Below are 133,583 nucleotides of genomic sequence, written 5' to 3'. Positions count from 1 at the left end.
TTGCTCAAGATTTTGCAATACAGTTGAATAGAGACAGTTTTGAAATCATATTATCCTCTTTCTCAAGATGAACAATAAATAGTTACATATGGCATTGATACAGAGTACCCTATTAATGCATTACACTCAATGTACTCTATCTAGAGAATACACAAATGCATTACACTCATTGTAATGCACAATTCTAAGGCCTATACACTAAGTGTACTTTATCGAGAGAATACACGATTACAATCAATGCAAAGAAAGTAACTAAAAACATTAAAACTCCCTCTCTACGCTTCATCGCCTCGGAGTGCCAGTGAAACTTCCGCCAATCTTCCACAAACGCCACCAAGAACTCTTTTTTATGACTCCAATGATACCCTAGATCGTGGATTAAGCCCTCCAGGTCATTGGATTGCTGGAGAAAGATTTAGGGTTCTCTCTCCTCTCTTTCCTTCGCTCAGCTGGTAAAAGATTTCCCCAAAACCCTTAGTAAAATCTTTTATATCTAACCCATTCCAGGTAACTTACGAGAGTAAGAACGAGGCCGTAAGATGCTAGAAATGAAAGATCACATGCCTTAAGGGCATCTTACGGCAATAAGTTCCCCTTGTAAGGTTTTCTGTCTTAGTGTTACGGTCCAACTTACGAGCGTAAGTGTTTGACCAAAAATTTCTCTGGATAGTGCTTGTGACCATCCTTACAAGCGTCTATGTTCCTCGTAAACTCCTTTGGATTAACCTTATGCCCTTGCTTATGGGCGTAATTCATGTCCGTAAGAAACCCTTTCTAGTAGTAGCTATGCTTCTGTTTACAGGCACAATTATGTTCGCAAGGTTCCATAAATGAGACTTATGACCCTAAGTTGTGGCTGTAAGGGGATCGTAAGATATTCTGTCTAAACTACTCCCTTATTCTTGATGTCGAGAGAGTTTTTTCTTCCTTATTTTGGTTCAACATTTTTTTCCTATTCATTATGCATTGTTCGTGACATGGAATCCATTTTTACACCATGTTAAACATCATTTTCCAAATAAATACCATAATATATGCAAATTAATTGTAAAAAAAACAAATAAAAATATGTTCAATTAGACACTTATCAATAATGTATTAATTAGCAATAAAATATCCACAATTAACATAAAGATGTTCATGAGGTACCATAAATAGTTTGACTTAATACTAATTTCTAGCAATTACTTATTATTATTATTATTATTATTATTATTATTTTAAATAATAATAATTATTATGATATTGCTTTATTAGGTGGAATTGAATGAAATTCATAAAAATCAAACAGAACATAAAATATAAAATCGAATAGACATAAATATAATTTTCAATCAAATAGCCATACAAACTCGGTTAATTTATTTTAAGCATAGTTTCTATTTTATTTTTTTAAAATTTTCAGTATTATTTTTTAAAATGTCTCTATTTATATATTTATTTGACCTTCACGATATATATATACCATCATTACGTAATTTAATTATAATAATAAATACCAATGAAACACTGTAGAATTACATTTTCTGGATTATGCCACAAATCATTTCCAGCATTTTTATTCCAAAATTAATATTTTAAAAGTTATTCTAAGGAACCACCAGTAACTCAATGGTATCTTATTATAATGGTGAATGGGTAACTCAAAGATTGAAACCCCTTAGTCTCAGTATTTTGCAATATTTTGCAAACACTATATAATATTTATAAAAATACTGTATAGTACTGTTCCTTCGTTAATGTTAATTAGTTTTTGGGGGAAGAGCTATATTTTCTATCTCTCCAAAATTGCATAAGGGAGATTTACCATAATAAAGTTATAGTCTACGATATATTATCTCTGGTGCATGTGACAGACTATCATTATCCTGCATATTAGCACAGGCTACATGGTAAATTCCTAAAATATCGTTAAATTGCTATAACTAGTGTGCATCCTTACTTGTCTGTTCTTTTGACGGTGATTATTGTATTTGTAAAAAAAATTCTTCTAAAAATATATAAAATGAAAAAAAATGTAACAATACAAAAAATGTCTTAATTAAAAAAAACACTATTTACTTAATGCCGGTCTTCTGATGATTTCTTTATACCCTCCTTTTATTGACAAGGTTGTCAGACCCGCCCGAGTATTGACCCGGCTAAGCCTAGGGGTCAGGGGTCAATGGGTTCAACCAGGTCAAACCGGGGTTGAACCGAGGTCAATAATAAAATATAAAAAATATTATAATAATTAATAATGAGTAAATATAATATTAAAACCATAATTATAATATAAAAAACTACTCAAATTTGATATTTAAATTGATAAATGACCTTATATTCACTAATGTTTTCTAATTATGCATTTATTTTTATGTTTTTTTTATATTTACAAATTTAATATATTAATAAATAATTATCGATTCTCCGGGTATTATTTATTTATTTGTTTGTTAATTAGTTAATTTTGTTATAATAGATAAGAAATTTAATTCACTAATTCTTATTCTTTTATATGGATGATACATTTTATCAATAAATTATAAAACTTACCCGATCACAATTGAGTTTTTATTTTGTTTTAAATTTTATTATATTTCTTATTTGGTTAGAATATTTTATTTTTTATATTTTATAATAAAATTACACTCATTTATTTTTTATTTTCTTAATAAATTAAATTTTTAGAAAGTATTTACATAACATATTAATGGATTTTATTTTTAAATGTTAATTTTTGTTGGTATATATATATATATATATATTGTAATTCTATTTATTGATTATAAATTAAAAATTAATATTAATAAATATACATGATTTTGTGGTTTCTAATGAAAAAATAATAACAAAGTATTAAATATTGTAAAAAAAAATTATATGACTCGGTTAACACCGGATTTTTTCATACCCGGTTCAATGGGGTATACCTGGGCCGGCCACATAGCCGGTTCTCAATTTTTCCAGTTGATCCGGCCGGCCAGTCCGGGTCTGAATATGTTGATTATTGATTGACCTTCGTAGTTTCAAATATTTTATGAACTTTTAAAATGAATCATGATTAATCAATCATTTTCATTAGAATAAAAAAGAATTATATTATAAGCAAAGTCAAACATCAAGCTACGCACGTTCCATATTGGAACAAAAGTTAAATGAGGAATATCAGGATCTGTTTTCATGCAAGGGGCGTATCAGGATCGAATATAAAAGATCTAATGTTTTCATCAGAATATTAATTTGTAATAAGCACAATTGCATTTACAGTTCTGTTCTTTGGATATGTAATGGCTTTTATTGGCTTTTTTTTAAAACGTTATGGTTTCAGGAATAATATCATGTGCTTGCTACATCAACATATTTCACGATTTGACAGAAAATTTGGCTTTATAAGAGTACCATCAACATATTTCAAGATCTCACAGAAAATTTGGCTAAATAAGAGTACCATTGTAAGGATTATATTATTTTTGTTTTTAATTGCTTTATTTGGCACCTATATTTTAATTGATGATATCATTAAGGTGGCATTTGGTTGTAGGTAATATTTTATTACCTCAAAAATATGGACTAAGAATGATAAAATTATCATATTTGGTTGCTTAGGGTAGGGATATTAGTTTTCAGGAATCTAATAAATTGGGCAACATTTTTGGTAAAATGATTACTAACACAATAGGCGGTAATATAACATTCCCGGTTTCCATTATACCCTTTAAATCCAATAAAATCATAAAAACTTCAAATTTTTAAAAATTTATAATAAGAAAATTTCTTGTTTTTCTTTCCACATATCATTTGTATGAAAATATTTTTACCAAAATATTTTGTTAGAGATAATAAAAACATTTGAGATTATATTTTTTTTCAAATATTACGTTGGAGGAAAAAAATATTTTTAGTTAAAATAATTTTTTACTTAATTAATATTAATAAAAATAAATATTTTGAAATTAAAAAACATATTTTTTTAATAATAACACATATTTATTAATAAATAATTTTGATATTTACATCAAAATCTTATAAATTGTGATATATAAGATTCCCAGCAAACCAAAAATGAAAATACTACAGTCAAACCACATTACTACGTTGTTAATCAAAGAGAAATTACAAATATTCCTGTCATTATAATTTGAGATTCAAATTCCAAGTAATCATATTACAGACAGTAATACAAGATCTTGATAAAGACTATAGTCACTTATTGTACGTGCGGGTCAAGTAATATAGAGTGCTGTGAAGCATGGTTATCGATCAACAAGGAATTAGAGAATACTAGTACTAACTCTAAATCCAACAATTGACCTAATTGAAGAAGCGAAATTTGAATGTGAAGTAAAAACTAAGAACTAGTAACATAAATAGAAAATACAGTGAAGCAAGCATAAAGAAAGGGCATCTGGCATAGACTTTCCCTAGGATTTTTTAGGTCTTTGACGATGGTTGTACAAAATCTTTCAATCTAGTTGAACCGAGAGAGAGAGAGAGAGAGAGAGAGAGAGAGAGAGAGAGGGGAGAGAGGGAGAGAGGGAGATCCTAGAACATACTACTCCTTTTCTCAAGATAAATAGTAACTGGTCCCATACGGCACTGATATAGACTAGTTTATGACCACAATACACTCTATGAACCTTTTTAGAGAAAGCAAAAATTTAAAGGTTTAGACAAATCTTCATATGAAGTAAAATCAAAATATATATCTTCCTGAAGTTACTAACATCGCTTGCATTACGCAAGGAATCCTATGCTAACCCACTTGGAAGGATCATGGGAGGAGAAATCTCAACTCCAAAATGCCCTATTTCTAGCCGGACTTGTGATAATCTTTAATTGTGGTATGCCTATACAAGGTGGATCTTTTAATTCGTCACGCAAGTACATCAATCATATATTCTTGACTTTCACTACAATATAATCCAAGATCATAGAAACACACAAATTGAATTCAACAACATTAGATTGTAATTAATCACTCAACATAAAAGAATTCAAAGTCTACACCTAATGTCTATCAAAATGTAAATTATAGGTTCCATCTATGCCCAAACACCAACAAGTTAGTTTTCCATTAAAGGAGAACACTCATGCAATCCAATAGAGGCAAGAGAAATAAATGAAAACATGGAAAACCTTTTTCTCTCTTCGCCGCCTTGGGATGCCGATGAACTCTCCTCCTATATTCCACAAATACCACCAAGGATGCTCCTCGACGGCTCTAATGGTGCTTACATGGTGGATGAGCCTCTCTCCTTTAATGGATTGCTGGAGAAACCCCTGAGAATCTCTTCCACTTTATTTCTTTACTTGGCAGTCAAAAGATTCCCCACAAACCCTCAATAAAGTCTTTTATACCTAACCACCTATAAATTACTTACAAGAGTAAGAACAAGGCCATAAGAGTTGGAGTACTCTTACAACCGTAAGCTCGCCTGTAGGGTCTTCTATCTTGGTGTTAAAGTCTAGCTTATGACCGTAAGTGTTGGACCATAAACTTCTTGTTATAGTGCTTGCGGCCTCTTTTACAACCTGTACTGCTCCTTGTAAGCTCTTCTAGATGACCCTTATGGTCAGACTTACGAGAGTAAGTCCTACCTGTAAATCCCTCTATCTAGTCATTATGCTCTTTATGGGTATATGCATGGCTACATATAAGGTTCTCTGGATGAGGCTTACGGTTGTAAGTCTACCGATAAGGTGTCCTGTTTGACCTGTTTACTTGTTGTTGATGTCAAGAGAGCTCTATCATCTTTGTTTTGGCTCCAAGTTTCTTTGTTTGGCTCCCTCCTCTCATTATGCACTACTCGTCACCTGAAATCATATTTTACACCATGTTTAACATCATCTTCCAAATAGACACCCTAATACATGCCAATTAAATGAATAAAATAGTATAGAATCATGTTCAATCATACACTTATCATATTCCAAACAGTAATGTAAGATTCATTGAACTAAACGACCCCTAATACTTAGTAATTTTCATGGTCAACTATATTTCATATTTCTTGTAACCTTAATTATTAGTTTTATGTCTAACAGAATGTGAAATAATATAATAATTTACTAATTTATACTTTGTACTTTCTACTTGTTTTCTCTTTAGATTAATATGAATTATCTAATCTTATTAAAAAAAAATTGTTTCCAATAATTTTTATATAATTATTACATGTATTATGCTAATTATATATATATATAATAGCCAGATTTAGTTTCTCTCATAATTAAAGTTTTCAAGCCCTTGAATTCCCCTTGCAACTAACAAGCACCATTATAACCTTGAACTCGAATTCTTGAGAAACTTAGTTGATACTCTAAAAGCATAGAACAAATAAGATTTTTAAGTGATTCTGTTAAAGTATCAAAAACAAGAGTAAAATCAAATATAACGTAAAAACCAAAAAAACCTTTTTACATGACAAATATAATGTAAAATCAAATTCATCTACTTTTTACATGACACATCAAGGGATTCATCAACTAAAAAAAAAAATCATCCCCAAGATCATCAATTATAGCCTTGATAATTTCTTTTGTAGTTGCATGCATAATGTTTTTTTTTAAATTGAAAGAGCAATCATTTTTTTTATATTTCATGGAGCATTATATACTACAACACTACCCACTTTGTCATTATGTTCTGCATAAAAATGTAGAAGCTCAAGAAAATTCTTGCGATTACCTGAATTTCCATGTTAATCATGATCACATAAAGGTAATCCTTGTCTTAAAAGGAATCTAATATAATCAATAAAGTTATTCAAATGGATTTTGTACTCAATTTTAGCCAAGTCTACTTGCCTATCAAATGCATAATAAATAGATTGAGATTGCTTCGCCAAATCTTGACATTTTTGAATAGCCATATTATGTAGCATCATAAACATTAAGCCTTGATTTTTTTTATTCTAAGCTTAAAATCCCTCACTTGCAAAGGTGTTGGGACAACCTTGACCTTTAATTTCAATTTCAAATAGATAACAAAATAGGCAAAATGTTGTTTCTTCTTTTATATAACAGTCCAGACACTATTTATTCATCAAACCAAGCAGAGCTAAATCGACGCAATCTACCTCCAATATTATATTACTTTATTGAAAATCATGATGACGAGGTTGACAAAGGTCTTTTTGAAGATATGCTCTTATAACTTCATCTTGATCATTTGAAGATAACTTTCAATTCCTAACCGTTCGTCAAGATCAGTAGGAAAAACATTCAAGTCGGCTTCTTTTTTGCTTTGTTAAAGAAGTTTGTGCTTTCATATTAGAATTAGTGTTCCTGTCAAAATTATTTTCTTAAATAAGAGGTTAATTTCTCATCTACCAACTCAAATGATTGTGAAACTGATGAAACATTAATCCAACTACAGTTGGAGTTTTTTTTTTTTTTTGGTAATATCTTACCATAATTCACTGATTAAAAAAGCATAAAATAAACTAAATTATGCATATATGAATAGATGCATACTTCAATAATTTATAATAAAAAAATAAATTATATTGCCTATAATCAATGTGTTTAATGACCAATAAATAAATTCAAGAATCCAAATCAAATAGCTAAAAAATTTTATAAAAAAATAAGGTAGTTATTTAATCTTTTATTGCAATTATCGATACTATCATCTTAGTATCTTCCTTTTTATAGCACCTTCTATTGGCTCTAAGCTCTCTAAAATATTAAAACAACCCAAATCTTTTTCTTTCAAATGAAACTCTAAGTGGGGAAAACAAATATACCTAATTGTATTTATGTTATTGTAATCTAATAAAAAATTATATTCTTCAAGGCTTCAATAACAACAAACTATTAATTTAATATTCAAATTTGCAAATACTTGGCAATTAAACAAACATATTTGATAAAAATCTCTCATCAATTAAATGAAAGAACTAAAATCATGAAAAAAAAAAATCCATAGAACTAAGATAAACTCTTAGATAGCCAAGTTTACTATTCAAGACTTCTAGAGCTACTGAACTGAATCAATTGATCTCCTCAAACCTTGCAATTGTGGATCGATCCTCTACTCAAACACTACTGCAATAGAAAATATGTTAAATAAATACATAAAATTAAAAAGAGAAAAAATATAATCAAATCTAAGTCGATATGCAAATTATATTGGCTGTGGGTCCTATGGGACACATTTTTAAAGTCATTCTTTTGTTGCCTGTGGGTCCCCAGGTAGTCGTAAACGTCTCATACACTCAAACTAAGTTCCTAGTATAGCTTTAGTCCTACATCGGATGTGGAGAAGCTCTTTTCTCACCTTATATATGTTTTGTGTAATTAAAACTTTGATTAGGGTTTTAAGAGAGCATTAGGTCATGTTTTACACCACAGGCGCGCCCCCGTCTGGCTGGCTGGTTGTTTTTGCTTCCTGACTTAATTTTTGAGAGCTTTTTGCATCTTATAAATAGTTACATTACTAGCAATTGATCTTCCCAATAGATAGAAATCTATCCGTTGAGGAATTCCCAGCCGGTATATCTACCAGCCAGAACCCTAGCCACCAAAGAACTTCATCGTCTTCTACTCTAATTTTCTTCTTCCGGCTATGCGTTTTTGCAAACTTGGTGTTTTAGTCTTTTCATTTTCATTTGCACTACCACTTAAAGCTTGTGGATCCTTGCACTTGGAAATCTCATCGCCAAACGTTCTAGGCGAGGATTTTATCCATCCCAGGGGATAGCGTATTATTGCGCTTGGAGAGAGGTTGGCAAATCCTGTACAAGGAAGGCTAGCGAATCCTGGCTGGTCATTTTTGCTTCCTGACTTAATTTTTTGAGAGTTTTTTTTTATCCTGTCAATAGTTACACTCCTACCCTTTGATATTTACAATAAATAGAAATCTATCTGTTAAGGAATTCCCAACTAGTATGTCTACTAGCGAGAACCCTAGCCACCAAAGAACTTCATCATCTTCTACTCTAATTTTCTTTTTTCAGCCATGCATTTTTTGCAAACATGGTGTTTCATTCTTTTCATTTTCATTTTCACTACAACCTGAATCTTGTAAAGCTCTTACACTTGGAAACCTCATCACCGAATGTGCTAGACTAGGAATTCATCCATCCCGAGGGTTAACGAATCCTAGAGCTTAGAGTGAGGCTGGCAAATCCTGCACAAGGGAGTCCAATTCATTATTAAGGCAGTGCTTACGCACATCTACCCCAGGCTGGAGATTTCTTAAACTTTATTTATGAATTACTGCTGAATTTTAATTGTTTGCTGAAACTATCTTTGATTTCTATAGTAGAAGTTTGCGGTTAAAGTTTTTTATCTCTATAGTAATTGTTTGTGTTATTTGCATGCTATATAGATAAATATTTCCTACATTACTATAGACTATATTCCCATATGCATACTTTTGTATGCTATATTTATGTATAAAAAATCCTATGTATTGTAATTTCATACATATAGTTATGTATATTCATATATATAATTCTACAGTACTATATTTCTGTAAGTTTACTCCTGCAATTTATATTCATATTTCTGAATTCTAAAACATGATAACTTGATTGTGTCACATTAGTAGCCTATGAACTTGATTAACGTACACTTCACACATTATGAATGCACAATCTGATACTTCCTATAGACTAGTCAAGTTTGAAGGCTAAGGGAACCTGAAGAGGTGGAAAAACTAGGCCGAATTTTGGTTGTACACCTTAGGACTGCACATAACCCTTATACTAGCCCCTGATTATGATTCTTCTGATCTTGGTCCAAATGGACTTCGTCGATTATCCATCTCAACTATAGACCAAATCTCTAGTTGCTCAGCTCCTAGTAAGAATCCTGAAGAGATTGATTTCTATTGTAGCCATAGAATCCTTAGCATTCTATTTAATCGTCTTTATGACAAATATTTTGACTTTAAGACTCATCTTTATGACAAATATTTTGACTTTAAGACTACTAAGGATTTATAGTATGCCGTATAAAAGGAGTATGACCCTAACAAAGCCACTAGGATCAGTCACTTGAGTATAGAATTTGAGAACTACAAGATGGTAGATGGAGTAGATATGGGAAAACAGATTCATACCTTTTAGGACTACTTCAGTGTCATAGTGAAGTGTAATACTATGTACAAGGAAATTCACATTGTGTCCATTCTCCTAAACAAGCTACCACTTTCTTGGTCAGGCTTTGCAAATGGACTTAGGCACAAGATTGATTCTTTGGACCTTGTAAGAGTTTATAACACCATTAGAATTGAAGAAACCAACCAGATTTTCTCTAAGGGTGTTGATTCTCTCAAGGGCCTGGTCTATCTAACTGAGCATAGTGCTAGCCCTTAGAGTTTTAAAAGTTCTCACTCTTCTCCTAGAGGTTGCTAGTTTTCCCCTAAAGGAAAATCCTGTAAGGCCAAGGGCAAGCCTTCCCACTCACGTCCTAAAAAATCTCAGCAACCCAAATCTTCTGCTCCTAAACCTTCTCAGAAAAATCCTAAACACTGTTTTTTTTGTGGTAGGGCAAACCATGTTGCTCATGATTGCTTCTTGCGCAAGACTGAACCTGTCAATAAAAATTCTGGTCCACCCAAACAACAAGTAAATATGCTTAAGATGGGTAAACCCTCCTCTAGGATTCTGTTTAGGTTAGTTTTTTTATTCCTTTTATTAATTTGACCTGTCAAAACCTAGAGTGGTTTCTTAATTATGGTGCTAATGTCCACAGTTGTGTTGAACTTTTTGGTTCTCAATTTATCAGCTCTTAAGTGGAGGATGTGTGACTCTTGGAAACAAATCAGTCCTACATGTGCTAGAGATAGGACAGATTGATTTGAAAATGACTTTTGGAGAATTTCTCACCCTATTAGACATTTAACATGTACCAGACATTAGGAAATATTCGATCAGTAGTTCTTTTTTAATTCAATTTGGCTATAAGATTGTACTTGAGTCAAATCTCCTTATAATCTTTAGAAGTAATCTTTTTGTTGGTAAAGGTTTTGTAACTGGTCATTTGTTCAAACTCAATTATGTGAAACTTTTGATTTATCTCTTATTGAAAGTTCTAATTATCCTTCTTATTCATTTGTTGTCTTGAATGTTGAGTCCTATGATATTGGCATGGAATATTGGGTCATGTGAACTTTGGAACCATTAGAAGGTTGATGAACCTTGAACTAATTTCTAAATCCAAGATTGATCAAGGTTCTAAATGTCAGATATGTATTCGAGCCAAATTACCTAAGAAACCTTTCCAACACATCAACTGAAACTTTGATCTTCTTGATTTGATCCATAGTGATATTTGTGAACCTCCTACCATAGCGGGAAACAATTATTCATTACCTTTGTCGATGATCATTCCAGATTCTATTATACTTACCTGATCAAATTTAAAGAAGAAGCCCTTAGCAAGTTCATGATTTTCAAAGCCGAAGCTGAAAACCAACTAGGCAAGACTATTAAGGTTCTTAGATCTGATAGAGATAGAGAATATACTTCAAATCCTATGTTTTCATTTTGTGAACAAAGTGGGATTATGCATGAGTTTACTACTCCATACACTCCTAAGTCTAATGGGGTTGCCGAAAGGAAAAATAAGACATTAGTGGACATGGTAAATACCATGCTATTAAGTTCTGGTGCTTTGAGAACTTATTGGGGGAGGCTCTGCTCTTAGCTTGCTTTATTCTAAATAGGGTTTCTTTTAAGGACTGTAGCACAATACCCTATAAACTTTGGAAAGGAAGAGCCCCACAACTCAACAACTTCAAAGTGTGATGTGTCTAGTCAATGTTAAAATTCCTAATCCTAGAATGAGGAAGATATGTCCCAAAACCCTAGATGCAATTTTGTAGGGTATATATACCCTACGACAATATTGGGAGATTCCTAGTTATTAACTCATAGGTGAGTGAAATAGCTAAAATTACCATCATTGAAGCTAGAGATGATGTCTATTTTGAGAATATCTTCCCTTTGAAATCAGCCTCTAGTCACATTCTTTCTATATCTCTAACCTCCAGCTCTACTTGATAAGTGTACATTTATGTGTTATTTAATATCACTTTGTACAGCTATTCGGCGTGTATTAGAGTATTCTTATGGAAGATGATGCTAAACATTGAGATAATTGTACTTTTCGATACCGAACAGTGCTAAAGGATGAGAGAAAGCCCAAAGAAGCAATTAAGATCCAAAACAAAGAAGACAGAGCTCTCTCAACATCAACAACTGAAGAACATGCGAGACAGAATCACTTATGGGCATCTTACATCTATACTTACAGTCGTAAGCTTCAAGTAGAGAACCTAGCGAGCATGTTTTTAGTCGTAAGAGAGAGCATAAGGATTAAACTAAGGGATTTACGGACATGACTTGCTCTATGTAAGCCATGACTTACGCCCGCAAGAGTGGTCACAAGAGCTATCCAGAAAAGTTTACGGCCAAGTGCTTATGGCCTTAAGTTGGGCCGTAACACCAAGATAGAAGACCTTATAGATGAGACTTATGACTGTAAGTTGTCCTGTAAGGCATGCGGCCCATCATCTCTAACCCCTTACGGCCTCGTTCTTATACCCGTAAGTAACCTGTAAGTGGCTAGGTATAAAAGATTCTTATGAGGGTTTTGAAGGTATCTTTTGATGGCCAAGCTTTGGGAAAGTTCGAGGAGTTTTTTCCAAGCCTTTCAGGGCAAATCATCAGGGAGAAGAGGTTTACCCACCTTGGAGGAAAGATATTGGAGCTATCAAGGAGCTTCTTGATGCCGTTCGTGGAAAATAAGGGGGAAGTTCTTCAACAATCTCAAGAGGCGTAATGTGAAATGGGGGTTTTATGTTTTCAATGATTCTTGTCATCTCTTGTGAATTGTATGATTGTTCTCCCTTGATGAAGAACTAATTTTGTAGGTGTTTGGGCATAGATGAACTCTAGGGTTAGATTTGATTGACATTGGTTGTGGATCTTTCATGCTTTATTTTGATTATCAATTTCAATCCTTAATTTTTGAATTTAATCGCATGCTCTTATTGTCTTGAATGCTATTGAGGCAAAAGCCCTAGTTTCATGTGTGATGTGCTTGTGTGATAAGTTGAAAGACCCATTTAGCATAGTTAAGCCGTGATTGAAGGGGATTTATGAGTGAGCCTAGAAATAGGGTACTTTGAAGTTGAGAGTTCTCCTCCCACAATCCTCCAAAGAGAATTTACAAGGAATTCCATGCTCTTTGCAATCATAGGGGATAGATCTAGAGAGAGATCTCATTTCTACTTGGTATGGAATCAAGGCCGATCACTTCAAGGGAAGGATCATCTACACTTTGAATACTTGTCTATTCTTGTTAAGATTTCATAGAGTGTAATGCGATCGTGGGGTTGTTTGTATAAAAACCATATCGGATCAGTTACTATTCATCTTGAGAAAAAGAATAGGCTTTCTATTTATATAGACGTGGATCAAGGTAGACCAGTGGATACGGTTCAATTCGCAAAGCTATCAAATGAAATAGGTATTATTGCTCGGACTTATTTACCTTGTCCACGATCAATCAAAAAACTTGACTTGGAGGAGCACATAAAACCGGCATTTGATTGTCTAGGGGTATGGTTTATATTATTAAGATATGCATTTCATATATTCTTGTGTTAACAAATTCCTTTATTTTTTGTAGATGAAATTGAATGTTATTGCCATTGAGACAAATCCAAGGATAGTTTATTATATTGTTGATATACTAAAAAAATCGAATTAGAGATCACCGTCAATCATTGAAGAAGTACTATTTGAGCTTTTCAAGCTATGAAGATGCAAAAAAGAAGAAACCCAATGAGTTTATTACTCAAGAGAATTGGGAGGATTTATGTGATTATTGGAACAATGATAAAACTAAGATATGTGTATCCTATTATTAAGGTATAATCACCAAAATAATCCCTGTACTTTTCTCTCTCTTCCCTTTTGGTCTCTCTACTCGGAAATGCTCCCGATTAGTCCCTCTACTTTTAAAAGTGTGCCCACTTAGTTAAAAATGCTCCCAACCAGTCACTCTACTTTTAAAAATATGCCCACTTAGAGGGACTGAGTGGGCACATTTCTAAAAGTAGAGGGTCTGGTTGGGAGCATTTTTAACTAAGTGGGCACATTTTCAAAAGTAGAGGGACTAGTCGGGAGCATTTCTGAGTAGAAGGACCAAAAGGGAAGAGAAAGAAAAGTAGAGGGACCAACTAAGGTATTATACCTATTATTAATGATTACCAATAATGGATTTTTCTATTTTTTATATGTAAATAATCTATTGAACTCATTTTTTTTAAAGAAAAAAGCTGAAAAAGCAAAAGTTAGTAGATCATATATGAAGACACCTCACAATCAAGGAGCCAAATCCTTTGTTGTTGTTCGTCATGAGCTTGTAAGATACGATCTTAATCTTTAATCTTATTTAATATGAAATTTATACATAGTCCCTTCATGTTTTTTTTATAAAATAGATGAGGAAAGATGATGAAACGGGAGAGCAACATGAGTGTTATAGGATTGAATTGTACAAAAGCACACAATATAAAGAAGGGAAAGGATGGACTTCACCAGAGGCTAATGCTAATTATGTGAGTTTATCATCTTACATGTTTGGATTTTCATTTAAATTTTTGAAATTTTGATGTGCACTCATTATCACAATTTCAATGTGCAATGCAACAAAATTTACAAAAGGCAACTGATGAAAATCAAGATGTTGATGTTGACAAAATTTGTGATGAAGTTCTAGGCAATCGATCCGATTATGTTAAGGGATTAGGTTATGGTACAAAACCAAATGCTTCAAGATGTGGACATGCTAAACCCATTAAAAATCTTGAAGAAGAAAAAAATATGTGGAAAGAAAGATATGAAGCTGAAGCTCGTGAAAATGAAAGGAATCAAGCTCAGTTGTCAAAACATGACAAAATGTTAAGGCAAATAATGGGGCCTAAATATGATGAGTATGACGAAAAATAGTCAAAGGTATTATTATGTAATTACATTTATTACAATGTGTTGTAACTTAGTAAAGGTTTTGACATTCATTTTCCTTATTGTGCAGTGAAGATGAACAAAGAGATCAATCAGGTTGAGTATTATATGGTTGTTGCATTCTTTTAGGTTTGTCATATTTGATATTTATCATTTTATTTATGCATAACAAAATTGTTTTGAAAGTAACATTTGAATAGAGACTTAAGGCTTGAATTATCTTACTTAAATATCTAATATGGTTGGCAAAAATTTTTAATTTCTAAATTTATTGCAGGAAGTTAGGCGTTATTAATGAAGAAGTGGTTCACAAATTGGCATGGGTTTTTCTCTTTTATAAGACAAGTGATGGAGATCTAGTTTGACATTGTTACTTTTGTTTTTGATACTTGGCATTAATGATTTTGCAAATGGTTTTTGTGTAGAAGTGGTTTGGTTGATATTGTTCAATTAAATATTTGTAAACAAATGGTTGAATGAAACATTGAATTCTTCAATTGAGTATTCGTTGGTATTTGTATGGATTGGAACTTTTTGAAATGAATATTTATAGGTACGCATTTGGGTACAATATTGCTACGATTTTTTATATTGTAGAGAAAAGTAGAGAAAACTTAAATATTTTACTACGCAAATAATCGTGGCTAAAGAGTTAAAAAAAAAAAGGACAAAATCACTATGACATTGAAAATTGTAGACAAATGTCACTATTTACAAATTTACTACGTTTTGAATGTCGTAGACAATGATCACCTATTTGCTACAATTAAATAATCATAGAGAAATATCATTCATTATCTACAATTAAATAATCGTAGGAAAAAGATCATTCATTAACTACGATTCAATAATCATATGCAACGATCATTCATTATCTACTATTATACTAATCATCGGGGAAGAAAGGAACTGTCGCCTACAATTTTATTCGTAGCCAAAGTGTTTTTTCCTCTGCAATTTCTCTACTTTAACAACAAAATTCCTTGCATTTCTCTACGAGAACAAACATCGACAAAGAAGTTACTTTTGGTGACGAAAGCATAAATTCATAGAAAAAGACTTTTACCTACAGGGTGTTCTTTACGATTTGGTCTACGAGATAATTTCGTAGACAATAAATTTTGCCTACGATTAAACTATATTTCTCTATGAATGGCTTTTGTAGATATTGGTCATATTTCTTGTAGTCTCTTGGTTCATATAGGATTGCTAGCTTGCAACCTTTGTCCAAGACTTACAAAATCCTAGAGGGAGTCTATGCCCGAGCACCCCATTTCTCTTTCTTGCTTAACCGAATTCATTTTAGTGCTTTTAATTTATTTTTATTTTTTTCATTATGCTTTCACACCACACAACTTTAAATAGGCTAGTTTTCAGATTAAGGATTAGTATTGGTAAACTCTATTTTTCCTGAGGATCGATACCTTACTTTTTTGCACACTTTATTACAAGGTTGACAGGTACACTTGAATCCTTATCAACTTTTTGGTGCCGTTTCCTGAGAAAATTAGCGATATTAGGAACACTTCTTTCATTCCGTCACATTAGCCATTTATTTTTCTTTTCCTCATCTTTCTTTTGTTCGGTCTAACTTGTGATCTTTTATTTGATTGCAGTGTATGCCACCAAGGGGAGAGTGCTATTAGTGTGGAAAGAGTTATCAAGAATAGATAGGAAATAAGAAGGAATAATTATATACAAAGGCTAGAAAAATTGCCAAGGGATTACACAGGGAAATACCTACGGAATTAGCAACATAAAAACTATCCCAAGCTATTCTGTTAGTTAATCATGCAGGAATAACACGCCTAATATTAAGCAATATATTACGATCAAAAAGTATCCATTTGCATTTATACCCTAACTAATCCCTGGGTAAAATTGAACAGCTTTAGAATTACCCAGGGATTAACTAGGTAAAATAGTTGTTGTTATTTGTTCGTAGCTAATCCCTGGGTATATTTATTTCTTAGGATTTTTATTTAGCAAGAGATTAGCTTTCATAGGTAAAATGGTTGATTTCAAACATTGCCCAGGGACTTGCTAGGGATGATAGTCATCATGTTTAGTTTATATCTAATCCCTAGGTAAATATAAATTAACCTAATTTATTTAGAAAGTGATTAAATTGCTTTTTTTGGATTTGTTATTGAGTTAAAAAAAATCTTATTATTAATTGTATTAATTTCATTATGACATATATATATAATCTGATTTTGTTTTAAAAAAATTGCATCAAAAGAAAAAAAAAATGCACATTTTTTTAATTAACATTTAACCAAAATAACCCCAGCTATTTCTAGAAACAGCACATTTTTTTTCTTGTATTCTTGTTAACTTGGATTAGTCTTAAAATCAGTGCAGTCTAACTGAAGAACATGAATTTAAAAATACCGTCACTGACATGGCCAGGTCTTGGTCTAAGTTTTCATCTTTTGAAGTCAATAAGATATTTGAGGATGATAAAGTGTTTTCTTTTTTATTTTGTTTACAAGCCCTTTACATATACTCATAGCTCAGTTAGTTAAAGTAATTTTTTAGTGATTAATGTATATATATATGATTTGTATAATTGAAATAGCATATCTATTAAAATTACATGATTCCGTCCATGATAATTAAATGCATTCAATTTATCAATTTATTAAAAAAAATATTTTAACTAATTATTAAGTAATACCTTTTCAATATTACTAACAAACTCAATAATCATTGTACACAGTAGTTTTATATTTGTAAATAGTTTAATATTAACAAATATTATTAACTTGTTGTAAATATAAACATCTAAAAAAGTTCATCTCTCCAACATTTCTAGCTATCCTATCCTTCTCCAAAATCATCTCCGCCATTAATTGCTATGCCCACACACCTTATGCTTTGCTTGTTTCATGGTTTGGGAAGGTTTTATAAAGTATGGTAAGGTATGGTAAGGTAGGGTAAATGAGGTTGCAAACCATATCTTGCTTGGGACAAAGGTAGAGTAAATGAGGGTTTATGAACCATGTTGTGCTTGGTTTGAAAGTAAGGTAAGGTAAAGTTATATATTAAAATTACGAAAAAGACCCTTTGAATGCTAAAATATATACATATCAAACATAAATTTTTAATAATATATTTTTATTTATTACAATTATGTCATAACAATAAAATGATAAAACTTTTCAAATACAAAATCTTGATACAAACCAAATTTCACATAAAAAAAATCGAACAATTTACACAATGAACAAAGTCTAATGAACACCAACGTTCACATAAAAAACAAAGAATTTCAACAATTTACACAATTAACAAAATAGTCGACATAATGTAACAAACACTTAATATAAATTTGTGTACAAAAAACAAAATAGTCCACAAAATGAAATTCACACTTAACAATAATTTGTTCACAATTAACAAAGTAGTCCATATAATATAATCCCACACTTGACATTGTTTCATTTAACAAAAGGCAAGTTCTTACATCACAAAACATTGGGTAACAAACCATTGAAATGATGTAGTAACCACCATAGTTGCCCCTGATAAATTGGAAAAAAATTTGAAAACAAATTAAATTCGTGTGCTAATAACATAAAAGAAAATAAATAAAACAATACGCTAAGCAAACAAATTATATAAAATAAATTACTTTCGTGTTCAAATGAAGATATGAATATCCAAAAAAATCACGAACCTTCCATTTTTAGTCTTGTGATCCATGATGATGACCCATTAACTCCAACAACACCGATTTGCGATGCGAGTCCGGGCATCTAATCACACTTTCTAACAATTTTGGGTCTCCGACAAGGAACACATATGCCTTGGTATGGAAAGATTGTGGTATTCCTATGTTTGTAACCATATCCCATACATCAAAATCTTTAAGTGGATCCCGATTTGCAACACATTGTTCTAACACATTTGTGGATCTTTCTATTGTTGCGTTTGTTTTCTCCATTGTCTTAGTTGATTGAACGAGAGCACTAGCTGTTGACGCAAGAGCTATGGACATGTCTGCATCTTCATGATTGTCATTTCTTCTGACTCTTTTGGACCTAGAAGAACTTGGAGCCTCAAATTGTGATGGTTGATCTAGTGGTGAAGCTTCATCTTCAACTTCATTATCATGTGAAGGCATATTTTCATTCTCGCACAAATTCTCCAAATTTGCTTCATTTTGGGAAAACATAAAGTCAATATCATTGATTGTGTCCGCCGAATAAGGGCTACGTGATGTATTTCTCGAATTTTGAAGTCTTCTTCTTCTCATCTCTGACGCGGTCTCGGCATGTTGTCTAGTTGCCCTATCTTGGCCATAAAGTTGAACTAATTTTTCATAATTCCTAATACTCTTGTTCATCCATTCAGAGGCTTCTGGTTTAACCTATACATTTAAATATGTCAATAGCATGTCATGTATATAATCACGCATATGTTATACTGAACAAATAAACAAACCTCAATTAGGTGTTGCCACACCTCCGGCTCGGCATTCCACATTTCCGTTGTTGGACTCCAAGCTAATCCGCTCATTCTATTTTTGAAAATGTTATAGCATCGTGTAAATGGTCTTTTTATATTTTTCATGCGATTTTGCAATTTTTCTTTGTCTATTGGTTTATCGGGAAATTTACCCTTCATCTCATTCACTATATTATCCAATGCATGTGTAGTGAAAGTTCCTCCAACTCGGTTTCCCATTGCTTGTTGATGCAAATATGCATCTATCAAAGCATCGTCCATCACAACGATCCATATGCATGTGGTATTCCCATCATTAGTGCTTGCACTTGTTCTTCTCTTTGGCATTTTTCTAACTACATCAAAAAATAAATACATAACAATGAGTATGATATTAATATGGACCACAATATATTATTTACATTACGAAAAATTAATGCAATAGAAAAAAAATGCTATACATGTAATAAGATACACAATAAATATAACTAGTAAACTATAACAACATCAAAGTAATAAACTAAGGACCATCAATACACAAGTGTCACAATTCCAATAATGCTCAATCACATGCCCACCATCAAACCAAATAAAAATAGGGTGTCTCAACAAACAAATAAATGCAAGCATTGGCAAAAAATTCTCAAAAAATGATACCAATGCAAGCAATTTGCAATTTTTTCAAGTACAAGTTTTTTTGGTACTCAAACAAAACACAAAGCAATACACCAATACTAGGACACTCTATTGTGAATTACATCATTCAATATAATCTAGCCACAATCTCCACCACTATTACATCCATAACGATCAATTACATCATTCAATATAATCTTGCCACATCTTCACCGCTATTGCATCCCTAATGATCTCTCCTTGAATAGTTTCTTCATTATTCTCCCTACTAGCACGATGTTCTTCTCCCGCTACATCTCGTAGTTCATCATCAACTTGTGCAATTAGTGTCTCATCGGGATCTACTCCCATTACATAGTTATGCAAAATACAACACGCAAAAATAATTTTTTTATGTGTTTCTAAACCATAATGCGGCTCGGTTGAACTTCCCACTATAGGAAAGCGCTTTTTAAGAACACCAAATGCTCGTTCTATGGCACAACGCAATGACGCATGACGAAGATTAAATAATTCGCGTGGATTTGTTGGTGGATTCCTTGAATACTCCTTCAAGTGATATCGCTCTCCTCTGTATGGTGTAATAAGTCCACTGCTTAACATGAATCCCGCATCAACAAGATAATATTTTCCTAACAATAGAATAAATGTTATTATCATGTTGAGCGTATATATGGAATTGTGGACAACATTATATCATACGTATGAATACCTTCTGGAATTCTTAGAGGATAAGGTCTACTTAATGCATTCTTTATTATTCTTGAATCAGATGTTGTTCCTTCCCACCCAGGTAACACGTATGTGAATTTTAAATCAAATCTGCATGCCGCTAACACGTTTTGTGTTGGATAATCCTTTCTCCCACGATATTTCGGAGCTTCAACACTAGAAACTTTGACCCGAATATGTGTTCCATCAATAGCACCAACACAATCCTGACATTAACACATCTCATATTTTATTCTAAATTTTTCACATATTTATAGTGAACTTGCAATTTAATAAATTTTTTATTACCTTGAAATATGGATAGAATTTGTTACTGCTGAATATTTCTGAAGGAATTTGTGCCCCATCAGGTTGTGTTAAAAATTTGTCCTCCAACTCAATTATAGCTTGCAATACATTATGAAAATGCCTAAAAGTGGTCTCACGGGAACGCCGAAAAAAGAAAGATAATTCACGATGTGTAACATTATGACCTAAAACATAAAGTGTTTTTGCAACCTGTTCCTCGACCGACACGTGCAAAGTTGCTCGAAGACCACCATCTCTAACTAGCATATCACATAACCCTAAAAAAGCTGAAGAACTCATTCTAATCATGCTATGACATAAATCACTTGACAACAAGTGTGACATTAATTCATCTCTTGCTCGGTCGTCTTCGAGCCGTATCTCACGTGTTATTTGACTTTTGTTTCGTCTAACTCCAATCCGGCGTCGCACAAGCCGAACAATTACGGCAATAACAACTTGAATTGTTGCTATATGATGTAGGTGGTGCAATTTCATGACAGGATTATCCAACAATTGTCGTACGAGGAGCATTTTACATAATGCAATTTTTTCATCTTCCATCTAAAGCATGAAAAGTTTATTCATGAATATTAAAAAAAAACAATACAAAGGAAAAATTTACTTCAAATGAAATATGATAACAAATGAAATGAAATGAAATAATATATAATACAAGACTTAGAAATAGCATAAATTAGAAGGACCAGGCTGTAATGATGAAAAAAAATCCATCATAATTTAAATAAATAAATAAATAGATAAATAAATAAACAAAATCTGGTTTTGGTGATGTGTAGTTCATTGTGAAAATGGTAGCTAGGTGAGGAACAAAGGAGTCATATAGTGTGTAGAATTACTTTGACCTATAATAACTCTCCATCTCTCATGGCTTTGACCTATAAAGAAATACTAATTCTAATGAATTGTGTTCATTCTCCCTCAGAGTGAAAACTATATGCCTATGAAATAAAACTCTTTCAACAGAAGACAATATAAAGATCTATCCGAAGTCTGAGAGCTATATTTCTTCATTACAATGTAATAAATTCGTAGTTTCATACTTTAGTGCAAGACCAACCATAGGTTGACAACTTACTGAAGAAAAAGAGAGACACAAACAAGACCAAACAACAAAGATGCTAAAATAGTCAAAATAGCATAAAGGATGCATGCCAAAAATATACAATATAGAAAAGGTAAAATTGAGAAATTTATACAAATGAAGAAGTCATATACATTTATACAAAGACTAACAACCCCTACATCTGATTATCAATGCATGACAAAATATTGGAAGTTGTTAGCATCAGTGGAAAATGGCATCTTGGAAAGCTTCAGGTACTTAAGCAAAGATACTCCCTTGTTTTATCCATCACCTTCTATTATATGTTCAAGTTTATACTGAGCCTAATCTAGTTAAACTTTGAAGTGGATTAGACTTTTTCCCTTTGACCAAGTGATTAGCCATGACTTTTTCCCTTCTATTATATGGTCTATATTATCGTATTTCCTTTAACCGGCTTTTGACTTATCCAGGCATTCATGCTTAAGAGAGCAGCAGAGGAACCTCTTGGGCATGCAGCTGCCATAATCACTGATGTGCTTGAGAACGCCAAAACTAACCGGGTGATCACTGCTTCGCAGAAGCGGGCGCTTCTTCGGGAAATGGCCTTAAAGCTTTCATCATAGACAAGTTTTCAAAGACTATCAACTATTGAGTGCATTCTGTAAATAACAATATATATTCATAGATTATATACTTCTCCCCAGTTTTTTTCATAATTTTTGGGAGAGATGTATCATAACTACAAAAACACTTCACCCAATTATCATATTTACTAAGTGTTCGATTTTGCTTCTGTTTGTCTTGTCACATTGTCAATAAATCGAACACAGATAGTATTATGTGAACATCTACTTATTCTCACACATTGTTCAGTGAGCAAGAACCCTCATATTAAATACATAGACTAAGGTTCTCATAGAAGCTTACCTCAACTTTGGTCCGGTGAAGGTCCGACGGAGGTCCGGTGTAGCTCCGGCTAAGCTTGGAGTGAGTTGCAAGAATGGGAAAATCGCAGCTGCTATAGCTAGGGCACTGAGAAATGAAGCAAAGGTGTTAGCTTGGAGTGAGTTAAAGCAAATGACATTTATGTAATTGTTACAAAAGTTAAAGGGTATTTTTGCCAAATAAAAATGTAAAACCCTCCCAACCCCCCAATTTGGAGGGTTGAGAAGTTGGGGTAAAATGGAGGTTCTCAAACCTCCATTATACCCCCATAAACCATACCAGGTAGAGAACCTTGGAGCCAAGCAAGATTTTCTCTATAACCATACTTTATAAAACCTTCCCAAACCATGAAACAAGCAAAGCATTAGATTCACATGAGAATCCACTCCAACCTTTCTCTTTTCTACAAACCCTAACTTTTCTCCACCATAGTCTCCCTTGTCATTCCGGCTCTCCTCTCTCAATCCCAGCAATCATCGATGATTGTGATATCTCCGTAAAGTTTTGGCCCCTCAAAGTCGAACCTCCAACATCATTTTCACTCATCGAGTATCGGCAAGGCTCGATGAAAACAGTATCACCTTGGAAATCCAAAGAGTGAACAGTCTCAAATTCCTTGCTTCTCCTCTAAGCACCAGGTACTTCTGATTTCATTTTTTCTTGTTCTTTGAAATTTAGGCTATTTGGATTATGGAGTTTATAGGGGGTGTTCCTAGTGATTTTCTTATTTTTGCATATAAGTTTTCTAGATTTATGGAACGTTGTGTTAGATATCAAGTTATGCTGTGTTTTGGGTGTTGTAATGTGTTTCTCTTTTTGTTCTTGAGTAATTTCTTTTTTTTTTCTTTTTTTTTCTCTAGTGGATCCAATTAGATTTTTGGGGCATTTGATGCGTTGTTGCAAGTATAATTTCTTAATGTGTTGCTGGTGAAGATACATGTAATTCTGATGGATTTGAGAACCTAGCTACTGATATTTTACAAAGATAATTTATCAATCTTTATTTCATACCTAGATTGAAAATTTTTCCTGTATATGAAAGCCACTCGCTTGTCTAATGCTAATCGCATCTATAGTTGTTACAATATCGATCTTTTTCTAAGTTTGCTTAATTTCTTTTTTTTTATATAAGAAGCTTATGAGTGTTCATATATGTTCTATATATTGCCTTTTGTTTCCCATCATTTTAGCTCCAAACCTCAAGGGATGCAATTGGTTTTGAGTTTTTCCGATTTAGATTATAGTTTTGTCTAGTCTCATAATTTATAAATCCCTAACATGGCTATCTATTAGCCTTTTAAAAAGTCATCTATGATAATGAAGTAATGGGATGGAGTTTATTCACCACTTGTAAACCTGATAATTGGTTTTCTATGAAAATGCAAAGATTAGGAGAAACAATTATAGAAGCTCTTTTGTGAAAACACTATGCTTGGCCCTTCATTTATATCTATTTATGGTTGCTATTGTTTGACTTCATCTTTTATGAATGCCAAGGATCTTCATAATAACAAGTTAATTGGGCCTATTCCTCCACAAATTGGAAGGTTGTAACACCTGGAATCAATGTATGTTTTTCCAGACACTATTAGTTTATCACTGACTATGAAGGAGCCATTTTTGTCTATGATGCATTTACTTTTGCATTTTGGAAATATTTTTAGAATATTTATTTGGTTTCAATAATTGTTTTATGAATGTTGTGAACTATTTAATCTTTTAGCTGAGATAGCTCATTCTATTATATTCAATAAATTCATAACGTTGGTACATGCCTCAATTTCCCATCTGGGATAGCTGCCTCTCATATTTTATGATTGTTAGTTATATGAACTAGGTATCCATTTCTGATGTTTTAATTAACTTTTTCTTCACATGTGGCTAAAACTGGTATATAGATTACATGTCTTATGTTCAAACCATTGTTAATTTGTGTATGTTTGGTTATGATCATGTGATTGTTTTTAGGAATCTAAGATGGAAAAAACTACAAGATACCCTACCACCGAACTTGGTGAACTAAAAAACTGATACATTTGTGAGTAATTTGTATTACTCCATTACTCTTGAAAATCACAAGCTCTTTCATTATGGTCACTTCTTAATTTTTCCCCCATTAATTCTTCAGGTATCTGAGCTTCAACAATATCAAAGGAGAAATTCTAATGGAGCTTGCAAATTTACCGAAACTTCGCTATCTCAATTTGCTTGAACACTGGTTCATTGGAAAAATCTCTCCAGAGTTGGTGTTAGATCTCAAGAATTTAAGACACTTGTACTCTCTCTCTCTCTCTCTCTCTCTCTCTCTCTCTCTCTCTCGCTATATATTGTTTCAATCTAAAGTCAAACTTCCTGATGTTTTTTTTCAAATTATCAAGTAGAGAGTGGACTTGCGTCCCTCCAAAGTACCACTTTTATCTCGGATTCAATACATATTTATGTAACAAAATATATATTGTGTTCTTTTGTTAGGGATCTTGGTTACAATCACTTGAATTGTGTTCTTTTCAATATGAATTGTGTTGTTTTTAATGGGCTTTGCAAGGTTCAATATAATCTTTGGTATTTGGTATTTGATTATGATACATTTTATTCATTATTTTTAGTACATTATATTGAAAAATATTGATTGTTCTAAATAAATGATTTAATACAGATTTTGTATTATAATTTATAATATAATTTCAAAATAATAATTACAATTTTATTTTATATAAGCAAGGGAATACCTAGGCAATAATCTCATTTTTAAATTTTTATTAGCCAAGGATCACCCAGGAAATAATCTCTAGTATATTTAGAAAGGGATTATCAAGGGAAATATTCAAAATAATAATTACAATTTTATTTTATATAAGCAATGAATTACCCAGGGAAACATCCCTAGGAAATATCCCTAGGAAACATCCCTAGGGAAACATGCCTAGGAAAAATCGCTTGCTACAATAACCCATGGATTGCTTTCGAAATATTTTGTAGCAACTTCCTTGTCTTTTAAGAATTGGTTAGCATAAATTACCCAAGACATTTATTATTTACCCAAGGAACAATTTAGTACTAATTAGCTAGGATTATAAAATCCCTAGGGAAATTATTACCCACGAGGCTTTTACCTAGGGATATCAATCCCTAGAAAAGCCCTCGCTAAAGGATATTACCTAGGGATTTTTAGCATTTTAGCTATGGAATTTTCCCACGCTAATTACTGATTTTCTTGCAATGATGTCTGACCAACACTGAGTGGATCCCAAACTAGCATTGTCTGACCTCTAGTAGCTGCAAACAATTTTGAGCTGAAGCCCTTTTTTTGTACAAATGGTTCAGTAGTCCGTACAATTCCATGGTTTGCCGAATGAAGACCCCAACAGTCACATTGAGGGATTCTTGGAAGTGTGTGATATGTTGAAGATGGATGCCATATTAGATAATGCTATTAGATTGAGGTTATTCCCATTCTCAATAAAGGGAAGGGCCAAGCAGTGACTACTGTCACTTCCCTGGGCATCCATTATAACATAAGAGTAGCTTGTGGAAGCCTTCTTGGCTCAGTACTTCTTGCTCGGCAGAACTACCAAATTGTGGCAGGAGATTACATCATTTGCGTAGTTAGACACTGAATCTTTATTTAAGGCCTGGGTAAGATTTAAAGATTTGTTAAGGAGGTATTCGCATCACAATCTCCAAAAATAGATGGAGGTCCAGATATTCCATCAAGGTCTCAATCAGAACACTAGATAGCTTTCTGATTCTATGAAAAGAGGATCGCTTGATAGTAAGACCCCTTGCATCTAAGCAGTTAATTGAGGAGATCGCCATAAACAACTACCAGTGAAACTCTTGGGAAAAATTAGTTACCAACGCCATTGAGATTCTGGAGGTTAGTTAGGTTACAGCATTGGTAGCCCAGATTAAGGCTTTGAGTAAGAAGATTGATGGCTTATCACTCCCGAAGTCTACTACTATTATGGCATGTGATACTTATGGGGGAGGACACACAGCTACAGAGTACCCAATCATTGGTAGTAATAGATTTCATTGGTAATGCCCTCCAATCTCAGAGGAACCCCTACAGCAACATATATAATCCAAGGTGGAGAAATCACCCGAATTTCTCTTAGAGAACTCAGGGGCAATAGCAGAAGCCTTCACCTGGATTACCCTCTCATCCTCAGTTAAACAGGAAACCCACACTTAAGAATGTCTTGACTTGGTTCATACAGATGACGAACACCAAGTTTCAGCAATCAGATGCCAGATTTCAGAGTATTCAGTCCACCATGAGCAATTACTTGCCTCTGCTTTTATCTTGAAATTCATCATATGGATGTAAATACTACTTTCCTAAATGGTGATTTAGAGGAAGAAATTTACATGGAGCAACCTGAAGGCTTCATTGTTCCTGGACAAGAGCACAAAGTTCACAAACTTATAAAATCTCTTTATGGACTGAAGCAAGCCCTTAAGCAATGGCATGCTAAGTTTTACTCTACAATCATCTCTTATAGATTTGTTGTAAACAACTATGACATGTGTGTTTACAGTAAATTAGTAGATGAGAAATGTGTTATTGTGTGCTTGTATGTTGATGATCTGCTTATATTTGCTTTTGATCTTGATCTTATTTGTGATGTTAAGAATTTTTTGAGCATTTAGTTTGATATGAAAAAACTAGGAGAAACTGATGTTATCCTTGGAATCAAGCTTACTAGATTAGTATATGGCATCACTTTATCACAATCTCATTACACTGAGAAAGTGTTGGAGAAATATGGATATCTTGATTGCAAATCTATTGCACACCTTTTGATCCCAATGTACACCTTAAGAAAAATAAAGGTGAACCTGTGAATCAGGATCTTTATGCTCATATCATAGGATCTCTAATGTATTTATTAAATAGAACCAAACTTGACATTGTGTATTATGTATCTAGAATGAGCATATATACTAGTAACCCAAATCAAGAACATTGGGTTGCCCTTAAGAGGGTTCATAGATTCCTAAAAGATAATATATCTTTTAGACTAAGGTATACTAGATTCCCTGGTGTGGTAGAGGAATATATAGATGTAAACTAGATATTTGATTCAGTGGATCTAAAATCAACCCTAGGCCAAGTATTCTTACTAGAAGGAGGAGTTATCCAATGGAAATCTGCTCAGTAGAAGCTGAATGTTATGAGAACCATGGAAGTTGAACAGATTACTTGATTCAACATGTACAGAGGCAAAGTGGATTAGAAATTTAGTTTCTATGAATCATGTTATGTTTTCTGCTACACCTCCTATTGTTATATATATTGTAATTCAAAATCTACTATTCAACTGTGCAAGAGTAAAAGTACTAACGATTAAATGAACAGGCATATGTGGAATCGCCACAAGTCAATATGAAGACATCTGAAGCATAATGTTGTGAGCATTGATTACATAAAGTCAGAGCTAAATCTAGCAGATTGCCTAACTAAAGGGTTATTGAGATAAATGATAGCTGAGGCATCGAGGAGAATGGGATTCTTAGGCTATAAAGGTCAATAACAATAGTGACCCTACTTCTTTAAATGGAGATCCCAAGATAGAAGTTCAAGGGAAAACTATTGATTGGTTGAATGGGATAGCACCCTACACATATTTAAGATATGTATATTATTACCCCATTCCTATGGCGTGTGCTCTCAGGTAGTGGTTTAAGGTTTCTCATAGCTCCTAATGAGATCAGAGGTTGGTTAAGCGAGATATTACATTACAGATATCTCTAAAGATCTCACCTATGTGGAGATAGTTGTTAGGCCACAGTTATGAGAGTCAATGTCTTTCCAATTGTAATCATAAGATCATCATTAAAGTTGAATTTTGATTCAAGGAGCTGTGGTTCAAGGCTCAGTTCACTATTGTCTCTATTAGTTGGAAACTCTAATGGAAGGTTAAGGTTCAAGTCTTCAAAGATACCTTATCTTCATCTAGTGAAAACCCAAGATTCAGGTTGCTCATTCCTTCATTTTCCTTTTGATCATATTTGACTTTCTTATGAGATTTTCTTGTTGTATTATTCATTGATGTTGATCATACTTAGATTATGAGTGTAGTGAGGGATTGTTGGATGTGGTTCCTATGGACACATTTTCTAAATCATTCTTTTATTGTTTGTGGGTCCCGTGGTGGTCCTACATGTCTCATACACTTTATATATGTTTTGTGTCATTAGCACTTTGATTAGGGTTTTAAGAGAGTATTAGCACTTTGATTAGGGTTTTAAAAGAGTATTTAGCCGTTGATCTTACCAACGGATAGAAATCAATCCGTTGAAGAATTCCTAACCAGTAAATCTGCCAGCTAAAACCCTAGCCGCCAGAGAACTTCATCATCTTCTACTCTAATTTTCTTCTTGCGGCCGTACACTTTTACAAAACTGGTGTTTCAGTCTTTTCATTTTAATTTTTACTACAACCTAAATATTGTGTTGCTTTTGCACTTGGAAACCTTGTAGCCGAACGTACTAGAATAGGAGTTCATCCATCTCATTAGTTAGCATATCATGGCGCTTGGAGTGAGACCGACAAATCCTACACAAGAGAGGCCGGCAAAAAAACAGAGGAACTTGAAAACGTGATAACTAAAAAGAAACATAGAGTATTTTATATTTATTTGCCACCAATGTCCCATCTTAGTCTTCAAATTTTCATCTCTGTTTATTGTTTAGTCATTTTTCCCCCACTTTAAGATATTTAACACATCATGTTTATTATGCATGGTATATAATCCAAAAATATCCCAAGAAATCATCAACGAAAATGACAAACCAATAGTAACCACAAGGGGATATTGTCTTAATTTTCAATTGGTCTCTGAACATCTGTATGCATATAGGCCAAAGTCCCTTTGGTGTGATGGGTACCAGTGCTAAAACTCATTCTCGTTTGTTTTTCAAGAGCAAAAGATTTGCAAAAATCAACTTTATCACTTTTAGCCAAGGTTGTTAGACCCGGACCGGCCCGGCCGGTTCAACCAGAAAAATCGGGAACCGGCCATGTGACCGGTCCGGGCATGGCTTTTGAACCGGGTGTAAAAAAACCCGGTATTAATTTAATGACCCGGCCGGTTCGACCGTGAACCGGCCGGTTTACCTGGCAATCCATTGGCCCGAGCCGCCCGGATAACAAGTTTTAAAAATAAATTAAAAAAAAATGTCACGGTGGGTGGAAGAGGTGCCCCGTAGCTAGAGGAGATGGAAGAGAGACGGTGGCAGTTGCGAGGGAGATGGAAGAGACGGAAGAGAGTTAGATGCGAGGGAGAGAGGGAGATGGAAGAGAGACAGAAGAGAGACGGAAGAAAGTTAGATCAGATGCGAGAGAGAGAGAGAGAGAGAGAGATTGAGTCGAAGGGGCGGCAAGTAAATGAGAAAGAGAGAGACGGGGAGAGAGAGATTGTATTTTTAAATTTTGTTTTTGAATTTTGTGAGTCCCGGGATTGAAGTCTTGGGACTTGGATTAGGGTTTTTTTAAATATTTTATATTTTTTAAAAAAATCTATATATTAAACTAAAATTTTGAATATTAAACTCATTATGTTTTAAATATTTTAAAAATAACAGAAAAGATATAAATTAAAATAATTATGTTTTTTAATTATTAAAATATAAGTTAAATTATGTTTTTATCATTATTAATTATTATAATATTTTTTAATATTTTATTATTGACCCGGTTCAACCCCGGTTCGATCCGGTTGAACCCATCGACCCCTAACCCTTAGACTCAATCGGGTCAATACCCGGACCGGGTCTGACAACCTTGCTTCTAGCACCCTTCAACAATCCTTGCATTCATAGTCCTTCTAAAGTCATTTTCATCATGTTCTAGGTGCATGTGCCACAATTTGATAGTGTCTTGAAATTGTCTCTAAGTGCACGTGCCACAATTTGATAGTGTCTTGAGATTGTCACGCTATTTGAAATAGCTACTCTCCCTTTAATAATGTTTCTCTAAAAGAAACAAATTAGTTTTCACTCTTATAATAAAAAACTATTCCATTCAAACTTGTCTACGTTTCTCAAAATAAATAAATATATATATATATATAATATCAGTTACCTTCACTCCTCCAATAAAAGAGCTTTTCATTCGAACTTGTCTACGTTTCTACACAAAAAAAAAAAAGTTGTGAAACCACATTTAATTAAAACTTTATCTTCCCATATTTTCTTCAAATCTAGGACAAATTGAAGATGAGACAAAGTTCAAATTGATTCATCAAGCATCTTCAACCTTATATATCCAATTCCTCATATTTTGAGTGCGTTGTTTTCTCCCCATATTCAATGCAACTCTTCGTTCAACCTCCTTAAAATTTATAAATCACTTCTTCTATATCACTCATACAAACCACTCCTAATTAAAATAATATTTTAATATTAATGTATACAAAATAAATTTTATTCATATTAATATTTTTAAATAATTAAAGGAGTTAAATATGGGATATGCTTCAAAATATGGAACCATCATCAATACATCTCACCAAAACTAGAGGTCTAGCCCATATATCTCGTTGTGCCATTAGTTTGGTTTGCCCACTTGTGACAAGAAGTTTAAATCTTAATTTGTGAATTTACAAAGAACAAGCATATTATATATATATATATATATATATATATATATATATATATATATATATATATATATATAAGTAAAATGTCCACGATGGAGCGAAATCTTAAAATTGTTCTTGCCAATTTTTTTTCAAAGGAGTAAGGACACAGCCAAATATATATATATATATAACCATAAACCATATTCAGTAAAATCCCCATAAAACAATATTTTTGGATCAAGAAAAATTATCATTTTATTTATTTATTAATAAATTAATAAATTATTTATTTATAAAAAAACATTTATTAATTTAGAGAGAGTTTTTATATTTTATATAATTAGGTAGGAGCAACCAATCTTAATAAATTAATATATTGGATTATATTAACTTTATCAATGTGATCCACTTGGAACATTAAAGTGAGCACAACAACTATTGCAAATTGTTTTCAACATTACAAATTGTCTAGATTGATAGAAGGAATGGCTTTTAAACAAGTTGGTGAAGAAGTATCCATGGGCTAGAAGAAGCTATTTCTAATCTAAAATCTAGACATACAATAGATTTTGAGCATGCTTTGAACTATTCTAGTAAAAATGATACCATAATGGAATCATTTACAAATGAAGAGATTATTCAAAGTGTAACGGATACACCAATTGATGATAGATCAAGATCTAGATGATAGTTATATTTTACTAAATACTTTTCCAAAAGAAGCTTTTTTAACAACGGAAACATTAAAAAAATTATTTTTTGTAATATGAGAAAAATATATTAAATATGATGTGTACTCTGCAAAATTTTATAAATGATGTGTTCTAGATTATGTTTATTATGGTGGATAATTGTTATTATGATGTACAATAGATTTTGAGAAATATTATTATAGCTTATTCATTTATTTATTTATTTTATTGATAAATGATATTAGAGAAAAATGGATCATGTGTTACAGCAACATTACTAGAACTCACCCTGTTTTGCTTTTCAAAAGCAAAAGGCTTACAAACCCTCCAACAATCTTTGTGAAGCTTGTTCACTAACATATCCTAAGGGCCGGCACATATCACAATTTGATAATGTCCAAAATTGTCTCATCCAAGCTATTGGAAACTGCTATTCTTCATTTAATAATATTTTTATAAGAAAATATAAGTTATTTACCTCCTTTGCAATATGAGTCACTATTTCATTTTTCTCAATAGTAAAAGATTTAAAGTATTGATCTATTAATCTATCCATATTTTTAAAAATTTAAAAACTATAAATTAAAAGGAAAAAAAAAAAAAGCATTTTTACAAACCACATATAATTCCGTCTTTCATAAAAATATTTTGGAACCTTTTGAACCAAGAGTTCCCGAGAGAACATGACTTGTCTTTAAACCTAGAACAAATTAAACATAGTGACATCGTTCGAATTGACCCGTCAAGCATCTTCAACGTGCTCTACATATCCAACTCCTCGTGTTTTGCACACGTTGTGGTCCCCCACCAGTCCCACCGGCCTCTTTAAAATTTATAAACCACTCCTTTTAAGCACTCATACAAACCACACATAATTAAAATAATATATTGATATAAGAATTATTTTTTATTAATAATAAATTTTGTTCATATTAACACTTTTAAAATCCGAAACGAACAACACATCTCACTAAAAATTAATTAGGGAGTCATGAGTCTTGAGATAAAATTGAAAAAATAGGAAGTGAGAAGTAATTTCATAATTTATCCAGGGTTGGAGAGTAGTAATAGACATTTAAACTAACAACTTCCCCCTTTAAGCTAATTAAATATTGACTAAGTTAGCGTAGACACAAAACACAGATCATGAATGTGATCCACTATATTTCTTCTTCCTTTCTGGAAGTAACACGTGTGAAATTGTGTGAAAAAACAATAATAAATTTATGAAAATCATGCTATTAATAATTTTTCAATTTTTTTTAAAAAAGACGCTGCATTTTCAAAGAAGTCGCAATCAGTGAAGAGCATGGCTCTTGTTTGTATATCTATGCAGATGATGTTGTGGAGGTGCAGATAAAACTAAAAAACATTAATGTGCCAAGCTGCCCATTCCTGAATTTGAGAGTAATGTACTGCCGCTTTGAGAAATTAGGATGATAAATGTGAAGCATGGGTACGAGGAGGGTAATAATTTGATCATTAGAAAGTTTTTTTTTTTTTTTAATTAACGAAAGTGACATGCATTGTCAAAAAATAAATAAATATAAAAATGCACCAGCTACATTAATTTAATGACTTCTAAGATGCACTATAAGTGATTTAAAAAAGGCCCCTGCCACATAACTTTAGAGAGGAGAGATACATCACTTTTCACAAGAGACTCATCTGAACCTACTAAACAGTACCTAGGTCTGGAACAGTACTTAAATGGGTTAGTTAAGACATTTCTATCTTTTTCCTTCAAACATCACGGTGTTAGCAACGGTGTGGATTTAAAATGAATAACAATGATAAAGAATAGATCTTATGTGAATACTGAAAATCAAGAAAATTTTTTGTGAATAACCAAACTTGAGGGGGCTATTTGTTTATTCCCTGTTGATTTTTCTTTGTCAAACTTGAAAGGACTATATTTTGTTTGCTACCTTCTCTTTCCAAAAAATAAATCATGACTGAATCTCATCCAAGAGTTTTGGAATAGAAATTTGTTTTGGACTTTTAGTTAAATACTTCAGATCTAAGGCAAACAATATCTACTACTAGAACACAAGGTAAATTTAACATGTCTACTACATGATGTGAAACTCACACAACTCCAATAAAAGAGAATTTTCTTATAATGATAGGTTTGGCAAATCCAAATATTGTGATAATTGCAGTCTAATAGATTTTCTAATGTATGATTTAATGATTCAATCTGCCCATTATTAAACACTGCTGCTAAAACATAGGGAAGTAACCAAATAGTTTTAGATTTACTGATTTAGTGATTCAATTTACCGATGGACAAACATGAGTTAATGGTTTTCCCTCATTACCTGCTAGTTAGTTTTTAGTTTCCGGACATTAATAAGCAACAAATGTATTGTGACAATTGGTCAATGAAGCATATTGATTTCGAGTCTATCGGTAGTATTTGGTATATCCTAATTAATTCTCTCTACATTGGTTTGGTTTTTTTTAATTAATAAACATAGATAAATTAAATATATTAACAACTTAAAAATAAATAGAGTTGCCAAGGTCCACATAGAAAAAAAAAAACAAAGACCACACAATAAAAACAAATAAAAAAAATGATGAACAAAATACTAAAAACTACATGCAACACTACAACTAAAAACTAGAATAATACAAAAGATTGACCCTAACAAAAAAACTAAAAAAAAAATAAATCGTAATTTATTTTGACTACTAAGATCCATCAGTCTAGTCTAAGTCTTCCCGGTGGAATCACATTTATTAAATTAAAAATAAAAAAAACTGATGATAAAATAAATAAATAAAAATTATGTTTTTCTTTCTTTTATATTCTATTTCCATTCGTAGAGCAAGAAGAGAAAGAATCATTGTTATCACTTTTGAAAAAATAAGGGATTTTTTCCACTATAGCCATCGTTTTTTTTTTAAATTATCAAAATAACCCTATCCAAAATATATTCACCAAACTAACCATAAAACCATCACATCAACTCCATCTCATCACCTATGGGTTTTTAAAATATAAAATATTAGGTATTTTTTCAAAAACACCCTTTATTTTTTAAAAAAATACAAAACAAAAATATTTTTATTTTTTAAACCATTTTCTTAAGTTATTATTAATAAATATTTATTATTATTTTTATAAAAAACCAAAAAAATAAAATAATTTTTTTACTGGATTTTATTTAAAAGATATATTATTTTAAAATATATATATTATTTTTTAAAAAAACCAAAACTTTTTTAAAGGCATTTATTTTAAAAAATATATCATTATTATTATTGGTTTATATATTTTTACAGCTTTATTTTTATTATTATTATTATTATTATTATTATTATTATTATCAAATAACTTATTTGTAGTTTAGAAAACAATAGTTTCATTCAAGTATAAATAGAAAATACATTCATCAAAAAGAAAATATTCTAATCCCAATAGAACATCTTTTGCATAACCACCACCAGTTTGAGGCATCCACCCTCTAACACATGGATCGAAACCCTGATCCTAGTAGCATAATTTATGCTCTTTATGTAAGCAAATATTATAGAACTACTTGCCCAACACATGGTAGAAATATGTAATATGAGAACATTGATGAATGTATTTCTATTTGTAGTTGAATGCAATTATTGCTTTCTAAACTACAAATAAGTTATTCGATCAAAAATAATAATAATAATAATAATAATAATAATAATAATAATAATAATAATAATAAGTTTTTAATAATAATGATAATTACTTAAAAATAAAAAAAAAATTTGTTTTTTAATAATAATATATAAACCAATAATAATAATAATAACGATATATTTTTTTAAATAAATGCCCTTAAAAAAGTTTTGGTTTTTTAAAATAATAGTAATATATATTTTAAAGTGCTATATTTTTTAAATAAAATCCAGTTAAAAAATTATTTTATTTTTTTGGTTTTTATAAAAATAATAATAAATATTTATTAATAATAACTTAAGAAAATGGTTTTAAAAATAAAAATATTTTTGTTTTGTATTTTTTTTAAATAAAGGGTGTTTTTGAAAAAATACCCAATATTTTATATTTTAAAAATACATGGGTGACAAGATGGGATTGATGTGATGGTTTCATGGTTAGTTTGGTGAATATATTTGGATAGGGTTATTTTTACAATTTAAAAAAAAGGATGGCTATAGTGGAAAAAAACCCAAAAAATAAAGGGAAATTGCTTGCATACCCTGCAAAACCATAAAATTGCTTAAATACCCTCATAAAAATACTATTTGTTTGCATACCCCCATAAAACTAACTTTTTTACTTATATATCATTGTCATTAGTTACCGTTAGCCACCGTTAGGGTTTATAGAATTAACCGTGGTTCCCACTTAACCCAATTTAACATAATTACCCAATTACCCAATTACCCTTAACATCATTCAACCTAAGCTATTTGAGAAAAATTCCCAAACTTCTCAACCACTCAGCAACCATCTTTTGAGGTTCTCTTCTCACCAATCCTTTCAAACCACGCCATCTCACTTGCCGACTCTTTCAAATCGGCGTCGGAGACGTCCATGCCGTTCCCGGAGGTTTCAAGCTAACCATACTAGACCATCCATGCCGTTGTATACCCCTTCATACTCATCCCCCTCATTTTGGGGGGATTGAGCATGTCTGGGTATGTTAATGTCATTTTTACCCTCTACAAATTAGAAAATGACATGCTAGTGTCATATGGATTTTATGTTTTTCTTAATTTGGAGCATTCCTATAATGTGTTTTTTTTATTAGTGCATAATATCTCAAAATTTGTTAGGAATGTTGTTGTGATTTTTAAAATGAGGAGAAGCCATGTTGATGAATAATGTTTTGGGTGGAAATTAAAAATGTTGTTATGGTGTGTATTTTTTTTTAAAATATTAGATTTATTAAAAATTTTTGGTGATTTAAAAAAATAACTAAATTTGGACATTTATTTATTTTAATTAACAATAATTAAATTGTATTTGTCAATTATTAATTTAAAATTTTTATTTAAAAAAATAAATACATCAATAACTCATTTAAATATTATTTATAAAAAAATTGGAGGCATTTAATAATTGTTTCTTTTTATAATTAAGATACATTATTTAATTAAAAATACTCAAGGGTACAAAAAGTAAATTTACTAAAATTTTCCCTATCCCTCCTCATATTCCTATCCCCATTCCCTTCAACCAAACATTACTTTTATCCCCATCTCCAATCCCCTTTCCCTATTCCTATCCCCATCCCCATCCCCATCCCCATCCCCTTCTCCTTCCCCATCCCCATATTCTCATTCCCTCTAACCAAACGGGCCCTAATAGTCATTTGTTTAATGAAATGAGTAATACGAAAAAAAAAATTAGAGGGATATATAAGCAAACTTATTTTGGTAATTTACCATTATTTCATCCATTGATTTAACCGTCAACTTAATTATAGGGACATATAAGTAAATATAATTGATTTGTAGGGGTATACAAGTAAATATTATTTTTATAAGGATATTTAAATAAATTTATGATTTTATAGGGGTATGCAAATAAAAAAAAACCCAAAAATGTATTCTCTCGTCCCAAAACACTTATTAATTGCTTAGTAATGATTACAGGCTTATAAAAGATAAATTTAATGCCACGTACTATTTCAATCCCCCTCCCACCGATCAAAAAGCTGTGCATAATATTAAACATCATGAAATGTTGGTTTGGTATAAATATCAAAATGGTCCCTCTATTTTTCATTTTTCGCCCTTTTAATCCTTCTAATATAAAATCTGTCATTTTGGTCCTTGTATTTACACATTTTTGTCCTTTAGTTGTAAAATCCGCCCTCTTGGTCCTCGTATTTACACATTTTCATCATTTTTGGTCCCTCTAATTCATCAACTTGAAGGACCAAAAGGGCAAATCCGTCAATTAGAGGGACCAAAAAGACAAAAATGTGAAAAATACGATAACCAAAAAGACGGATTTTATATTAGAAGGACTAAAAGGACGGAAAATACAAAATAGAGGGACTATTTTGATATTCTGACCCTTTTTTTTTTTTTAGTTTTTAAAACTCACGCATCTTGTTTAGAGCTCAATGAGAGAGTCAAATACTCAATTTTAGAAGTTAAACATCACACCACTCCATCGTTGTCACGGTGACAACATCTATAATAAAATAACAAATAAATATTTAAATTTCCCAATATTATTTATTTAACCAACTATATTTCCAAATATTGTTCAAAACAACACAACCTATATTTACGGATATTTAATTATTTACATTTCCCACCCACCATTTGAACTACTTCAGTGCCTTCTTTACAGGACACTTGCATTCTTTTTTCGCTGCAGTCCTTGTGTCCGACTTTACACCATCGGAAGAAGTGAATCCCACCCACATATCCGGATTTCAGTAATTTCACTTGAATTTTCACATGTTTTGACTGGAAGGGGTTAATCAGGATGGGCACGGGGCAGGGACACTAGCTGTTGGCCCCACTGAACTCTGCTAAGCCAGGATGGCAATTTAGGACTGAGATTCACACTGTATTCTTAACCGGTAGGTTGCAACTCACACCGAATCAACAGGTACTAATCCCGCACATACTTGCGCGAGTTGGCGCCTTATGTCCCAACAACATTATAGTCGTTGAGTTATTTGATTTGATATTTTTAAATAAAATAAAATTTTGTTTTCTTTTTTTTTTTTTTAAATTATTTACCTTGTAACTCTGGAGAGGAGAGAAATGACATCCTTCCATATGGGACTCATGAACAATAAATTTTCATGTGGTGTTAAGTGGTCCCATCATAATAATTATATTTTACTAATAATAATAAAAATAATTTTAAATAATTAATATTTCATTAATTACCACTCTAATAATAATTAAAATATTAATAAAAATTTAAAATAATTTCTCTTTTAATAAATCTCATGTTTAATAATATTTTTAATTACAAATAATATTTTTTTATTTTAATAACAAATTTATTAAAAAATTGGGTTAAAAAAACCACAAATAAACTATTTATATAATTATAAAAAAAAAGATGAGTGATTAAAATGTAAAAAAAAAGAATCTTTTTTTTTAAATGCCCAATCACCACATGGGTGTTGACTGGACAATTGATGTGATGGCTTTAGGACTATTTAAATAATATTATAAAAAAAATTAACTTGGGAAAAAACCTTAAAATATATATAATAGACATAAAAAGGCATGTCTAACCCATGTGTATTTAAATAAAATACAACTAAAAGTAGACTTAAACGAGATGCATATATAAAGCATAAAAATAATAATCATGGATTATAAATTGCAATTCAGTATCTCAAAATTCGTTTATAAAATTTGACTTTCACAAATACAAATATTAATTAATAATAGTCCATAGAAAGACTAATACATAGTATAAATTCCAACCATTGACTCCTTATACTTGCGCTTTAAAATTTAAGACTAACATCGGATATTATTTTTTTCATTTTGTGAATAAATATAGGATATTATCTTCACAATCAATTTTAATTGATCACATATTCACGAACAGTTGCTCTCTTGCGCCGATTGAATGATAGCTGAGACAAGATAGACATATTTTCATTAATTGATCACGTGTTAGCTAAGGTGTTTATATTATTACCGCATGAAGTACACCAGTATAAAATATAAAACTTTAATTAAAAAAAATTCAATTAAGATAAAAAAAAAAATGAAAAACAGTCCCATGTAAAACCATTGATTTCCCTATCAAATCGCCGCACATTTTGAAAAGTCACAACTCACAAAGGGCATTGAAATCACTTTTTGGATATATATATATATATATATATATATATATATATGATTTTCTGGAGACGCATATGCATATAAAACCAAAGGCTTTGAGTAGTATGGTAGAGCCTTCAGAAAGGATGGTAGGTGTGAAGCATGAAGAGGATTGTGGCAATGAATATGTCATGGTAATCAAGCATGAAGATGCCAGCATGGGAGAACCTCTTCTTCCAAAGCATGCTTATAATGATGATGTGTCCAAAACCAACTTTCAAGGTGCTTCCATGGCTAGAACTTGTCTCAATTTGGCCAATGCTATGTCAGGTTACTTTCCTCTCTCTCTCTCATAAAACCTGATGCAATTTTATCTCTTTTGAGCTATATATGTTTACTGTGTTGTATGAAAACTATATCATTGATAGATAGATAGATATATATAGACTCTGATTTACAAGACAACTTGTTTATATATACATAGAAATTAACAAGTCAAGAATCAAGTTACAGATGCATTATGAAACTCAACTCACATATTTAATTTTGTATTATTATAGGAGTTGGAGTGCTATCAATGCCATATGCACTCTCACAAGGAGGGTGGTTAAGCATGGCAGTGTTTTTCATGGTAGCAGGGATATGCTGCTACACAGGAATACTCATTCAACATTGCATGGAATCCTCACAAAGAATCAAGACCTATCCAGACATTGGCCAACATGCTTTTGGAAACAAAGGGAGAATAACCATTGCCTGTTTCCTCTATCTAGAGCTATACCTTGTTGCTGTTAGTTTTCTAATACTTGAAGGTGATAACCTGAACAAGCTTTTCCCAGACTTGATCAGTTTAACAATATTAGGATTTACCATCCAAGGGAAACAGATGTTTGTGATCCTAGCTGGTTTGGTTGTCTTGCCTACTACTTGGTTGAGAAATTTGGGTGTGCTTGCATATATTTCAGTGGGAGGTGTTTTGGCTTCAATGGTTTTGCTGGGTTGTTTGTTGTGGAGTGGGTTGACAGATGTTGGATTTCATGAAAGTGGGAGATTGTTCAACCTCAGCGCCATGCCGACTGTTTTAGGGTTGTTCTTTGTGTGTTTCACGGGCCATGCTGTTTTCCCAACACTTCATACTTCCATGAGAGATGGATCTCAATTCTCCAAGGTATTAATTATTCTTTTAAGTGTTTTAAGTAATCTCCCATATGCCCAAATCAAATATCAATTATTGATGTTTATTTTATCAAAAAAAAAAAATTATTGATGTTTATAAATATAATTTTATCTTAAAACAGCAAGGACTATATTTTAATTCAAATATTTATTTTTATAATAAATATATGTGGATAAATCACAAACTCTTATCAACTATTGAATTGGAATCTATTTAAAAATCATAAGAATTTTATCTTAATTTAAATATTCAAAAAAAATTGTGATAAATGTGATAAACTATAAACTTTTGGCCATTGGGTTGGAAACAGTCAAACTCTCGACCTTCCAATTAAGAGGGAAATAAACTGTCACTTTCCTATTGTTGGGCTTTTATAAATAATAGTTATATTTTAGATTGAAATGACTCCAAAAAAAAAAAACTAATGATATTCCAAGATGATGAAAATAACTCATACTTAATTAATTATTGTAATTATATTAATATAATTTTTAAGATAGTTTAATACTTAGTCATGGATCTAGTGGTTTTAAATATGAAAACAGAGGAAGAGTTTTATTGAATATGAAGTGCATGAACTGAATATATATATTAATGTTATCTTCATACTTTTTTATAATTATAATTAAGAAATATCTTATGTATTTTACTCTTAATTAATGATTGACAGGTTCTACTTATATCCTTCACTCTTTGTACGATGATTTATGGACCAATGGCAATATTCGGCTACCTCATGTTTGGAGATAATTTAGAGTCACAAGTTACATTGAATTTTCCTAGTGGGAAAATATATACAAAGATTGCAATTTACACAACAATAGTGAATCCTTTGACAAAATATGCGTTAACAACTACACCAATTGCAACAGCTATTGAAGAATCTCTTGGATGGAATACAAATAGATCAACCAGTATTTTCATTAGATCTTTATTGCTAATAAGCATAATGTTGATTGCATTAACAGTACCATTCTTCGGGTATCTCATGGCTTTTATTGGTTCTTTTTTGAGTGTTACGGTTTCAGTGATAATACCATGTATTTGCTACATCAAGATATACCAAAATTTTAGAAAAAATTGGCTTCATAAGAGTATCATTATAGGGATTATTTTGTTTGGGTTTATAGTTGCTTTAGTTGGTACCTATACTTCGATGGTTGATATTATTAATAGTTTGTAATTTTTATGGTCAACTATGTGTCATATTTCTTGTAATATAAACTGTTAGTTTTATGTATGGTTAATTGTGAAATAAAATATGGGTTTGCTCATTGTAATGTCCTATTTTATACTTTGCACTTCCTCCATGTTTTTTTTCTTTAAATTAATGTGGATTATGTAATCTTCTCAAAATAAATTTATTTCTAAATATTTTTTATATTATTGTTAAATATATTATGCTCGTTTTTATACACGCGCACGCACACACAATATTATATATTTTATATCATTGTATCATAATAGGCTCTCTCACATGACCTCTTAAGTTCAAGAATTTGTTACATCATTAACATTAATTTATTTTTAGCTTCCTAATAAAATTAAAGCTCATATTCTTATAGTCTCAATAGATCGTTACAAAGTATTATTAATAAGAAAAATACTCATATAAGTAAGCCTGCAGTCCTTCAATAACTAAATCTTTGTCACCAGAGTATACAAACTCCAATACCTGCAACGATATTCAAGCATCTTATTTAAATAAGTTTGTTTTCAAAATCCATATACCATATCATTTGAAATTATGATCATGAATTTGGAACTTTTAGAGAAAAAAAAAATAGCTTCAAATACAACCATCTGCATACTGAAAACTTTCCTCAACTATTAACTTATTTTTTTTTTGATAAAGAGGAGCTCAGCAGCTAATTAATTGCAGAAAGAAAAGAAAAAAAAACAAAACAAAAGCCAAGACGGCCAAAACTGGGGGCACAGAACAAAGCCTAACCCAGAGATAGAAAATAAGAAGCTAAAGCTAACAAACAGAGAGGATAGATCAGATACATTAGAAGTTTAAACCAAACTTGTGCACATTTCTCATTAACCATCTTCGGAGCTCTCTGCCTTGGAAGAAAAGAGATAAGTTGTGCAGATTCCCACTAAGAGATGCTAGACATGATGCAATTTTAGCCCAGTTCTTAGGGATAGTAAACAGCTTAACCTCTCCCAAAGACCTCAAAAGATTGCGTATAATCTCCATCGATCTATTCGATCTCCAACAGTGAAGCTGAACACCAAGGTTAACTGATTTGACAATCTCATCATTGGTGATGAACATATGCTTTGCCTTCAAATTTTTTTGGATCATATAGTGTAGAAAAGTCATCATCGCCTCAGTGTCGGCTTCAAGACTAGAGCATGCTCTGAATCTGTAACTACCTGCAATAAGAATTTTGGCATTAGAATCAAATATATAAAAGCCAGCCCCAGCAATAGAAAGTTCACGGTTCCAGAAGGCTGATAAGACCATGAACGGGCTATCAAGGGCTGTGAAGTTATTCAAGATAAGGTTTCTTCCTTGCTGAGATGTCGAAGAGTAATAATACTCTCTTGTATGAGCAACAGCTTTGGAGGCCAGAGACCTGCAGTCCAAATCTTCATTTTTAAATATCTTATTGCATCTGGCGTTCCAGATATACCAAGCTGTAACAGCAATAACTGATTGTGTATAGAGGTCAAGACCAGACATAGATGGGCTAAGCCAACTCCCAGAAGAAAAACCATTCCTGAAATTGAAAGATTTGCCAGTCATATTTTTTACATATTCCCATATGAGTTGAGATTTCTGGCAGAGATACATGAGATGCTCTGCATCCTCATACACCAAGCTGCAGAGAGCACAATTAGTATGAGGACCCAATCGAAGCTGATGTAAAAGGTCATAGGTCTTGATCCCATTATGGAAGAGAAGCCAAAGGAAATGTTTAGCCCTTAGAGCAATCTTAAGTTTCCAGATATGACCCTAGCCATCCCATCGATCTTGATGAACTGCCAATTTAGAAAGATGGGAATAGATAGAAGGCGAAAGTCTGTTCTTTTTAGTCTTAGGGAACCAAACCCACAAATTATTTGAGTCTTGAGTAATTTTGCCATGATTTATAGTTTCAAGATTTAAATGTGTTCCAAACATCAAGTTCAAAGAATGTAGGTTCCGGTGGGAATCCACCAAGAAGTCAGTTAAGTTTGAGGTTTCAAAGTTAACCTCCATATTAAGAAAAGTAGGTTTTTAAGCTAGAGGGATCTCAAAATACCAAGGGTCAAACATGAAGGAGGTTTTCGAAGGATTAGCGGACAGAATCCAGCAATAAGGTTTAATAATTCTGGCAGTGCGGCAAAGGCCACGGTAGAACCAAGAGCAATTAGGAGCAATGCTATCTGTCCAAGGATTAAAGTCACCATACTTAAGTAAAAGGATATCAACCCAGATGGTATTTTGCTTATTCAGATATTTGAATACATTCTTGGCCATTAAAGATATTTTGGATCTATGCAAATTCCTAATAGATAACCCCCCCTCAGATTTATCAAGAGTAGCATCCGTCCAGCTAACTGAGTTCATGCCCTTTCTGTTGCCACCCTTAGACCAAAAGAAGAATCTAGCAAACTTGGAAATATCATCCAAAATGGAGTCAGGCATGGGATAGACTGAAAGGTAATAGAGAGGGGTGGAAAGAACAGACGAGTTAATCAGAATTGTTTTACCTGCAGCTGAAATATTAGAATGGTTCCAGATAGATAAAGTTCTTCTAATTTTGTCCCGCATGTTGTTGAAATGATGCGGAGCTAATCTCTTAGGAGCCACAAGAATTCCAAGGTAATTAAGAGGGAAGGTACCAGGCTTAAAGTTAAAAATATTAACAATACTTTTCTGCAATCTCTTATTAAACCTGGTAGGGAAGAAGATTTCTGATTTGGAATTGTTGGCTTTCTGACCAGTTAGCCGATGGTAAATTGAGAGGCAAAGATTAATATTGCGAGCTGTTTTCCTAGAAGCTTGAGTGATAAGAATGAGATCATCAGCATACATCAGATGGTTGAAGTTTTTTGGGAGGGATGAGTGAAAGCCAGGAATCAATCTGTTTCTCAAGGCAAAGTTGAGCATGGCAGTCAAATTTTGAGTAGTTAGAATGAACAGGTATGGGGAAATAGGATCACCCTGCCTAAGGCCTCTAGAAGCATTAAACCAACCAGTGGGATGCTTGTTAATCAGGAGCGAAAAAGAGGTTGATTTAATGCACACATTAATCCAAGAAATCCATTTGCTAGGGAAATTCATTCGGTAGAGGGTGGCAAGAATTGCATTCCAACTCAAAGAATCATAAGCTTTTTCAATGTCTATCTTAACTAACATCCTAGGGGGGGAATCCCGATCATTATCCATCGAGTGAACAACTTCCTGAAGAGCAATAATATTATCAAAGGGGCTACGATCGGAAACAAAAGCACATTGTTCTTTGCCAATAATCCGAGGTAAGATATGTTTAAGACGGTTGGCAAGGATTTTAGAAATAATCTTATAGCAAACATTGCACAAAGATATAGGTCTAAAATCAGAAACTTGAGTGGGATTAGCTTTTTTAGGAATTAAGGCAATAAAAGTTTGACCCCAAGACTTAGGCAAGATAGAGTTCTCAAAAAAATATTTAATAGAGATTAAGAGAGAATCACCTATGTCATCCCAAAAAAAATTGTAAAATTCGACATTCATACCGTCTGGGCCAAGGCTTTTACCAGAAGGAAGAGAAAGCAGAGCTTGATGGACCTCAATTTTAGTTACCTCTTTAAGGAGCATGTCCCTCTCGCTAGTGTCCACTTTAGGAAGATCATCTGGGAGAGCTTGAAAAATCTCAGGAAGAGACAAATCATTAGGTTCATTCCATAAATTAGAGAAAAAAGTCAAAAAAGAACATTCTATATCGTTTCGATCAGCAATGCAGTTACCATTGGTGTCAATAATATTCATGATAGAATTTGCATGATTGCGGATGCGGATAGAGTTATGGAAAAAGGAGGTATTAGAGTCACCATTATTGATCCAAAGCAACCTGGCTCTTTGAGCCCATTTAGTCGAATTATGCCTCTGAAGGGCTGAAAATTTGTTATAGAGAGCATTTAACCCAGTGAAGGTGATATAGTCTGGTCTGGCAGAATCCTCATTGATCTCAGCCTCAGAGATCGCTTTCTCAGTCTTATCAAGCTCAGAATCCAGTGAATTAATCCCTGTCTTTTTCCATCTGATCAAGTTAGTACGAGTACGAGCTAAAAAATGTGATATAGCATGCAACGGATTGGCTCGAGTATTGAAAGACCAGGCATCCCTAACCGCATTATGACAACCCAAATAATCTAACCAGTAATTGTCGAAACGAAAAATTTTCTTAGAAGGAAAACTAGCATTAGGAGAGATAGTGCGAAGAAGGGGAGAGTGGTCAGAAGCAGTTCTGGGAAGATGAGTTACATAATAATTATTGAAAAGAGCAGACCAATTGGCATTAATTAGGCAGCGGTCCAATCTGGCCCATCGCCTTGCTAAACCAAGCTGGTTGTTACACCAAGTATAAGAAGAACCAATGAACCTTACATCCAGAAGATTGTTTATAGGGGGTGTTTGGATGCCAAGATTGGAGTGGGAGTGAGGGGGGAGTGGTTGTAAGCCCTTGTTTGGGCATACATCAGTGGGAATGAGGGTGGATTGTGGAGGGAGTGAGACTCACCCATGTGAGTGAGTCTCACTCCCCAAGAATTGGGCGGACTGGCTAGGATTGGACAGGGAAATGACATATATGCCCTTTTTTGTGTCTTTTTTTTGCTAGGAAACATGATTATTCCATTGCTATATATGGCAAGAGAAAATAAAGAGATGGCAAGGAAAAATTTTCATATTATTATTATTTTAAATGTTATTACAAATATTTATTTTGATAATTAATTGGTTAATTTTTTTTATGTGTTACACAAATATAATTAAAAATAACTCATTATAGTTAATACCATTAATTACTTGCTAATTAATAATATTAATATTTGAATATAATACTTATAATAAAATTATAGTATTATAAAATTAAATAGTTATTTCTTATAATTAATTAGTTACATTTTTTCAATGTTTTAAAAATTATAATTAAAAACAACTCATTATATTTAACACCATTAATTAATAGTTAATTAATGATATTAAAATATCATCTCAAAAATTAGAATGAAATTATAGTATAATAAAATTAAATATTTATTTTTGATAATTAAAAAATATATATAACTAAAAATAACTCATTATTATATATACAATATCATTTATATGGATGAGGGACATAAGTGTCATTTTACCATATCTACTTTCTTTACTTTTCTCATTCCCAATAAATTACACTCTCCAAATCCTACCAACCAAACACATCCTTCATTCTCACTCCTCCTCCATTACCCTTCATTTCACTCTCAATCCACTCCTTCCCCAATCCACTCTTGGCATCCAAACACCCCCATAGAGATAAAGTTAGAGAACTCACGGGCTTTGGGGCGATAATAAGCAAAATCGCCACCTCTGATTTTCTCATCTGAGCAAACAGCATTAAAGTCACCCATAACAATCCAAGGAATATTAGCAGGAGCCAAACCTGATAGTTCCCGCCACATGTGACGTTGGCCTTGGATATTATTAGAATTATAAATAATGGAGAGAACCCAGGACTCCTGGTTAACTGAAGTAATAATTAGGTGCAAAGCAAAGCGAGATTTTGCCATCAGGGTCACTAAACCAATATTAGTCTTCCAAAAAACAATAATACCACCTGAGTAACCTACCGAAAGTAAAGCTGCCCAATGCCAGTTGTTATCAAGAATCCTGCAAAATTTCTCCAGTCGAGCAGAGTCCGCTCTAGTTTCAACCAAACAGAAGATGAGAGGTTTGAATTTCCTTATCATTCGGATAATACGGGAGGAAGTATCCCTGTTAGACACCCCTCTGCAGTTCCAACAAATGATTTTAGTCAGATCTGTATTCATCATAAAACCAGAAATTAAGAAAAAATAAAAGAAACTAAAGCGATGAGAAACTTCAAAAGAAAAAGCTAGAAAAACTGGAGGAAAGAAAACACTCAGGCTCCCATAACTCCCTTCTCAAGCCTCCCCTTTTTGAAAGAGGACGAGGCTTCTAAAGGAACACGACGGATTAAGTTTTCTTTCCGGATTCCGGTCTGGTATTGATCTAGGGTCATATGGTCCTCTGCCTCCACTACTTCTTCTCCTTCCTCTATTTCGCTTTCTTCTTCATTCTCCTCATCGTCTTCGGATTCTGAACCAGACATCTCATCTGATTCACTCATCTCCATGCTAGGGTTTCGTTGGTGCATGTTAGGGGGCTGAAGGAGATCTGCAATTCTGTCAACGGTCCGAAGATGAGCTACAGAGGACTCCCCCATTTCCGACAAAAGACCCGGGCCCACTGAGGATCTGAGATTAGAAGCCAGAGAGCCTTCAACGTTGCTTTCTTTACCTATGGCTATGGAGCCTGTTGCTTCCTTGGGACAATGAAAAGTATCTGACAGCCCACCCACTTCAGCTCCCAAGAAAGCAGAAGGAGCCATGCCCATAGGTTCAGAATCGTGGTTTGCGTGTGGAGACTTCCCAGATGGGACAGAAGGAGCATTGGGACCAGACCCATCAGATACGCGAGGCCTAGGAGAAGCGTGTCCTCCTCTCCCTCTGAATCTACCTCCACGTGGTGAGCGACCCACCTCAGAACGGGCAGCGGAAATATTGGGATTCTCGCCGACAGGGGTGCGTGGGTTCGCATGCGTCTCACGTGGTTCCAGATTCCCAGAACCACCGGCGCCACCACGACCACCACCGCGGCCCCTTCGTCGGGTAACCAGCATCCATGGCCCGAAATCATTTTCAGAGGCTTCATCCTTTCGATCCAAGGCCTGCTCAAACTCCGGCGGCCGAGAACCAATACCTACCTCCCGGTCGATACTTGGCAACCCCTGCTCTTCCATTACCGTCGGCCTTTGTCCGTCACCAGGGTCAGAACACAAGGGTGGAGATGGAGAGCTCTGGTTGTCCAGGTTTCGACGACTGCAGGTATTCGTCCCATGGCCAATAACACCACAGACATAGCAAAAAGTCGGCAACCTTTCATAGAGGACCACAACGAACACTCGGTGACAGTCGTCTCCGAGCCAGAATCCTTGCTTTAGGGGCTTAGCCAGGTCAAGTTCCACACACACTCTCGCAAACTTGGACCTAGCTAAAGAACCAGTAAAATCATCAACTTTGAGCAAGCGACCTAAGCAGGTTGAAATTTTTTCCAAGGATTCAGCCTCCCAGAATTCCACAGGTAAGTTGTGTAATTGTACCCAAACGGCCGCTGTAGTGAGCTTGGTGAAGACGGGTTCAAAGAACGGCTGCCATTGAGCAAGCTGCAAAATAATCCCATTCACGGTCCATGGACCCTCAAACAGGATTTTATGCATGACATCCTGCGAGGCACATCTGAGAAGGAGATAACCATTCGGCAGATCAGATATCAAGACTTCACCCACATTGCTCCACAAAGTAGTCAGGATCTTCTTAACCTGTTCGAAAGGAGGCGGTTTCCCAAAGAACTTCCCATACAGCGCATTCTGGAATCTAAGGCGGGCTTTATCCATGAAGTCTCCATTCATATGGATAAAATCAGACGAGTTCGCTTTGATTTTGTTAAGCATCGAAGTGTCTTGCAGCAGTGAAGTGGAGGAGCGATTTTTCCCGGCGACATCCGCCCAGGAAGGTGAGGGGGTTGGAGGTTGCCCCCCGCTAGCCATAGCTAGGGGCAGAGCTGTCGTTGTTGTTCAGTTTCTCAGAGCTGTTGTTGTTCAAGGACAGTTCTATGTGACAATATTAATACACTAACATTATGTTAGTGGCTTTAATCTTGGGATGTGGTTTAGTCAATGGGATGAAACCTAATTTTGATCTCTTTTGATTCAATGGTCTACATTTTTTATTGTTTAAATTGGGTTACATTTGTTAGATTTAGAAAAGGAGAAATGAAGGGTGATTGAATTAAAATAGTAATACCGTAACTAAGCCATGCACTCCTTCAATCCATGTTAACAAAGTCATCAGATTCCAAAGCTTGTAACGTTATCGAATATTTTTCTATTTGGGTTCAAGCATCAAATTATTTAAATAATTTTATTTTGAATATCTATATAAATTTGAAATTATTTTTCTAAATTTAGAGCTTTCGTAGCAAAATAAATAGCTTCAATCTCAACTATGACACCATCAACCTCTTGACCTATAAGTATCATGTCTTTTATGTAGAGTGCTTGTTTTGAAGAAGATTTGAGCACCTATGCATGTCCGGAACATGCGCTTCTCATATTTCTTAAAAAAAAAAAAAAACAAAACTATATATGGCCTAACAGTAAGCCCCAAACTTGGGCCTTATATTACAAGGTAGTTGAGATTAGGCTTTTAGTTCTTGGGGAATATTTTGGCCCACCCAATTCAATGCCCACCATTTTGCAGCTTTGTATATTTCATGAAAATATATATATATATATGCATCTAAATTTTATTAAGTGGTCTCCATTAATAACTTAATAACATGATAAAAATTCATGATAATTTTTTAATATTTCCAAGCATCATCGACACAAACAAATTTTATCTCATCATTTAGAAAACAATAACTTTTTTATTTAATCATCACTTTAAATTGATATAAAATCATTTCTATCTAAAAATTTATATCTATATATATTTTTGTCTCATATTTATCATTTATATTACACATTTCATTAATATTGTTATCGGCCATATGTTACATACCTCAATTATTAAACAATAAATCAAAACTTTTTTCTTGAACAATTGAATGAAGAAAATAATTAAAGCTAACTAAAATGATGGCACATATGAAAATGTGCCACTATATATTAACTAGATGACTATTATCACAGCTTGGAAAGAAAACAAACAGAATATTTTCTAGTGTGAAGTAGATGATTGTTGTTTCAGTGAAAATTAGTTAAGAATCAAACTAAATAAAGTTTAGTAGAAGACTCTTAATTCATTGGATGAAACAAGTGAGATAGGGTGAGCTACTCTTTTAATCTAAAGGTTTAATTAGGGTTCTTATGACATTGATTGCTTATTTATTCTTGTATACCTAACCCTACTATTTGTTGTTAGTTTTGTATCCATTCCACTTTAAAAAAGAAACACTTATTGACATCATACCAATTAACTAATTAATTGAAAAAAAATTATGAGATTCATAATTCAAATATTAAAAGAAATTATTAATTTTAACGCTACAATTCAAGTTCAGTAATTTAAAAAAAATTATAAAATGAAATAATTGATAAAACTACATCTGTGACCTATTGGACAAAAGATTAAAAGAAGTAAAACAAATAAATTCATGCACTCCAAAAAAAAAAAGTTTTTAAATTAAATAAATACTTAAATTTGAAAATTTATTAATTTATAAACTCTCGTCTCTCAACATCAATTTTATAATGTTTGTATTTAAATATTAATTTATAAACTCTCAACATCAATCCTAAGCAATTGTGACTTAACTTAGTACAAAGTACAAACTTATTATTTAGCTCCAATTGGCACCAAATAAACTAAAATTATCTAATCTATCCATGAAAACAATTTATTAATGACAACAAGAACCTAACAAAATTTAATAATTAAACAGTTATTAACCTATGCAAGTACAACTAGGCTGTGTGTGCACTAGCTCCAAAATCAATTCTCTCTTTTAATAATAAAATATTTATTACTATTATTATTATGTCTTATTTGTCCTTTACATCAAATAAGAAGACAATACTCTAATTAACAACAATTAAAATTATCTTAATCCAAAATCAGTCACATTTCAAGCATATGATACCTTAGTTTATGATAGTGATAAGATTTATAATTTTTTATTACATTTATATTTTTTAGTAAATTTTCAAATTACAATTATACCATTATTGTTAACTTGAGGTCATGTAAAATAATTAAGAGATGATGCCACCGACATGGTTCCGTAGTCATTATCATAAAACAAAAATGTAACTCATCTTCACAAATTTGATCGACTCAATTTAGCAACTTCTACAATGAAAAGTAACAATCTTTTGAAATGATCATCAGCTTATATAAATAATAAATAAATATTAAAACTTATAAATTCATGGCTAAAATGGCCATATCTTAGTTCCATGGTAGTTACACTAAATTATTTTTCAAAATAAATCTGTTCCTTCTGAAATAAAAAATTGATATATAAATATATTTATTGACCATCACATGATATATATTTTTATATAAAAATGTAATTGAATTTCATAATCATAATTGAGGTGTACTTTTCTTCTTAATATGAGATCAATGATTTTTGTTTCCAAATCTATAAAGTGACAAATTTGCACAATAATTGTTATTAATTATTATCATCCTGTGTTTATATGGAACAGGATTTGTGCAATAATTATTAATATAATATACTATATTATCATAGGTGATAGGACACCTATATAACCAAAAATAATATATCTTGTGAAAGTTCATATGTTATGAGATTATACAATGAAATTTTCATTTCATAAAAAAAATGATAAATAAAAACCATTTTTATAACTCATCATAGATCTTGCATTTAATGGAAATCATTAAATGTAACCATATTGCTTCATTAAAGGCAAAGCAATCTTCCGTGAATATATTGCACATTAGCTCAGCATCACTTTCTCTATTTTTTTCCCTAATTTTATTAAAAATTATTTTTCCCCCTGGATTTATTGTAGTATGTATTTTAAATTATTTAGATTTGCATGCTGTTTCACATTAGCAAAATCATTTAACTTATGCCTTAATCCCACATTTTCTTACTAAAATTATATTTTTTAAAATATGACACAATAAAAAAAATGTCAAAATTTTCCAACATATTTAAATCAAACTTAAGAAATAAATTAATATTTTCCTTACAAAAAATCCCCTCTACTTTCCACTATTTTGTTTATTTTCATTTAACACATAATTTCTCTCCACAATGTAACTACAATTTTTTTTTCTTAAAAAATATACATGAAAGAAATCCGAAAATAACCTTCCAAAAAGACTAAAACTAAAACTGTAGATTCAAAACAAAATTTATTAAAAAATAGTCTTACCCTAATAATAATAAAAAAAAAAAGATATAAAGATAATTATTCCAAATTTCATAAAAATTCCTCAAATTTTTTATATTTCTAAAAATACATGTGTTACAAATATATTATTTTTAAATTTAAATTCATATAAAATTATCAAATTATTTTTGGTTTTAAATTACTAACACTCTTTACTGCGCAATGGCCAATAGAGATTGTGAGCTCACAGGTGCACCTATAATTGGTGATATGGACATATTTTTATATTATAAAAAATTATTAAAATAACAATAATAAATTTAAAAATAGAGGACTAAAAAAATATAAAAAACTATCAGAGGAATCAATTTTTGAAGTTTAATAATAATAATAATAATAATAATAATAATAAGCACATTGATTTGGCAACTTTGATCAATGAAAAAAGAAAGGAAAAAAAACAGAAACAAATGTGGCTGGACATGATTAGACAAAAGAGAGAAGAAAGAAAGGGTGATGATGAAAGACATGACATATTGTGGAGAAAACCCACCAAAAATGTTAAAATGTAAGAAATGATGGTCACATGGAATCTCTCAAGTATTTTCCCAAGTTTGGCCACTTGTCATGTTTCTCTGATGCATTCACAGGACCCCAACTATCTACTTCCTATTTTATTATCCTTTTTTTCATTATTATTATTATTATTATTATTATTATTATTATTATTATTATTATTAGAGAGATTGTCGGGAGAAAAACCATTGTAGTGGCAAGTGTAAAATGAAAAAATATTTCAAAACCTTAAACCTATAATATTGTTTATTATTATTATTCATTACTGTTTATTAAAACTAGGTTTCCTATAAAAAAAATTTTATGTTGTTTTATCTCCAAAATTATATGATGCAGGATTTTTTTTTAAATATTAAATTATTATAACTATTACACTTTCATGCTTACTAATTTTTAATTGCATTTGTCTTCTTTATAAAGGAAAAAAAATGGAGCTCAGAGTCGATTGTTAGGGTGAAAAAAAATGGATTGGAGGATATCAGTGAGTGAAAAATAAATAATTAATTATATAAATAAATAAAAAGAAAATCTCTTTTCAAGAACAAAGGAAAAGGTATAGAGATATATATATATATATATATATATAAGGAAAAGACATATGACCAAGTTGTTCATCATCAAACAATTCCATTTTCCAATTACTCTGCTTGTTGACATGGATATAATAATGTCTTTCCGCTTTTTATCTTTAAAGTGAAATTCCACAATTGGGCTCTTTTATTAAAATATATATATATATATATATATATAATGAGCGTGTGATAGAATAATATCATTTATTTTATTTTATTTTATTTTATGTATTGAACAAAATCTGTTGATTTTGTTGTCTTATATTAACACATGGGATAAATTTTGGACAAGTGATTTTTTCAATTGTACAGTTAAAAGTTCATAAGTTTCTTTTTTCTTTTATGTATTGTTTTATTATATCATTTGTGAGTCAACAATTTGAATAATAATAATAATAATAATAATCCCAACTGTTATATGAACTTTATCTAAATATTACTTTTGATTTAATTTTTTTTTTAAGTATCATGCTGGTGGTTGAATTTTGGACCTTACATGACATATTAACTGAATTAATTATTAAAATAATTTATTGAGATAGGTAAACTCGCACATTACACGTGCTGTAAAAATAAGTCAAATTGAACATTTTTTAAATTCATACAATAAAATAAACTTTCGGATAGATTTAAGGCATCAATTTAGACTCCTGCTATTTTTTCATCATATATGAATCATTTATTTCAGGTTTGACTAGACACTAGTTATAAAAATTTAAACTTAATAAAAATTTAAATTCAATAACTTTGGTTTAATTGTGAGCCATTGCTAGGTAGGTATATTGGTTATTTAGGAATATATTCCAAGAGCTTCTTGGATAACCCAAAAATATGTCATAATCGGTACAATATAGCATATTTTAATATTTTTATAAAATTATGCCATAATAGTTGTTTAGGTACTTATTTTATAATAGAAAATTATATTATAATGGGGGTGTTATGACATAAAAAAAATATTCCCCTATAAGTGGAATATTTTCTCATTGTAAAAAGTTTCTTTCTTGATCAAATCATTTGCGGTCCGGCAGACCTCCAACGACCGCCCACAGGTCCACCGATGATCTGGCCACTGTCTTGTCAACCTCTGACAACTCACTGGCTATTCGGCAACCCTTAGGTGACTGGGGGCCACCATTCCACTGGCAGTCTGGCCACCGTCCTGCTGGTCTCTGATAACTCACTGGCTGTTTGCCCCACCTCTGATGATCGGCTATCGGTTCACCCATCGACCGACCAGTCTCCATAATTTTTTTTATTTTGTTAACTGAAACACTCATTCTATAAGAATAAAATATGCTATAATTTATATAATAATCACTTATACTTTCTACATAATAAAATTATGCCATTTTTTTTTTTAATCAAACATACCCTAAAACTTTAAAACATAATGCTAGTGATTAAATGATGCAAAATTACACTGTTTACGGGAGTATTTGTTATTTATTCTAAAAAATAAAAATATTAATCATATTAAAAGTTTATACAAGAAGTCAATTTAACATTCACCCAAATTTATTTAGTATTTATATTTTAAAAAATCAAATTTATTTAAAATAAATCATTGTGAATTGGATTCCTCCAAACTTAAAGAAGATGATAATTAATTATTTTTATTTATATATATAGTATTGTATAATTAATATTTTTAAAAATTTAAACAATTATATATTGAGATATATCTATTCTCTGTTGCATGGAGACAAGGGTTGTTTGGTCTTTTCATATACATAAGTATTGGTAGGGGAAGAAGTAGGTGATGGTGAGAAAGTTTTATAACAAAGTGAAGGGGTACAATTGGAATTTTGTCTAACATCCACTCAGTGCCCTCTGCTCTGCTGCTGCCAGAACCAGCATGTGATGCACAATGTCTGAAGCCTTATTCATCATAATAATCATCATCATTTTATACAATTTAATTAAATATTTAAATAATTAAATTCTTTTTTTTAAATGTAAAAATATTCATTCCCCTTGTAAAAACTTGTTAAATTACAAAAATAACTTGTGCTACATATATACCCTTGGGGGTGGTTTGTGTGAGAATGACGAGGGTGGGATAGGGAAAAAAATATTTTTTAATATAATTTTTATTATTAAATCTTAAGTATTTATTTAATTAATCTTATTGAATCAAAGTTTATCTGATTTTTTTAGATAATTTCAAATATTTTTAAATATTAATGTAATCTATCTCAATTTAATTTTTTCCCACCCAAACTGTGAGATTTATTGCATTGATATTTGTTGATGTTTATGTAATTTTATGGGGTTTTTATTTGCAGAGATATTCAAATAATTAAGATTTTTATAAGAAGGTATAATTGTAATTTTAGTTTCATAGAGTGTGTGTGTATAGATGTATTTGTTTATTTCATAGAAGTTCAACACCCACCATCAAAAACTCTTTTAATGCAATTTGATAAATAAAATTAATATTTAACAAATATTGGACTATGTGTTAGAAGTATTTGAATATCTCACATGCAATAGATTGGGTTCAATGTACCCATTCATTGGAAAACTATAATCAAATCTTTATTAACTTTGAACTCTGGACCATATATTCTATTATTGTCCTAGATGCCACATTCTTTTGAAGATGATAATTTATTCAAAATTTAACAATTAACTTAAACAAAACAATTAGCTTTTTCAAAATCAAGATCTTGTAAGATATTCATTCCTGCTTGCTATTGAGAGATGTTCGAAACCCAACACATATAAGGTGAGAGTACAAGTGTGTTGAAAGATTAACTCAGCTCCTATGCATGATATTAGCACATGACTTGACTATATTTATTTAAAATTTTATTATTATTATTATTATTATTATTATTATTATTGTTGTTGTTGTCATCGTCGTTATTACTTTTATTTTAAAGTAAGTCATATACATGAAGATAAAAGAAAGTAATATAGATTATACAGAAAGTATAGACATTAAATATGGACTATTAATAATGGAGGTGGTATAAAAAAAACAAAAACAAAAACAAAACACACCAACACTAACAAAAAGATGCTTTAATGATAAAAAGATTTTTTTTGTTTTTTTAATGATAATAAGATTAACCTTGTCAGTGGAATTAACTGAATTTCAAGTGGCTTAAATGCTTTTTCAAGATTACTAGCACCTTCTCATATAAAATCCCAAAAATTCTTATCATTGTGGTAAGATTGATTTTGTCAATAGAAATAGTTTTATTTATGCATATTCATATAATTTTAATTTTGAAATATATGAATTTTAATGAATAATAAAAATTATAATAAGACTTAAATGAAAACAAACTGATAAATTACATAAAAAAAAAATTGAAATGATAAGTAGCAAGTATGCCTTAAAATAGTTACAAAATGGAAGAAAGTCAATGGTACAAATGAGTGGCTATGTTAGTCTTTGTTCATATAATGGAAACATTCAGATCATTTTTTTCACTGAAGAGAACGAAGAGGTACACTCTTTTTGTGGATCTTGAAAAGGAAAAAGCATATGATGCTACTTTTTATACTTATGATATCTTAGTTGTGTTCCACCCAATTATTATATAGTTTTTTTTTATTTCATATAAAATATTTTAAATATTTATATACCCCTTTCGCACAAATATTATCAATATTTATATTTACACATTAAAAGGGAATGAGCCTCCGATCTAATAAAAGAGCTAGCACTTTATTCCATTTCCTTTAAGATATCTCCATATAATTCTAAGTTACTTTTTGACAAATAGATGACAAGTGGGTCCTCCCAAAATGAACGTCTTATGTAAAAGACCCGGTATTAATTAACGCAAAGGCCGTTGGTAGTTATGTTTTTTTTTTAATAATTGCAACAAGCGTTCCCACTAGAGCCATTGGTATCAAACTTGCACTCTCTCATCTTAAGACAGTAAACATTGATTGCAAGGTCGCATCCATAATTAGAGATTTGTTATTATTACTGTATCTAGCAAAATTTGAAATCATGACTTTTAAAATATCCCACATTAATATTTTTCTCAGTGAAGTATGAACCTTTTGATAATATAATTCTAATTTTAAATAAAATTTAAATTGTTTTTAAATTCATTATTTATTTTATAACATATTGTGATTGGAATAAAATTTGTAAGAATTGAATTTATATTGGAAAATAAATTTATCTCAAAATAATTACAAGTTATAACATGTTTTATATGATTGGAATTAATTTGACTTAATGTTTTTTTTATATTAAGTTATATTAGCTAAATGGGCTTGACGATCATTGATTAATGGTTTTTAATAAATTAACTAATAATATTTGTAACTTAGTTAATTGAATTGAGAAAGAATATATTACCAAGTTATTCCTAGCTATAAAAATTTAGCTGCATTTTTTTTTATATGATTATGTGTTTTTTCATATGCATAATTTTCTTAAAATTTACCAAACTACATATGTAAAAAATTATCGATAACTTTTTTTAGGTGCATAAATAAAATAAAATAATTATTTTTTAAATCTAACTTTGTTTTATAAATGATTTCAAACTTAAAATTTAAAATAAATAAATAAATAAATAAACTCTCCCTCTTTATTAAACTGTCTGAAATGTTAAAGATTTAGAGATATTCATATAAAGATTATAAAATATAAAAGACTATTTTACTTATTTTTAGATCAATGTTAAAATTAAGGAATTTTATTTGACTAATTTTAAGTTGACTACAGAGTACCCACCAGCCCCACCCAACCAAACAACTGAAGCCAAAACGTATGCCAATTAATAACCCATATTCAACCTTAAATTGACTGATTCTAACCAACTTCAAACTATCAAAAAGGACTAAGTTCTTGTATATATACTTTGATTTCTCACTTTTTTTTATTTTTATTTTTTATTTTTCATCTCTCTTCTTATACACATTTAATGTGCATATATTCCTCATAAATTAAGTTCAAGTACTTTGTACCAATATTTTATTTAAAATAAAAAAATTAATTTTTTTAATGCAGTTGGTAAGCCACATTATAATATGCACAGATGAACTAAAATTCAAATTCGTCCCTTCAATAAAAATATAAATATTTTATATAAAAAAACCTGATATTAAAAAATCAAAAGATCGGTGGTTTGAAAATAGACTATAATGTAAACAAATTAATCATATTTTGTAACATGAACATCTCAAAAGTTATTTATTTTTCTTCTAAAAATTAAAGTTATTAAAAAATTATTTAAGAATTATATTCAACACAAATAGCTAATATTAAAAATAAGAAAAAACAGAACATATAAATAATAAATAATAATATTTTTTATATTTTATTTATTTCATTTTCTAATAATATTACTATCAAAATATATATATATATATTTTTAAATAACCAAAACCGAAACAATAATTATACTAATTATAAACGGGATCAACAAGTGGTACAAGTAATAATAAGCAAGCCACTTAGCGACAAAAAGACGTATTAAACCCTCCTATTATTTAATTAAATGACAATAAAGCCCTCAATTACATACCGACACTGCCACGATGTCCCTTCAGAGAAACTCTCGGACATCGAACTATGTCAGAGCACGCCTCTTCATGCCACTGACAGGGTTAGTTTCGTCATTTTATCTTGTTCCAAGGACATTTTAGTACTTTCGTCCTTGACCGTATTCACGTCAACGCTCTACACTCTCCCCCAGCTTCCCAAATTACCGTATTACCCTCCACCGAACTCCATATTCGATTTTTTGTGACGAAATTGCCCTCGCTTTAAAAGATGTAGACGGGACGTAGCGCCGTTAGCTTGGAGTGTAGTGGTCCCTCCCCCTCTTCGTTTTATTTTTTATTTTTTATTTTATTTTTTAAAATATATAAAAAATTAATAAAATATATGGTCAAATTTACATTTTTAACCCGATTGTTTTTGTTAAATTTAATTTAACTGTTTTTTTCCCTAACGTCATGATTCAATTTATCTGAAATAATGGTTATGAAATTAGAAATTGTTCAGGTAATACTAAAATTTATTTATTTATTAAAATAATTTAATTTGATTGGATTTTTTTTCTACCAATGAAGGTGGGTTATTTTATTTTATTTTATATTATTTTTAAATTATTAAAAATAATAATTATAAAATTAGCAATTGTTGAACTAATACTAAAATTTATTTATTTCTCCTATATATATATATATAAATCTTGAAATTATAATAAATCATTTGAAATCGTATTTTGAATTATTTTATAAGAAAAAAATAATCACAATTTAAATAATAATAATAATAATAATAAAAGAAAAAAAAAGGTGATGAGGAGGAGGGGTATAATGGTAAATTAGGGGGGAAGAGAAGCAGAAGCAGAAGCAGAAGCTCCTCATGTGAGCACTGGAGTTTTCTCGGAGGTCGCTGTCTGAGAGATCTTGGATGGCGATTTCATTTGTATCCTTCTGCTTCTCTTTCTCTCTCTCTCTCTCGGTGGACACAACCGTGAAACCCTAACCCTAACCCTAACCCTAACCCCTAAACCCTAACCCCCCCTAGACACTCCACAAACTCTACTACTGCTCAGCCATTACAGCGAAAGCACCAGTTTTGTACGACCATCTCTCTCTTTCTCTTTGGCTTGATGCCCCCCCTTCACTTTGCGTCATATGAGCTATAGCTCTCTCTCTCTCTCTCTCTCTCTCTATCTATCTATCTTTTGCTGTATCGCCGTCTTCTGAAACCCTAGCCATCAATCCGGAAGAGAACCTCGACGCAAAACGAAGGAGTAGGTGGGATCGAGGATCTAATCAGTGGCATTTAACCTGGTTTTGAATGCTTTCTTGTTGGATTTCACTGAGAAAAGCTGGGGTGCAAATCGAAGGAATCGAGGAGGAAAGCTAGGGTAGTTGCTGGAGATCGGGGTGAGGACTCAAGAAGCATGCGACATGCGACATTCTCCAGTCTGATCGAGCTGGCGCTGAAGTTTTTTTAACGGAAAACCAACAAATTTGTATTAAAAAATGGTGATGAGAGATGGTGGGAAGAAGAAGAAGGGAGGGGAGAGCATTGGGAGGGAGTTTTTTAATGGAGATTTTACAGAAAGGATGTGAATTTTTTAATGGTTGCATATCTTTGAGAAATCCACGAGTTTGATCCTGTGCAACTGGTGTTGTCTCCCTGAAGTAAGCGCGAGCCAGCATTGGATTCCAAGTTTCCTTCTTTTTGTTTTTAGCTTGAAGAGCAATGGAATGATGCGTGTGGTTCATCCTGGTTTGAAGTAGAGAGTGAGGATGGGATATGAGATGGGAGGGGAAAGGAGGAGGTGGTGGGTGAACAGGACCGCTATGGTTGTGGTTTGGGTGGTGGTTTCAACGGCGATATGGGCGGGCTTGCATTTGTATATCCGGAGAGTGAGCATGCGCAAGGCTGAGGAGGCGCTGGTGAGCATGTGCGAAGAGAGAGCTCGGATGATCCAGGACCAGTTTGCGGTGAGCGTCAACCATGTCCATGCTCTTGCCATCCTCATCTCCACTTTCCACTACCAGAAGCAGCCCTCCGCCATTGATCAGGTGAGAGTTTTATGCTGCCATTAATGCCCGGATGATGTTCTTGTTGGGGATTTATGCATGTGAGCAGATGGATGCCACTTTTTGGTTATTGTTTCATTAATTATGGTTGTCTGCTTGTCTCTATTATTCCTGGTGACAACTTGGTGTAAATTTCTCTGTTTCTTCAGTTTACTTTTTTGTTCTTTCTGAAACATTTCCTGTGTTCGTTTATCTCTTGATTTCTTCATTGGGCTTCTCCTGAATTATCTATGGGAATTGCGTATTCGAGTTTTTCTCCTGCTTGCATAATTTTTGGGTTCATCTTGTTTCCACAGAAGAGTCAGACACGATTTCATGAGAATGCAAGTTTCATTTTTTTTTTTTGGGATGTTGGTTCTACCATCTGTTTATGATTAATTGCACATTTTTTAACTATCTTAATTTTAAATTGGTCACTATTTGCTATCAGGAGACATTTGCTCATTATGCGGCCAGGACTGCATTTGAGCGGCCATTACTCAATGGTGTGGCATATGCGCAACGGGTTGCTAATTCTGAAAGAGATAAGTTTGAGAATGAGCAAGGTTGGATAATCAAGACTATGAAGCGGGATCCATCACCTGTGCAAGATGAGTATGCACCTGTTATATTCTCCCAGGAGACAGTCTCCTACATTGAGGCCCTTGATATGATGTCTGGAGAGGTTTATTTTACTTATACAATCTGATTTTTTCACTGCTCTTTCATTTCGCTACAGCTGGTTTTGCTGATATTTTCTACTCTGGAATTAGGAGGACCGTGAGAACATCTTAAGAGCTCGGGCTACTGGGAAAGCTGTTCTCACAAACCCATTTAGATTGTTGAAATCCAATCACCTTGGTGTGGTTTTAACATTCCCAGTCTATCGATCTGGCCTTCCACCGGATGCTACAGTTGATGATCGAGTAAAGGCTACTGCTGGGTGAGATATACCTGTAAACATTCTTGGTTCTCTAGTTATCCAGCAATACAGTTTCCCAGGAGATCTTCAATTGATCTGGTTTTCCTAAATCAGTAGCCTGATTAGTCAGAAAGTCAGCTGAATGGGTTCGGAACATGCAATGTGTTCCTTGGGATTACAACTACGATTACTTTTGCTTGTTTATGATTGAACTTCATACAATTAAGGAAAATAATTTTTGACTAATTCGTAATTCCAAATTGGTCTTAAAGAGAGGTTTCAGGAAAGGTCATTGCTTTCAGAACATTTCCAATTTCGTGTGTTTTTTTTTTAAACTTTGTGGTAATCTTTCTCACATTATCTGCATCTAGTCAAGGTCTTCAGAGGAAATTGGGAATATCTAGGAGTGCCTTAAATGACCATTATTAAATACAGAAGCTAACTTGCTATTCGACCTGGAACATAATTTGCAGAAAACAAAATCATCTCATCTCAAGCTACTTGTTTATCTATCTGATTGACTTTTCAGTTTATAAAGATAATGCTTGCTTTTATCTCCATCCAGATTGAGGTATGCATTTTCTGTAGTTATTGATCTGGGATAGAAACAATTAATTTTCACTGGTGTTCATAACAGATATCTTGGTGGAGCTTTTGATGTTGAGTCACTTGTGGATAATTTGCTGAGACAACTTGCTGGCAGTCAAGAAATTATGGTGAATGTCTACGATGTCACAAACATTTCTAAGCCGTTGATCATGTATGGACCACAGCAACCAGATGGTTACATGTCACTGTCACATGTCAGTATGCTTGATTTTGGTGATCCATTCAGGAAGCACCATATGATGTGCAGGTAAGCTGATGTAGTGGCAGAACTTCACTTCTTATTAGCATAATGTTGGTGTTAGGCTGTAATAGTGTCATGTGAATATTCAACAGGTACAGTCAGAAGCCTCCTATTCCATTGTCAGCCATTACTACCCCATCTGGTGTCTTTGTGATATGCATGCTTGCAGGATATATATTGTATGCTGCTTGGAACCGCTATGACAATGTCAAAGAAGACTGTCGAAAAATGGAAGAGTTGAAAGTTCAGGCAGAGGCTGCAGATGTTGCTAAATCCCAGGTATTTAAAAAAAATCACATATGAGAAAGTGATTTGATATCCTCCACACAATTCATCTGATTCCAAATTCCTTCCATAATGTAGTTTCTCGCGACTGTCTCGCATGAGATACGAACTCCTATGAATGGGGTCCTTGGTATGTTATCACTTGTGTCTTGTTATTGATATTTAGCACTTTTTAAGTTATGAATGCTGACCTCTATGAGTGATGTTAATATTTACATCAACTAATTGCAGGAATGCTAGACATGCTATTGGACACAGACCTGAATTTAACCCAAAAGGATTATGCTCAAACTGCGCAAGTTTGTGGAAAAGCATTGATATCATTGATTAATGAGGTTCTTGACCGTGCAAAAATTGAAGCTGGCAAACTTCAAATTGAGGCAGTTCCATTTGACTTGCGAGCTGTTCTTGATGATGTAATTTCATTATTCTCTCCGAAGTTGAGAGAGAAGAAGGGCATTGAGGTGAGGTTGAATTCCTTTTAAATCTGCTAATGTTTTTTACATTCTCTGTTTTGTTCATTGCATGAGATACTGGTTCATCAAACTGTTTGTTTATTTTTCTGATGGTACTTGTTAAATGATTCATGATGTTCTATCACAATATAGTAGTATGTGTTGGAGTTGTAAATTGTGAAACCGTAGAAGTGATCTTAATTTGTTGCATTCTAACCATCTGAGTTCGTTTTTTATGGGTTTACTGCAGCTTGCTGTTTTTGTCTCTGATAAAGTTCCTGAGGTTCTTACGGGTGATCCTGGGAGGTTTCGCCAAATAATAACAAATCTTGTGGGGAACTCTGTGAAGGTAAGTAATCTTCACATGATTGTTCACCTCATTTATTATCTTAAGTCAGCAACCTGAAATTGTGCGTGTGTGTTTTCTGGTAAATTTTCTTTGAGCAAGAAAATGGGGAAAAAGGAGTTTATTAGAACCATCTTTTGGGCCAACTCATATATATGAAGCTATCAGCCAAGTTGAGAAAGCCATGCAAGTATTTGTTTTCCTTAAATGCTTGTTTTCTAAATATTGTCCTTATTCCTGAATGTACAGTTTACTGAAAGAGGCCACATTTTTGTCCAAGTCCATCTAGTGGAGCACTCAAATATGGTGACAGATGCTAAATCTGAAGCACATCTAAATGGATGGTCAGATGAGCATGAAGTCAAATCATGTAGAACTATATTCAATACCTTGAGTGGTGTTGAAGCTGCTGATAACAGGAATAGTTGGGACAATTTCAAGCATCTACTTTCTGATGAGACATCCTTGCCTGATGCTTCTGGAAATGAGATGCCTGGTGACAAGGAATCTGCTAAAGTGACCTTGACTGTAAGTGTAGAGGATACTGGGATTGGGATCCCATTACAAGCACAGGATCGGGTTTTCACACCTTTCATGCAAGCTGACAGCTCAACTTCAAGGAATTATGGTGGAACTGGTATTGGATTGAGCATCAGTAAGTGTCTAGTTGAACTAATGGGTGGACAGATAAACTTCATAAGCCGGCCTCATGTTGGCAGCACGTTTACATTTACTGTTGTCCTCAAAAGATGCAAGGGAAGTGCAATTGATGAAGCAAAGAGAGCACTACCTGAGCCTCTTCCTATTAGTTTTCGAGGAATGAAATCAATACTGATAGATGAAAGACCTGTTAGAGGTGCTGTAACGAAGTACCATCTGCAAAGACTAGGCGTAACAGTTGATATTGCAAGTACCATGAAGACGGCATTTAATGCAAAAGCTGGGCAAAATGGTTGCACTCGGTAAGCCTCTTGATATTCCCTGGGTCAAGTCTACTAGAAAGCAGGCATGTTCATACCCTGAGTTTCCTCTATTTTGGGAAAATTACCAAATTTCTTACCTGGATAACTTTTCTTTGAACCAACATGCTATATATTAATTTTCACTTGAACAGTTCTGTCTTATTTCATATCAATCTTTTTATTCTTCTCATTTATCTTTCCTAATTATAGGCAATAAATTGATTAGTTTTCCTTCTGTTGTTGCATACAGAAGTCACATAAAACAACCAAAGATAATCCTAGTTGAAAAGGATTCCTGGACTTCAGGGATGGATACTTGCTTGGGCAATCAATTAACAGAGTGGAAACACAATGGCCGGTTGTCTGAAGTGCCCAAGGTTATCCTTCTGTCGACATCTGAATCAGATAAAACAAAGTGTTCTTATGTTGATACTGTGATCATGAAGCCCCTGAGGGCAAGCACAATCGCTGCATGCCTTCAGCAGGTACTGAGAATGGGGGTGCCACAGAGGAAGCAATTGCCTAATGGATCGGCTTTCCTTCATAATCTTCTTGCTGGAAAGAATATATTAGTGGTTGATGATAATAAGGTTAATCTAAGAGTTGCTGCAGGTGCCCTGAAGAAATATGGGGCAAATGTAGCTTGTGCCGAAAGTGGTAAAGGTGCTCTTTCCCTTCTTCAACTGCCACACAAGTTTGATGCCTGCTTCATGGATGTTCAGATGCCAGAAATGGATGGGTATGCATTTCTAGTCTGCTTTATCTTGAAAAAGTATTCATTCTTTTGCCTGAATTTGGGTTGTCTTCACATTTACCATCTCTTTTTTCTTAACTTGTTGATTGTCTTTTACATGCTCATATTGTAGCTATGTGGTTTCTGGTGTTTGAGCTCTGAGACATATTGTATGACTTAAGGACCTTGTAAACATTACATAGTGCTTATAATCCTCTTGTATGGCTCTGGAATGAGGTCTGTCCTTCTGTGCTGTTTGCTTTAACTTCTGGTTTTCAGTATTACTCGACTTTCACAAATTTGCTAAATACTCAAGACATTTGCTCTGTCATCTTTATTGCGGTTTCGAATTAAATAAATGTTAGCTGCTTTCTTCAGTTTTCAACTATCTGTCATCATTTTATTACATTAAAATTATTATCCTTTTTTTATGGAGCAGAAGTTTTAATGTATGGACAAATTTCAATTGCCTTTTGTTGATCAGTAGAACATACTGTATTATATGGTCATGATTACCCTCTTTGTAAAATTCTTGACCATTAGTAGATTTTATTTTTCCATATTTTCCTCATATACATAAGTACAAGGCTAAAGCTACACCAAATTAAGCTTCTGTTAATGTGATTCTGTGCTGGTTAATAAATATTTGAGCCTCATATGATTTATCTAGGAAAGAGTTCTTGTAAAAACTACAAATAGAAGTTGTTATTTAACTCTTTGAATCTGGATTAAATGCAAACATTAAAAACTTGGATGATTATCATATGACAAGAAAATAAAATTTGTTGAGTCAATGTTATTGATTTCATATTTTTGGTTATTTCTTCCAGCAATTGTGGCTTTACGTTATATCATTTGCTCTATTACTGGCCTTTTCTTGTGCTTCTGTTTGGTGAAACCCGTGAATTCCATTCCTCTCAATTCCTTGTAAGTTGCCACATTTGCATGAAGTTAGGGGATGGGTACTTCCGCCATATGGCTGATAATCTATTGCTTAGTCTAATAAGACGCAGAACACGAATCATGCAATGAAGAGGCTAGGTGTGTAATTTTGATCATTAATATAAAATAACATATGCTAGCTAGCTGGGGTAAAAATCAGAATGTCATGTTAGGAGTGGCAATTATATTGTACTACTTCTAAGTTCTCTTTCATGTATTATATAGATTTGCCTTGTGTTACCATTGAATGTCAGAATGATAAAATTTCTTTCTGACAGGTTTGAGGCAACTCGGCAGATTCGTTTAATGGAGAGCAAGGCAAATGAGGAAGCTAGGCATGGAGGCATGACTCCGCATGACACAACAGAAAAGGTTGGGTGGCACCTGCCGGTTCTAGCCATGACAGCCGATGTCATTCAGGCAACTTATGAAGAGTGCATGAAATGCGGGATGGACGGCTATGTCTCAAAGCCTTTTGACGAGCAACAACTCTATCAAGCGGTTGCAAAGTTCCTGATATCCAAAGCCAACCCAGATTCAGAAAAATAATTCTCATCTTGAAAACAAGGGGAACATATAAACACACTGATGCAGCTGATGACCATTCTTCTGGTTTACCTAATGTTGTTGCTTCCATTATCAGTAACCAGATAACAACACCAGAATTCTCGAGCTTGTAAACTGGGCCGGTATCTTTCCTAGAGACTTGGCTGGTGATGATGCTCACACGCAATGTAAAATACGAGATCAAGCAGATGTACAGGTGTGTCTCTCTGTAGCAAAATCAGATGCTTGTGGGAACTAGAAAGGTGTATAGTGTATTTTTCCTCCTATGGCACTTCCTATGTTTTCATTCTTTCAGAGCTCCAGTGGGCATATAATTTTGCTCTGTACTAAAAAAGTTTGAGTAGAGATCATGTCTGTCTAAAGCCTGTATTCTATATTTCTCTTCCGCTCTGGTGAGCTTAGAATTGAATCTTCTGTACACCATCCATTGCATGCCATGGCATATTGGTTGAAAATGAAACACCATTGCTCACTGGATGGTGCTGGAGATATAAATAAAGAAAACTCATTTGAATGAATGGTTGCTATATTTCATTTTGATTGGAATCTGATTTGTGTGAGAATACACAGGCATTCTTGGGATTTGATGTCTGTGTTGTGCTTTGGATTCAAATTTGATTTTGTGATTAACATGTTCAGGTGTAAAGTTTGTTTCAGGTTTAAAGCCATGACTGAAAAAGGATTTGTTCTTTTTGGTCTTTTGGCTGATGTGGACTCATCATAAGAATATGAGGTCAAAACAAATAAGTGTGTTTAGCTCATGGATATGTCATAGATATGTGATTTGTTGGGTTTATAAAATGAGGCATTTCATTGTAAGTTTTGATGTTTGGGAATGTAAAAAGATGGGAATCACTTTAGTGGGCTTTGAGGTATTGATGGTTACTGATTTGTTTGGTTCATTAATTGCATGGTTCATTAGGATGACTAGGAATATGATACAACTAAATTTTGAATAATCTGTTTACCTTTATGTATACTCTTTGAAGGCTACCAAAAACAAATAACTTAGCAAAGCTTCTTTATATTTTTCTCTGTATACTATAATGGCTAGATTATCTTATTTATTTTTCTTGTTACAATAACTAAGCTCATTTTTATTTTCGTTAGTAAAATGATTGAACTGTTCATTTATATATATATATATATATATATATATATATATATATATATATATATATATATATATATATATATATATATGCTTTCCCGTTTTTTAGGACATCGGTATATTTTCCTGGAGATCATTGGATCAGTATCCAATACACTCTTCCTTAATTTTACAAATGTCTGCAGCAATACTCCCTTCCCTAATTTTACAAGTGTATATATATGTATTTAAAAAATAAAGTTAAAAGAGAAGTCATTTTGATGAGATGTAATAATATGTTTCGCCAAAGATATTATTTATTTATTTATTTTGTATTAACTCTGGGTTTTATTTCAGGAGGAAAAACTCATGTAGACCCCAATAACCTAATGTAAGGGTGGGTGAGGTATTATCTTCGCACACATCTCTTGATTAACCTACATGTTTGTTTCTTTTGTCCAAATTTTTTGTTTTTTAATTTTGATATAAAGTTTGAAATATGGGTAAAATAATAATGAAAAAAATAAAGTAAACTAATAAAATAAAAGGTATAAAAGAAGGGATATTGTGGCAACTTTTTTTTATTGTTACATTCTCTCACCAAGATGAATCTAACAATATCATCAAGATATATAAAGGTTTTAGATTTTTTTTTTTTTTTTTACAAATAGTTTTAGATTTTTATGTTTCATGAGAATGTAAAACTCATGGAAATCATAATTGCCGGAGAATTAAATGAAAATACATAAACCAAACATTCGCATTTTTTATATAAACCCATCAAACTTGCTTGGGAATATAGAAAGATGCCACTAACTAAATGTCCACCAAGGGGTCTTAAAACAAATAATATCACAACTTTATATAGGTCATGACCCGTTAATTTTGATCATATGTTTAATTATTAATATTGTTAATTTATTATATCTCTTGCTTAAAATTGTTGTCTAAATTAAAAATATTATGTCTAATCATGAGTCTATTAGTTGTGATAACCATATTATTGTAGTTTGGTTTATAAAAATATATTATCAACTTTCTGATATCTATGATTGTTGTAAATGATTTCACTTATATAATTCTATCATACTATGTATAGTCTCTTGACTTATCTATATATTTGTAATTTTACCTATTGTAAGATCAATAAAATTTATAATATTAAAGTATTTATCTCCCTCTAATTTTTAAAATCTTTCTTTCTTCCCACAAAATTTCTAAAACCACTCATCACATCACATGATATTAATGTGACCTCTAATATGTTATGTTTAGTCCATATATAGAGGCTTTGTGAACTTGTACATAATATATATATAAAAGAAGATAAATAAGAAAAGTTTACAATTTTTCTCTCAAACTTGTTTATTGTGTTTATTTTTTTCTTAATTTTATAATATATATCTAATTATATAATACTAGAGTTATCATTGTTTTTTTTCTATTTTTATCTGGTTTTTTATTGTAACCATGAGTTTTTGGACAGAAAGTGGTTCAACCTCCTCACAACCAACTTCATGCTCATAATTTCTCTTCTTTTCTCTATGAAGACTTGTGATGACATTTCATGATTTCTCATAATTAATGTCATTGAACAACAACAACAAATTCTTGCACATTGCACTCCTTTCTTCTTATTGCCCAATCTTTCCTATGTCACCTTTTTCTTCTCTCCCCTTTACTCTTACCACTATTTTTCAGTTATTTAATACTTAGTATATATATATATGCATGATATTGTGTGGATTTTTGTTTCTAAGTTTAGCACTAGTTCATCCTTAAAAGATAAAAGATCATCATCTTTTACACTCCAAATACAAATAGAGAAATTAAACTAGTGGTTGATAGTATGATGGAAAAGATATATTAAAGATTTTATCAATGTAAAAAGGCTGCAAATTTTCTAAATAAACTCTTGATGGATCATGTGCCTTAAAATAAAGAAGTTAATTGTCTTTGATGCTCACATGGTTGTCTTCAAGTCCTTTGGCAACTAAAAGGCACATGCATTTAATTAATTTTTTAAATCTTGGGTTAATTGGATCACTAGTGTTTCACTAAGTATTGTGTAGAATTAATGTTGAATGATTGGCTCTTTCTCTCTCTCTCTCTTTCAATTTTATATTTTTGAAGGCATTTATGAGCATGTTTGATCTGCATTAATTTTGATCAAAGTTCCTTTTTTGGTTTTTCAACATGATGATAAGTCAACTTAAACTTAACAAGATCAAATATATATATATATATAGTTTTTTTTTTATAATTTATATACACATTTTTTCATTTGTTCTCCTAGTCTTTGGAGATTTTTTTTAAAAAATTAATAAAATAAAATCAATAAAATTTTTAAACATTTCAATGTTTATAATCACTATAGTTAGAAAAAAAAATTAAGAATTAATAGATTAAAATATTGTTTATTGTTTTTTCCATATCATATTGCCATTGTACGTTTCAATTTTTGTGAATGAGATTTATCTAATATTATAAAAGAAATCAATAGATGAATAATAAATATATAAATGGCACTAACCCTTGTTGTGAAGATTGTGGCAATAAATTTTTGGAGGCTCAAAGTTCCAACAAGATAACAAGATATGTATCTTCAAACAATTTAATTTATCAATCTCTGAAACCATGAAACCAAACCACTCATGCATGAAGTGACACTACCCACCCCAATTGTTTATATTTTTTTGTAGTTTTGTAGTCTTTTGATACACTTATTATAATTTATGTATTAGTCTTAACCAAGCTGTATATTAATATTAAAAAGGAGCTTAATTTTCAGTGTTATACTTGACAATAAATAAATTAATAAATAAATAGTAGATGAGAAAGAGAACATAAATTTAGGGTTTGTTGGCTTTGTTATGTTTGACTGTTTGTGAATCCAACTTGGATGTGTTAGATCAATTCAATCTGACCTACTTTTCAGTAATTGATGTGACATTATTATATATATATATATATAAACATATTATATTAGGCTAATTTTATATGTTAATTGTTATTTGGTATATTTGCACCCCAACATACATGACAGAGAGTCAGAAACTTTATTTGTTTTGCTAATGATCTTTATGTTTGTTTTTAAATTATTTTCACCACACTGTATTATCTTAAGCTATTATTATTTTTCTATTATTATCGAATGTATTCCTCTTCAAGATTGTTTTTTTCTCTTTTATTTCAGATTTTTTTATTATTCTAAAATTAATTTTTCTTCATACTCCCAAAACTTGTGTCACGGGAACTCTAAAAATTTATTTATTTATTTATTTATAGTTTACATTATAAATAATAAATTCATTTGTTGTCATTAAATGACCCAGATAGGTTTTATTTTGTTTGCATGCTGATGTATATATATATATATTTCCGTGCGTTGCATGTATTATCACTTTATAGCTAATTCGTATCTTTACTTTTTTGCTAAATATTTTACATAATAAGGGAAAATAAATTAAAATTTTCTTAAACCTTCAAAATATCTTAGACAAACCTTCTAACATTTGAATTTGCCAAAACAGTTCTTTTTTTTTATAGTTTACTTTTCAGTTCATGTATCTCACTCCGTCAATGTATAGTTTCTATTTAATATTGCATGTTTTTGTATAATCACATAAGTTTTCACTTCATACATAGTATTTTTTTTATTTAATATTTCACATTTCCGTTTAACATTTGACCTTTCTGCTTAATGCTATATGTTTCCTTTTAAAAAGTTAAAAACCATTTCCGTCAATATCAGTTGTCTTTATGACAGAAAAACAAAAAAAAAAAGTATATTATTATAAAAAGAAAAAATTCTTGAAAATACCCAAATTTGATGGCACAATCTATAAATAAATAAACTTTGGAGAGATTTTTAGGGCATTTTCAGCCATGACAAACATAAAATGATTAACTTCATGCACATAAACACAAGAGACCAACCCCCCTTCATACTTATATACTATGATCAACCTCATGCACATTCTTTTATACCGATAAATTTAATTTAATATGAATTCTTTAGCTTTAATCATAAAAAAGTTGATTTGGTCGATTGCTTTTATATATCATTGAAGATATGTTTAAAAATAATTTTTAATTGTACAATATAAATTTATCTAATTCAAAAATTAAAAAAAAAATTTAATTTATATTTGAATGTTAAGAATTTATTATAAACTACTTCATAATTTTTTTTATCAATATGTTATATTTAATAATTATTTTTTAAAATATTAAGATTCATGAATTTTTATCATTAATTAATTTATTTTAATAATTATTATTAATTTATATAATTTTGAAATGTTAAAAGGAAAATTTTAATATGATAGTTGGTTGAACTTAGACTTGGTAAATATTACTAAAAATAAATTTGATAAATGGGACTGGCCTAGAGAATTTGATTACTTAAGGAAATGGTTTCAAATTCATCCTCCTAAGAAATCAAATCATTAGGTAAAAAACTAAATAATAATAATAATAATAATAATAATAATATAAAATTTAATTGAATTTTAACTTAGTAAATATTAATCAAAATAAATATGATAAACATGGATTGATTTAAATGATAGAGACTTGAATCACTTAAACAAATAGTTTCGACAGAGTTTGTCCTCTTAAAAAAATCAAAAGATTAAATATTTAAAAATAATAATAAATCATTAATTTTAAAAAATTAATTTTCAATAATTTTTAATAATAAATATATGTTAGTGCTAATATTTTTAATAAATAAACAGAGTATTAAATATATTTATCTAAATAATTAAATTTCAGGGAAGAAGCTTGTGTGGTAAGGTTTGGTGTTGGATTTGAGGGATTGGGTAGGTAGGGTAGCCCTAGACCCAAACAAAAGAATTGATTGATGGGTTAATAAAGATAGCTTCAAGTTGGAGCAGTGTGTCAGTGTTTCATGTTTCCTTTGACGCAGGAAACCCCATTCCAATGGCCTACTTCCCCTTTCCATGTAGGACATTGTAGGACCTTGCAGGACACTACCAACACAACCAAAGTTCTCATGCAACCATTTAGTTAATTAATTTGGACGCTTTGATCTACTCTCCATGTTCCATGTTGTATATTTTTCACATTTTATCGTTGAATGACGGTAAAACTCGACGGTAAAATATGAAAGTCTCATGTGAATAATTAGGAGTTTCAATTCTATCTTTTTAAATGATGAATAATATAAACAATGACATGTTTATTTTTTTAGATTTTTTTTTATTTATTTTGTTTGATTGTCTGTTTAGTCTATTTACTTTGTTCTGTCATGATCGCTGGCTGGTTTGGCGATTAATGTATTTTTTACTTTACGTAATGGGTGTAATTCAATTTTTTTTAAAAAATGATTTATAGACAATTATTTTTTAAAAATTTTATTTTATCCTTTTATTTGTTACTTTATTGAAGATTTAATATGCATTCAAACCTTAAACACATTATTTTTTCCTTCTATTTTTTTTTTATTTTTTTCAATATATTTATAAATTTTTTTCCTTATATCAAATGCATATTAGATGATTTATTCAATTTTTGAAAAAAAATAAATAAATAAAAGACCAATCTCAAGCATGCTTTCTTATTGAGAATTTAGTTGTTTAATAATATTAATATTTTTTTTATAAAGCTTCATGTTAACTTATCCATTAATTAATAATATTTATAATTAAAAAAAACAACCATTAAATATAATATATTTAAAAAATAATAATTAAATCGTTTGAAACATGTAGTAGTGGGGAACAGCGCAGGCCTTTGCTGTCCAACACCAGACACGGGATCGAACACGTGTCCATCAAACGACGTGATTTCACCTGCTCGCGTTTTCCTCGCCGATTTTTTCCTCTTTTAATCATTTGAATCGGCGATGAATTGGCGACGGTTTCAACCGCGTCGTTGTTTTGGCCCAAACGCGCCCGAGTCTCATTCATCTTTCGGCGCGGGCTCTATTCAACCCGTTAATCGCGCTAACCGTGACTCACCTCCCGCTCCCACTCATTGCCCCCCGTTTTGTTATTAATTACAATTAAACCACCCCTTTCCCTTATTAATATAAAATAACAATTATTAAAGTTAACTTGTTTTGTTTCCTCACCAAACCTTGTATTTACTCACATTAATAATAATAATAATAATAATAAGAAGAAGGAAGAGTAGATTCTCAAATTAATTTAATGTAATTATATAAAAATGAGAAAAATTCTTAATCAACAGAAAAGAAAAGACCAAGTCCATATCAAAGCTTAAATAAGGGAAGAGATAAAGAGCCTCTTCAACTCACTATCTCTAGTTTTCCATTGTTTAAAAAAACTCACCACCTTTGTCTTCCAAACAAGCAAGGCAAGCAAGCTTGTTCATGGCTTCTTCTTCTTCTTCTTCTTCTCTGGTTACCTTGTTCTCACTCCTCTGTTTCATCTGCTTCTCCAATGGCTTCACTAGTACTAACATTTTGGACAACATCCAAACTGTGTCCTTTGATGAAGGATACACTCAGTTGTTTGGTGACACTAATCTCATGCTTTTAAGTGATGGCAAAAGTGTTCATCTTTCTCTTGATCAAAGAACAGGTCTATCCTTTAAACTACTTCCATTCTTGTTCTTGTTCTTGTGTTTATTGTAAGAGTGTATCTGATGAATGTATAATGTTTGAACTTTGATGGAGGAGGAGTTTAGGTGCTGGTTTTGCTTCTCAGGATCTCTATTTGCATGGATTTTTCAGTGCATCCATTAAGCTCCCTTCAGATTATGCTGCTGGTGTTGTTGTTGCCTTTTATGTGAGTATTCCTTGTTGCTTAATTTGCTGATTATTCCAAGTATATATATATATATATATATAAACATATATATTACTTTATTTTTCAATCAATCAATACTTGATTCATAATGTTTGTATACATGAAGATGACAAATGGGGATTTGTTTGAGAAAAACCATGATGAATTGGACTTTGAGTTCTTGGGTAATGTCAGAGGGAAAGAGTGGAGAGTTCAGACCAATGTTTATGGGAATGGTAGCACTGCAGTGGGAAGGGAAGAGAGGTATGGCCTCTGGTTTGATCCCACTGAGGCTTTTCATCACTATTCAATCCTATGGAACCATGACCAAATCATGTAATTTCCCAACTCAATCAATTTAATTGCCTTTTTCATATTTTCATTATCATTTATATATAATTGAAGTTAGTTTATGGTTCGTTCATATAATGTTGCAGATTTTACATTGATGGCATTCCAATTAGGGAGATTATTAGGAATGAATCATCAATGGGAGGTGCATTTCCATCCAAACCAATGTCACTTTATGCAACCATTTGGGATGGTTCTAATTGGGCTACATCCGGTGGCCGATACAAAGTCAATTATAAATTCTCACCATACATTGCGAAATTCTCCGATTTCGTACTCAATGGATGCGCTGTAAATCCAGTTGATCACTCCTCGGCCTGTGACAAGGCCGAGTCTAATAACTACAACACAATATCATTGTCTACTAAGCAAAAATACGCAATGCAGAGTTTCCGCAATAAGTACATGATATATTCCTACTGCTATGACCGGAAACGCTATGCGAAGCCACTGAAAGAGTGTTCGAGCAACCGGCGTGAATCACTGAAGTCTTATCGATCGAATGGTGTGAAATTGAGCAAGCGACATCGCCATGGTGCCGGAAACTCTGCCACCATATGAACCAGTCTGTCATTGATTGCATTGGATTGTATAGAAAGAAGAGTTCATGAGCATATTGAATGAACTATGTTGAGTAGTGAGTGAGTGAGTGTTTATGTTTGGTGTAGTTACTATGTTTAGGCCTGAAAAAAGAAGGGGAAATGGAAAAGATGGGGATCTTTTCATGGGTAACTTTTGTGCTTAAGGTGATGTTTGTAGGGTCATGACACCTCATGGGAATGATTCTTGTCTTTGGGACAATGTGGTATTTGGATTATTCCTCTATTTCTTCTTTGCATAGTGGAGTTCAGCACAAAAGTTATGTCTGTTTCTAAGGTCCCATACTTGTTTGTGATCATGCTGTTTGCCTTCTTGTTTGAAACAAATAACTTTACCAAATTAATTATTAAATGAATATTAGCCTTTAATTATATATATATATATATGTATGTATGTATGTAAGTTTGTATATATGTATCTATGAGTATCCTTATAAGTTATAATAGAAGAATAATAACTCCTTTCCCTTGTAAACTCAAAAGTAATAAAAGGATAGTAACTCCCTTCATGTAGACTCAAAAGTCAAAAATCAATTCTCTCACAATGGTATTTTATCTAAAAAAAGTAATATGTGTGTATATATATATAATATAAAGCATTGTTATATATGTAGGGATAAACAATTATTATGGATTTGATAGGTATTTGATTTATTGAATTTAAAAAGAACTCATTTAAAAAAGTCTACTGAGGTTTACAACATATTTGCATTTAAAATGAAAACTTGAGGAATTTGTAATGAGTTTATAATTTAATACTTGAGTAGCATATTATATATATATATATATGGTATAAAGCCTATGAAACCCAAAACTATGAACCTAAAAAACAAATAATATATCTATATATGTCTCTTAAATACTACTATTATTTGAAAATTTTAAACCTATTAATATGCTATTATAAGTTAGACAAGATTTTCCCTAATTTTCATATTAGTACTTAAAATTTTTTAATTTAACTTATACTCAAAGTCAAGGGACAATCTTTTCTTCCGGCATGTGGCCTGTAGCAACACTCCAACAGGTTTAAACCTTTTTCTCTCTCTTTTTTTTTTTTTCATTTTTTTTTATTAATTCATTTAAAACTTTCACATTTAAACTAATGGTTAACTAATTTCATTGTGTGTGTACTTCTTCTTAAACTAATGGTTAATTAATTTTTTTATCAGTAAAACATGGGGATAAATGGATATCTGCATTTTTTTTATTAAAATATTAATTATTTAAAATAATATTTGGTCATATGTTATGTGATGATTTCTTAGAGCATTGAAGATAAAACAACTAAAAAGCTGAGTGGAGTTTTATGTATTTTGTAAGAAAATCTTTTTTTTTCTCCATGTGAGGGATATGTACTATTTCCCCAATTAAACAACTAGTTTTATGGATTATTATAAATATATCATATTTTATTTTGTAAATATATACTTTATAATTAATTTAAAAATTATTAATATCAATAATTTTTAAATTAATTTTAAAAAGTGAAATTTTAATTTTAAAATATTTCATTTTTATTAGTATTAATTAAGTTCAAATGTGATCAGTTCATATAAAAGTTTTTCTTTCATAGACAGTTTTCCTTCAAAACCAAAAATTAAAAAAAAAAATCTTTTAAATCCCCACTTTTGTTCTCCAACCCAACACATTTGTTAAGCTAGAATACAAATAAAGTGTTTTTTTAGTACTTATATCTAACATTATATGTCCTTATGTGTTTTGGAATGAACCTTAAATAATAAAACCATTTTGTTAATGAATCTCTTACAAATATTTCTATTTGTTTTCCTTTTTTCTATAACACTGCTAACAAATCTTCTCTATTTATTTTATCTCAAAATCGAACAAAACCAATGCAACACTAATTATATACTAATAATACACAAGATAACATATTAATATATTGAAAATTTATATTGAAATTAAAGAGTCTCGAGTTTGAGTCCCTCAACTTACAATGCACAAGATCCCATATGGAAGATTTGTGTGAGAAGCATATTTTCTCTCTTTTATGGTTGCATGGAAAAAAAGATTTATCTTTAGGAGGTGTGCAAATCACTGTTATTTGTATATCTCTTTACATATATGTTCTTTACTTAATAACGCTCGTCACTTTTGTCAAAAATATATATATATATAGTTGAAAGAATCAATGAATTTCACTCGCATGCCAACTGGTTTGGCAAAAGAAATGTAATTATTTTGATTGGATATCATGGCTCTTACTATTCTAATCTTAGGAACCACTAATGCATTCCATAGCAGCAATCATCTTCAAAAATAGCATTCAATTTGGCATGTCAGCTTTCTTGTCTGGTTTAACATTTTATATAAATTCTTATTCCACTCAAATTAAACAGTCAATATTCTCACCGAATTTTTTATTTGAGATAATATGTCCAGGGCTCAAGACAAAGACTTTTTGCTGAGATAAAAAGTTCGTCAACATGTGATGAAACAGTGTCTAATGTGTACAATTACAAAAATATTAAAAAAAAACTATATATATAAATTATATATAAATATTTAAGTAAAATATCATAAAGTCCCTCACATTCTTCTAACCAATGTTTTGAAACCCAATACAGGATATGACTAGAAAAACTTCTGGATCATGGGTCAATTAGCCAAACCAGGGTCAAACCTGATTGACCTAATCATAAATATAATATATATTTTTATAAATTTAATTATATATAAATATAAACAATAATATATTATAAATTACTAAAAATTTTAAAAAACAACAATACAAAAGTTCAACGGATAAATAGTTTTTCTTATAATTAATAAATATTAATTTAATATCCTAGATTTAAATTCAAACAAAATACAACATAATAATAAATAAAAAATAACACAATACAAGCTTTTAAATTTCACAATACAATTCAATAAATAAAAGATAAAATACCCAGTTTAGTCCATGTATTATACCCACAGTGCCCTTTTAATCCCTCTAATATTTTTTGTCCTGTAGGGTCCCTATATTTTTCATTTCGTGTCAAACGAGTCTCTCCCCCTAACGCTGGTATGACTTTCCATCTATGAGGATGACGTGGCAATTTTTATGAGTAAAAAATTGTTATAATACCCAGTTTAATCTCTCTATTAGTTCAAACTGACCCTTTAGTCCCCCTTATTATTTTTCAACCTTAGAAAGTCCCTCTAATTGGGGACTAAAGGATCATATTGAAATAATAGAGGGACTAAACTTGGTGTACCTAAAAAATTAATAAAAAAAGGGGCTTCCTGAGGGCAAAAATAATAGGAGGACTAAAGGGCCATTTCAAAATAATAGAGGGAGTAAACTGGTATTATACCTTAACTTTTTACTCATGAAAAATGCCACGTCAGACTCGCAGACGAAAAATCAGACGAGCGTGAGGAGGAGGGGCTCGATTGATACGAAATGAAAAATACAAGGATCCTACAGTGACAAAAAAAAAATATTAGAGGGACTTAAAGGCACTTTGGGTATAATACAGGGACTAAACTGCGTATTATACCTAAATAAAACTTAGAAATCAAGCATTGAGTTTTGATTTTAAAGTAAATTTTATATATAACCACCCTATACTTACATATTTATTATTTAAAATTTTAATTTTAAACATATAATAATATAATTGTATTGACCCGGTTTGACCAGGTCGGTCGACCAGTTCACCGGGTACTCAGTCGGGTCAATCGGGTCAATCGGGTCAACACTGTACCCCAGGTTTTTATATAATCTGACCCGGTTTCTTGACAGAGGGGTTGAACCGGCCAGATCAACTCGGGTTTTAAAACATTGCTTCTAACTTCACAAAATGTCTTCTAAATTTTTCATATTTTTGAAAAAAAAAATCCTTTGGCGGACTTAGAGTGCCCAATTGCATGTTGTAATGCCTTTAGGGATATAGACCTGACAACTCCGGACTCATCTAGCATCAAGGAATGAAGCTCTCCACTACTCTTAGTCTATAATGAAGTGGAATAATCTAGAGTAGTATACATAATTCTTGTGCTTTGTAAACTCAAGTAGAATTTTGTAGATTTGTATAGAGAAATCTAGAGAATCATTTGTAACCATATGATTAAGTCGATACCCACCTTAATTTGTTTAGGGAGGTGTAGTATAAATAATTCATGAGGGTTGCGTTTGGGGCCAAGTGGAGAAGTGGAGAAGTAGAAGTCAAGTATGGAGTTCACTTATAAACACTCTTCAAGTGTAATACTAGTATTTTTCAAGTTCCCAAAGTCTCTTGTCCCTTTTGTATTCCCAAGCTTTGATGGCAATTTAGTTTGGATCACAAACTAAGACTATTCACATTGCCAAGAAAACTAAGTAGCAATCCAAGAAGAAGAGAAAAAGGTTGAAGGACGATATGGTTGACGTGAATGCGAGGTTCTCGAACATAGAGCTTGATATGGTCGAGAAGAAAAATAAGTTAGTGGTGTTAGGCCAATACATCAAGGAACTAGAGAGTAGGGGAGAAGAGTTCTGAGAGGAGATACAAGTGCCTTGAACGTTGCCTTTTTAGTATGTCTAAGGTAGGTGAAGACCTTAGAGGATTCTTTCTAAGCTAAGATTGTAGCTCTCAAAGAGGAGAATAAGGCCTTCAGGAACAAACTTGGGGCGATCATAGTTGAGTTGAGGAATTAAAAGATGAGATGGGGTGGGGGGTTGAGCATCCCTTGGGCCATGAAAATGTGAAAATACATGGCGATGATTGTGATCAAGCATGGGAAACGGGAAGCAATATTCTTTGAATTTTTTTTTTTAATTCATGTAACCATTACTCCACACCACTTAAAATAAATTAAATAAAAATAATTAAATTATTATATTAAATAAAATTGATATTGAGTGATAATAATAAATAATAGGAAAAATAACATAAAAGTCCCTAAGTAGTTTCAAACTTCCACTGCAATCCCTCTGGCATTTCAATTTTCCCTGCAACCCCTATTTTTTCAGTTTACTTATTTCTCAATCCTTGTATCAGTTTATTTTATTTAAAAATCCAATTTTTGACCTGCTTAAAAAATGTACTTCCCATTTATTAAGTATATTTTTTATTTAACATTGTGTGTTTATGTGTAACTACATAAATTTTTATTTAATATGTAACTTTTCTGTTTAATATTTGTTTTTTTGATATTTAATATCTTAGTTTGTTGTTTAGCATTTTGTGTTTCCATTTAAAATCATTGAAGAACATTTTTGACAAAAGTACTGAAAAGTAAGTTGTCAAAGGGTGTCAGAAAAATGAAAGGCTTTTTGAGGATACGAAATAGTCCAAGGATTTTTTTATCAAATGAGAAAGTTAGAGGGATGATATAAACAATTTTCTCTAAATAATATCACCAGCCAAACATGGATCTTCATAATTTTTTTTATTTTGAAAGTTTATATTTTAGATATATTTTTTATTGAACTTATTGATACATAATTATCATTTTTTTTAGGATGTCAATATAAAAAACAATAGTAATAATAAATAAAAATAAAACCCTGAAAAAGATGCAACTCCTCGCTCAAAATTCTTAAAAAAAGACTCAATCCCCTCATTCAAAAGGCATTTGTAGGTTGTGTTGATGGTGAGTTTTCTCTCTTTACTCTTCCATGTTTATATTTTAGCTTTCATTGTAGAAATTTATCTTTTTTGTTTGTTTGTTTGTTTTGTACCTAATTTAATTTGTTTGATTATTTGTTGTGAAAAAAAATTATTAGATAATTGTGAATAATTGCTGGAAATTTATTAAATAATTGTTGGATATTTGTTTGATTAATCATTGTGAAAATTTGTTATATATTTGTTTGAATAATTGTTATGCAAAATTTGATTGGTCATTAGATTATTTGTTGAACAATTGTTGTATTTAATAATTGAATTAGATTGTGAATTTGAGGTAAGTTGTTTTTAATCGCATTGCTTGCTACTTTGGCTCTTGATTATTAACGGTTAATTATGTAGATATGGAGAAGTTTGTTTGTTTGTTTGTTTTGTTTTTGTTTTTTTTTTTTTGGGAAGAGGAGCAGGGCGAACCCACTAGAGACCCCAGGGACCTGCACAAGCCTCAATGGAATAAGTGGGGACGGGGCCGCTCTCATGTGGGTGCAGGAATCACCCGTACACAACCACTATTCACAACTCCCAAAAATGTGCCCTCAGCCGAGAATCGACCTCTCACCACTCGATGAAAGCACTATCGGCGACCCGTGTACCAATAGACTCGAAGGTCGTTGGCGATATGGAGAGGTTTTTTACGCCTAAACCAAAAAGTTGTGAACCGATAACACATGATTCTTTTGAAGCAAGCATTGCAACACAAAAAATAATTTATGTTGAGTTTAGTCAAAATGATATCATTGTTAATCCTAGACTTCAACAACTGAAGAGTATGTTGTTGTTAAATATTGGCTTAATATCTTTGGGATGAAGCCAAATCTTGATCTCTTTTAATCCAACGGTCTAGATTGCTTTATTGTTTATATAGGGCTATGTTTGTTGGGTGTTGTGTAATGAGAAAGTAAAAAGAGAGAGATAGAGAGGAAAAGTTCTCTTGTATTTGGAGAGTGGAAATAGTGAAGGTGTAGAGGAGAGCTCTTGTTCTTGCTTGATCTCATTAAAGCAAGGTAAGACCCTTGTTTTTGAGGTAAGGCTAGTTCTTAGAGCTTGATAATCCTCTTGTGGATTTATGCCTATTTTTTATACTCTTGTACTCTTGTTATTCCCCATGATATAGTGAAGCATTGTTCTCCCATGGATGTAGGCTTGTTCTTAGCCGAACCACGTTAAATTAGTATCTCTTACTTTATTCTTTTGAGATTGGTTGTATGTTATCCTTGCATTGCTCATTCATTGTGTGATCGCTAGGTATTGTGATATTGCACACCAAGTGTTCGATGAATTGCCATACTAGTTCCATGCTTCTTCACACGCAATAGTTGTGGGTATTAGAGATCTAGTTCAGAGAGTGTATTTATTAAAATGTTTGTGTCAGTCATTTGAAAATAACTTTCCCAAAAAACAATAGGGGAAAGAAATGGAGTATTTTCAAAAAACATGGTTTGATTAATTGGAATATAGTATGGCAAAATATGAAGCTTATTGCTTTTGTTGTTATCTTTTTAGGTAGGATAGAAGTGAAATAGATGTAAGTAATATTTTTACAAGAAAAGAGTTTAGTAATTGAAGGAAAGCCCTTGAAGCCTACTACATCGTAAGGATTTTAAAAATTAGATGTATAACATGTCATGTTATTTTCTCATGGGCACCATATGGAGATTGATTATCTCGGTTGACAATTGTTTTGGATGTTATTCGAATTCTTTTGGTACACAATCTTGCTTTCCGGGGTCATGATGAGTCTTATAATTCTATAAATAGGAAGAACTTTCTTGAGATACTCAAAAAGGGTTTAGAAAACCAGGAATGTTATTAATGAAAATGCTTTTGCGAATAATCAATTAACTTATCCATTAATTCAAAAATAGTTAGTGAATGCATGAGCAATAAGGACAACATTAGCAATTGTTAATGAAATTGGCGATGGTGACTTTTCATTAATTGTTGACGAATTGTGAGATAAATTAATAAAAGAACAAATGACGTTAATTTTGTGGTTTGTGAACAAACAGGGACATGTTGTTGAAAGATTTTTTTACTATTCAGCATGTCAGTGATATTTCTGTCTTTTCACTAAAAGTAACTTTTGATGAATTGTTTGCTCGTTACAGTTTATCAATTTCAAAATTGAAAAGGTAAGGGTATGATGGAACCTCAAATATAAGAGGGGAATTCAATAGTTGAAGATAATGATTTAAAATGTAAATCCCTTTACATTGTATATCCATTGCTCACAAACTATTATTGTGGTTGTCTCAGTTGCTAAGTATTCTAATTGTTTCTGTTTCTGTTTATTTTATTTTATTTTATTTTTTGGTTATATGAGTATGATTATGAGTATTCTGATGCTTGCAACATTTTTATCCCTTTTCACTTGTAAGCATTCTTCAAGTGTAATACAAGCATTCTCCAAGTTCCCAAAAATCTTAGTCCCTTTCGTATTCCCGAGCTTCGAAGGCAACTTTGTATAAACTAGGTAGAATAACCGATTTAGTCTCTCTAATATAACCAATATATCCCTTTGTCCCTATAATATGATTTGTCCGTAAGAGATATCTATATTTTAATATTTGAGAAATGTAAGTCTTTCTCTCTAATATAATTTGTCTTATGAGAATTTACATTTCTCAAATATTAAAATAGAGTGATCTCCTAGGATAAATCATATTAGAAGAACCAAAGTAGTAGATTGACTATATTTGAGAGACTAAATAGGATATTTAACTATAACAAAGACAATTAAAGTGGGAATGCTAATAAGATAGTCTAAGCACGTGAGGAAGCATATTGGTCCCCATATTAGTTGTGCTACCGTTGGATCTGTTGATAGGGATAAAAGTAATTTTGATATTTACTTGATTATATTTCAAACGGAAGGATTAAGAAGGAAAATTTTAAAAATAAAAGATAAAAAAAAATTTAAAAAAACTATAGGACTGATCGCTAAAGTTATAAAAATTATAGGAACTTACAAATAATTTTGTCCAGATATTTTCAGGGAGTCAATTATAATTAACTGTTAAAATTGGGTCTTAACTGAAAAACCTACTCTTCTTCAAAGCTTCACACAAACAAGAGCAAGAGAAAGCTCGATCGATGGGGTTGCAGTGGACGATCATGGCGGTGGCGGTGGCCGTCGAGGCGGCGTTGCTGCTGCTGCTAACCTTGCCTTCTCCGAAGATCCTCAAGGAGCGCCTCAATGCCGTCGTCTCCCTCCTGCTCCACCCCACCTTTGGCGTTGTCCCCTTTTCTGTTTTCCAGCTAATCGGTCCGTTCTCCATCTCATTCTATATTAGTAAACAAAGAATCACAGATGGAGTTTGTGTTTGATTGGTTTAATTGTAGATTTGTACGGGAAGAGGGAGCATTGGCTGATGTGCACGTCAGAGGTTTGCAACTCCAGCGAGAGGGATCGCTATGAGAAATCGGTGATCCTTTCTTTTTGTCTCTTGGTTTTCTTGCTGTGAAAAATAGTAGTTTTTTTTTTTAAAAAAAAAATTGGATTCGAATGATTTGAATGAATTTAGAAAGGTGAATTTATTAATTAATTGATTGAAAGGGCGCATTTTGGCTGTAGAACATCCTGATTCCACCTACATTATCTATGACATAATCCTCATTTCCATATGAGGCTCAAATCTCTTTTCATTGGATATCTAATCAATAATCCCTGTTGATCTAGAAGAAATCTCATGTAAAAACTACACTAATCTTTTTATTGAACGTGATCATATTTATACTAAAACAAACTAAATGAGATAAACATGAACTCTTTGATTGTGATTGGGCTGGACTCAAGTCAATCCTATCACCAAAGATATCTCTACTGTACTGATTGATTTGTTATGAGGATCACATGCATCCTTATCACTCCTAACAACCTACACTCCGAATTATCCACTGCTTGCTGTATTGGTAGATCAATCTATATGGGGAAATTCAGTTGTGGATTGAAGGTTCATAAAAAAGTGGAATCGGTAGTAATAGAAAAGGCTATACCTTTGATGAGGGACCACTTTAAAATATTCTTTTTAAATGAATGAAATTGGCCTTAGTGTGATATGCCAGATTCAGACTTTGAAAGTTCATCTCACTCAAATGCTTGAGGGAAAGAGGACTGTCTTGGGATGGTTTTGGCCTGCCACTTCCAGTTGGTTCCATACTGTGATTTAAAATAACTTTAAATATTTATTTTAAATGCATGAAGTTTGTGTAGGGGATCAATTTGTAGAATTAGGAAATGTTGGAGGTCCGACATGCAATGCACCTTCATAAAGTATGCTCTTTTGCTTTACGAGGATGATTTCTTTGCTTTGTAAGCACCAAACTTGTAGAAAAGAAATAAGAAATGGAGTTTTTTTTTTTACATATAACTTTAGAGAATTCTGGTAGTCTCATCTTAAATTGTAGTGTTGAGAGGTCGGACCAGTGTATCTTCACCTTATTCTCTTGGACATGCTTTTCATTGGAGTTGGATTAGTGATCAACCCATATTCAAACTACATTTTGTATTTATGAAATATGAAGTTCCATGATGCTTGATCAGTTTATTTTCACATGCAAAGAATCCTATCTCAGATGATGCATGGATATGAGGTTAGTTTTGGACTAGTTTGTTTAAGGTGAGACTTCATACTGCACCTCATGACAGATGCGTGGATATGAGTTTACAGTTTTCTTAGGATGTGGGTATACATAGACATTTATTTCTAAAATTATTCTGAGGCTTCGCCGCCTCAGAACTTGAGGTATAGTTTGCTCTGCCTGCTAGCCATTTAAGTGACAGCCATCAAGCTTCTGACGTGTAGAACACAATTTGCAGCACATTTCTGTGTGACTAATATTTGTGTTATATGGTTATGCTTTCACTGATGGCAGAAGTAGTACAAGATGGATCAAGAGTAATTTAGAACTTTTGCATGTTAGATGATGCTTGTAATTTGGCACTGATTGTTTTTATAGAAGAGCAAGGAACAAAGTTGACATGGAAATAGATAAAATCTGGTTCACTTGATGACTCATGGGAAGTGAACTCCTTGAGTGCTTCATTCTGTAAAAATGAATATTTAATCATTATTAAAATGTAGGTTTAATAACTTATTCAGTCCATGCCCTTTTAGTCCCCCTATTATAACTGGTTTATTGTCAATACCTCTATTTTCATGTTTGGAAAATGTCAGTCCCTCTTTTAGAGATGGGCGTCTCTTTTCTGGTTCAAGACGCTGATATGTCACAGAACACTTCTAAAATAACAATAATAAAAAAAGGCACTGAGTATAATAATACGAGGTTTATATCTTATTTAGGACTGATATTTCTCAAATGTGAAAATAGATGAATTGACCGCGGATGAATTATAAAGGGGCAGATTGACTATAATAGAGGGACTATGTCACGTTCTCGGGCTATGGATTGAGTCACCGGGCGATGAACTGGAAAATCCACTTCGAATGCCGGCGTCATCCCTTTATTGCGATTTCTTCCTCGTGACGAACCTATGATGAATGTGGAACTCGTTGAAGGGAGCTCCTAACCTTAGACTCGTTAAGATGGAGAGAGTCTTAAACCTCCAGAGATATAATCAAATTCAGTTTGTCTTTATTCTCCTAAATCATCTTCTTAAATAGAGATTACATGAGAAATTATGAAACTAGAATTAAGGACTGAAATTAAGGACTCTTGATTGCAATTGAAATACTTGCTAAAACAAACTCTATTTAAAAGGCATAAAATTATTGCTTGTCTTCATTCCTATCTTTGGTGATATTGCTTGTAAAATCAGATTCTTCAAATTAGGAATGAAATTATTTGCCTTCCTTCCTATCTTGGAAGCTTTATGATCTCCTTATCCTGTGGTCCACGTCTCTCATAAATTTTACCCACAAAGGCATCCGTAACAGACTAAGTAGGGTATTAAACCTTAAAAGGTATCATGGTCATGGATTGATTCAACTTTTAAATTTGGTAGATACCGGTTTTCCCATTACCAAACTCATTAAACATTATGTTTACGCCAAAATCAAGGGAATTCATGGCTGATCTTATGATTTCGCATACACGGTACTGAGATGTGCCATTTTTAGTTTTAAACTACTGAAATTATTGAGCATTCTTCTTAGGATTAGGGACAATGTATGATACTGGTATTTCTTTTGACAGATCTACAAGGCTCAAAGGAATCTTATTTTGTGCTTCTCGGCATGCCTTCTTTATTGGTAGGCACAAGCAGACTTCTATGTCAATATTTTGGTAGCTAAGCAAAAATACTCTATGCCTAAGAATATGGTAATCTGATTTGTGTGGCAGGTGCTTATATTGTATTTGTAAATTTCATAAGGCTATAAAAGAAATGGAAGAGATTGAGAAGCATCAGAGAAATCTTTAACTATTATGATCTGTTTGCCATAATTGGAATTGTGTAAAGCTGTAAAGGTGAGACCGACGGCTTTCTATTCATATGACCCATTTATGTTATTTAAGGATGCTATAAAACTTTCCAAAACTTCATTTATGATGTGTCCATGTCATTGGTAGCAAAAATATATCAATACCATTATTCAATATGCCATCATGTCATGATCATAAAGAGCTTCTCCCTTGCTACTATTCAAGTAGAGATTCAGATATCTTACTGTTTTAATTAGCTTCTGGGGATGCTGATTGTCAAAGGTGTAAAGTTTGTGGGAACAGCGATCTTAAACATACGTTCTTATAGTAGAAAGTTCAAAATTTGGTTGATACTATCTTAAAGAGAATAATCCAGTTGCGTGATGGTCATTGGCACAAGCTTCCATCATGGGTTCTGTTGTTAATTTGAACTACAAGTCTACAACTAAAGCAATCATATACATCACCTGCAACAAGCAAAGTAGTGGCTCCTTACAGTGTTGGTGGAGACACATGACTAATTGACTATGATATAATCAAATTTCTTCAATTGCTGCGAAGAAAGCAGCATTTTGAAGTGACCTGAAATTTAGATTTATAGAGATATTCCATGCGATTGTCTTTGTACATGCATAGTCTCCATTCCATTGAATGTAAAAGCGTCCCATTTTTAATGTGACACTTTGTATTTTTGCTCATCATTTAGATGAGATGAACATATTTATTTGAGTTTTCATATTGTTATAGCATTGACTATGATATAATCAAATTTCTTCAATTGCTGCGAAGAAAGCAGCATTTTGAAGTGACCTGAAATTTAGATTTATAGAGATATTCCATGCGATTGTCTTTGTACATGCATAGTCTCCATTCCATTGAATGTAAAAAGCGTCCCATTTTTTTAATGTGACACTTTGTATTTTTTTGCTCATCATTTAGATGAGATGAACATATTTATTTGAGTTTTCATATTGTTATAGCATTGACTATGATATAATCAAATTTCTTCAATTGCTGCGAAGAAAGCAGCATTTTGAAGTGACCTGAAATTTAGATTTATAGAGATATTCCATGCGATTGTCTTTGTACATGCATAGTCTCCATTCCATTGAATGTAAAAGCGTCCCATTTTTAATGTGACACTTTGTATTTTTGCTCATCATTTAGATGAGATGAACATATTTATTTGAGTTTTCATATTGTTATAGCATTGACTATGATATAATCAAATTTCTTCAATTGCTGCGAAGAAAGCAGCATTTTGAAGTGACCTGAAATTTAGATTTATAGAGATATTCCATGCGATTGTCTTTGTACATGCATAGTCTCCATTCCATTGAATGTAAAAGCGTCCCATTTTTAATGTGACACTTTGTATTTTTGCTCATCATTTAGATGAGATGAACATATTTATTTGAGTTTTCATATTGTTATAGGTATTGAAATTTTCATGCACTTGTAAATTTTTTAAAATTTTGGTTGAATCATATGCCAATTTAGGGAAATATCTGGGCCTATCTTCTTGCCTAGATTTCTGTAACACCTTTTTTTTTTATTAGTCAAAATTCAACCAAAGACTAATATGGGGTAGATTTTGCTTAATCTGAGACTTTTGACAATTCAGATGCCATTAATTTCATTTCCATCCCATCAGACTGAAGATACTTGCTGGCATAATCTCTTGATGCTTTTGCAGCTGGCTATTTTACCCAGTAAGAGTAGGACCGCTTCCAGTTCCAGATTGTGAACATCTAATTCCATGGTCTGAACATGAAACACTTATCTTCTTCAAGCTGTGGCTTCTGAGGCACCTATTCCTCAATGATGCTATAATCTGGTTTTCTTTTTCACACTAGTCTCTGTGTATAAAAATCATTATTTCATTTTTTTTTTTTTTTGAAAAAATTATTTCATTGTTAATGAAATTGGATTGATTCATCAATGCATGTATGGCTGTCGATCTCTTTTATGAGGCTGAGACCTTTGTTTTTAACCTTTGAAAAATTGAATTTTCGTATGGCTGTTCTTGGTATCCTCTCATATCTTGGTAGCACCTGGGGTTTATCTTGGTTTAATGCTAAGAGTGGCGCATTCATGTTTGAAAGTCTTGATACCAACACTTGAGCACACTTGAATTTTGGCAACTTGTGGTTTCCAAAGTGAGGTATAACATTTTTCTTGTTGTAAATATATCTGCCATCTATATTTTGGTCTTGCATGAATTTCAAGCATTTATTGAAAAGTATTAGCTAATCTTTGAATTGCGTATTATGCGGCAAGTGTGTGTATTTCTTTGCTTCTACATAACATTTATTTTCTCCTTGCTGATGGGAAGTTGTGGACTTTGTGAGTTTATTTTTATGTAAAAATCAAAAACTATCTACAAATTAGGTGACATCGTTTCGTTTTCATTGACAGAAAGGCACTCAAGCTGGACGCGAACTGTGAATTACTCATTTCCGTGACCTGATCTTCTCTTGCAAACAGAAATATAAAAACCTGTCGACAGCGAGAGCGAACAGAAATCAACAACGGTATTGAATCCGTCTTTGCGATTTCTCTATCTAGATCACAAAATGTTTAAATGTGAACTATCTGAAAGCTCATATGTATGTATATGCACATTTGTACCATGTTAAATGTGGGTTTTTTTTTTCCTGTGGACCAAATAACAACTTTATGACAAGTCACATTGTTTTATTCATGTCAATATAAACTTTGTGAACATAATGTGGAATAAAAAAATAGTGTATTTTTTTTTTGTACATTAATTCAATTTAATCTCTGGTTTGCAATGTTGTTTCAAAATCAAAATGACCTTTTGAGTCCTTTGAAGTCCATGGTTTCAATGCATTCTAATTCTCTGTAACCATTCATCAGCTTCAATAGTTCTGATACTTTCTCTTTAGTTATTTCACAGCAACCAACTTGTAAGAGCAGCAATAGTTTCTGAAATGCTCCTACTTGAACAGCCTCTATCAGACATTCTTCTTTCAAGGCCTTGCACAACCTCCACAAAGCCGAAACAGCAAACTCTGTTGCCATCGCTGAAACACGGAACATCTTCTTCACCAACACCGGGATGGTGAGCACGTGCTCCCGTCCTTTTTCCCTCCCGGTCTCTGACCCGAAAATTCCGTCGAGCACTGCTAACACTTTCTCACACGTGCTTTTATCTAAATCGACGAGTTTCTCAACAAGCAAGGATACTAAATTCATCTCTGCAAACTCTGATGCAAGCTTCTCATCAGCAGAAACCATGTAATAAATTCCAGTGAGGGATGCCTTTGTGATTTGAGGTGACACTGGTTCTCTAATAAGCTTTGTGAGTGCTTGAACCAAGCCTTGAGTTCCACCAACTAAACACTCCTTCCCTGAAGAAACTAATTCTTTGACAACCAATGCAGCATTGAGTCTCCCTGCAATGGTTCCAAATTTCAATATAGAGACAATACGGTCCAAAGATTCCGGTGAACCGATATGCCGGAGAGCCTCTTTGTCAAGCGGAAACACCAGTGTCAACGCTGATAAAATTTCTTCGAAGAAAACATTCTTTGAACTTTCTACTTCTGCTACCACTGAATCATCTTTCGCAAAGACTTCAAAAGAAGTAGCAAGTACATGGTCCGCACCAGCTCCTTCGATGTACCTTTTATTCCGCTCGCACTTCTTTGTGGATGCAACCAAGTTTCGTACTAAAATACCGCACCTGTTTCGATCTTGGTCCCGAGCAGCCGATGCTATCTTAGTCAGCATCTCCACGGCGATCGCCAGTGTGATCGGAATTGGCGGAGTTGGAATTCTTTCAATACCGAAAGATTGGTTGGCTACACACCAGTCCTGAATCATTCTGCGGATTGAATGGTTAGGAATGATTATGTCTTCATCTGTTGCATACTCATCCAACACCTTGTTGCTCACCGGGCAAGTCCGGCTTCCGGTCTCGAGCCACCGCTCGATACTTTGCCGGTCGTAGGTGATTCCGGTGGGCAACGTCACCGGATCTTTCATTAGCTCCAATGAAATCGGGCATCGGAAATCATTTGGTATCAAAATACCAACGTTTGTATTCTTAGCCAAGTTCATATTACTTCTTGGCCTTCTTGCTGATATTGATGTCATTAGAGAAAGAGAAGGTTTATTTGCAATGAGAACAAGTATGCACATATATATATATAATGAGATATTTGAAAAAGAAAAGGTTTAGGATTTGAATGTTGAAAAAATGAAAGGTTTGAAAGTGTTGTAAAACCGCGGTTGTGAAACGGCAAGTGTGTTTGTATGTGTTTTTTTTTTTAATGCATTGATTCATTGATTCATTGATTCAAATTAGTGGAAATGGTAAACCAGGAAACGTACGTGATGCTTACAAGATTGACCTGGTTGACCAACTTATGGTCAACCATCTTTTTTTTTATTTTAATTTTTTTTTATTGTTGGTTTTTTTTTATATATAATTTGAATTCCTTGAAAGTGGTGACTTTTAAATAACTTGTAACCTTTTTTTAATAATTACTTTTATTTGTTACTTTGAAGGTTTTCTTTTGTGTGGTTCTTTTTTTATAAGACATAACTGATTTTATAAAAAGATTATTGGGCTTTTAATAAAAAGGGGGAGATATTTTCTACATTTTACATATAATATTTGAATGATAAGTAGATTTTATATGAAAAAAGTGAATCATGAGTAAATTCGGAAAAAAAAGACTTTGGTTTTTTTGTGAATTCTTTAAATATCTCATTTTAGAGAGTTTTCTTTGGTCCTTTTTATTGTCCATTAAAAAATTTATGTAGTATTAAATATTTTTTTCCGAATTTATTTTTCATATTTAATGCACTTTACAACTTTAAATAAATTATATTTAACTATAAATTATTTAAAACATATTTTAAATAAAACTAATCTTAGAAAATAAATATAATTTTTATAAATTTTAAATTACCAATTAATTTTAATCAATTTTTTTAATTTGCTTAGGTAGTGATTTAGATAAAATGGATATGTAAAATGTGTGTGTGTGTGTGTGTGTGTGAGAGAGAGAGAGAGAGAGAGAGAGAGAGAGAGAGAGTATTACTAGAAAAAAATTCTAGAAAAGTATGTGTTTCTATATATATATATACATTCTCAGTTAATTTTTAATCAAGGATTAATTAAATTTAAAAGGTAGTTATTGAATTAATTACCCAAGTTTGGTGGAATAAAGACCATTTACAAGTCATAATAGAGAATGGATCAAGCCAAGAAATCTTCAAAAATTAGACTTGTTGAACATGGACTCAACCATCTTGACTATATACCATATCATTTTTTTTAATCTTAATCTTCATATTTCACACGGTGAATTGTATGATTTAATTTCTCCATAATTCAATGCTCTTTGCTGTATTATATTGACATGATTCACAGTCTTTTTGTAGTCAATTATATATTAATGGTTTTAATTATATTTATATATTAATTTTCAGTCTTTTCTGGGTCATGTATGCCATTTAATTCCTCCATAATGTTGGTGATATAAAAATAAAATTTATTTCTAGATGCTTTTCTTTATTATATTAAGTCCTTCTCTGGGTCAATTCTATATGTGTGTGAATATATATATATATATATTTCTTGATTATTTTTGAGTCAATCTATTGTGTCTAATCAGACACAATTATCATCATAACATGGGTTGTTTTGATTTTAATAATTTGAATAACCGTGAAAAACGGCTAAATTTTTATGTTCATCATCAAAATTTTGATTTCATAATTTGAATAACCGTGAAAAACGTTAAACGTCTAGATTTTTATGTAAAACAAGGAAAAACTTGATGTGTGTGTGTTTATATTAATAATTGGAGTTTTTCAGTATATACTAAGTCCATATTCATTAATTGAAATGTTGAAATGTGAAGTATCAATCCTAGTTCTTCAATAGATTTTTTTTTTTTTTTAAATCAACACTAAAACGATTTTTTTATTTTTTAAAAATATTTTTATTTTATGAAGGTTTAGGATTTTTTGTTATTTTATATTTTTAAATAAAACTAGGCTTAGAGACATAAAGAAAATAATCTAATTTTTATAGAATCAAACCACAACATGAATTTTTATTTTATTTTTATTTGACAAATAGACCAGAAGTGCCTCTAGAAAGTTAGGGATATGCACATATATAGAACACAACAACAAGAACCCTATAGCAATAGGTCGAGAGGCTGTTGATGAACACCATTTTATTTAAATATATATATATATATATATTTGGGATGAAAAATATAAACAACAATATTAAATAATTTGAATTACACAATAATATTAAATACTTTTACTTAATAGTGACATTGCAGACCGTGAAGAAATTAACACTTTCCCAACAATCAATTCAATAAAAATTATTAATTTCTCCGAAATTAGCGATCTAGGGAAAAAATGGCAAATAATAAAACCCTCCAAAATCCCAAATATCATTTATATATATATATATATATATATAATTTAATTAATTTACTTTGGTCTCTAAAAACACACTTATAATATATTAATATATGCCACACAAAATCAACACATAAAAATGTCAAACTGAGAATTTTGGGAGTCATGGAAAACAACGCGGAAGTATTACATTTTCATTTTCATTTTCTTTTCGGTGATTAAGAAATTGAGCCGTTGTTTTCATTATGAGCCAAAAAAAAAAATTTTAAGGACTTCGTTTCTTGGTCACAAAAACGCGTTTGCCATTTCTCAATATTTTCTGTTTTTCAAAACATATGATCATGACTCTGTGTGAATGTATATATATATATATATATATATAAAAAGCCTTCGAAATCTCATCTATTTGTCGTATTTGTTATCGTGAAACTCAATTCATTATATTATTATCTATTTATTTAATTATCTTCATTCTAATCGGATGGTTGTTATTTAATATTTATGATGGAGTGTATATATATATATTTTATAAAATAGATAAATCATATCAAGAGTATGCACTAGAAATGGCAATAATCTTCAGACCCGATCTGACCCGAGTTTAAAAGGAAAACTCCAGTTTGACCAGGTTTCGGGTCGGGTTTGGGTAAATCCCGACTAATGTAAAGCGAGTGCGAGTTCGGGTATGAGAATCCTGATACCCGACCCGAAATTCAATTAACAAATATATCCAATTATATATATTCAATTTTTTTGTTAGGGGTTTTTTAATTTCAACGGTATAGTGTTGAATTTGTCAATTTTGTGTTGCTTTGAATTTCTATTTTCAATTCCTAGTCTGTGGTATTCATTTAAACAAAAAAATTTATGATATTTTATTGACATTTTTAATTTTTACTTGGCATTTTAATTATTTTTTTTTAAATAGGGTGAAGGAGGGGCAAGTATCTGAGGGTACCCTATTTTCCGTCGGGTGTGGGTGTGAGTTGAGATTTTGAAAACCAATCGGGTTCAAGTATGGGGGCGGGGTAACGTGTGCGAGTGTGGGTATGGCAAAACCCGCACCCGACCCATTGCCATCTCTAATATACATAGACATTGAATTAATACCTTAAAGAGATTATGATTTCAGCTCACGTGAATTAAGATTTAAACCATCTCCCGGTAAAGATAAAAATACCTTACATATGAGGCATAATGTTAATAAAGCATATATTTATATATGTGCACACACAAAAGGTTGTTTACGGTTTACATATTTTATTCAGTGATATTATATAATATAAAGAGATGTTCCCTTTTCGAGAAAAAAAAAAAACGTTTCCCTCAATTTTCAGAAACCACACATGCATCTCATTGCCATTTTGTAAAATAGAATCAAAGCAAATACCATTAAAAGGTATTGGTTAAGAAAAATAAATTAAGCTGCAAGATTTGTTAGGAAAATACAAATTTCAACCATTCTTAATAAATTTAAAATAAAAAACAAAAACCTGAACTAATAAACTATATATATATATATATATATAAGAATTTCACCAAAACGAGAAAGAGAGAGAGGGGAGTTCCTCAACTTGTGATCATCTTAGGGATGTCAATTGGCCTCTGTCCCGACAAGGAATCTGATTCCCTGCCCATTGGAGGAGAATTTTTTTGGGGATCAGAGACGGGGACAAAGCCAGGACCAAAAACAAATATCCTATCTGGTCGGGACCAAGTAATATCCTCCCCGCCCTCTCCTGGCCCTAAAATATTAAATATTTAATTTAAATATTATATATATATATATATTATTTTATGTTACAAATATCTAAATAAAAATTAGAAAAACCCCATATATTTATTTAGTAAATTATTAATAATTAAATAAACATTAGTATAAAAACTAAATAAAATTCTAAACTTATATTAACTATATTGTATTTTTTAAAAAAATTTAAAATTTTACAAATAATTTATTGATAATTATATATTGTATTTTTTAAAAAAATTTAAAATTTTACAAATAATTTATTGATAATTATATATGTTGATGTTTTGTGTTAAGCCATATTTGTAAATAAGATTCTCAATTATTAAAAATTTTTATGGTATTTTTAGTAAATATTTTATAAATTTTATTTTAAATAATAATAATATTTTAACTTATTAATCGGGACAGGAAAATCCCTTAACCCAAAAAATCCCTCAAGGACGGGGACGGGAAAAAATTTCCCATATTCAAGTTTGGGAATGGAAGAATACTTTGGAGGTTGAGACCGGGGAATGTATCTCCCGGTGAATTCCTGCCAGTTGACGTCTCTAATCTTAATGAGCTCTTCCTTGCATTATGATCCCAGTGATCCAACTGGATTTACAAAAAACATCCTGTTCAATAGTAGTACTTAATCTCAAATGTAGGACCATGCACGCTCTGTCCTATAATTGGAAAGAAACATTTGGAACAAAAATCATATGCATGTTGCAACTCTTTAATCATCATGCCTGGAAATTCATACACGTAAAATTCACACATAAAATTTTCCAGACAGATTGCAAGTTGATTGTCATTACAATTAAGATCATTCACTATATATATATATAGTCACAAAAAAGCTCAATATAATATGCCAAGAGAAAAAAAAGCTACAAAGAAATTATTTCCTAAGATTAAAATGATGTAAAACTGCCCAAATGCAAACCTTACAATGATTAAAAGGATATATAGCCTTCTATATAGCAAAAAAAAAAACTAAAAACGACATCATAAAATGGTTCTGAACTTATGGAAAATTACTATATTCATGTTGATGGAGAAAGCTGCAAAACAGACCTGTACTGCTGAGAAGATGAACTTTTCATATTGTCCGGGCAGGACTTAGCTTCATCTTCCATCGGAAGAGGTGAAGGATTCGGCGAAACCAGTAGGTCTTGTGGGAATGCTTGTCTGAGTGACGTCAGTGCTTGAAAGGAATGAAGATGAGGCACCATCCATCAGGGAGCTACTGTCACAGGAAGCTTTCCATTTCATTATTACTTGGGGTAACGGTGTCTGAAGGTCGATGCCACAGATGTCATCGGAATCAGCTTCGGGCCTATTGGCTGGCTTCCAGATCTCAGTGAGGGATGACAGCACAGTGACCACATGACTCATGTCAGGCCTCTGATGGGGTTTGTTTGCACAACAATGGAAAGCCAACTCAGCTATTTTGAGCACGCTTGGAAATATCTCCATGCCCAGATCAATTGCTGGGTCAATGGCATTCCAGAGTTTTTCCTCGTTCGATTGCAAGTTACGGAACCAAGTCACCAAGTGCCTCTTTTCCTCCGTCTGGCTTTCGTCTAGTGCTTTCCGACCAGTGATTAACTCCATCAGTATTGCACCAAAGCTGAAAACATCAGTCTTGGTTGTGATCCTCCCAGTCACTGTCAGAACATCAGATTGTTAACTGAAAGCTCAGGGCTAAGCATGCAGACAACGTATGCACTATAAATTATGTAAAAAATGCAGATAAATGATAATCCACCAATTATTTGAGCAAATGACAAGTTATAATGAGTTGTTTTAGTCTTTTTATAATCAGATTGTTAACTGAAAGCTCAGGGCTAAGCATGCAGACAACGTATGCACTATAAATTATGTAAAAAATGCAGATAAATGATAATCCACCAATTATTTGAGCAAATGACAAGTTATAATGAGTTGTTTTAGTCTTTTTATTTGGGGAAATCTATAACAACAGCAGCAAACTCATAATTGAGGATGATTTGCAAATTTAAGAAAATGAGGGTTTAGCAAAGTTACAACAGAAAGAAACCTCCAAAAATAAGTGACAAAATGCTAAAGCACAAGCAAGGGCAGGTTGGCAGGATACATTATCGAAACATCATGATCAACAATGCCGCCTTTGTCAGATTAGCAAGCTAATCAAGATCATATAAAAAGTTATTATATGTGTTTAATTAAAGCTTTTCCGGCCATCCTGTAACCAGTGATATGCTTATGCTCTCCTAAAGCTAAGTGTTTTCTTTAAAAATAATAATCATCAAAGTGAAAAAGTAAAGATCAGAAAATGATTTAACTTACCTATTTTATTCAAAAAATTATAGACACCCATAAGCTTAGACTAGTAAAAATACTTTCCAGTTAACGGGAGAGTGGAAACAAATTGAGAAGTATCAACAAGCATGGACAATTTCATCACCAAGCATCAAATGGTCAACTAATGGTCATAAAGCAGAATCAAACTATAATCCAGGCAGAAAGCAACAGCAAATACAGAAAATAAATAACAAATTTAATAGCTAGGTTAAACTAGTAGTAAGTAAACAAATCAAGCATGACAATTAAGTTTGCCAAGAGGATCCCAGCTGTACCTCACATTGATGTTTCACATAAAAATAAGTCCAAACTTTAAGTTTTCATATTGAAATACACAGGTTCTCCACATATATTGTGCATGTTCCCTTTTCACTTTGGATGCAGAAATTGATACCTTAGGAGACCAGAAAATAAGAAACTCAAGTATGGTGCAAAAATTTACCAAGGCTCATGAATTAAGAAACTATTCCTAGAAAATACAAAGGATCCTTCGAATTCTTGAAAATTGCTCACGCCTTAAACAAATTTTAAGGACTACAATCATTAGATAACCTCAGGCAATCATTGTTTAATGTTGCCTAATAGTAACATCACATCGAACATGAGCATTTTGAACTATTATTGACCTTAAAAACCCAAAAATCTCAATAGTTGTTTGCTCTTATCAACTTATAGTCAAAAGATTTGTACTGAAACAAAAAGCAGAATCCGCAAAAAAAAGTCAGCCCTACAATCAAATGGTATTCAAAAATGCCAAAGGGCACGATAATACAGTTGGCACCTTACGCTAAAGGCTGAACTGCTTAGTAACAAGTTAGTAATTCATTACTGCCTGTCATCTTTTGTTTGCATGTAATGTTTCTCTTTATATCACTGTGCACAGGATAACTAGCTATCTGGTTATTTGAGAGTTTAACAAATACTCCACTGAAACATTGCGGTAAAATTTATCATTAGGTCTTGATGTTGTGTCAGCAGATTAACTCTATGCAACAGTCACTCATGTACATTATCCAAGAAAATGACCATAAACAAAGCATCCTATTTTGCTATATCATTAGATTTAACCACACCATGACTATCTATCATAAAAATCTACTGTTATCCCCCATAGATACAGAATCAGGAGAGAATCACAAACCAAGCACTACAACCGAAAATTCCACAAATAAGTGAAAATTGTTTCCATGGGCACAATATTTGGGTTAATGCCTCGAGAAGAACTTGCATGCCACTCTTCTCACATAACAAGAAACTCAACGAATGTATAAATCAAAGAGAAAAAAAGGAAAGCGAATCATGCGATAAAGAATTACCTGCACACTCCGGAGCAAGATAACCAAAAGTCCCAGCAAGCCTTGTTGCAACAGAAGCACATGTATCATCAGGTGCAAGCCGAACAAGTCCAAAATCTGCAACCTTCGCCCTCATATCATCCCCGAGTAGGATATTGGATGGTTTCAAATCCCTGTGGATGAAGCTTTTGTGTGCCAGGCTATGTAGATATTCCACACCACGTGCTACATCCAAAGCAATAGTCAATCTTTTCTTCCATTCCAAGGGCCTCAGCCCACTGGTGTTCCAATTGAAAAGATGCTCACTTAGTGTCCCCTTGGGCATATACTCATAGACAAGGATTTTCTCATTCCCGTCCAAACAGTACCCAAGCAGAGAAACAAGATGCCGGTGGCGGACCTTGGTGAGGACTGCAATCTCAGATTGGAACTCACTCAGACCATGTGATCCGATTACACCAGACTCCATTCGTTTCACTGCAATCTTGGTGCCATCATGAAGCTCCCCCTTATACACAGTCCCAAATCCTCCACGACCCAAGACATTCTCCTCACTGAAGTTGTTAGTCACAGTCCTCAGAACTTGAATAGAAATCACCATGTTCCCAGCCTCAACTACATGCAGATCACCTGTTCCACTGCTAGTATGGCTCATATTCCCACTCTCACTATTCAATCCCGAGTCAGCAATGGATATCTTCACCATGTCAGAACCAGAACCAGAATGTCGTGGGTGTACCACTGTTGTGCTTGGGTACTGCACTCTACCACACCTGGTTTCCCTTTTCTTAAAATAACAGAAAGCCAATACTCCAATAAGAGCAAAAGCACCTACACCGCCACACACAGAGCCAACAATGACTCCTACAGAAGAGGAGGATGAGGACTCGGCATTCCCACCCGGTGAATCTTTTTGCCGCGGAGCAGGGTTTGAACCTGCTGGTGGCGGAGGAACATCTTTCCCAATATTCACATTTCCCATGGTGTTCACAAAAACACGGCTATCAAACTTTGGGACATCGCCCCAAAGTGCATTGTTGGACACATCCAACTGACTCAGCATTGCCAGATTAGTCAATGATGAGGGAATAGTTCCAGAAATGTTGTTATTCGCAAGCAAGAGCTTCTGCAGCGAAGGCAATGAAGCAAAGTCCGGTGATATAGTCCCTTTAAGATCCAAATTCTGAAAGTTCACAACGGTGATATTCCCTGCTAAACAACTGATTCCCATCCACCCATTGCATGGGTCATTTCCTTTCCAATTCTCAGCAAACAGAACAGGGTAGCCAAAATCCTTCATAATGGACAACAAGACATTGACTCTCGCATCACATTCACCAGGCTCATCAAGGCAGAAGCTTTCCGTTTTGGGATTCACATCCACAGTAGCTACATTCTTCGTAAACACAGGCACGGGCCCTTGTAGCAAATTGTTCGTCAAAGTGATAGTAGTGAGAGATTTGAGAGAGGTGAGGGAAATGGGAACGATTCCAGTGAGCTGATTATCCCGCAGCTGAAGGTCCTGAAGGTTAACCAAGGAGGAGACATCCGGTATGGGGCCAGAGAAGGAGTTGGATTGCAACCAAAGCTGAACCACAGATGTCATGTTCTGAATAAGATCAATGGGACCGGAAAGCCTTCCAATTCCCTGCTGGCTATTGAGCCACAAGGAGCGAATGGGGGCAGAGGCGAAGCTCTCCGGGATATGGCCAGAGAGGAAGTTATACGCAAGAGAAAGATGGTTCAAGCTCGGGAAATCGGTGGCAAAGAACGTTGGCACAGAACCAGTAATATTAGCAGAGTTAGCCGAGAAGTTAACAAGCCCGGAAGCATCAGTAATCGCCGGAGGAATCGTCCAACCAGCAAACGGGTTATTGTCGATAGCCACAGAGACAAGAGAGGTCAAGCCAGAGAAGAAGTCGGCAGGGACGGAGGAGAACTGGTTGTTATGGAGAAGGAGGGCCTGAAGAGAGGAAAGGCCAGCGAGGGAGGGAATCGGACCAGAGAGATTATTCTCCATAAGCTCAAGCCGAATGAGAGCAGTGAGGTTGAGAAAGACATCGCCGGGGAGGGAGCCGGAAAGGCTACGATTACCGACCTGGATTGCAGAGACGCGGCTTCCATCGCAGCTAACATGCGGCCAGTCACAAGGGTCCAGCGTCGACGACCATCCGAGCTTTTCGGCGCCGGAGCCAAAGCTGGCCGCAAGGGTCCGCATTGCCTGTGCATCGGCCGGCGCGGCGGTGCCCGCCATCGCCGGCGAGGTAGAGAAGAGGAGAAGGATGAGGAGGAGATGGGCCATTGTTTTTCTTGGGGAAGGGATGGTGGGGCTAAGAGGGTTTCATAGTGAGTTTTGGAGGTTTTAGGGCAAAAGGAATGAAAAATTGGGGATTTTTAATGGGGAAAAGGGTTTTGGGAATGATTTTGGATTTGGGTGACAGCTAAATTTATTTTATTTTATTTAATTTTTAGATATTATAAATTGGAATGCAATCAATGTTTGTGATTTTATTTTACTTATTTAGTTATTTATAATAAATGGAAATTTAGATATTTATTAAAGGTTTTTGTATCAAGAATGTGAGTGTTGCTTTACACTTTTACTCTAGTCATTATTATCTTCAAATATTAAAATAAATAAATAAATCTTATATTATTTATATAAGTATCATTTTACTTGTATTTTTAACTGTTATTATCTTGTTATGTAGAGGAATATGGGATAACAACAAATATGATTTTTCCAGTTCCAACAGTTATTGATAATTTGATGTTTTAATAAAATCACAAATGTATATATTTATTTATTTATTTGTTCAACAGAAATCAAGGCAACCGGTTTATTATTATTTATTATTTTTAGGAACTGCTGTTAAGAAATTTGTAGTTGCTGATCTCTTACTAAAATGAAAAAAAAAAAATATATATATATATATATGATATTTCAACAGTTATTGATAATTTAAAAAATGTTATTAAAAAATGTTAAAAAAATGTTTATATCAGATGTGAATTGGTAGTTGTGTTTTTCTTTAAAAAACTTATTATAATTCTAATTATTTTTAAAATATCAAATATATATTTGAAAAATTAAAAAATCAGTTATATTTATTGAATTGTTATAGAACAAAATTGGATTTCAAATAGTTATGAGAAACCAAACTCTAACCATCGGAATAAAAAATGGAACAGTTACTGTAAAAAAAATAAAAGAATTATATAAACATTATAAATTTATATGAGTAAATAATTATTTATAATTTCCAGGTTCATATTATAAATATCAAAATTAGGAATTATTTTAAAAAAAATCAAATATTAAACTATAATAATATTAACAAACTCATACCATCTTATTTCCCTCACCAAAATTTGTTAAGATTTTTATTATGTTATATTAAATATCATTAAAAATATATTCCATCATTCAAGCCCCAAGGATAGGCCCGTATGTTGCGGAGAAAAACCACAAATTTAAAAAATCTCAAATAATAAGTACATTAAAAATAAAATTTTATTTTTAAATATCGTTTTTTTGGAGATGAATTAGTAGAAATCCTGGTTTATATATGATTATAATAATATATATGTATATAATTAAGCAAAGATTGTAAAAGTAAAAGTTAAATAAAATTGGTTTAGTCAACAAAATAATTTATTTACCATTTTCTTTCTTCTTTTTGGTCCCTGCATTGGTTTTGGAATTTTGAATCTTTTTATTTTTAAACTTAAGTAAAACAAGATGATAAAAATTCTGTCATTACATAAAATATATTTAAATTAAAATATCATGAAAAAGTGAAAAAAATAAAAAATAAAAGTTTAATGACGAAAATAAAATCTAGATTTTTTACTTTTCTTTCTTCTGTTGGAGTCCTCAAAATTTTTGGTATTTTGAGTTTCTTCTTTAAGTTGTATAAATTAAGTTCGCTTAGCTAATAACAGTTATTTTTCCTATTTAATTTAACTAATGTGGCATTTTTTATTAAAATATTATTAAAATTTTAAAACATTATTATTATTATTATTAGGGAAAATTATTGTTCACCCCTCGTAATTTTCAAAACTTCCCAAAAACCCCCTGCTACTTTTACACACCCCGGACAACCCTTCCGTTAGTGTTTAACTTCCCTTTTGCCCCCTACCGTTCACTTCAAATGGGTCCATGTTGTGAAATCCCATTTTTGGCCTTGAAAATGGTGGGAAAGGAAAGCGCCAAATCACATCAACAGAAAATAAATCGGTTTCTCCAACAGAAAATGAAGTTGATTTCCATCGGATTGGTCAAGTGCACTTCATCTTCAAATGAGTTGTAGTCGATTTTATTGTCGAGGCAGAGCATGTGCCATTGTCGTCTCCGTTTGAAAACGAGTTCATTTCGTTGTAAAGTTCTTCTCGTTTATGGTTATCTATTTGTATATTTTAAATAATATTTAACTATTTGCTATTATCCGTTTAAATATATTACCAATATGTTTAATAATTGTCATCTCCGTTTAATATTTGTCATCTCCGTTTAACTTTATCTTTACATGTATAACTATTCATATTAACGTGTAAATTCTCAAAGTCTCTGCGTAAAACGGTGATCTTTTTCGTTTGATCTGAATTGTTGGCAGGTGGCAGGTGGCAGGTGGCAAGGTTATGGTATCCCGTGCATAAGAATTAATGACGGCATTAATTCTTATGCATGGTAACATAAATATCCGAACACCCGTTTGTTGTCATCAGTCAATGTCGGTCCACTCGTACGCTTTAACTTTTTTTCTCGGATATGAAGAGTCACCGCTTGTGGACTTCACACTATAAATAACTGTGAAGAACCCTTCCCATGGACAACCACTCCCTCGTCATCCTCATCATCCTCCCTCATCCTCCTCCTCTTCCTCCTCGTCATCCGCTTCCGCATGTATGATATTCGCTGGAGTCAGACGAAAGTTCGAAGATGAACTCTATCTGAAAAGGATGTTTCGTGATCCTCCTTTCTTATCTTGAGAATCATCGACCGTAATCACGCAACAAGTTAAACTATCTTTTTCGCCCTGAGTCGAAATACTCGCATAATCGCTCGAATCGCAGAGGATTCTCCAGTGATGGATGACGGGCAAAGCAATTAGCTGAGCATTTCGACTTGGGTAAGAAAAGAAAGTTTTCACGATGTGCGTGATCATGGAGGATTCTCAGAGGAGGGAGATCGGGGAAACATCCTTTAAGACGGAGTTGATATTTATCACTGAAACTTTTTGTTACCGCTTAAGAACATTACGTCGATAGTACAACTATTACGCTCGTGTTTAACTATCGGGATCTTCGCTAAGTCCCGACCATGACACATTGATTAATAGTCGCTTTTCATGAATGTGTTTGTTTAACCTTTTTTTAATGTTGTATGCGTTGTGCAGGGTTCAAGTTGATGCGATGTTACTGCAACCGCGTGAGCATTCGAATGTACTGGACACTTGTTTCGTTCTACGAGGGTCGAGTTAGTGAGTGTCCAAAAGTCCGAGAGGACGTTGTAAATGTTGTAAATGTTTTATAAATAAAACGAAACAAGCTTATTTGGATGTGAACTTCTGAAATTTAAACAGAGACCTAGTAAAAACAATGTGGAAAACAAAAGAACGTCATTGTAAACAAAAGAAAAAGTTAAACAATACTCAAGTTACTCTTTAAACAATAACAACGGTGTTTAAGAAAATACGTAAAGATGTTTAAACAGTGACCCAGGAGGTACCCATCTTCAACGCGATGTCAGTGAAGTCATTCAATTTAAACAATAACATATATTTTAAACAGTTAAATCACTATATTTAAACGGTTTACGTATTATTTACATGATATAGACTTTATTTAAACCGGTAATCGTTATGTTAAACACTATATGTATATGTTTAAACATAAAAAGCTTGACGTTTAAACAGATACTCATGTCGAGCGATGAAAATATGTCTTCATCGCGACAGTGACATATATTTCCCTTTTTGCCCTTGGGATGGAGGGAAAAATACCGCCCAATCACATCACGTCTAGTCTAACCTCTATGCACTTTTTTGTCTTCATCGCGACAGTGATATATATATATGCACTTTTTTTGTTTGCCTATCTGACTGTTGTTTATTATTTACATCTTTTTCTTCTTCTTCTTCTTCTTCGGCTTATTTTTGTTCTTCATTTCATTTGGTTTGTACGATTTGGTTTTCGGCCGATATATTATGGAGAGTTTTTGTGGTATTGCTAGATTCAACGGGGAGGGAAGAGTGCTAATGTTCACGGCTCAGACTTCTTGGGGTCTCGAAGTTTCTCTTGTCAGGGTTAAGTTCATCACACCAGATGGATATAAAACGGTTTGTCCAATAGAAAACGATGTTGACTTCCAGCGGATGTGTCACGTGCACTCCATCTTCAAATGTGCTGTAGTTGATCTTGTCGTCGAGACAGAAGATGTGCCATTGCCGAATCCTAATGAAAACGAGTTTTACTCGTTGTAAGTTCCTTCTCTTTTAATTGTTCCGAGTTGTGCGGGGTCATTAGTGTTTAAATATGTCCGTCATCTGGGTTAACGCTCTTGTACTAGTCGCTTTACGTTATTAGTTAACCGCTTAAGTATTTAATTTAACGCTTTAAATATTGTCATTATCACTTAAATATTATATTCTCCGCTTAACATATTGATCTTTTCATTTGATCGAAGTGTTGGCGGGAATTGATTCTCGCGAGTGCTCCGCTCATCCCCATGGTGACCTTGACGGTGTGGGATGTCTTCCTTCCTCGCCGATCATTCGAAGTCTGTCGTTGGATATTTGACAACATTTTGACGGTGTCGAACATTTCAGGGATGTACTTCGAAATCATGCAATCAAACGGAATTTTGACTTCAAATTCATAAAGAACGAAAAACATCGGGTGACTGTGGAATGCGCTGCCGATGGTTGTCGTTAGGCGCCTTCACGCATCAAAAAGAGTATAACAAAAAAATACTTTCGGGAATCAAGACAATCAACCCGTCACACATTTGCGGTGGTGGCATAGGTTCGGCGTCACATCCGAAAGCGTCCAAAAAATGGGTTAGCGCACGAGTGATTCAGAAGCTCAAGGACCGTCCCTTGATGCAAGGCCATTGACATTCGGGAAGGACATGTTATGGGAACATGGTGTCCACATACCATACAAGCGAGCTTGGTTGGGAAAAAAGAGCATGCCCGGGTGGTCCTCGACTGCAGGGTGACATCTCCAGCTATGATCGCTTTGCTTTGGTATGTGGATAAGGTGGGTCGAGACAACTCCGGCAGCGCTGCGATCGTGGAAAGAGACGGTGATCGCTTTTAAACGTGCATTCTTTTCTTTCAGCAGGTATTGTGGGATTCAAGAGCGCTTGCGCAGTCATTGCTTCTCGATGGTACCCACATCCTTGGAAAATATCGGGTACACTACTGGGTGCCACAGGGAAAGATGGAAACAATGGTTTTTTCCACGTTGCCTTTGGTTCATATCTAAGTTAGGCGATGCTTTATACGAGGATGGAGATTATCATGAGATAATTACCTTCGTGTCGGACAGGTTCAAGGGCCTTGTGAGCGCAATTGCGAGAGTCTTCCCTTCTTCGCCACATGCATACCGCCTTCGACATTTGGAGGCCAATTTTATGAAAAGCCAATGTCGGACTTGGGAAGGCATTGAGGGAGGAGTCTCGGTCTATATGCTTCCGCGATTGCGTGGGCATCCACGGCTAAAGATTTCGACGATACCGTGAATGAACTCGCAGCCACATCACCCAAGCTCATCACCGGGTTGATTAATAAATCGGATATGGCACATTGGTCGAATTATCTGCTCGTGAGGTGATCGCTGGGGTGAGATGTATTCAAACGTCGCGGAGTCGCTCAATGCTTGGATCAAGGAAGCTCGTCATTTACCGTCGACGTAAAAAATGGTCGACTCCATAAGGTCTGCGAATGTTGGTTTACACTTAACATTTAGTGTTACCCTTTAAACATTCTCAATCTTTGTTTAATTAAACTTCTCTGACTTTAAATATTAATCCTTTTCGCTTTAAATATTTACAATAATGTTTAAAACATGTTTACGAATTATTTAACCATCATCGCCTTTGTTTAACCTTATTTGCCGAGTTCAAGTTGATGCGCATGTTATGTAACCGGCGTGAGCAAGCAAACAAATGGGAGACCTACTTATGCCTAGACATACATTCGAAGGTAGAGATCATTGATGAGGACAGCCAAAATCTTCGTGTTGGTCGTTGTGTCGATGATCGTTACGAAGTGATCGACCAAGTGCAGAGAACTCTCGAGATCTCGCCATCGAACTTGTTCATGTCGAAGGTGGCAAGTTTATGGTATCCCTTGCAAACACGCTATACTCGCAATAATACGAGCATGACACCAACGTACATCGATTTATTAGCGGGTACTTCACCATCGACAATTACAAACCGGGCGTACAAGGAAGTCAGATTCGCCATACCCGACGATGACGAGCCTTCGGACGGAAATCGTGAGCTTCGCTTATGCACCGCTCGGACGAGAAGGCACTGGGCGGCCTAGACGAAAGAGGATCGAGTCGCAAGCGTTTGATGTCCGCGAGTTACATTGCAGCCGCTGCCATGGATCCGGTCACAATCGTAGATCTTGCAATGAAACTGTCGCCGACTAGGCATTGTAAATAAGCCGACGACGACATGGAAACATTGTGTATTGATGGGCAACTTTCCATATTTAAACTCTTACTCTTTACAATGAATGCATTTATTTAAACAGAGACAGTGTTATTTTAAACGGATACACTGTAATTTGAAATATTTCAACTGATGTTTAAACGATATATGGTATATTTAAACAATGAAACGGAAATGTACACAATTACAACGTAAATTAAACAATGAAATGAAACTTAATGGAATTTAACCTGCCTTACAATTGAAAACAAACAAAATTTACATTGAGATATACAAGTCATGTTCTTCCGAAACGAAAACAATGAATTGAATGTCCAGGTTTACATTCGAAAACAAAATTGACATTGAGATATATACAGACACTTCTTCGGTCACAAATCTTAACTTGCTTGTGACGACCCCCCTTTCTCATGGACGCCGGCTGCCCTCCCCTCCTTAAGTATGCGGGTAACATATCTTAATCTGAGGTAAGAAACGTCTGTCTGCGGTAGCCGTAACTTCTCACCCCAAAGTAATTGCTCGATAAACCGCATGACGTAGACGGCGCAATTGACGCTTCCTTGTTTCTGGCGTGGGGTTTCCATGTCGTGCACGAGTGGGTACTTTGCCGTCGCCGACTCGCCGAACTCCATATCGATACAATTGTCGAATAGATTCCGCTGTCGAGATATGCAAGTTGAGATTAGAATACCGATTAAATACCAAACACTATTAATAGGACATAATTAAAGAACTTACCATGTCCAACACGTCTTTATCGTACCCCGGACATGAAGAATAATGCCTGTATTCTTGTTTATCATTGTCGAGGACTGACGTACATGGAAGTGGTCATTCATGATTATCGGGAGGATGACAATTTGAACTTCGCGAGGTGTCTGCAGACAAAGATCCCCGACCATAGCCATAATTATTTCATGTGCGTCGTCCCCGCTTTGACATAAGCAAGCAAGCGATGTCCGGTGATGGAGGCGCTTCTTGTAAGGATATGGCTCTTTCGCTCAGCGACTTTTTGTATTATGCATACGAAAGCTGCCCATCACATCATCTGTGACCATCTCCTTCCCCTCAAACAGCGTGTACAATTTGTACCGTGTGGTGCTGACAGCGTCATTCTTCCACACGACAGTGCTGAGGTTAAACGATAACAGATATAATAAGACCATATTGTAAATGTTTAAATGATATTATCAATTGTTAAATGATATTATATATAATTAAACGTTAAGTAGACAAATTAAATGATAACATAAAGACATTAAACACTATTAGAAAATCGTTAAACACTATAATAAAAACTTTAAACACTATCATAAAAACTTTAGACTTACCCGTCCATAGAGCAGTTGAGGAAGATCCTCATCAACTCCTGCTCATATTTGTTAAGACGAGACACCAACCCATTTTTTTGGGAATAAAAGCTTTTCGAACCGTCTGGTCCCATTGTTGATTGGCCTTGATCATCTCTCTCGTTGCTCGGTCGGGGTCTTCATGGGGCACTGCCGTTGCACCTTCACGGTGTTCAGTACCAGCAGCATCTTCCTTCGATGCGAGGACGACGGCGACAACATCAACTGCAGACACATCTTTACATGGTTGTTCTTGTTGTGGGATTGTGCCTGGCTTCGATGCGGGGACGACGGCGACAACATCAACCGCAGACACATCCTTACATGGTTGTGAACGTCCTTCCAGTGCCTCAACACGAGCGATAAGCCGATGAAACTCGGTCATCAATATCTGGCACGCCTGCATAAGAGTTGCGGTGACATCTTTGCCTAATGTCGCCGGTTGGCGCTCACGGTCGGAGGGGTCGCCATGGTCGGGAGGCCGCCACAATCGGGGGACTCATCGTTGTCGTGGTAGGGGGTTGTTGCAATCTGCGGGGTGGGGGAGGGCTTCTCCGGCGTCGAGGATAGCGTGCGCGTGGTGGGCTGGAAGTAAGAGAACTGCGTCGAGCGCGCATGCGATGAGGCTGCCCTCTCATCCTGCCTTCGAGCAAGTGGTTCCAGAGCAATAGCATCCATCCGTCGGTTGGCCCAAATAAATATTTCTTCTTCAGCATTCGCCGGAACCAGCTCAGGAAACTAACATATGTAAACCAAACAATTTCAGCAAAATCATTCATTTTAAACTATAAAAACTATATTTAAACAGAGTGGTTATATATTTAAATGTTATAGAATATTTAAACAGAGAACAAAATATTTAAACCAGTATGAATAAGTTTTAAACGGTAAATACTAAAGTTAAACACTAAATAATATGTTTAAACATTAAAGAGTTATGTTAAACATTGTCCATGATTTATTACCTCTTTCTCATCGAGCGATGACAAGCTGGTTTCTACCGTAGCACAGCATCCTTGGGATCTTGCCAAAGCGGACTTTCTTCCCCGTTCCGGTCAGCTCGTAAAACCAGACGTTGAGCGCGGCCGAGCAACCCTTAATGTACCCTGTGTTGGTCTTCTTCCCGGCGCATCTATCTTGCACTCGGGCGGCTGCTTGTGGAATATCCTCCATAAGCCACTTGTGCGTCGCCTGCGCCCATGCGTATCACCCCATGGCTGGTAGATCATCGACATAATCAACGATCCGATTCGGGAACCGAGCATGATGTATTTGGGAAGAGGATCTGTATCCATGAGGTACACCATCGTGAGTTTGACAAAATTATCTTCTTCTCCACTCGTCGAACAAGTTGCACTGGAATGCTCTTGATGGAGTCTCTCGTGCTCTCGTAGGGTTTTTGATAGATACCGCCCTTCGACCGACCGGTTTTCTTCTTCTGAAAGACGACTGCGTCGCCATCGCAACGCAAACCAAGAACGAGGGCCACATCTTGAGGTCTGAAACTCATGAGGCTTTCCCCGATCCTGAATTTATTGGTGCGACCATCGTACCTTTGCAAAAGAGAATCAAGAAGGGCCCTCTCTTGGTATATAGCTTCCACTCGATGAGCAGCTGCAAACGGTGTCCTTCGAATAATCTCCCAGTGTCGAGGGGTCATGTTATCTTTCAATTTAGCTAAGGTCTCCACAACCGGTGTCAAATAACATCGCCCATTAACTAGGTTGACCGCCATAATCACAAGCCTGCGACAATAACAACATATTCAACATGCAGTATTGACAAAAGTTTAAGCGAAAATATAAGGTTTTAAACGGTAAACTCTCAGTTATTAAATAGAGATATCAAATGTTAAACAGAGACCCATTTTGTTAAACAGAGACGAGAATACTTAAACCGAGACAACAAATTTTAAACTATAACATCTCATTTCTTAAACGTCAACCTCATTTGTAAAACTGCAACCATATCAAACGAAAGGGGAAATGTACATTATAAATATTACACAAATCATAACAATCGAAAAAAACTATTTCGATAGTGTATACATACTGAAAAATGCAAAAACAAAACAAAAACCCTAGCCGAGAAATCTCCCTGCAAACTAACAAAACCCCAGTCGAGAAATCCCCTCGAGACTTCAATATCTTCCAACAAAAAGCAGGAGCACAAAACAAAACCGAAAAAAATCTTTCTTTATAGTAAGCAGTTAACATAAAACCATAGTCAATACCTTAGATTGCAAAGCGATGAAATGCCAACTAGTTGCGGGGGACTTCTCCTTCGAGATACCGGGTGGAAAGGGAAAAAGTCGATGAAATGCCAATTACTGGAGGCTTCGCCGGTAGAGACAACTTCGGAGACAGCTTGAAATGGAAAAGCTGAAGACGCGAGTTGAGAAAAAAAGCAAGTAAAGCGGCTCCAATAAATTCGTCTCTTGGGGTTACCCTACGAAAACCCACCCCACTTCCTCTCAAACCGCCGAGATGGCTGCAGCCACGACTCCCCATGCAAGGGCATTTTCGTCCATAAAATTTGAAACTCACTCCGTTCACATCCATTACAGGCTTTGGGGGTTTGAAAAACATAGTGTTTAAAATGAGGGGGTTTTTAGGGATTGCAAAACTAACGGGGTGTTTTTGGCAATTTTACAAACTTAGAGGGTTTTTTTGGCAATTTCCACTTAATTATTATTATTATTATTATTTTATTTTTGGCTCTTTTCTATCAAGTCTAGCACCACCACCGAGCCTAATACTAGATCCAAACCTATGGGAAGTGAGGGGAAGTCAAGAAGTGAGGGAAGTGTCACTTCTCTGAAGTGGGGGGAAGTGATATCACTTCTAGGATTTTTATGTTCATTTGTCAGAAAGTGAGAATAGAACCGAAGGATTTAGGTGTTGGATGAAATTCTATGAGTTCAAAAAAAAAACTTTAGAAATGAAAAGAAGTTAGTTTTTATAAATTGACTCACTTCTCCCCACTTCAGTAAAAAAAAATACTGAAGTGGGTTTAGTTCAAAATCCACTTCAGTCAGAAGTGGGGGAAGTGCCACTTCCCCCATTTCAGTACAAATAAACACCAGACGTGGGGGGAAGTCAGACCACTTCTCCCCCACTTTCCCTGAAATGAACGCTCCTAAGCTCTTCCACCAAATCCAGCTCCATCACCAAGCCCTCTCCTCCACCGCGAACTCTATGCCCCCTTTCATGGCAAAACCATGTCTTTTGCTCATCAAAGGCAATATTATTCTTATTATTATTTTTTTTTTTAAAGGCCAACAAACATCTATCTTTATAGTATGAGTTGCGACATCACTCATCCGTGAGTTAATTTTTTAACAAGGATTTAAACTCTCACCATTCCACATGACGAGAGACTTTATTTTTAATTAACCACTTGAATTAAGTGGCTTTGGCTCTTATTGTTTTAATTGATTAAATATTTTTTTATTTATTTTATTTTTTAACTGTTTACTAACATTTTAATCCAAAATGTCATGTTAATTAAATTAGACAACAGAATTGTGACTCGTAATATTTTGGATTTGTTTAATCTAGTTTTAAAAGTGAAAGAACTCAAAATATCAAATGTGACTAATTGGACATGAAAGAACAGAAAAAAAAAATAGATAAACTATTTTGATGATTAAATTATTTTTTTAATTACTTAATAATATTTTAATAAAAATATATGTCACTTCATATGAGTTAGACGGTAAAATTGATTTATGTTATGTTTTAAACTCATTTTACCTAGTTTCAATAGCTGAGGACTTATAATACGAAAAGCAGTGTTGGAAAACAAAAAAAATATAAAAACTATTTTGTTAATTAAATTATTTGATAAAATTTTTTAAAAAAAATATGTTACGGCAGCTAAATTTGAAGGCATAATTGAACAAAAAAGTAGAGAGACTCACAATATTAAAAGGCAAATATAGGGGAAAATAAAGTAAATAGATTATTATTACTGGAAATGAACAAAAAATACCTCCAAAGTTCAGGTATTCATAGAAACACCCTTCTAGTTTGAATATTCATAGTTCATCCCTCCTTTTCCGTACATATGATTATTTGGTCCTTCCGGTTGCTAACACCGTGATTTTTGAGGAGAAAAGACTGAAATGCCCCGCCAGTTACATCAATGCTGCGTTCTCTATCCACATTGGGAAGTGGCGGGTTAGGCGGCCACAAATCCCGAGAAAGGAGTATTGGTTCTTGTGCGTGCCTTCTCTCAGTTGCCCCTTCAACACATTCTGAGACTTGCCCTTCAGATGCTAAGACTTACACACATTGAAGCAAATTTAAAATTGGTGAGAGCTTGTTGACGTTTAGGCCAGAAGAGGGGACGCAGTGGTTTTCAAAAAGAGAAAGCCACATTCAGATTTTGAAGAAAAATATTTCTCGAAAAGCTATGAAAGACATAGGGAAGCTATAAAAAAACTCTTACCACACTAGTCCGGAAGAGGGGAGAAGAAGAAAACTTTGTGAAGATATTGTTGGTATTCATCATGGGGACCATGCTGTTCCCGAACTCATCATGTTCTGTTCCCAATTGGCTTGTAGACTATGTAGACGATCTTCCCGCAATGCGGCGCTATGCATGGGCGCAAGCCACACATAAGTGGCTTATGGATGACGTCCCGCAAACGACCGCCAGAGTTCAAGCAAGATGCTCCGGTGAGAAGACAAACACTGGCTACTTGCGAGGATGTGCTGTCACTTTAAATATTTGGTTCTACGAACTAACTGGCAACGACAAGAAGGTGCGATTTGGTAAGACTCCCCGGATCTTGTGTTACGGGGTGAACAATTTCAAGAAGCAAACATCCATCGGTTCATTGCTATCATCAGTCGAGGGGAAAGAGGTATTTAGTTTACACTTAACTTATTTAGTGCCCGCTTAATAATATTCGTTTCTGGTTTAAATTTTTATTTTACACTTAAAATATTTAGTTTTCGCTTAATTTTCCTTTTTTTCACTTGCAAAAAAAAAAAATGTTTTCCGTTAACTTTTAGGTTTTACACTTAAAAGTTATACTTTTTCGCTTAAATATTTAGTGTTTACGGTTAAAATATGTAGTTTAGACTTAATATTTTAAGGTTCCGCTTAATAATTAATTTTTTATTGTTGTTTTAAGTTCTTCGTTTGAGTATCATTGCTTACCTTGACTGTATGTCATTTCCACATTACAGTTTTCCGCCCTCGCCCCGGCTAACGCCGAAGAAGAAGCTTTCGTTAGGACAAGCCACCGTGGAGAACAAGTGGTCAGCACAATACGTCTTGGCGCAAAATCTGCGGAGAAATCCACATGGAAACGTGGACGGTCTCCCTCACCACCAAGGAGCACACCACGTCGGGAGGACATCCACACTGACCCACCAACTCATCATGAAGTACCGAACGTGGAGGACATCCACACTGACTCCCCAAATCCAAAACTGTCTCCGTCGACAGGTGCGAAACCATCAACTGACACTACTGATGAAGCGTCAGTTGTCATCCCTAAACCAATACCGGAGACGGCATCAATTGATGAACAGGCAGTGGTACCGACCGAACAAGTTACTCAGACTTTTAGGGTACCACGGAACAAACGTCTTGCCGGATTTATGAGATTAAATAAAGTCGAACAACTGACAATCAGCCACTTTCTAAATTGTCCGATGGACATGTAAGCATCATGTTTTTTACTTTTACTGTCATCACTCAAGTTTTAATGTTTACACTTAATTTTAATGCTTTATGCTTACGTTATTGTTATTCCAATTAAACTTACCTTTTTCCGCATAAGTATTAATGTTTCCTCTTAACTTTAAAACTTTTCAGTTAAACTTATATGTTTTCGCATAAGTTTTAATGTTTGCACTTAAGTTTCAATATTTTCCACTTAACTATAAATGTTTCCACTTAAGTTAAAAAATTTCCGCTTAATTTACAATGTTACACTCAATTTTGTGTGCTTTGATCCGGTAGGACTTATGTCTGGAAGAATGATGTGTCATACACCACTCGGGCGCGTGTCTACTCTCTACTGGAAGGGAAGGAAATGGTCGCTGATGATGTCATGGACGTATATGTATTGATAATCATGGAACAGATGAATAGTGAACCGTACCCTTACAATGTACGCGCAACAATCACCCGACCACTTGCTCTTTTGATGGCCTCATCAAAGCACACAGGAGAAGAGTCATTGCTCATGATGGCGGATGCTGTACGCCGGTTTGCAGATGTCGACGTCATCTTGATGCCTATTATACTTCATGGTCACTTCCATCTCCTCGTACTCGATAAAGTGAAGAAGGAATATATATTCATTATTCCTCGTCTGTCAGTCTGAAATATGATCAAGATGCCATCCACATGGTAAACAATGTTTCATTCGTTTAAACTGTTTCTATTTTCGTCACCGTTTGGCTTGACCGATGCATGTTTTGTTGACAGCGGGAACTATTCGATAGATGTTTAACAATTGAATTTGGTGATAACGCAACCGAAGCTTACCCTCTTAGACACAAACGGAATTGCCCGCGGCAAAAGCCGGATACAGTCGATTGTCCAGTCTATGTCATGCGCTTCATAAAGCAAATACTTTTACGCGATCAAACAACTTTAAACAAAAACTTTTACGCGAAATCAAAGAATTTGAAGCGAGATTGTAAAGGTTTAAGCAAACTCGGATAAGTTTAAGCGAAATAGTATAATCTTAAGCGGATGAAGAAAATAGTTTAAGCGATATCGGATAATATTAAGCGAAAACATAAATTATTAAGCGTAAACAGGGAAAGTAAGCGGATATATATATATATATAATGTTAAAAAAAAAAGAAGGTTTTGTTGAATTAAAAATTAAAAACAATAATAAAAAAATTAAAATAATGGTTGGATATGAGGGGGATCAAACCCCATAACTCTCGCATGTAAAGCGCGCGCTTCCATTTAAGCAGCCTTTAAGCGATATCGGTTAATATTAAGCGAAAACAGAAAGTTTTAAGTAGTAACGGACAAATATAAGTTGAAATGGATAATGGTAAATGATATCTCCAGAAATTAACCGGAAAGTGCATACAATAAGTGATGACTCTATATACTATACGAGAAATATTATTTATGAATGAGGACATAATGCAGAAGAATGAAATAAAATGAGTACACATCAAGCAAAGAAATGATATTTACGACGGGAGTGAGGAACACGATGGCATGTCTACAGCATTTACATCTGCATCAACAATAAGGTCAACAGCAGCGCTATTTAGTATTTGATATATTTGGCACATACGATTGAAGTCAATTTCAGAATCAATGGGACAAATAGTTCTGTTTGCATCGGGTGTGACAGACTTCACTTTCACAGTGCTAATGTCAAGCCCCCATCTTTGACATATCTCATCTAGAATTGACTCCCAAGGAGTCGACACTGTGAACTGAAGGACTCGACCCTCCCCCCTATACCTAGCAACTGCGCAAAAGGTATCCATTGGCTGCCTGCATGAAGAAAGCATGGTCAACAATCTCATGACCACAAAAAATAAAACCAAAACAAGTGTGGAGAAGCTCACATGAATTGCTTTCGGGTGAAGAAATATTCAAAGTACAAGAGTGCAAAATAAAACTAGAACAACGGGGAAGAGACAAATCTATCTATCCTGCATAGATGGAAACAAAAAAAAACCCCAACAAAAAGGATGATGGAAGAAGAAGAAAGCAGCTTGGGTTAAAGAAGCATGTAAAGTTCAAACTGACAACTGTACTATTTTCCAAAAAGTTGACAAGACCGGACGCCAGCTTTCCCTCCAAATAGCAGGGCAAAAATGGAATTTTGGATGAAGTTCACTGACGGAGTTACAGCCAGGGACCAATCCGTCAGTAAAATAAAAAAGGAGGGACTGTTTGTCAAATTCAAATGTCAGAGGGACTTTTAGGGAAGTTTGAAAACTTTCAGGGACTAAAAAATAATTTTTCCTTAATATTATAATTAAACCAATAAAAATCAAGCACAATTAGAATTTCTGTTCCTTTTCTTTTTTTGTTTGGTAACACTTCAATGGTTGGCATTGCATGAAACAATTGGTATAATACCCTAATTAGTCCCTGTACTTTTCTCTCTCTTCCCTTTTAGTCCCTCTACTTAGAAATGCTCCCGACTAGTCCCTCTACTTTTGAAAATGTGCCCACTTAGTTAAAAATGCTCTACATCGGGTCCCTCTACTTTTGAAATGTGCCCACTAAATCCCCTCAAAGTGGGACGACATTTTTAAAAAGTAGAGGGACCCTACTGAAAGCACTTTTTAACCGTGAGTACATTTTCAAAAGTAGAGCAGACTAGGGAGCGTTTCTCGAAATGAGAGGGGACCAGAAGAAGAAAAGTAGAAGACTGACTATTTTCACGATTATACCGAAACAATTTGATTGACTTATTTTATTAGCCATTTTTCATTATATATATATATATATACATAATGGTGTTTAAATGAGGACCGCATGACATGCTCATGACTTGGTATGCGTTATCTACACATCAATAATTTATGTCGTCTTTACAATTTAATTAAAAAATAAATGAAGGACAAAAATTACCATTATTGTCCATATGCTAATAAAGCTTTTTAAATCCATTATTGTTCACATCATCATCATCATTATCATTATTTTGGAAATTAAATTTTTTTTCACAAGGTTAGCTGTCAGCAATAATAATAAATAATGAAAGGTGTAGTTCTAGAAACAATAATAAAAGTGGACGCCATGAATGCAAATGTCTCTAAAGGTAAAAACTTGAGAAGATTGAACCTTGTATATAAATTGAGGAAAAAATAAATAAAAAAAATAAAAATAAAAAACAATAAATGGAAGTGGGTTATGTTTCATGAAGTGAGCGTGAATGCTTGTAATGATGTAGTCTCTCTTTGCCCTCAAGGTTCATGTGATGAGATGTTAATTGTGTGTTTTTTTTAATATGTTTATTTATTTATTTATTTTGGTTTTGTATATCTTGAAAATAGTACTGTGATTATTAAGGTCCTTTTAATAAAAAATACTTAAAATGATTTTAATTTTAATTTAAAAAAAAATATTTTGTAAACAATTTGAAAATAGCAGGAATGTCTTTCATATTTTTATATATAATCTAGTGAACATTTAAATTTTCATTATGTAGATGTAAACTTTATACAATTTATCTTTTTATGTGATTTTTTTTTATATATTTGGTGTCATAATAGTTTATAAAATAAGTTTAAAAAAATATATATATTTTTTCATCTAATAAAATAGAGAGACCAATAATTTTAATAAATGGAATTGAGGGACAGATAATTTTTTTTATATAATAAAAGTAAGTACTTCACACACATTTATATATTTCTTTAAAAGGTATGAATATTTGATTATATAGCTTTTAATTCAAATTAAATAGTTTTATTTTCTGAAATATTTATTATACACTTAATTAATGATCATTCGTAGGGGTACATGAGTGTAAATATGATTTATTTTTGTGTCTATATATGTAATTATATAGACAAACCTTGACTAATAAGCATATTTGTTCGTTTGACACCCTAATTTAGAAAAGTGAAAAATATTTTCTGCACAGTTTTTGAATGTTTTCTAAATACACGAAAAAAGTATATCTTTTATACAAAGGTTTTCTTAAAATAATTTGCCACCATTTTCTTGTTTTTATGGGGATTGAAAATTAAAAACAAAAACTTAAAAATGCCCTAATTTTTTAATTAAAAATCAACAACCTCTGGGTCTAATGACAACTGATCTTTTATGCAGAGTATTTATGTTTTTACCCAAAAAATGAGTTCCAAATTTTAACTCACTTAGGGTGAGGGGTATATATAGGGTGAAGGTAATAATTCCTGATCTGTGCACACCAGTGACTTGTCCATATTTATTAAAAAAAAAACTTTTCAACTAAAAAAATACAATGAAAAATATTAGGGTATAACTAAAATAACTTATGAAAATGAGAACATAGGTTTAAAATGAGAAAATTAAATTTTATTTTAATTATAATATATTTTTCAAAATAAATATTTTTTAATAAGTTTTTTTAAATATAATTTTAAAAGAGTATTTGTCTTTTTTGGTCGAGAAAATGGGTTCAAACTTCAGCTCACTTTTAGGGTGAGGGTATAGATAGGGTTAAGGTAGTAACTTCTGATCTGTGCACACCAGTGACTTGTCTATATTCATTAAAAAAAAATTTCAACTAAAAAATTACAATGAAAATTATTAGGGTTTAACCAAATAAACTTTTAAGAAAATTAGATTATAGGTTTAAAATGAGAAAATTAATTTTTATTTTAATAATAATATAATTTTCAAAATAAATATGTTTTTTTAAATAATTTAAAAAGAGTATTTGTGTTTTTGCTGAAAAATCTGGTTCAAACTTTAGCTTATTTAGGGTGAAAATATAGAGAGGATTGAGATATTAACTCCTGATTTGTGCACACTTATGACTTGTCCATGTTCATTGAAAAAAACTTTTCAACTTAAAAAATATAATGAAAAATATTAGGGTTTAACCAAGCAAATTTAAGAAAATTAGAACGTAGGTTTAAAATGAGAAACTTAATTTTTTATTTTAATAATATATTTTTCAAAATAAATATGTTTTTAAATAAGTTTTTTTTTATAATTTTAAAACTAATGTTAAAAAAAAGAAAAAAAGAAAAAAAAAACCTACTTTAATAATTATAAATAAAGGAATGGTGAAGGTGAAAATTGCCATGTTATTGTTAATTTATAAAAATATTCGATTAGTTTTAAACGCTCACTAGATATGGATGTGATGGCCCTAGAACCATGTAGGCAACTCAATAAAAAAAGTAAAAAACACAACACTGAGGCCATGCTAAGAAGAAGCCCAAAAATATTATCCTAATTTAGCATCCTATCAAATCACAACATCTGCGAATGACTTGTGACATGTCTATATTCCATAAACATTAATTTAGCAATATTTCAAAGAATATAACAACTCAAGCATTTTTCATATTCTAACAAATATGGCCAAGTGATTCTCGTCCAATACTTGTGTAAGGTCACATTCCCATTTATGTGGAAAATTCACATATTTTTATTTTTATTTTTTACAAAAAATAATTTTTTAAGACATCCACTAATGGGTTTTGAAAGTATATACGATAATAGAAGTGGATCACCCTAAGAAGCCGTTTGGTTTTCAGTAATGATAATCGTGATAATGAAGTTGAGAATGCTATATGCTCATGAATGTTTGATAATTTATGATAACTATATTTGATTGGAAACTCGTATTATTGGTAATTGTTCGTTACCATGTTTGGTTGACTATTGTAGGAAATGGCAGCAGTTACAATTCCTTTTTGCTGGCAATAAATCCTTTCCATTGAATTTTCCGTTTCTCTTGCCATTGAATTTATCATTTCCTTTCCGGTTCTTTCTATCTTTGACTGCCGTTTCTTTCTCCTTGATTGTAGTTGTTTCAGTTTTTCTTAGGTGAGAAAAGGTGTATAAATATATGAATAGAGAGAAGGGAAGAGGGTACTTACTCTCACTTTTCCTTCATCAATTCTCCGATTCTCTTCTTTTCTCTGGGCTGTTGCTTGAATGATCTCCAATTTTCCTGCAGCGAGTGCACGCTACCGGAAAAGGATGTGTTAACCTTGGAGAGCGACCGGAGTTTAGACTTGCACCAAGGGTCTACCGAAATCGTTCTTAAGGCAGTGATTAACCACGGCACATCCATTTGTTACTGGGCATTTTATTTGTCTATTGCAATTTGTTTTCATTTCCTATTTTTGAAGTCTCAAATCTCTAGTTCTTTGCCAACACTTTAAGAACGAATCCTTTGTTTTCCATGGCTATTTCAGTAAACAAGACCCTACCTGATTTGTCGAAGCTGGAACCATTAGATGGAACTAACTATAAGCATTGGTCCCAAAAATTGTTGATTTTCTTTGAACAGCTTGAGATTGATTATGTATTGTTTTCTGATTCCCTTTTCATTGAAACTGATACCAATGGAACCTCCTCAGACCCCCTTGCTACACCAATCACTACTCCTCCTATTGTTCAAACTAAGCAAGTGGATGAGGAATCAAAGAAAAAATATGAAAAAGACAACAAGACTGTTAGAGGACACCTACTAAACCACATGTCTAACCCTCTTTTTGATCTGTTTGTCACTCAAAAATCTGCCAAAGAGATTTGGAACCTGTTGGAAAAAGAAATATGGTGCTCGATGATGCAGGAAAAAGGAAGTACGTTGTGGGTAAATGGCTGCAATTTCAAATGATCGATGACAAACCAATTATGGAGCAAGTGCACATATATGAGAACTTGGCTGCAGATGTCCTCAATGAAGGGATGAAGATGTGTGAAATCCTGCAAGCAAATGTCCTTCTCGAAAAATTTCCACCTTCCTGGAGTGATTATAGGAACCAGCTCAAACATAAGAAAAAGGATCTTACATTGCAAGAACTTATTAGCCATATGAGGACTGAAGAAGCTAATCGCCTCAAAGATAAGCAAATCTCTTCTCTTGTTAATATTCCTAAAGCTAATCTTGTTGTTGCTAATGAATATTCAGCTAAAGAAACATTCAAGCATGGTCCTAGGAAAGGTCATTATCAAGGGAATCGCAAAATGCAGAACCAGATCAACAAAGGTGGGAACAAGATTGAAAAGAAAAAGACAAAGTTGCAGTGCTATGTATGTGGAAAAACTGGTCACAAAGCTTACCAATGTTACCAACGTCGTGGGCAACAAAAGACTAATGAAAAACCTGATGGTAAAGCTGCAAATCAAGCAAACCTTATTGAATCAGATGAAATCATTGCTGCAGTAATTGTTGAAGCAAATCTGGTTGAAAACAAGGCTGATTGGGTGCTAGACACTGGAGCCTCTAGACATTTCTGCTTCAACAGGGATCTGTTCTATGACTTTGAAGAGGCTACAGATGGAGAATGTGTCTACATGGGCAACCAAAGTGTTGCTGGAGTCCTCGGTAAAGGAAAGATTCATCTTAAACTCACTTCTGGGAAAACATTATCTTTAAACAATGTGCTTTATGTTCCTTCTCTGCGTAGAAATTTAGTGTCAGGTGCTTTATTGAACAAGGCTGGCCTGAAAATTGTGTTGGAAGCTGACAGAGTAGTTTTGACAAAAAATGGAGAATTCGTGGGGAAGGGATATCTGAATGAGGGTCTCTTTGTATTGAACATTGCTAATGGTAATTCTTCCTCTTCTGCTTATATTGTTGAATCTGTTAATTTATGGCATGGTAGACTTGGGCATGTGAACATAGCTTCTATTAAAAGACTTAAAAATCTAAACTTGATTCCTGCTGTGAATGTGAATGAGTTTTCAAAATGCTCTGTTTGTGTAGAAGCTAAATTTGCCAAGAAACCTTTTAAATCTGTTGAAAATAGGAATTCTAAATTATTAGAATTGATCCATACTGATTTGGGTCGATTTCAAGAACACAATTAGCAAGGGAGGTAAAAAAATATTATGTGACTTTTTATAGATGACTTTTCTAGATATACCAAAGTTTATCTCCTAAGGTCAAAGGATGAGGCTGGTGAGATGTTCTTGAAATATAAAACAGAAGTGGAAAATCAATTGGATAGGAAAATAAAAAGAGTTAGATCCGATAGAGGAGGGGAATATAATACTGATTACCTTAAGGAATTCTGTGAAAAGAATGGGATTATACATGAACTTACTGCCCCCTATACACCCCAACAAAATGGCATAGCTGAGAGGAAAAATAGAACTCTTAAAAATATGTTGAATGCTATGCTTATAAGTTCAGGTCTAGCAGATAATATGTGGGGGGAAGCAGTTCTTTCGGCTTGTTATATTCTTAACAGGGTTCCTCATAAAAGGTTGGAAAAAACCCCTTATGAGTTATGGAAAGGTTTCTCTCCTAATCTAAAATTTCTAAGAGTATGGGGGTGCCTTGCTAAAGTTAGTTTTCCTTCTCCTAAAAGGACTAATATAGGATCTAAAACATATGATGCTGTGTTTATTGGCTATGCTCAAAATTCTGCTGCTTATAGATTTATGTCCTTAAAAGACAGTTCCATTTCTGAATCTCGTGATGCAGAATTTTTTGAAAGTGAGTTTCCTTTGAAGAAATCCAATACTAACATTGATTCTGTGTCTTTGAATGATACTAGTATGCCTCTGTCTTTGCCTAGTTCTTCCTTTGATAATGAGTATGTTGATAATCTTAGATGTAGTAAAAGGCAAAGAACTGAAAAAAGTTTTGGGCCAGATTTTATTACTTCATTCTTGATTGAAAATTCTGATAAAATAAATGAACATGTGGTGACTGCTTTGTTGATTGAAGAAGACCCAAAAACTTATGAAGAAGCAATAACATCTTTAGATAGTAGCTCTTGGAAAGATGCTATAAAAAGTGAACTAGATTCCATTGTGTTGAATCATACATGGGACTTAGTAAACTTACCTAAAGGATCTAAACCTATCAAAAGCAAATGGATCTTCAGAAAGAAAATGAGGCCTGATGGTACTATTGATAAGTTCAAAGCTAGGCTTGTGGTAGTAGGATATACCCAAAGGAAAGACATTGACTATTTTGATACTTATTCTCATGTGACTAAAATTGCTACCATTAGATCTTTAGTTGCCTTGGCTGCAATTTATAATTTAGTTGTGCATCAAATGGATGTCAAAACAGCCTTTTTAAATGGAGATTTAGAGGAGGAAATATACATGGAGCAACCGGAGGGTTTTTGTGTTTAAAAGGTCAAGAGGATAAAGTGTGTAAACTTAGAAAAATCCTTGTATGGTCTTAAACAAGCTCCAAAAACAATGGTATCGAAATTTGATCACATTTTTGGTTACCAATGGATTTGTTGTCAATGCCTCGATTCATGTCTTTATTCAAAAAAATGTTTGGATTAGATTGTGTGATTATATGTTTGTATGTGGATGACATGTTAATCTTTGGTTCTAATTTCAATGGTGTCAGTGAGACTAAGAAGTTCTTGTCTTCTCAGTTTGATATGAAACATTTAGGAGAAGTTGATGTGATCTTAGGGGTTAAACTAATGAAAAGCAGTAACATGGTTTTTTTCAATGTGTCAATCTCATTATATAGAGAAAAATGTTGAAAAAGATTCAAATCTGCTTTTGAAGTGTTACCCCGTAAGAACTCCCTATGATCCCGATGATACACCTAAAAAAAGAATAAAAGGTGTTAGTGTTTCTCAATCGAATATGCTAAAAATCATAGGTTGTGTGATGTTCCTCATGAACTATACACGTCCCCGACATAGCCTATGCGATTAGTAGATTGAGTCGTTACACTCACAATCCTAGTATTGAACATTGGAATGCACTTTATCGATTGCTTAAATATTTGAAAGGAACCTTGGATTGGGGTTTACATTTTAATAAATTTCCCAGCTGTTTTGGAGGGATTTTGTGATGCTGAATCGGGTAACCGATAATGATCAAGTAAGTTCAACTAGTGGTTATGTTTTCACCTTAGGGTGGAGGAGCTATTTCTTGGAAATCGCTAAGCAGTACATGTATTGCTCTGCTCCACCATGGAATCTGAATTCATCGCCCTTGAGTTAGCGGGTCAAGAGGCGAGAATGGTTGAAGAACCCTATTGGCAGATGTGCCATTGTGGGGAAAATCAAATGTTCCAATCTTCCTTCATTGTGATTCTCAGGCAGCTATTGCAATTGCCAAGAACAGTGTGTATAATGGTAAGAGAAGACATATTCGCATCAGACATAGTGCGGTTAAACAAATGCTGAGGACAGGTATAATTTCATTGGATTATGTAAAATCTGAAAGAAATCTGGCTGACCCTCTTACAAAAGGTCTAACCAGGAAATTGGTTTTGGATTCCTCTAGAGGGATGGGTCTTAAGCCTTGTGTTTAATGGGAAATGTGGTGGATACCTTCTTTTGAGGTCAAACGAAACCACATTGATCCCTAATATTATGAGCCATTGGCTCTTATGTGAAACCATAGCCCTTTTGGTGGGTGGTCCAGTAGACATGGACTTGATGGTTTGACTGGTAATGCCTAGATTAAGCACACAGTTGCTATTAATGGATCCATAGCCTTCTATGGTGGTGCTATAGAGAAGCACTTGATGGATTCATCTATGTGGGTATGGAGTCTCAGCCACATCATATGGAAGACAAGGGATTGTCTTTCTAGAGCATTCATCAGTCTCAAGGTACGCACATGGTCTTGTTACAGTGCTAAAATGTCTATCGCGGGGATCATTTAAGCATAAAGGTTTATTGTGTGTTGTGGGGGTCTCAAACAAAATCCATCAAGTTCAAGAGTTCTTCACTTCATGGATTTATTTGTTGCCTCACTTCACTATGTGTCAATTCAATCGGAAGAAATTGATGCTTAAGCAATTGACCTTGTCACCGCCCTGGATCTTTTTGTTCTGTCGCATGCCATTTGTGGGGGATTGTAGGAAATGGCAGCAGTTACAATTCCTTTTTGCTGGCAATAAATCCTTTTCCATTGAATTTTTCCGCTTTCTCTTGCCATTGAATTTATCATTTCCTTTCCGGGTTCTTTTCTATCTTTGACTGCCGTTTCTTTTCTCCTTGATTGTAGTTGTTTCAGCTTTTTTTCTTAGGTGAGAAAAGGTGTATAAATATATGAATAGAGAGAAGGGAAGAGGGTACTTACTCTCACTTTTCCTTCATCAATTCTCCGATTCTCTTCTTTTCTCTGGGCTGTTGCTTGAATGATCTCCAATTTTCCTGCAGCGAGTGCACGCTACCGGAAAAGGATGTGTTAACCTTGGAGAGCGACCGGAGTTTAGACTTGCACCAAGGGTCTACCGAAATCGTTCTTAAGGCAGTGATTAACCACGACACATCCATTTGTTACTGGGCATTTTATTTGTCTATTGCAATTTGTTTTCATTTCCTATTTTTGAAGTCTCAAATCTCTAGTTCTTTGCCAACAACTATAACAATCAATTTGGTAATACTTTAAATTTTCTAAACTATCTCTGTAGCTAAAATTTTGAGAAAATTTAAATTTAAAGTAAAATAAAATTTTAGATAAAAATAATTAAATTATAATACAAAAAAATAATTTTTGACATATTTTCCCAAAATACTTTTGTATCTAAAATTTTAAACAAATTCAAAGTTAAAATAAAATAAAATTTTCACATGAAAATCAATTAATAATTATATAAAATTTTAATTTTTTAAGATATTCCTCAAATACCCTTGTATTTTTTGAATTTTTGAATAAAGAGTGAGAAAATATTTAGATTTAAAGGGTGAGGGCAAATTTGGAAAAAAAAAAAGTCATGTCGGATTACCACCAACATGGATGGACACCAATTTTGATGGTAATGTCATTACCAACTTATGTGGTAATATGAACAGATAATCTCACATTACCGTTAATATTACCATTGTTAATGTAGCTAAATATAATAATATGTTCATATTACAACCTAATTCATGATAATATTTTCACATTACTATGAACCAAACAACCCAAAGTAATTCAAGATGGTTGAAGGGAGGGTCTCTTTACATAACAAATCAAACAAGAAGTAAGTTTGTCCAAATTGATGTCCATATTGATTTGAAACATAGTTTTGTAGATTATATATCTCATTCTTTTATATGTACACATATTCAGATATCAAATTGAGCAATGACATATTACATGTCCTTTTGTTTTTTATGGCAAGGCCTAAATTTTTATGTATTAAACATATTATTGACATAAAAAGTAGTTAGTTTTGTAATATAGTTATATTCATAGCCAAATTTTATGGATATCAATCATGTTAAAATAAGAAGCCTGTAAATTTTGAATTCAATTATTCACAAATTAAATATGGTATTCTCATATTTTTAGTAATCAGATTTTTGAGAAATAAATTTTTAAAGAATATGACTGTATAAAGGCAAAATTATAATTTAGGCAAAATTATAATTAAATAATAATTAATTCTGAATCATGCATTCTAAGCATTTACAAATAAGTGTGAAAATATTAGAGAATTACACAAAACTCTTTATAAAGTTTAGTACTTAGCTCTTTATAAAGTTTAGTAATAGAATACTGTACATCCGGGTTCCAGTACTGTTTAGTAATATTTATATTCATATAAAAAGGACGCTTGTCGTCTATTATTCAAAAAAAAAAAAAAATTAAGATGCTACAGATGAAGATAGATTCAATTCAAATGATTTGACATCAGTGGATGTGGATTAATTTAATAGCCATGCTGCGAATCCAAATGAATTGCATCTTGTGCATGATTTTTGAAAAAAATAAAAGAGCTTGTACTAATGTAAATAAAGGATAAAAAAAAAAGTAAATTCAAGTATATTTTTTTGAGTATTAATAATGTTAAGTGTTTTAACATATTATTGCAAACGGTTTAGACTAGAAAATACTACTAAAATGCCAAAAGGCAAATTACAAATCCCAAATTGACAAAGAGATTAAACATAAATAAATTTATAAAATTTTTTCGACTATATGATATAAAATTATAAATTCATCATCAGCATAATAGTCAAATGATAAGGCATTCAATATGTCAAGGTTTTTATTTATCTATAAATAATACCAATCACTCATCATGTCAACTCCAACTAAAGTAAGCACCAGAAATAAAACAAGATGACCTGAATCTGATCCAGTTACATTTGGTTTTGATAAAATAACAGAAACCAATCCTAAAACCTACACTTCATAGTAAAGACTCATTTATTATAAAAATAAAAGGAAAAACAAAAACAAATCTTTTTAATTAAAATTTCATAAATTAATAAAAATGTAGCTTCTAACTTTGTTTTTATTCTTTTTTATTTATAAAATAATATTTCTTTGTCATCCTACTATACTCTTCCCAAAATTTACAAAAAAATTACTATATATATATATATACAAAAACTATATATATATACACAAACTATAAATAAATCTTGTTCTGCTTTTTTTTTTTCTCTATTTAATTAATTTTGTATTTTATCCACTTTATTAAATTTTTTTTTCTCAATTTACTTGATAAATATATTAATAAAAGGAAATAAATAGAGAAAAAAAAGGAGAATTATAATTTTTCATTAATAATCGGATCCATTTGTCTTGGCCGACAGCCACGTAATATTAAATCAAAATGCACGACATTAAATTATTATTTTCCAAATTAATGAATTTTTATGGACATTATCATGCAAAGTGGAGTTAGTTTCTGAATTATTAATATTATTATAATAAAAAGTAATAAAATAATTAATCCGTTTGAGAATCTGATTAGTTTAAATATTAATTTTTATTTTAATATTGAGTTTAGTGCCACATAAACTCTTTCACAGTCAGACAGCAAACCCTCTCCGTTTGCTCTTGATACCCCAATCAAAAGCCCCCAAAATTCAATCTTTCCTTCTCCAAACCCTAGTTCTTTGACTGGTATGTCCTCTTGGATCTGTTTCTCTGTTTTTATTTTTTTTTTGGTTGTTTTTGTGATAGATTTGATGGATTTTGTGTGATGTTGTTGAGGTATTGGTGAAATCGCGATGTTTTGTTTGATTTATTGTGAGGAATTCTTGTTTCTTGTTGGTTTGGTCAGAAAAGATTGAATCTTGCTTTGGATTTTGGCGTGGTTTTGCCTGATTTTGTTAGCTTAATCAAACGTTGTACAAAGATTTATAAGATGGGTCTTTTGTTTTCTGTACAAATTTGATGCATTTTGATGTATTTTGTTGGTGTTTATGTATTACTTTGTTAATCCCAAGAGAGAAACAGGACATTGGCTTGCTGTTTGTGAAGTTGAGAACTGTTGACTGTTTTTTATTGGGGTTTGTTCATCATAGAGAATGCATAATTACAGCTAAACAAATGATCTTTTGACTTGTTGATAACTTTTTAGAGATTTTCCTTGAAAAATCAAGGAAATATTGTTGTTATAGTTTCAACATATTTAAAGTTTTTGTTTAGAACAAAGGCTTCAAGTCAAGAGAGTTGACATCTGATTCAAACTTACCTTTCTTGTTTATTGATGCTTTTGTATAATTTAGAGCTTCCTGGGTTGAACTATAGATCCAGTTTTATATTGTAGTTCTGCAGTGGTAATAGTTGCAGTATAATATAGATCTTTCTTGCAGAGTAATTCAATTGGGTTGTTGGACCCATCTTGAATAATTGAGGGAGCTGTATATTTTGTTCTAGGGATTGCTTCTTTTGCATATTTTACCACTTTCTATGTATGTTAAGAAATTGATTAAGAGAAGGCCACCTCTTGTCTGAATTACTAATGACCATGTATGTCTTGTGTGTTTTATTTATTGATTCTTCTGATGATTGACTTGATCAGCAGAACTCTTAGATATATGTTGAAGTGAGATTTATGTGAGGGTTATTTAACATAGGTTTTGGATGCCCTCTGAATTGTTTACAATGTGTTAAGATTTAGTGATTTTCTATTGCAATTGTTTCATTAACTCTTATTTACATTCTGAAGATCTCAAAAAATTCTGTAGATGTAGAGAACCCATGCCATAGTCGAAAAGGTTAATAATTCTTGTTTTAGCCTGGCTTTAGTTGATAACAAATTATGGAAATAAACTTGGAGAGGAAATGGTATTGTGAATAACATGTATCTGTGAAATTTCCAGGAGGCTTAGAGGACTCTAAAGAAAAACATTATGGGAAAAAAGGAGGTGGATACTCCAACTAAAACCCAGAAGTCATCACCATCTCAGGTTTGCCCAAGTAGATCAAACTATTCTTTTACTCTATTGATAATCACATTAAAATTTCACTTGTTTTTTTTCCCTACAGGACCCAACTCCTACCCCTCAGGCAGCTTATCCTGATTGGGCTTCATTTCATGTAGTAAGATCTAGTTTTATTCAAGCACCATTGTTCATATTTTTTCACTAAACTTGTATCCTTTAATCTTCTATAGGCTTATTATAACTCTGCCGCAACTACTCCTGTGACTCCACCTGGTTACTTTCATTTTTCAGTCGCACCAAGTCCTCAAGGGCAACCGTACATGTGGGCACCACAGGTACTCTGCTTAGAATCAATGATGTATGTTAATGCTGTCATAAATGGGTTATTTGTTGTAGTAATTATTTTTTTCGGCCACAACTTACACCTTTGTAATGTGTCTTTAACACTTCTCTGTTTGATAGTAGATTTTGCCTCCTTATGGTACTCCACCATCACCTTATGTTGCTATTTATCCTCCTATGGGGCTTTATCCTCATCCAGCCACCCCAACGGTATTGTCTTCCTAATCTTTTTTATAAAATTTCTCATAGTAGTTTCCAGTTCAGATTTTTAATTTGTTGGAATTATTTATGTGCAGCCTCTAGCTCATCCAACTTTATTGCGGTTCTCTATCTATGAAACCATTAAGTGAATATCATGCTATGTGTGCCATTACTTTTATTAACAATTGTCCATACATTTTCTAACCATGAAAGTTCACTATACTTTTATAATATCCTTTAGATCGTTATTTTTGACCTTGACTCGAGCATTAGATTTATATATTACATAACCAACTGGAAGTCTGGAATTTCTCTGGTTTGCAATTGAGTTTCAGTTCATAGAGATCTGGTAATGTTTAAGCCTTAAGGCATGGGTTGACAGATCCTCACCTGTTTAAGGTGCATGTTAGTAATAAGTTTTGCATGATTCCACAATTTCATTTATTTTGTAGTTGGTATTTACCATCCAATAATAAATTATTTGTTACATGAGATTCAAATGAACAATTTAGAAATCATGCTGCCTGACCTGTAGATTGATGCATCTTCAGTCCTAGCAGAATCATCTTAGTAGACTAATCTATATTCAAATATTTGTGAGCTTGTTTCTTATGCTATTTTATACTCATTTGAATCGTTGCTTTACTGTCAATCTAGTATTGATCACCCCGAATCCAACATAAAATATCACTTAATCCTTGGCAACAAGATCAACTAGGCGGTGACACATATTTTTCTTTCCTTTTCATGTAGGATACATCAGATCATGTTCTCAAATGGCCCAACTCTCATAATCTTGCATGTGTAACTGTAGAATATTGTATAATGCATAAAAAAACATGCTTTGTGGAGTCTCGTAATTTATGTTAATTCATAAGCTGAATACTTTTCTCTTGACATTTTCAGATTGCTACAACCAATGGTGTGGAAACAGATACTAAATCAGTGGAAAATAAAGAAAAAAGTTCCACAAAGAAATCAAAAGAAAGCTTAGGAATTCTGAGTATGAATACTGGCAAACATGATGAAAATGATAAAGGATCTGGCACATCTGCTAATGCATTATCGCAAAGGTTAACTGCTTGTGTTTCATGTGATCTTTGCGGTCCTAAAAACTTAATATGAATCCTAATACAAATAGTTGTGCAGTGGTGAGAGTGGAAGTGACATTTCGAGTGAAGGAAGCGATGCAAATTCTGAAAGTGTAAGTTTGAACGGCTAACACTACCTATGTCTTCATCTTTAAATTAATTTCTTCTTTCCCCCTGTTCTGTAAAATGTGTTCATTTTCTGTTAGTGCATGAGTAATTTTTTTCTTGAGTTTCTTTGATTTGTCTGCCAATATATTCTAGTTGGAGTTTAGACTTTGACTAATGATATGTGAAAATAACTGTCTTCTATTTCTTTATTTGTGCTAATCCTTGATGAAGTATTCTTTTGATGTGT

The 133,583-nt window shown here is 32.9% G+C and overlaps 7 protein-coding genes across 12 annotated transcripts in view; 5 read left to right on the top strand and 2 right to left on the bottom strand.

The window, feature by feature from the left end:
* The first annotated feature begins 40,272 nt into the window (after window positions 1–40,272).
* Window positions 40,273–42,540, top strand: LOC120282540 (amino acid transporter AVT1I-like). Its single transcript, XM_039289369.1, has 3 exons — window positions 40,273–40,468; window positions 40,699–41,306; window positions 41,986–42,540. The coding sequence occupies exons 1-3, from the start codon at window positions 40,285–40,287 to the stop codon at window positions 42,496–42,498; spliced, it is 1,305 nt and encodes a 434-aa protein (XP_039145303.1). The 5' UTR covers window positions 40,273–40,284; the 3' UTR covers window positions 42,499–42,540.
* Window positions 42,541–60,961: 18,421 nt separating this feature from the next.
* LOC120282013 (probable histidine kinase 4) lies at window positions 60,962–68,724 on the top strand. The gene is made up of 11 exons (XM_039288725.1): window positions 60,962–62,127; window positions 62,576–62,809; window positions 62,898–63,067; window positions 63,684–63,902; window positions 63,989–64,175; window positions 64,260–64,311; window positions 64,413–64,645; window positions 64,887–64,985; window positions 65,232–65,944; window positions 66,195–66,683; window positions 67,898–68,724. The coding sequence occupies exons 1-11, from the start codon at window positions 61,849–61,851 to the stop codon at window positions 68,166–68,168; spliced, it is 2,946 nt and encodes a 981-aa protein (XP_039144659.1). The 5' UTR covers window positions 60,962–61,848; the 3' UTR covers window positions 68,169–68,724.
* A 6,811-nt stretch (window positions 68,725–75,535) lies between these two features.
* On the top strand, window positions 75,536–77,281 carry LOC120281804 (probable xyloglucan endotransglucosylase/hydrolase protein 27). Its single transcript, XM_039288496.1, has 4 exons — window positions 75,536–75,848; window positions 75,955–76,055; window positions 76,183–76,391; window positions 76,493–77,281. Exons 1-4 carry the CDS (start codon window positions 75,638–75,640, stop codon window positions 76,965–76,967), a joined length of 996 nt encoding a protein of 331 aa, XP_039144430.1. The 5' UTR covers window positions 75,536–75,637; the 3' UTR covers window positions 76,968–77,281.
* An 8,404-nt stretch (window positions 77,282–85,685) lies between these two features.
* On the top strand, window positions 85,686–91,699 carry LOC120282054. 5 transcript variants are annotated; one of them, XR_005542893.1, is made up of 6 exons: window positions 85,686–85,894; window positions 85,972–86,015; window positions 88,786–88,841; window positions 88,933–89,058; window positions 90,710–90,850; window positions 91,432–91,699. XR_005542893.1 is itself a non-coding variant. In XM_039288776.1 (5 exons), coding segments are annotated over exons 1-5 (453 nt in total). In that variant the 5' UTR covers window positions 85,686–85,722; the 3' UTR covers window positions 91,433–91,698. The 5 variants fall into 5 exon arrangements, 3 of the variants coding, with proteins under 3 accessions (XP_039144710.1, XP_039144711.1, XP_039144712.1); XR_005542892.1 differs by having other exon boundaries at window positions 85,972–86,054; window positions 91,432–91,694; XM_039288776.1 differs by lacking the exon at window positions 88,933–89,058 and having other exon boundaries at window positions 85,972–86,054; window positions 91,432–91,698.
* A 114-nt stretch (window positions 91,700–91,813) lies between these two features.
* LOC120282052 (U-box domain-containing protein 21-like) lies at window positions 91,814–93,259 on the bottom strand. The gene has a single exon (XM_039288775.1). The coding sequence runs from the start codon at window positions 93,178–93,180 to the stop codon at window positions 91,822–91,824; it is 1,359 nt and encodes a 452-aa protein (XP_039144709.1). The 5' UTR covers window positions 93,181–93,259; the 3' UTR covers window positions 91,814–91,821.
* A 4,699-nt stretch (window positions 93,260–97,958) lies between these two features.
* On the bottom strand, window positions 97,959–103,195 carry LOC120282192 (receptor protein kinase TMK1-like). Its single transcript, XM_039288949.1, has 2 exons — window positions 100,831–103,195; window positions 97,959–98,838 (listed from the first exon to the last, which is right to left on the bottom strand). The coding sequence occupies exons 1-2, from the start codon at window positions 103,109–103,111 to the stop codon at window positions 98,297–98,299; spliced, it is 2,823 nt and encodes a 940-aa protein (XP_039144883.1). The 5' UTR covers window positions 103,112–103,195; the 3' UTR covers window positions 97,959–98,296.
* A 27,014-nt stretch (window positions 103,196–130,209) lies between these two features.
* LOC120282691 (bZIP transcription factor 16-like) overlaps window positions 130,210–133,583 on the top strand; it is a 5,031-nt gene continuing 1,657 nt past the window's right edge. The window contains exons 1-7 of one of the 2 annotated variants that reach the window (XM_039289544.1): window positions 130,210–130,326; window positions 131,532–131,618; window positions 131,698–131,748; window positions 131,825–131,929; window positions 132,060–132,146; window positions 133,044–133,210; window positions 133,287–133,341. In XM_039289544.1, the coding sequence (XP_039145478.1) occupies window positions 131,562–131,618; window positions 131,698–131,748; window positions 131,825–131,929; window positions 132,060–132,146; window positions 133,044–133,210; window positions 133,287–133,341 (522 nt within the window). In that variant the 5' untranslated portion in view covers window positions 130,210–130,326; window positions 131,532–131,561. Of the gene's footprint in view, window positions 130,327–131,531; window positions 131,619–131,697; window positions 131,752–131,824; window positions 131,930–132,059; window positions 132,147–133,043; window positions 133,211–133,286; window positions 133,342–133,583 lie in introns of both variants that reach the window. The other variant, XM_039289543.1, reaches the window with a different exon arrangement.

This window comes from Dioscorea cayenensis, chromosome 18, assembly GCF_009730915.1.
Source record: "Dioscorea cayenensis subsp. rotundata cultivar TDr96_F1 chromosome 18, TDr96_F1_v2_PseudoChromosome.rev07_lg8_w22 25.fasta, whole genome shotgun sequence".
NCBI lineage: Eukaryota > Viridiplantae > Streptophyta > Magnoliopsida > Dioscoreales > Dioscoreaceae > Dioscorea > Dioscorea cayenensis.
Note: the sequence above shows the minus strand (reverse complement) of the source record. Positions and strands in the feature narration are given on the sequence as shown.

Coding starts and splice junctions, on each gene's coding strand:
- LOC120282540 (XM_039289369.1), top strand. CDS start 40,285: ATGGTAGGTGTGAAGCATGAAGAGGATTGTGGCAATGAATATGTCATG. Junction 40,469..40,698: donor TTTGGCCAATGCTATGTCAG/GTTACTTTCCTC, acceptor GTATTATTATAG/GAGTTGGAGTGCTATCAATG. Junction 41,307..41,985: donor ATGGATCTCAATTCTCCAAG/GTATTAATTATT, acceptor AATGATTGACAG/GTTCTACTTATATCCTTCAC.
- LOC120282013 (XM_039288725.1), top strand. CDS start 61,849: ATGGGATATGAGATGGGAGGGGAAAGGAGGAGGTGGTGGGTGAACAGG. Junction 64,986..65,231: donor TTGTGGGGAACTCTGTGAAG/GTAAGTAATCTT, acceptor CTGAATGTACAG/TTTACTGAAAGAGGCCACAT. Junction 65,945..66,194: donor GGGCAAAATGGTTGCACTCG/GTAAGCCTCTTG, acceptor TGTTGCATACAG/AAGTCACATAAAACAACCAA.
- LOC120281804 (XM_039288496.1), top strand. CDS start 75,638: ATGGCTTCTTCTTCTTCTTCTTCTTCTCTGGTTACCTTGTTCTCACTC. Junction 76,056..76,182: donor GTGTTGTTGTTGCCTTTTAT/GTGAGTATTCCT, acceptor GTATACATGAAG/ATGACAAATGGGGATTTGTT. Junction 76,392..76,492: donor TGGAACCATGACCAAATCAT/GTAATTTCCCAA, acceptor ATAATGTTGCAG/ATTTTACATTGATGGCATTC.
- LOC120282054 (XM_039288776.1), top strand. CDS start 85,723: ATGGGGTTGCAGTGGACGATCATGGCGGTGGCGGTGGCCGTCGAGGCG. Junction 85,895..85,971: donor TTCTGTTTTCCAGCTAATCG/GTCCGTTCTCCA, acceptor GTTTAATTGTAG/ATTTGTACGGGAAGAGGGAG. Junction 86,055..88,785: donor GGGATCGCTATGAGAAATCG/GTGATCCTTTCT, acceptor TTCTTTTGACAG/ATCTACAAGGCTCAAAGGAA.
- LOC120282052 (XM_039288775.1), bottom strand. CDS start 93,180: ATGTGCATACTTGTTCTCATTGCAAATAAACCTTCTCTTTCTCTAATG.
- LOC120282192 (XM_039288949.1), bottom strand. CDS start 103,111: ATGGCCCATCTCCTCCTCATCCTTCTCCTCTTCTCTACCTCGCCGGCG. Junction 98,839..100,830: donor TCTTGCTCCGGAGTGTGCAG/GTAATTCTTTAT, acceptor ATGTTCTGACAG/TGACTGGGAGGATCACAACC.